Genomic DNA, 120,000 nt, shown 5'->3' on the forward strand with positions numbered 1-120,000 from the left:
ACCAAGGGGCTGCACTGCCCTGCACAGTGTCTCAGGCCCTGTTCTGCACAAGTTGTCTATGGCGCTAGCCTGGTGGCCTCACTGCTCCCGCCAGCCAAGTCAGTTAACACAGGGGGAACCGGAGCAGCGGGCGGATTATGACTCTGTCGCGTTATGCTCTGATACTGCCTGGCTTTAACCGGGCTTCCCCACTCCCTGTGTGTCATTGCCAGGAGAGGGGCAATGTGCGCTCCGCTGCCATTTTACTGCTTGGCAAGGTGGTGAGCAGGGTGAAGGACCCGGACAAAGGCCTGGTGCAGCAGGAAATGATCAACTGCTTGCTCCCGCTGCTGCTGCATCTCGAAGACCAGGAGGAGCGTGTGACACTGGTAAGTGCCACCGTCCTTATTTCCTTATAAGCAAAGAGCCAGAATCCCCTGGGGCCCCCACTCCATTAATGGCCAGAGCCTCTTGCCCAAGCAGAGTCTTCTCCTCCCTGCTTCACTCCATGCTGGAGTCTAGGGCCTCATCCATCCCCACAGCACATAGCACACTTTGGAAGAAAAGCCTTCTTCTGGGAAAGAGTCCTGACCCTCTACTGCAAAGACAGGCCTCAGGCCTTTGGGCTGCTGCATCCGAAGGTTCCCAACAAGAGGCAGCAAAAGAAAAGGGAGCATAAATCTGTAAGTGCCCTTCGGTTCAGGGAGCTGGTATCTGCCCACAGCCTTCTGGAAAGTGGGTGCAGCTGCCCTGCCTTCTTCCCTGGAGCTCCTGAGAGACCTTCTCCAGCAGGTCCTCGCTTCCCAACATTCACCGGACGTTGCCTTCTTTCGTTGGGCCAACTGGGATGTGGAGGGAAGCCTGATCCGTGTGCCTCTTTGGTCCGACTCTTTGGGATCCCAAAGCTGACTCACGCTCTCATACAGTTTCTTTGCATAGAAGGACTGAGTTGTGGAGATCTCTTATGACTCTTTCCAGGGCCACCCATAGGGGGGCACTGGGCCTGGGACAACCCCCCCCCGTCCACCTCCCACCCCCACTCCACCCCTTCCTCCAAGCCCCCACTCCACCTTTTCCCACCCCTGCTCCTCCCCCATCCCACCCCTATTTCTCCCCTCCTCCCAAGCCCCTGCCCTCTCCTCTCCCGAGCGACGTTGGGTGCTGGCGAGGTGGGGTATATCTTAGTCGGGCCGGGACTACTGCTGCTGGCCCCAGCACAGCCCAGGTCCTGCGTCCCGTGAAGTGCGGGGCCCCCCAAAGCAGAGGGCCCTGGGCAACCGCCCCAAACCATCCAAAGACAGGACGGCTCTGGCTGTCTCCAGCCAAGTCTCAGTTCCCTCTCCTGAGCACAGTCCTGTGTAGAAGAAATAACAGGAATCTCCACTAGCAGGAAAAGCGAGAGAAAAGGGACAGGGGAAGGTTCGATGTCCCCCAGACAATCCCTCTCTCAGTGAGAACCCTCTTGGTCTCACCTTCTCTTGCAGAGATGTAAACTGACGCTCTTCCGCTGCGCAGTGTTTCTCAGGTGGGCTCATTTGAAGAGGCTGTTCCGCAGCATGGCCTGGGATGGCTCCTCGCAGCTCCTGAAGTGTGTCTGGAAGTGCTTGGTAGGTGGATTCCTTGTGCCTTGAGAGTGGTGAATGGTGACTTGAGGGAGACCTTTCTAACCCCACACCCTGAGTACCCATCCGCTTCGGTCGGGCGGCAGGACTCTATTCCAGGCTCTCTGCTGGTTCATTTCTGCAAGAGTTACAATCCCTTCACATTTTTCAAATTTTTCTCCACAACTGTCAGACCTCCAAACTTGTGTCTTTTAAAATGAAAGCTGAGGTTCTGGAGAACACACTAGTAACTCCAGAGAGGTGCTGCTATGGTGTATGGGCTCATACTGGCTGTTGCTTTGCCCTGGCTGTGTGCTTTGGCTTTCCTGGCCCCTTCGCTGTGGGAAGAACATGTCATTTGTATATTGCGCATTTCTTCCTTCTTCCCTCCTAGATGCAGAACAACGAGAGACACATCCCCAAATTCCTGTTCCAGGCCTTAGAGTACCTGGAAAGCTCACAGACAACAATAAGACATTCTGCAGCCCTGTTCATTGGTAAGCAGAGAAATTCACTTGATCTTTTTTGAACTGCTTTCTTCAAAGCCCTTTTCTAGACTTCTGGTGTGTGTGTGTGAGAGAGAGAGAGACAGAATTAACATGTATTCCAAGATTAAGGGAGCAATTTAGCTGTATTGATTGCACCAACTTCCCCTGCCCACAACAACTCTTTGGCTGCGCCTAGTGGAAACCCGCATGATGTGAATTCAATCTCCTTTGGAAATCAGCCTCTCAGTAACTTCTGTGCATCAGATGCTTTTATGTGCTTTGTGAGCAGATGGAAGGAATGTATTGAATTTCCCAAGGGCTGTCTTGGGGGAATGGCTGCACCTTTAGCAGTTTTCAGCGAAGGATTTGAAAAGTAATGAGATCCATTGTATGTCTAGGAAAAACTATCCGCCATTACTGCGACTTGTTGTCTGAAACCGTGACTGAAGATGGCATCTCCCGCCTGTATGAAGGTAAGGAAATAGCTCTGTGTGTTTGTGCCTCTGTGGGAAGTACAGGGGTGCAGCACAAGGCCTGAACACAGGTTTGAATGTGTCCCTCTCTGGCTAAGGACAGCGTTTAAAGAAGAAGGATGGTCACACGAGCTTTCATCGAGGTCCCACAAGATGTGTACGGGAGCAGGGGATAACCATCCCTAGCTCCTAGCATAGAGGTAGCCTTAGAGCTGTGTGGGGAGACTGTCTTCAGAAAGGTCAGAAAGTCTCTAAAGGAAGGCCGGACAGAATTGAAAAGGGCTGTTGTTATTATTAAGCATGATGATGATGATGACAATTACCCTCTGTAGGGAAAAATTCATCACCTGCCCTCTCTGTAATGGAGTGATTGCAGGCCAGGGAACCACTCAGAGGTTGGTTATCAGCTCATAGGAAATCCCCTGAGTGCACATGGGAAACATCTTTCCCTGTGACCTCTTAAGGAATGAAGGCACAGGGCCACAAAGGATTTCAGTCTAAATTCCTTTGCGGATCTGTGCATAAATGTTTGATGATTTAACACCTCTGCTGTTGACACTTTTTTGTTACGTCCCAGGAACAATTGCCCCCACCTGCCTGTGTTTTAGTGTGTGGACATGTGTGTGGACGTGTGTATCCTGGGGGAGGGGGAAGTTACGCACAGAATGGGGTCTCCTCTCTGTCCAGGGCTATTTTGGGAGTAGCAGAGTTGTTGTTTCTGTGCCCGCAGACTCTTGGGTAGTTAATAGCATGTGGCGACGGCCATCTGAAGGGGAGATTTCCTAGGCACCAGTCACATCAGCACCATGGGGCTTTCAACCCGTTTCCTCTTTGTTTCAGCTTTTCAGGAAGTGCCTTTGACATCTGACATGACCACAGGGTGGATCCTCAGGAGATATTACAAATGGCTGCAGAAGCTTGGAAATCTTGTGTCAGGTTCTGCATTCGACTAGGGAACTGTGACCGACACAGAAGACCTCTTTGTCCTGCTATGGTACGTCCAACAGACGCTTATCAACTTTTTGGTGTCCCGAGCCTCTGTTTGCCAGAAGCTGGGAATGGGTGACAGGGGATTGATCACTACATGATTACCTGTCTGTTCATTCGCTCTGGGGCACCTGGCATTGGCCACTGTCAGAAGACAGGATACTGGGCTAGATGGACCTTTGGTCTGACCCAGTTTGGCCTTTCTTATGTTCTTATATTTGGAACCGGGACTGAACAATGAGGTGGATATTGGCAGATGACACAAAATTATGTAGAAAAACAACAAGGAGTCTGGTGGCACCTTAAAGACTAACAGATTTATTTGGGCATAAGCTTTCGTGAGTAAAAACCTCACTTCTTCAAGGCCACACAGGCATGAGAGACAGGATAGCGGCACGGACTCTGGTCTCTGGGCCACACAGCCCCGACGGAGAGGGCGGCCGCACGGACTCTGGTCGTTGGGCCACACAGCCCCGATGGAGAGGGCAGCCGCTCGGACTCTGCTCATTGGACCCCACAGCCCCGACGGAGAGGGCGGCCGCACGGACTCTGGTCATTGGGCCAGACGGCCCCGACGGAGAGGGCGGACGCACGGACTGTGGTCGTTGGACCACACAGCCGCAATGGAGAGGGCGGCCGCACGGACTCTGGTCGTTGGACCCCACAGTCCTGACGGAGAGGGCGGCCGCACGGACTCTGGTCGTTGGACCCCACAGCCCTGACGGAGCGGGCGGCCGCACGGACTCTGGTCGTTGGGCCCTACAGCCCTGACGGAGAGGGCGGCCGCACGGACTCTGGTCGTTGGGCCACACAGCCCCGATGGAGAGGGCGGCCGCACGGACTCTGGTCGTTGGGCCACACAGCCCCGATGGAGAGGGCAGCCGCTCGGACTCTGCTCATTGGACCCCACAGCCCCGACGGAGAGGGCGGCCGCACGGACTCTGGTCATTGGGCCAGACGGCCCCGACGGAGCGGGCGGCCGTATGGACTGTGGTCGTTGGGCCACACAGCCCCGACGGAGAGGGCGGCCGCACGGACTGTGGTCGTTGGACCCCACAGCCCCGACGGAGAGGGCGACCGCATGGACTCTGGTCGTTGGGCCCTACAGCCCTGACGGAGAGGGCGGCCGCACGGACTGTGGTCTCTGGGCCACACAGCCCCGACGGAGAGGGCGGCCGCACGGACTCTGGTCGTTGGGACCTACAGCCCTGACGGAGAGGGCGGCCGCACGGACTGTGGTCGTTGGACCCCACAGCCCCGACGGAGAGGGCGACCGCACGGACTGTGGTCTCTGGGCCACACAGCCCCGACGGAGAGGGCAGCTGCTCGGACTCTGCTCATTAGACCCCACAGCCCCGACGGAGAGGGCGGACGCACGGACTGTGGTCGTTGGACCACACAGCCGCAATGGAGAGGGCGGCCGCACGGACTCTGGTCGTTGGGCCCCACAGCCCCGACGGAGAGGGCGACCGCACGGACTCTGGTCGTTGGGCCCTACAGCCCTGACGGAGAGGGCGGCCGCACGGACTGTGGTCGTTGGGCCACACAGCCCCGACGGAGAGGGCAGCCGCACAGACTGTGGTCTCTGGGCCACACAGCCCCGACGGAGAGGGCGGCCGCATGGACTCTGGTCGTTGGGCCAGACGGCCCCGACGGAGCAGGTGGCCACACGGACTCTGGTCGTTGGGCCACACAGCCCTGACGGAGAGGGCGGCCGCACGGACTCACCAAATAGGGTTAGTGCCATGGTGGGGAGACCTGCCCGCGAGAGGGGTCCATTACCCCTCCATGAAATCCCCCCACTGTCCTCTACTAATCGGTCAGGGTTTCAAACACACCCTTTAGGCCATCCCAGAAGGGAAATGTATCGATCAGAATAGGTAGTGCCCGAAGGTCTAGGCAAGAAGCCGCCGATCTCTGGAGCTCCATGTTTGCGTGGCTGGCAGCATCGCCCTGGAAGTCGCAACACAACGCTGCGTGGAAGAGGCCGTCTCGTTCCAAGGGTGTCTTTTGCAGAAATCACGGCCTAGACTTCAGGCTATACCTGTTCTGATTTGTACATGTTTCCCTTCTGAGATGGCCTAAGGTAGGAGTGAAACCCTCACCAATTGGTAAAGGGTGGTGGGGGGACTTCTTAGAGGGATCACAGGATCCTTTTGCGGGCAGGTCACTCCACTACAGCACTTCCTTGTTTGGTCAAATCCCCTCTCGGGGTGGTTCTACAGGGCTGACGCCCACTTCAATTGATAGAGGACAGAGGGAGGAGATATCAGAGGAGATATACAACCCCCTTCTGGATGGGTCACCCTGTCCCGGAATATCCCCCGATTGGTCAAATCCAGTCTCCCGGTGTGTAAAATGCTGGTTGCCCCTGCCAAATTTTAGTAAAAGAAGGGACGAAAGGCATGGATCTTTTGGGTTATATATAAGGTGGCCATCTTGGACTTTGGAAAAAATGTTGTGACCTTTTGCCATTTGCTATATTATTTTGGGTTGGGAAGCACACTCCCACGCACGGATTGAATCCGCGTAGATAGGGTCTAACATCCAGGCAGAGACGACGCAAAGAGGGATAGGGAGGGGTTTTAGTTAGGTCTATACTCGCCCGTTCCTGCGTCCAGCATAGAAGTCCATCCCTAATGTCCAATGTCAAGAGAACAGTGTCCGTCCATCGCTGTTACTGCAAGAGAAAGTAGAGAGAACATCAACATTACTTCATGGGTCTAATTGTTTGTGAGAGTGGAGCAGTTCCAGAGTTAAAGTTTTGTTAATCCGACTCTTCTCTATCCTATCCTAACCCTTTTCCCCGTAGTAAATGATGTCTGGTTTGTGTGGTTACCACTGTGTGGCCTTATTTTCTTGTGCTAAGGCAAGCTCTGATAGACGAGCTTTACAAAAGGGACCATGTGGGAAGAATTTACTGTAAGATTTCCCTGCATCTACTGAATGGGGTTTGGGTTCTGCCCTCTTTAAAGGAAGGAAAAATCCTTACAGGTGATCCTACAGGGCTGAAACCCACTGTGATTACTTAGTAATCTGTCCTACTCACCACGATGTTTGTGACCCTGTGTATCATAGGGAGGTAGCCCATGGGGCATTAGGAATCTTTTAATTTCAAATGGACACTTGTGGTGTACAGATGAAGGACAACATTCAAATCCAATGTGCACAGAGACTGTATGGACACTGAACGTATTGAGTACATACTTTTATCTTTAATCTGTTCATTAAACAAAGACAAAAGAGCAGGGTTAGGAGGCTGGGCACTGACTTCCCCAGGATCATTCCTCTCCTAGTAATTCCCATTACAAATCTCCTGTCAAGGAAGAGCCTGAGGAAGTGTGATCAGTGGAACTACCCGGAGCACCAGAGAAATCAGGGCCCTGAGCTGAGAAACAACAAGCCTCAGCCAGTTCACGTTAATTCACTGTCCTCAGCACAGAAACCCCTGAAGCACCTGAGGATTACTTGAAAGGTTTTATAGACTAACAAATTTATTAGAGCATAAGCTTTCGTGGATGCATCCGAAGAAGTGGGCTGTAGTCCACGAAAGCTTATGCTCTAATAAATTGGTTAGTCTCTAAGGTGCCACAAGTACTCCTGTTCTTTTTGCGGATACAGACTAACACGGCTTCTACTCTGAAATTTGAAAGGTTTTGAGAGGGTTGGGTCTGCAGAGCTAGAGATGAAGCCTATTAACGGCTGGTAAATCAAGGACAGAGTATAATTTTTCATGTGGCTAAGGGTGTGGATGTGGTCACCCACAGCAGAAATGCATCTTTGTGTTGAGATCCCAGGGAGGAGGGGGAAATCCCAGAAGCTAAGAGAGACAGAGAAAGTCTCTTTGACACCCCGGCAGTAGGGAGAAGCAGCGTGTCTCCAGCAGCAAAGGGAGGTGCCGAGATGAACTCCTGCAGCAGTGCCCTCAGAGACAAAGGGGTCCAAGAGGTGCCTGTCACTGAACAAGCTGTTCCAATTGCTCACAGCCAGAGTTCTGCAGTTGAGGAAAGCATAGACCTGGCCCTAGAGAGCACCACGGATGGTGGCTTACAGGGGGCGCCAGGAAAGGAAAACAGGGAAAGGCCTTTTGAAGAAGATGGGAAAATGTCTAGGAAAGCTTCAGTGGGAGAGAACGAAAGCCCTGACCAACCCTCTCAGCAGGTGTGTGTGCCCAGTCAGGATCCTGGGGAAGTCATGTTGTTAGCACAGGAATGTCCTCATGCTGGTCACCTGGGGATGGACACCCCACACAGAGGGGCTGACTAAACCTCTACCTGCCCCCAACACTCCCCCAGGCCACCAGCCTGGAACTCAGCCTCAGAGCGTGAACTGTGGAGCTGACCTTTCAGAGGAAAGCAGTCACACAGCTAACCCCTCGAGGACATGGGGTGGTGGCAGATGGGCTCTCCCTCCAGGCATATGTCCGGTTTTACGCTGCTGCGCTCAGGCACATCTGATCCCCAGGGGGAGCGGGAGTTGGGATTCACCAGGACATCCATTTTGACGTACTTAAGGGAAAGGACGATATCCCTTTAAGGCAAAATTCAGCCTCTGCCAAGGGTTTGAATCCAAGGAGCCTTCAGGCTGAACATGCCTGTGTGTGAAGATGGAAATGACCCGGCTGGCTGGGGGCGGGGGTGACTTCCCCTTGCCTGGCAGCACAAAGGAAGCAGCGGAAAGAACGCTGCTGGTGTCAGGGACACCTGGACAGAGGGAGGATTTTCTTAACCCCCAGAGCCCTTCAGGAAAGGGGGCTGGAGAAGGACTCAGTCCTGGGGGTGAGGGCGTCAGGTTGACCCCAAGAGGGGAGATGTGCTTCTTGCAGATGTGCAGCCCTGGGGTTGGGAGATAGCTCCAGACAGGGCCTCCCAACGTGCAGGAGCACCCTGCATCTTCCCCTCACCAGAGTCTGCAACCCCCAGGGCCGTCCCTTACCTGCTGTCCCCGTGGTCCCCCAAATTATGGTGACGTGAACATGCAAACGCTGGTGGGGCGGGAGGTTACCTGGTTACTACTGCCAGGGCCATCGCTAGGGGGTGCCGGGCCTGGGACAACCCCCCGTCCATGCCAGGCCCCACCCCCAACTCTTCCTGCCCCTGCTTCACCACCACTGCAACCCTTCCCCCAAGCCCCCTTCTCTGAGCGATGCGAGGAGCCGCAGAGTGGAGCAGGCTGGGGCCGGGGCGCTCTGCTTCCTGACGGTGAGTGTGGGGTCGGGCCCAACCCCTGCTGCTGGTGCCAGGCCCCTGATAACCCTCTGGGTTGTCCTGGGCCCCACGCTTCTGCATCCCCCTGAAGCGCGAGGCCCCCCCAAGGCGCGGGGCCCGGGGCCACCGCCAGTTCCTCCTAGCCACGGCTCCCTGCTCCCCACTCCACAGCAGCCAGGCATTTAACCGCCTCCCTGCTGGACTGTGCCAGGTAGCGTACCATGGGGAGGGGAGGGCAGGGGGAGAGTGTGGGGGGGCCGAGCTGCAGCGGAAACAAGTCACGTGGGGGGAATGTGGTAGGGGCAGGGAGGTTGCGTAGGGCGCCATAAATTCTAAGGACAGCCCTGGTGACACCACAGCCCCAAGACTGTGACTAGATGCAGGATCTTTGCTGAAGGGACCCCGGAGGGAAAAGAAGAGCCAATAACTGAAGACAGACAAAGGTTCAGGAACGAGGTAAACGTCACAATGGGGATTGTCCAAACCAACTTCAAAGGCCGAGGATCTAAACAAACGGCACGGGATGCCATCAATCCTTGTGAATGCTCTTTTGCAACGCGTGAATTGACGATAATGTTTACTCCTGTGAAAAGGGATAAAATGCCCAATTCTTGGGAAGGGAAACCATTTCCATCCTGCTCATGCTTACTGCTGGCAGAAGGTAGGGAAAGGCAGAGATTCCATCATTCCAGACCTGTCAAGGTATAACACATCCACTGCTTTCCCCTCATCCACAGAGCCAGTTATCTCCTCATAGAAGGCAATTAGGTTAGTCAGGCATGACTTGCCCTTGGTGAATCCACGCTGACTGTTCCTGATCACTTTCCTCTCCTCTAAGTGCTTCAGAATTGATTCCTTGAGGACCTGCTCCATGATTTTTCCAGGGACTGAGGTGAGGCTGACTGGCCTGTAGCTCCCCGGATCCTCCTTCTTCCTTTTTTAAAGATGGGCACTACATTAGCCTTTTTCCAGTCATCCGGGACCTCCCCCGATCGCCATGAGTTTTCAAAGATAGTGGCCAACGGCTCTGCAATCACATCCGCCAACTCCTTTAGCACCCTCTGATGCATCGCATCCGGCCTCGTGGACTGTGCTCGTCCAGCCTTTCTAAATAGTCCTGAACCACTTCTTTCTCCACACAGGGCTGGTCACCTTCTCCCCATGCTGTGCTGTCCAGTGCAGCAGTCTGGGAGCTGACCTTCTTTGTGAAGACAGAGGCAAAAAAAGCATTGAGTACATTAGCTTTTTCCACATCCTCTGTCACTAGGTTGCCTCCCCCATTCAATAAGGGGCCCACACTTTCCTTGACTTTCTTCTTGTTGCTAACATACCTGAAGAATGTACCTTCTTGTTACTCTTAACATCTCTTGCTAGCTGCAACTCCAAGTGTGATTTGGCCTTCCTGATTTCACTCCTGCATGCCTGAGCAATATTTTTATACTCCTCCCTGGTCATTTGCCTAATCTTCCACTTCTTGTAAGATCTGTGTTGTATATCGACCTAGGTATGTGGCTGGTCCGTTAGGATCTGAAGAACCCATTTGTTTGATGGAATTGGCTTCAAATAACCACTCGGCAGTAAATTCAGTGTTTTTGGTGGCAATAAAAGGACTGGAATGCCTAAGGAGATTGCTTTTCTGACTTCTTGTTAGCGAGTGCGGTGAAAGAGAAGTTTACTTTGGTTGCTGGTTTGGTATCTCTTATCAGAGAATGACCACTGCTTTTTGGGGGTGCCTGCCCCATTTCTCAGCACTTTGTCCTGAATTTACTATTCTCAGTTATGACCCACTAAGGGCTTCTCTACATCACGCAGCTCATAGGGACAAGGCTGGGTCGACAGTGTCTTGTCGCTAAAAGTCAGTGTGTGTGAACGCTCTTTTGTGGTATTTTGTTGGCACTTTTGCCGACAAAATACTTCCAGCCCCGCGAGCGGCATAAGCTTTGTCGGCAGGAGAGCGCTCCTGCCGACAGAGCAGCGTTCACACCGCCGCTTGCGTCGGCAAAACGTTTGTCTTTCGCGGGGGGCTTTTTTAAGAACCCGCAAAAGAGAAAAGTTTTGTCGACAACCGTGCAGTGTAGACATACCCTAAGGCACAGTGAGAGATGGCTTTTGCTCTTTTGCCTACTGCTAATGACAGGGAGCTAACACAGGAGAAAGCAGAGGCAGGCAGGTGGACCACAGTGGCCAGGAGGAAGGGAGAAGAAACAGCAGATGAGTGGCTGGAGAACGTGGGCATCAATCCTGCTACCTCTTGCATGCAAGGCACAAGCTCTACCGCTTGAGCTAATTCCCCACCTCTGGCTTGTGGGTAAGACACACACAAAGTGAGGGTTCTGGGGTGTGAAGTGGAAGAGAGCGTCAGATGGGGGGATGCTTATAGTTGGGGAAGGGGTCCCGAGTCCTGGATCTCAGCCACACGCCTCGGCACAAAGACCAATGGTCCCTGCAGGACGTGTGTCACGGGGATAAGAGTTAGTAATAAGAATAAGCAACACACTTAAGAAGAGAACATGACTTTTATCTAACCCAACATAGCCAGGAGCAGCCCCAGCTCAGGATCCTCAACCGGACTCACCCCAACTGCCGGGCACAGCGTCCAGTTAACAGCCCCCCCTTGGCCTGGCTGGACACCCACAGACACATGGCCACACGCAGCCCTTCCCTGCTTTGGCTCATTCCACGCTGTCTGTACGCCTCGATTGTGGGCTGCGCTCAGGAGGCCGTGTGGGAGACCAGTTTGCAGTCCCCTGACAGAGAACTACAGTTCACATCAAAAGCTGATCTAACAATGATCCCGGGGGAACGTGTGAGCTCACGCTCCCTGGCCACAATAAAAAGACATGATCCTACTGGGGTCTCTTCTATATGACCTTAGAGACTAACAAATGTATTTGAGCATAAGCTTTCGTGGGCTACAGCCCACTTCATCGGATGCATGTAGTGGAAAATACAGTAGGAAGAGAGAGATATACACAGAGACATGAAACAATGGGTGTTACCATATACAACATAAGGAGAGTGATCAGTTAAGGTGTGTACGGGGAGCGAGTAGCTCAGGGTGCAGGGAGGGGGTAGCTAGGGGCTGTGTGCAGGCAGGGGGTAGCTCAGGGTGCAGGGAGGGGGTAGCTAGGGGCTGTGTGCAGGAAGAGGAGTAGCTCAGGGTGCAGGGAGAAGGTAGCTAGGGGCTGTGTGCAGGAAGAGGAGTAGCTCAGGGTGCAGGGAGGGGGTAGCTAGGGGCTGTGTACGGGGAGGCGGTAGTTCAGGGTGCAGGGAGAGGGTAGCTAGGGGTTGTGTGCAGGAAGGGGAGTAGCTCAGGGTGCAGGGAGGGGGTAGCTAGGGGCTGTGTACGGGGAGGCGGTAGTTCAGGGTGCAGGGAGAGGGTAGCTAGGGGCTGTGTGCAGGAAGGGGGTAGCTCAGGGTGCAGGGAGGGGGTAGCTAGGGGCTGTGTGCAGGCAGGGGAGTAGCTCAGGGAGCAGGGAGAGGGTAGCTGGGGCTGTGTGCAGGCAGGGGGTAGCTCAGGGTGCAGGGAGAGGGTAGCTAGGGGCTGGGTGCAGGCAGGGGAGTAGCTCAGGGTGCAGGGAGGGGTACCTAGGAGCTGTGTGCAGGCACGGGGGCTCCCGGTGGAACTCCCAGCTTTAGGGGGCGAGGCCTTGGGGCTCCCGGCTTCAGCCTCCCTGCTGCTCCTGGCTTGGGGGCAGGGGAGGTTTGCTGGCTTGAGCCCCGCGCCGCTCCTGGCTTCAGCGCTGGGGCTCGCTGCACCGGGTTTCAGCCGCGGGGCTCCATGGCCCCCATGAAAGGGCTCACGGCCCCGGACCCCCGGCTGACAACCGCTGATCAGACCAAAACAACGTTGGTGAAACCACAGGTCCGAACAGCAATGGCCGAGTCTTGGGGTTAGTCCTCCAGCCCCAGGGGAAAAGCTTCAGCCGGCCCCTCCCGCTCCCCTCCCAACTGCACCTGTGTGGCCAGGCAAACATGGATGATCAGTGCCGCTGGCTCCAAGCCTCCCTCCCCACCCACTTCCACCGTGGCTCTTTGCCCACATTGTGCCCCACGGGGGAAGCCGGCCATGCTGCCCAAGCCAGGCTGGGCAGGGAGGGGGCCCCTCGTCTCTGCTAGCCAGAGGCCGGGAATGGGCGACAGGGGACGGGTCACTGGACGATCCCTGTTCTGCTCAGTCCCGCTGGGCCCCCGGCACTGGCCGCTGTCGGCCGACAGGACACGGGGCCAGATGGACCCTTGGTGTGACCCAGCCCGGCCGTTCCTACGTTCTATGGGCAGGGGCTTGTGGGGCTGCAGCCCCCTAACTGTGTATCCCCCCCGCCCCATAGCCAGCAGCCAGCGCAAAGCTCACACCCGCCACAGCAGCAGGGGGCACTGCTGGTCTGGGGCTGCTCCCACAACCTGCTCCAGCCCCCCCTCCCCGGGGCCGGTCAGGACCTGGGGGCGTGTCCAGGGGCCCAGGACTCCCCCCACGTGGGGCAGCCTAGCACAGGATGGGAAGTTCCGGGTCTGGCCTCCAATCACAGCCGCAGTTGCTCTCTGCACGGGCCAATCAGCGCCAAGGAACGCACATTTAACCGCCCTGCCTGGATGGGTGACGGCTTAAATACAATAGGGGAAAAGGGGTGTATTGGCACCAATCAGAAGCTGGGGAGGGATGATAGGCATGTGGGCGTGCCAATCAGACACCAGCGAGAATCTTAGTGTCTGTGGACGGAGCTGGCAGCACGGGGGAGGGGAATCTCCAGTCGGGCCCTTACCCGCTGCTCCCCGGGAGCCTCCCCCAGGGCAGAGCCCCCGGCCCGGCCCCGCCCTCCCGGTCCCGCCCCTGCCCCAGGGCGGCCCCGCTTGGGGAGAAGGGGAGAGACCCCCCAGGTAGCGATGCCCCGGGCTGCGGGGGCGGGGCTAGACACGCCCGCGGGGGGGCGGGGCGGGAACATGTTGCCTGCAAGAGCCCGGCCCCGCCCCTCCCTAACGCGAAGCTTCCGCCCCGCTCTGGCGTCACTTCCACCCCGCTTCCGGGGCTAGGGGCTCCCTGGGCCTGGCCCCGTCACACCCTGAGCACGGGGCTGGAATAGCAGGTGGGGAGCAGCCTGTGGGGCAGGACTGGGGGGCAGAGCTGGGGGGGCGGTTGGAGGTCCCAGGGCTGGAATAGCAGGTGGGGAGCAGCCTGTGGGGAGGACTGGGGGGCATAGCTGGGGGGGCGGTTGGAGGTCCCAGGGCTGGAATAGCAGGTGGGGGGCACTCTGAGAGTCAAGACTTAGTAGACATCAGAAAACGCACACAGGCGAGAGGCCGTATAAATGTTTGGACAGTGGGAAAAGCTTGAGTCGGAGATCACAGCTTATTACAGCTCAGAGACTGCACACCGGAGAGAGGCCAGAGAAATGCCGTGAGTGTGGGAAAGGTTCCCCTGAGCGATCAGCCCTTACTGCCCAGGAGAGACCCACATGGGAGAGAAACCCTGTACAGGCCTCCACTGTGCGGAAAAGCTTCAGTGACCACTCAAAGCTTACTAGACATCGGAGAATCCACAGGGATCAACATCAGCCAATCCCACAGGGACGAAACCTCTTAGATTTCATTAGCTGGTGTGTAAAACACTAATATTAGAGCTTGGCCATCAGAGACTCCCCCACACCAGAGGGAAATTCTAAGCAAACCCCAGACAGAGGAGAGGACCCCCAATCAGCACCTCCTGATGGCTGCAGCCCTGGCTGCTGAGCTGATGGGCCAAAGGGGGGAGAAGGAAGAGACAGAAACTTTCCAGACACTCCCAGTCCCTGGCTGAAGCCCCCCCCCCTTCCCAGACCGGATCCCCCTTCCATGGAGATTGAGAGAAGGAAACTTGGGCCAGACCCCACCTTCCCTCTAGACACCTGTCCCCTCCCCATATCTTCCATCAGCCCCTGGGCTGGGCTCCCCCACTGACCTGGAGCTGTTCCCTGGAAGGGGAGTGTCCAGGAAAGCTGGTAACTCCGCCCCTCCCCAAATCCCTCAGGGCTGGGATCTGCTAGATCCGATATTGAGGGAGCAGGAGGAGGGTTTGTGGAGAAACGGGGGATGGAATGGTTGGGGCTGGTGGAGTTGGGACGCAGAGCGAGCTGGGGGCTGGGGCTATCGAGTGTTTGGGGATCATGCGATAAGAGGAGAGGGAGAGCATGGAGGGGCGAGGGGGAGAGGTGCTGCCGCTGATCATTCATTCGCTTTCTACCTTCTCCCTGCCCCCTCTGCATTCAAAAAGCACCAAGAAGAGGGGCTAATTTCCCCAGGGCCTTTTACGGGCGGCCCAGAGATCCCACCTCTGCCTCCACAGCATTGTCCTTGGAGGTTCCTTCTGTGGTAGGAAATGTGCTCGGGATGAGCCAGCACATCCCTATGACGCTCCACCAGATTTGCTAGTGTAAACTGACGCTGAGCATCTCATGTGTTCTCACCCCCGCCCCCCCGTTAGCAGAGTGACTGCTAGTGCCTGAATTCCCCCTTTGGGGCCGGATTGTCTCAGTCCCAGAGATTGTCACCTTGCTCCAGGCCGTGGGGAAAAGCATTTAGTGTTTGTACACTTTCTACCTTATGGACCAGAATTAACTAGATGATAAAATAGTGGGACATTAAGATGTGGTGCTTTCCCTCCAGTGCTATTGGAGGGTGATGGGGTGAGTCTGAGGGATTCCCTCCTTCCCCCTTCACCATCACCCTCCATCCCTGACACAGCAACCTCTGTCCAGCAATGAAGAGTTTTATCCTCTCCTTATCCTATCTCTCCACCTCCCAAAGGGTCACATGCCACAGGGGTTTTTTTCTCTTTGGGACGGCCGCTTAGTTGCACACTCCCATATTAGTCTAGTTTGACAGGAGGTAGCTCAGATTTGTTGAGGACTTCATGAGACCAATGATCATTTGCCGGAAGAGTCTTTTCTTTAATTACAGGTTTTTTAAATTTTTGTCTAACCCTTTGTCATGAGATTTGTGGTGTTTGAACAATGACTGTGGTCGATCTCTCAGCACAGACACCGCGGGTGCGAGCTGGAGTCACGCTCCGAGGGGCAGAGACTGAGACAGGGAATGAAGTTACTGCCTGATACAGTCAGGAGTGGGGAAGTGGGGGACAGAGCTGGGAAAGTGCTGGGTTTGCTCTTCAGAGCCAGAACGAGCCGAGGCTCAGAGCTGTGAACTCCCTGCGTCAGAGCCGGAGAGACTAGAAGCCGACGCTGAACTCTAAAGGGCCATGAATGACATCCCAAGAAGAATGACGCAGGGAGGGGGCAGCGTCTCCCGACTGCTGAGATGACGAGGATGGGCACAGGCAGAAGGGTGCTGGGATGTCAGCAGTTGTAGCCAGCCTTGAAGCCAGGTCCTCCCACATCACTGAGGCCAGAGGAAAAGGAGGAGCCTTAAAGCCCCGCTGGTCGCCCCCTCCTCGTCTACCCCCGTGTCCTCCTGTGTCAGGACAAGAGAGACTCCCTCTGCCCACTCACCCCACATTCACCCCTCTCAGCTGAGCTCCTTGGATTCCCTGCCGTCAGCGTGTGGCTTTTGTGCCTGGGTCCCAGCGTCGCTCATGGCTTCTCTGCACTTTTCTACCCATTTATAAATGCTGCTGTTGCTGGGGCCTGCAGGAGTGGGGGCAGCAGTGGGCTGAGCTGGGCTGGGGGTGGGGAAAGGAGTTTGTCTTTGTTTGTCCTTTGAAATAATAAAGTAGAATTGAGTTTCTCCCACTCCCAGTATCCTTTGATTTGCATTAACTTGCTACCAGCTCCAGAGTTACACAACGCAAACGTGGTCTGCAGTGGGTAGAAATGCACGGTGAGGTCATAGAAGCATAGAATATCAGGTTTGGAAGGGACCTCAGGAGGTATCTAGTCCAACCCCGTGCTCAAAACAGGACCAACCCCAACTAAATCATCCCAGCCAGGGCTTTGTCAAGCCTGACCTTAAAAACCTCTAAGGAAGGAGATTCCACCACCTCCCTAGGGAACCCATTCCAGTGCTTCACCGCCCTCCTAGTGAAAAAGATTTTCCTAATATCCAACCTAGACCTCCCCCACTGCAACTTGAGACCATTACATCCTCAACACCCCCTTCTCTTTCTCTCCAGACTATTCTTTTAACCATTTGGTGTCCCTTTTAATCTCTAGGCTCCCAGCAGTGACAAAACAGCAGTGATGGTACTGCCTGGGGCCTGGAAGTGAGCCATTGTTTTCGACTTGTTCCCAAAATGATTTGTTGGGAGGCTGCTTATGTATAGCTACCACTGAGAACAGTCTAGCTCCATCCTCTTTGGAACCCCCTTTCGGGTAGTTGAAAGCAGCTATCAAATCCCCCCTCATTCTTCTCTTCTGCAGACTAAACAATCCCAGTTCCCTCAGCCTCTCCTCATAAGTCATGTGCTCTGGCCCCTTAATCATTTTTTTTTTGCCCTCCGCTGGACTCTTTCCAATTATTCCACATCCTTCTTGTAGTGTGGGGCCCAAAACTGGACACAGTACTCCAGATGAGGCCTCACCAATGTCGAATAGAGGGGAACGATCAAATCCCTCGATCTGCTGGCAATGGTCCTACTTCTACAGCCCAAAATGCCGTTAGCCTTTTTGGCAACAAGGGCACACTGTTGACTCATGTCCAGCTTCTCGTCCACTGTAACCCCTAGGTACTTTTCTGCAGAACTGCTGCCTAGCCACTCGGTCCCTAGTCTGTAGCAGTGCATGGGATTCTTCTGTCCTAAGTGCAGGACTCTGCACTTGTCCTTGTTGAACCTCATCAGATTACTTTTGGCCCAATCCTCTAATTTGTCTAGGTCCCTCTGTATCCTATCCCTACCCTCTAGCCTATCTACCACTCCTCCCAGTTTAGTGTCATCGGCAAACTTGCTGAGAGTGCAATCCATCCCATCATCCAGATCATTAATGAAGATATTGAACAAAACCAGCCCCTGTACCAACCCTTGGGGCACTCCGCTTGATACCAGCTGCCAACTAGACATGGACCCATTGACCTCTACCCGTTGAGCCCGCCGATCTAGACAGCTTTCTATCCACCTTATAGTCCATTCATCCAGCCCATAGTTCTTTAACTTGCTGGCAAGAATACTATGGGAGATCGTATCAAAAGCTTTGGTAAAGTCAAGGAATAAGACCTCCACTGCTTTCCCCTCATCCACAGAGCCAGTTATCTCGTCATAGAAGGCAATTCGGCTAGTCAGGCAAGCCCTTGGTGAATCCATGCTGACTGTTCCTGATCACTTTTCTTTCCTGTATGTGCTTCAGAATTGATTCCTTGAGGACCTGCTCCATGATTTTTCCAGGGACTGAGGTGAGGCTGACTGGCCTGTAGTTCCCCAGATCCTCCTCCTTTCCTTTTTTAAAGATGGGCACTACATTAGCCTTTTTCCAGTCCTCCGGGACCTCCCCTCCCGATTGCTTTGAGTTTCCAAAGATAATGCCAACGGCTCTGCAATCAAATCAGCCACCAACTCGTTTAGCACTCTTGGATGCAGTGCATCCGGCCCCATGGACTTGTGCTCGTCCAGCTTTTCTAAATACACCTCTACCCCAATATAATGCTGTCCTCCGGAGCCAAAAAAATCTCACCGCGTTATAGGTGAAACCGCGTTATATTGAACTTGCTTTGATGCTTTGATCCGCCGGAGTGCGCAGCCCCGCCCCCAGAGCGCTGCTTTACCGCGTTACATCCAAATTGGTGTTATATCGGGTCGCGTTATATCGGGGTAGAGGTGTAGTCCTGAACCACTTCTTTCTCCACAGAGGGCTGGTCATCTCCTCCCCATACCGTGCTGCCCAGTGCAGTAGTCTGCGAGCGGACTTTGTTTGTGAAGAGGCAAAAAAAAGCATTGAGTACATTAGCTTTTTCCACATCTTCTGTCGCTTGGTTGCCTTCCCCATTCAGTAAGGGGCCCACACTTTCCCTGACCACCTTCTTGTTGCTAACATACCTGTAGAAACCCTTCTTGTTCCTCTTAACATCCCTTGCTAACTGCAACTCCAAGTGTGATTTGGCCTTCCTGATTTCACTCCTGCATGACTGAGCAATATTTTTATACTCCTCCCTGGTCATTTGTCCAATCTTCCACTTCTTGTAAGCTTCTTTTTTGTGCTTAAGATCAGCAAGGATTTCACTGCTAAGCCAAGCTGGTCGCCTGCCATATTTACTATTCTTTCTACACATCGGCATGGTTTGTTCCTGCAACCTCAATAAGGATTCTTTAAAATACAGCCAGCTCTCCTGGACTCCTTTCCCCCTCATGTTATTCTCCCAGGGGATCCTGCCCATCAGTTCCATGAGGGAGTCAAAAGTCTGCTTTTCTGAAGTCCAGGGTCTGTATTCTGCTGCTCTCCTTACTTCCTTGTGTCAGGATCCTGAACTCGATCATCTCATGGTCACTGCCTCCCATCCACTTTTGCTTCCCCTACTAATTCTTCCCAGTTTGTGAGCAGCAGGTCACATTGTACAGACAAAGGCGCTTCTGTCCTGTGGAAGAAAACAAACATGGCACATCCTGTGCAGGTCACAAGAGCTGAGCGCTCACCATCCATATCACCTTCCTTCTAAGAGCTTCCTCAGCTGTTGCAGGAACTACTCAGAGAAGCCTGTAAAATGGAAGCCTCAGTGGGCTCCAGGGCCGGCTCCAGCATTTCTGCCGCCCCAAACCAAAAAAAAAAAGCCGTGATCGGCAGTGGCAGTTTAGCGGCAGGTCCTTCGCTCCTGGATGAAGTGAGGGACCTGCCGCCCCCGAATTGCCGCAGGTGCCGCCCCTCTCCCTTGGCCGCCCCAAGCACCTGCTTGTTAAGCTGGTACCTGGAGCCGTCCCTGGTGGGCTCTCTTCCTATATCTCTTCCTACACCTGGCAGTTAGTGCTTGGCTTATGCCCTGAAGCAGGAGGGTTGAAACCCTGACCCCCAGGTCATTTATCCTGTCTCTGGGAGAAGAGTTGGGGTTGTTACCTGCTCCTGCAAACCTGGCAGCTTTTCAGTTTGAAACTTTTGTTTCTCCGCTCTCCTAGGACCAAGCCCCAGAACCTGTCTCTTAAGGAGGCCTGTTAACTGCTTCTGCCTCCAAACCCTGTTGTACCCAGTTATCTTTAACTGCCCCCAACTCAGCCACCCCGCATCCCTCCGGGTCCCCTAATGATGCCCCCATTTTCTTCTTAATCTCATCCCAGATTGATCCCTTAACTGGAATGGGCCCTGATTTTTCCGTATCCCTTAATCCAAAAAATCCATTACCCCTGCTTGCCAGAACCCACAACTACCATCACGAGAGTCCGCCATAATAACCCCCTCCAAGCAGCTGTGCGCACTGTTGGGGAGAGGGACTTACAGGCTGCCACGCACCTGTCCGACGCAATGCATGTGAGTCATGGCACCAAGATGTTCGAGGGTTTATCCCTTCACCCTCCACTCCCTGGTTCTTCTCACGTAAACGGAGAGCTGCAAAACTAGAAGTCCGAAGGTGCAGACAATTTGATGTTTATTGGGCTTAGATTCCAGCAAGCAATGGGTCCAGTTTCCTTTTGTCTTTTTCCCTCGACCTACTTCCTGTTTGCCCCCAATTTGTATAGTAATAGTCTCAACTATACCTTAACCAATCATTTTATGGAAATTTAACTAACCAATCCTAACATATTGTAACATAATTATCTAACCAATTATATCCCACCACCTTAATTGGTTTACACCCAGCAAAATTAATTCTACAGCAGACAGAAACAATCAAAGAACCAGACAGATTCCATACAGTTTAACAATGGAGAAGTGGGGACATAAAGACAAAATAACAAGAAGTGGGGGTTTCACAATCACAACTATTGATAGGTGAGTTCTTGCCAGACAGGATGCTGTGAAATTAAATTTTCTTTAACCATCTTAAGATTTGTCTCTTTACCTGGCGGTGATGGGCACTATCGGGACAGAATCGCCTTTCTAACAGCCCAATCCCCTCTGATTTCAATGGGAGCGGCGGTGCGGCGCTAAATAGGCTGCGGCCGCGCAGCTTAGAGGGAACTGAGATGTGCAGTGGTGCAGAATTCCCCCAGGAGTAAAGTTCATACTGCTGGCTTTGCTGGCGCCACCACAGTGTCTGTTGGGCAAATGGTGGAACTGCAGCACTTCTCGGTGGCCTTTCTGGAGATCCCGGCAGCTCTAGCCAGCTTCTTGGTGGCTATTTTCCTGCTGAGAGCCACTGACTGGTTCTTGTGGCTTGTCCTGGGGCCCAGCTACTGCTGGCTGACTTTGAAGGAGCCAAGGTGCCGGTGATCTCTGCTAACCCCTGAGCCCCAACTGGATGTGGTTCTTGTTCTTCTGCACAGCATCGCTCGTGGAGAACAAGGACCTGCAAATGTGCATTCATATTCTATCATTGTTTGAACAAGGAGGAGTCCTGTGGCACACTAAAGCTAACACATTGATTTGGGCATAAGCTTTCATGGGCTGGAACCCACTTCATCAGCTTTACGGCACTCCCAGCTATCTCCGTGACACCACAGATTTCCTGAGAAAACTACAATGCATTGGTGACCTCCCAGAAAACACCATCCTAGCCACCATGGATGTCGAGGCTCTCTACACAAACATCCCACACACAGATGGAATACAAGCTGTCAGGAACAGTATCCCTGATGATGACACAGCACAACTTATTGCGGAGCTCTGTGACTTTATCCTCACGCACAATTATTTCAAATTTGGTGACAATATATACCTCCAGACCAGTGGCACCGCCATGGGCACCCGCATGGCCCCACAATATGCCAACATTTTTATGGCTGACCTGGAACAACGCTTCCTCAGCTCTCGTCCACTCATGCCCCTTCTCTACCTACGCTACATTGATGACATCTTCATCATCTGGACCCATGGGAAGGAGACCCTGGAAGAATTCCACCATGATTTCAACAGCCTCTACCCCACCATCAACCTCAGCCTGGACCAATCTACACGGGAGGTCCACTTCCTAGACACCACCGTACAAATAAGCCATGGCCACATTAACACCACCCTATACCGAAAACCCACCGACCGCTACGCCTGTCTTAGAATCATAGAATCATAGAATCATAGAATATCAGAGTTGGAAGGGACCTCAAGAGGTCATCTAGTCCAACCCCCTGTAGAGAGAACATGGAAACGATTGCTCACCTGTATTTCCATTGCTGGTGCATGGACGCTCCTCTTTCTCCTTCTGGAGGTCACATGCTGCCAAACCTCCTCACAATCCTTCTGTCCCTGCTGCGCCTGCTTCATGCCTCCAGCTTCCACCCTGGTCACACCACACGATCCATCGTCTACAGCCAAGCACTGAGGTACAATCGCATCTGCTCCAACCCCTCAGACAGAGACCAACATCTACAAGATCTTCACCAAGCATTCTCAAAACTATGATACCCACACAAGGAAATAAAGAAACAAATCAACAGAGCCAGACATGTACCCAGAAGCCTCCTGCTACAAGACAGGCCCAAAAAAGAAACCAACAGAATTCCACTGGCCATCACCTACAGTCCTCAGCTTAAACCTCTCCAACGCATCATCAGTGATCTACAACCCATCCTGGACAATGATCCCTCACTTTCACAGACCTTGGGAGGCAGGCCAGTCCTCGCCCACAGACAACCTGCCAACCTTAAGCATATTCTCACCAGCAACCACGCACCGCACCATAACAACTCTAACTCAGGAACCAACCCATGCAACAAACCTCGATGCCAACTCTGCCCACATATCTACACCAGCAACACCATCACAGGACCTAACCAGATCAGCTACAACATCACCGGCTCATTCACCTGCACGTCCACCAATGTTATATATGCTATCATATGTCAGCAATGCCCCTCTGCTATGTACATTGGCCAAACTGGACAGTCACTCAGCAAGAGGATAAATGGACACAAGTCAGATATCAGGAATGACAATATACAAAAACCTGTAGGAGAACACTTCAACCTCCCTGGCCACACAATAGCAGATGTAAAGGTAGCCATCTTACAGCAAAAAACTTCAGGACCAGACTCCAAAGAGAAACTGCTGAGCTCCAGTTCATTTGCAAATTTGACACCATCAGATGAGGATTAAACAAAGACTGTGAATGGCTTTTCAACTACAGAAGCAGTTTCTCCTTCCTTGGTGTTCACACCTCAACTGCTAGCAGAGCACCTCACTCTCCCTGACCTGCCTCTGGAAATTTCCATTACTTGCATCTGAAGAAGTGAGGTTCTTACCCATGAAAGCTTATGCTCCCAATACTTCTGTTAGTCTTAAAGGTGCCACAGGACCCTCTGTTGCTTTTTACAGATTCAGACGAACACGGCTACCCCTCTGATACTTCATCAGATTTGTTAGTCTTTAAGGTGCCACAGGACTCCTCGTTGTTTTTGCTGAAACAGACTAACACAGCTCCATGGCCAGTGCAGACCTGAGTTTTAGGCTTAGATGTAAAAATTGCAGAATTGAAGCTTGAAAGACAGGCCAGTTCCCTCCCCTGCCCCCATAGCATTTCACATCTTTACAGCCAAACTCGAGGACTTTCTGAGTGATCTGTCCTAGTTCAACCGTACGGTGCTGGGGTCCATGTAGGACTCACTGGGTAAAATTCTCTGGACTGTTATGGCAGGTCAAGTAGGGAGAGGGAGAAGCCCACTGGATGCTCTTAGCCCCTGCCTGGCAGTGCTTTTAAAAGGAAGGAAGGGGATGGGAACCCCCCTGCCACTGGAGAATGTGGCCATTGATCCCACTGCCTCTCGCATGCGACGCGAGCGCTCAACCACTTGCGCTAAGTCCACTGGACACAAGCAGCTGTCCTCAGCCCCCCTCTCATTCCAGAGACCACAACCACCCTGCGGCTGCCCATGGCTCCTTTCCGAAAGGGCCGCTTCTCAGGCTGGTTTCTGTGGGCCGGCTAGCTCAACTGGTGAGAGCGTGGTGCTAATAACACCCAAGGGTGGCAGGTTTGTAGAAATGTTGGTAGTGCCCAGAACCTGCCCCCCCAAATACCCCCCCACACACACACCTCCCTAAGGGTTAGGGTTTGGGTTTGCGTTTGGGTGAGGGTCTGGGGTGCAGGCTGTGGGAGGGAGTTTGGGTGCAGGCTCTAGGCTGGGCAGGGGATTGGGGTGCAGGAGGGGTGAGGGGTGCAGGCTGTGGGAGGGAGTTTGGGTGGGGGAGGATGTCTGGGGTGCAGGCTCTGGGAGGGAGTTTGGGTGCTGGATGCAGGCTCTGGGCTGGGGCAGGGGGTGGGTGTGGAGGAGGGGGTGAGGGATGCAGGCTCTGGGAGGGAGTTTGGGGGCTAGAGTGGGTGGGTGTGCAGGAGGGAATTTGGGGACAGGAGGGGGTGTGTGGGGAGGGGGTGTGGGTGCAGGCTCTGAAGGGGGCGGGGAGTTCGGTGCTTACCTGGGGCACCCCTCCAGCAGCGGTTCCTAGGCGGGGCGGGCTAGGAGGTCTCCATGCGCTCCTGTCCCCATCACCCCCGCAGCGTCCCATTGGCTGCAGGGGCGTTCGGGGCAGGGGCAGCGTGCGGAGACACAGGCCCCCTCCCCCCCAGCCACAGGGACATGCTGGCAGACACATGGAGCGAGTGCGCAGGAAGCCGCTCAGACCTGTTGTACTGCCGGTGGTGGCAGTGGGGCCATTTTCAATCGCCCGGGGGCAGCAGGTGGGGCAGCAGGTGGGGCTGGCGGATGCGCAGGGGCGGCAGGTGGGGCCAGGGGAGAGACCCGGCCCCAAACTTCGCTGGAGCCAGGCCCCTGGGCCAGGAATATTCCTGGTGCCCAGCACCACGGGCCCATCTAACTCGCCACCTATGGCTTAGGGCCTGGGGCGTTTGGAACTGACAGACCAAAGGTCTCTTCCCCTCCCCTAACGGATGTCTCTAGTAACTGGATCTGGCAGCTGCAGCCCGTGGGTTTGTTCCAAGGGGAAGTCAAACTGCAGCACGGCAAGGACAATGTGGCCTCACCCAATAGGTCCCTGGAAGAGGATGGGGCATCTGCTCCCCGACTTGTGATGGCAATGGACAAACCCCACCCCCTTTCTGGGACTCCAACAAGGATCTGCTCAGGCAATCGCTGGGTATTTCCTGCCAGGCTCCCCTCTCAGACACTCCTGGGCCAGCCAGGGAGACAGGGACAGGAGCGAGGTCTCCAGAGACACAATCCTGCAGTAACTTACCCCCCCTGGGGAGTCTTTTCATGCCATGGAGCAGTGGATGGCCCATTAGCAAGGCTCCAAGCCAGGCCCTTGAAAGCCGTCCTCTCCCACTGGATGGACGAGGAAGTCTAGACGCTGAAAATAAGGAGTAGGATCTTGGCCAGTCTCCAGGATGCAGCTTTCCATATTAACCAACCAGCCGGTGCACACGGGTCCAGAAGCTGGCGATTTCTCCTGTGGCTGCTAGATGGCTCTAGATGGCCCAGTTTGGGGCGCCCCACGACAGAAAGGGTGGCCTGCCCTGCTCAGGCCATCAGGACTCAGTGGTCAGGAGGGGCGCTTGGGGACAGGAGCTCTCTGTTGCTGCAGGAGACGGAGACCCACAGCCTGTTAAACTCCCTAAGCTGTCAGGGAAGCTGAAGGTGTCGAAAGGGGAGAGCTTTAGCCGCAAGCTCAGCCAATCAGCACTGAGACTCTGAGGGGTGGGAAACTGATATTTCCCCCCAGATTGCCCGGGGATGGCTCAGGTCACCTGTGGGGCGGGACTGGGGCGGGACGGGGCAGAGCGGGGCGGGGCTGGGGGCGGGGACAGATCAGGGCGGGGCTGGGTACCCGTTCCCCGCGGAGGTTGGCCAGGCCCCGCGCACCCCGGGCCGCACCACCCCGCCCAGCTCGGGGGTCCCAGGGCGCTCAGCCGCGGTGCCCGGTCAGGTCTAAGTGGGACTTTCAGCCCCAGGACATCGCCGCCCGGCCCCGGTCCCCCCGCTGCACCCGGGGCCGGTGCGCTCACGGGGGACGGAGCATCCGCTTCTCCCGAGATGCTCCCCACGGCCACGGGAGACAGAGCTCGGCCCCCCTCGCGCGGGGATTGTGGCTGGGTCAGTCTGGGCCCCCGAGAGCGAGATGTCAACACTGGGCTTCAGCGCCAAAGGGTTTGACCCGAGCCCCGCTCCAGCCGCAGCTCCGGAGCCAGGACAAGCGAGGGCACGTTGCGGGGGAGGTGTTACAGGTGCTGCCGGTGACCTTTACATCCAAAGCCATCTGTCCTCATGGGACTGACCTCTCCTTGCACCCCACACAATGCTCCTGAAACCGGATTAGTAAATGGAACGAATTTCCATTCAGACAGAACCAAGGGCTTAGACCTCAACTGCCTTCAGTGAAGATAACAACTCGTAATTGCTCACCTCAGGGTGGACTGATTTAAATTAAAGCCTTTATAATCAACACACAGAAAACCTTGCTTTGAATCCTCTATTGGAATTGTGTTTGGCATTCATACTTCAGTCATTTTCCTAAAGACGGGGTAACTTTCCTTGGTAGGGAACCATCACAATGTCGATTTACGACTAAATGGAATCTGGGCATGAAATGTGCTGCTTTGTTTGTTTGCTAACCAGGAGGCTACGTCCTTCCTCGGATACGAAATCCTTTCAGCCGGCACCAGCCAGAAAACAAGTAGGCAAACATTTGACAGAACAGACAGAGAAACCTCACTGACAGACACCCGCATGGACGCTGTCTACATGCATGTGTGAACCAGCAGGGAGCTCTTACTGAAAAGTTCCCTCTTTAGCTGGGCATCTCGGGGGAATGGTGACTATTTTCTGCTTCCGCTCCGCGATTACAGTCAAAACATGTGCCTAGGTTACAAAGAAGAGAAGAGCATTTCAGTCATTAAAAACTGAACAGAAAACCTGACCCTGCCAGGGAGAGTAACCCATACATTCACCTGGGATCTTGCTGCCAGGGCACTACAGAATGCAAGTGCTGAGGAGAATAATGCACTCCCCAGAGTCTGTCCTGGTCCAACCGTGAAAAGACCTTTGAGTCTTACCTCACCAGAGCCAGACCATAGGAAAGGACCAGTTCATGCGGTCTCATGTTGCCAGAGGTATCCAGGATTTACAGCCAATCAGATCTGCAGTGCAATCCACAGCTAAAGGCAGTCTGTGTCCAGGCCTATGTAAGCGGGGGAATGGTCCCGCTATCGTGGGGACCTTTCCTGGCTCATACACGACCCCCGTGGAATTGGCTGGGGAAAGGATCTGAGTCCTTACTCCCACTCCCTTCACCCAGAGGCCCGCCTGACTCCAGGACACCCCTTCTACTCTCGTGTGGCAGAGTCCTCGTAACCCAGACAAGGCTGGGCCCAGGATTCCTGGGGCTCGACCCTCAGTCTGGTTGTTGTACTTAGGACAGGGCTCGGGTGTCTCCATTCCGGGGTACTCTCTCTGCTCCGGACGCTTCCCTGACCCACTGATCATCGCATATAGTTCAAAGCAAACACAAGTTATTAAACAGCAAGTCATGAAAAATAAGGAGAAACTGGGGAAGGTGAAAGGAAAAGCCGTCACCCCGCTCTGTGGCACGGGGAACCCCAAACAGCTGTGGCTGGAACGTCAAGGCAGTTCACAGTCTGCTCCTCACACGTCCCAGGCCCCTGGCCAGGCCCTCGCTGTGCTGCAGGGACTCGGCGGGTCGGACACTCGCTCTGGCGGTGGCCACACGCCCTCAGGGTCTAGGTGGCAGGGCCCCTCCCCCCCGCGGGGGTTACAATACCCCTCCCAGTGCGGCCTGCAAGGCCTCCAGACTGTTGGGGTTTCCCTGTGCTGGGCCCGCTGCCCAAGGACCCCCTCACTCTGCCCAGCTGTTCCCCACACCTGGCTCCAGAGGGATCCAGCCCCAGCCCCACACGGCTGCTGCTGCTCTGCCCCCCGCGCGGCCCCTGGGCTGCTCCTCTCCCCTCAGCTCAGCCCTGCTCAGGCAGCTCCAGCTCACACGGAGACGGGACCCCCAGCCTCCTGACTGCCCCAACGCCCACAGTCACACTCCCCTCCACTGCCCCCACAAACTTCCCCCCACCCCCACACTCCCCTCCACTGCCCCCACAGACACCCCCACCCACACACTCACCTCCACTGCCCCCCACAAACTTCCACCCAGACCCCCCTACCCACACATTCAGCTCCACCCCCACATTCCCCTCCACTGCCCCCACAAACTTCCCCCCACCCACACACTCCCCTCCACTGCCCCCACAAACTTCCCCCCACCCCCACACTCCCCTCCACTGCCCCACAAACTTCCCCCCACCCCCACACTCCCCTCCACTGCCCCCACAAACTTCCCCCCACCCACACACTCCCCTCCACTGCCCCCACAAACTTCCCCCCACCCACACACTCACCTCCACTCCCCCCACAAACTTCCACCCACACCCACCCACACACTCACTTCCACTACCCCCACAAACTTCCCCCCACTCACACACACACTCACTTCCACTACCCCCACAAACTTCCCCCCACCCACACACTCACCTCCACTGCCCCCACAAACTTCCACCCACACCCACCCACTCACCTCCACTGCCCCCACAAACTTCCACCCCCACCCCCACCCACACACTCACCTCCACTGCCCCCACAAACTTCCACCCACGCCCACCCCACCCACACACTCACCTCCACTGCCCCCACAAACTTCCACCCACCCTCACCCACACACTCACCTCCACTGCCCCCACAAGCTTCCACCCACGCCCACCCCACCCACACACTCACCTCCACTGCCCCCACAGACACCCCCACCCACACACTCACCTCCACTGCCCCCCACAAACTTCCACCCAGACCCCCCTACCCACACATTCAGCTCCACTGCCCCCACAAACTTCCACTCACGCCCACCCCACGCACAAACTCACCTCCACTGCTCCCACAAACTTCCACCCACACCCACCCACTCACCTCCACTGCCCCCACAAACTTCCACTCACACCCCCCACACACACTCACCTCCACTGCCCCCACAAACTTCCACCCACGCCCACCCCACCCACACACTTCCCTCCACTGCCCCTACAAACTTCCACCCACCCTCACCCACACACTCACCTCCACTGCCCCTACAAACTTCCACCCACACACTCACCTCCACCCACACACTCACCTCCACTGCCCCCACAAACTTCCACCCACCCCCACTCACACACTCACCTCCGCTGCCCCCACAAACTTCCACCCACACACTCCCCCAATACACACACTCACTTCCACTTCCCCCACAAACTTCCACCCCCACCCCCACGCTCACCTCCACTGCGCCCCATAAACTTCCACCCACACACTCACACTCCTCCCCCACTTCCCAACACACCCATACATACTCTCCCCCAACACACACACACACACACACACACACACACACACACACACACACACACACACTCCACTCCCCCACAACCTCCCTCCCCCCCACACACACTGCTGTGGACTGTAGTGTCACTATAGAGACTAACAAATTTATTAGAGCATAAGCTTTCGTGGGCTACTGCCCACTTCTTCGGATGCATATAGAGCGGCACATATATTGAGGAGATATATATACACACATACAGAGAGCATGAACAGGTGGGAGCTGTCTTACCAACTCTGAGAGGCCATTTTTTTTCTCTTACTTAATTGGCCTCTCAGAGTTGGTAAGACAACTCCCACCTGTTCATGCTCTCTGTATGTGTGTATATATATCTCCTCAATATATGTGCCGCTCTATATGCATCCGAAGAAGTGGGCAGTAGCCCACGAAAGCTTATGCTCTAATAAATTTGTTAGTCTCTAAGGTGCCACAAGTACTCCTGTTCTTTTTGCGGATACAGACTAACACGGCTGCTACTCTGAAACCTGTAGTTCAGCAATATCAGTTGGTCGTGTTACCGATGGCTACTTTAAAAGGTGAGTTAAAAGTGTCACTTTTACCGTACACTGTGCATCTGCAGGAAGTTTTGTTTAAATTGTAGGATTCTTTTAGTAAAATCAGTTTCTCCCCTTGCAAGACACTTCTGAACATTTGTGTGCATTTATAGTAAAGCTACTTAACTGTGGTTAGTGTATCAAACAATTGTGATTAATACAAAAACCAGAAAGACGGAATTAATTTTTAAGAAATGGAAAGGACAAAACTCAGAAAATACTAAATTGGAAACTCCCCAATAATAAAAGAGATTTCATAGGGCCCTACATAGGTGTTTACCATCTTCCGAAACAACTCCCGGGGGTGGGGATGGGCTCAGGGCTCCAGGCTTGATCGACGGAGGGGGAGCTCTGGGTTTGGGGCTCTCCCACAACTGGGTAGAGACTCCAGGATCCGGGCTATAGCACCCAGGGGGGAGGGGGGAGGGAGGACTCTGGGCTTGTGGTCCAGGCTCAAGCCAGCAAGAGAGATGAAGGGAAGAGACCTGGTCTTTGGCTGCCATGGTGGGGGGATCAGGGCTCCAAGCTTCAGCCGCTGGGGAGGTGGAGGGGAGTGGGGGGTCTGGGCTCTGCGACTCATCCACAGGAGGGCAGGGAGGGAGGTTGGGGCTCTGGACTTCAGCCACAAGAGGGGTGAGGGGGTCAGTGCTCCGGGCTTCAGCCACTGGGGTGACAGCCCCTCCCCCAATGCACTGGCCCCCAGACCCTCTCACCTGCTCCACCAGAGCGAAACCCAGTCCAGCGCGTCCCGCTGCAGCTCGCAGACCCCTCAGTACAGCCCCACCATGACCTGGTCCTGCTCGGAGCAACTGTCAGGCTTCTTGAATTCAAGCTTGTAAACTACTCTGTAACTCCACAGGTACAATGTGATATATTCTGTACATGCAAAGTATCAGTCCTTTGTGCATCCCCTCCCAGAAATCAAAATTCCTAGAGATTTTGGCCGAGTCTGTCAGTGTTGCTAATGGTACCAGCCTCTGTCTGTATGTCTATGTGTGTGTGTGTGTATGCATAAGTTTATTGTGATGTCATGTGTGACAAGAGCAAAGACCGTTCTGGTTCAACATTCTTGCCCTGCCTTCAGTCTGCCAACTTGCTTGGTTGACAACGGCTGGTGAACCCAGGAGGTGATAGATGCGTACTATCCATCTGTCAACAACTTCTTGAATCAGCTATTTCCACAGGTTTTCGAAAGAAGATGAGATTTTACAAAAGGTAATTCCCAGATTCTTTTCCTGCTCCTTAGATCACACATGACAGGCTGGTGCCTCCTTCATAGATTCATAGATTCTAGGACTGGAGGGGACCTCGAGAGGTCATTGAATCCAGTCCCCTGCCCTCAGGGCAGGACCAAATACTGTCTAGACCATCCCGGATAGATATTTATCTAACCTACTCTTAAATATCTCCAGAGATGGAGATTCCACAACCTCCCTAGGCAGTTTATTCCAGTCTTTACTGAACAAGTTTTCTCTCTCCTCCTTATGACACCCTTTTAGATACCTGGTTTCAGAGTAACAGCCGTGTTAGTCTGTATCCGCAAAAAGAAGAACAGGAGTACTTGTGGCACCTTAGAGACTAACAAATTTATTAGAGCATAAGCTTTCGTGGACTACAGCCCACTTCTTCGGATGCATATAGAAGAAGTGGGCTGTAGTCCACGAAAGCTTATGCTCTAATAAATTTGTTAGTCTCTAAGGTGCCACAAGTACTCCTGTTCTTCTTTTTTTAGATACCTGAAAACTGCTATCATGTCCTCTCTCAGTCTTCTCTTTTCCAAATTAAACAAATCCAATTCTTTCAGCCTTCCTTCATAGGTCATGTTCTCAAGACCTTTAATCATTCTTGTTGCTCTTCTCTGGACCCTCTCCAATTTCTCCATGTCTTCCTTGAAATGTGGTGTCCAGAACTGGACACAATACTCCAGTTGAGACCTAACCAGCGCAGAGTAGAGCGGAAGAATGACTTCTCATGTCTTGCTCACAACACACCTGTTAATGCATCCCAGAATCATGTTTGCTTTTTTCGCAACAGCATCACACTGTTGATTCATATTTAGCTTGTGGTCCACTATAACGCCTAGATCCCTTTCTGACGTACTCCTTCCTAGACAGTCTCTTTCCATTCTGTATGTGTGAAACTGATTGTTCCTTCCTAAGTGGAGCACTTTGCATTTGTCTTTGTTAAACTTCATTCTGTTTACCTCAGACCATTTCTCCAATTTGTCCAGATCATTTTGAATTATGACCCTATCCTCCAAAGCAGTTGCAATCCCTCCCAGTTTGGTATCATCTGCAAATTCAATAAATGTACTTTCTATGCCAATATCTAAGTCGTCGATGAAGATATTGAACAGAGCCGGTCCCAAAACAGATCCCTGCGGAACCCCACTTGTTATACCTTTCCAGCAGGATTGGGAACCATTAATAACTACTCTCTGAGTACTGTTATCCAGGCAGTTACGCACCCACCTTATAGTAGCCCCATCTAAGTTGTATTTGCCTAGTTTATCGATAAGAATATCATGCGAGACCCTATCAAATGCCTTACTGAAGTCTAGGTATACCACATCCACCGCTTCTCCCTTATCCACAAGACTCCAGCTGCCCCGTCCAGTCTCTCCCCTCTCCCTCCTGCACGAAGAGCCGGTCACTGTCCTGCATTCCCGTGGGCGTTTCCTCGCCAATAGCTACAGCCACTGCTAACGGGGGTGAGCCTGGGGGCTCTGGGCAGCAGCTCTGAGCCGCGCAGAAACTCCGGGACAGGGATTGGGCGAGCAGGAGCCATTTCTGCAGAGACACTTTCCAGCCTGGGCCCAGCATTTACCCCAGATGTCTCGTATCACCTGCAGTCTCTGGCTCAGGGGCTGATGCCAGCAGAGCCCAGAGGGGTGCGGGGGAGGGTGTAAACTATTTCCCTGAATCCAGTCTCTTTGGGCAGTTCAGTCACCATTTCAGCTAGAGCAGAGCTGCGGTACCTGGGCACTGGGCCATCCGGGGCCTTTAACACCACAGCCCTGGGGAGGTGGTGCTGAGATGGACCATCCAGTGAGCAACACAAGTCCTTCTACCTTCCACCACACCCTAGTTTGGAACTGCTGCTGACGGCTTCCCCCATCCGTGGTAACTTTTATCCCCTCTGCCTCACTCTATCTCAACTGTTCCCTTCCCCCCACCGCACCTGGTCACATTCAGCCCCCCGTTGCCCTCTTCAGCCTCCCGCAACTTCCCCGCCCTGCCCTGGCTCCACCACTCTCAGGTTCCCTTCCCCACAACCATCTGCTTCCTTACCATGGGTAACAGGGGCAGAAAATGCTTTTGAAAAAACCTTTTGCAAAGTAAAAATAAAACAAGCCAAGTAACCCCCTCCCTTGCTTTGTGCTGGGTGCCCAGCTGTGGGCTTGTGTGTGTGGCTGGGTGGGTGGGGGTGTTGTTCTGAGCACACTCTGTTCAGGGAAGGGGTGGAGTTGGCCAAAGGGGCAGGTTGAATCTTTAGCAGAGAATTCCTTTCTCCATTCTGTTAGCTAAGCGTTGTTGTTAAATGTAAGCCGACAAATGCAGCATTTGAAGCAATCTGACTATAAATCCCCTGCCCTCTCGGTGGCTGTAGTTCTCACACCCTCTGCTCTTGTGATGTCACCACATGACATGGTGTCTTATTCCCATAGCGTCTTGTATATTAGATAGGAACTAAGTTTATAAGGTAAAAACTGAAGCATAACTCCTTCCCTTCCCCGTTTTGACTTAGGAAAAATAAATCCTGTCCCCTCCCCTAGTCCCAGCCCAGCCCCACCAGAGCTGCTGTGGCCAGGAGACAGCTGCTCTCTCACCTGGCCCTGCTGCTGTGGTGAGAGAGGGCTGGGGGAGTCCTCTCTCCCTGGGACAACCTGCTCCCCAAACCCCTCATTCCAAGCCCCAGCCCAGAGCCTGCACCCCCAGCCGGAGTCCTCAATCCCTGCACCCCAACCCTCTGCCCTAGCCCTGAGCTCCTCATTCCCAGCCCCATCCCAGAGCCCACACCCCCAGCTGGAGCCCTCAGCCCCCTGCACCCCAACCCTCTGCCCTAGCCCTGAGCTCCTCATTCCCATACCCATCCCAGAGGCCACATCTCCAGCTGGAGTCCTCACCCCCTGCACCCCAACCCTCAACTCCAGTCCTGAGCCCCCCAGTCCTAGCCCCATCTCAGAGCCCGCACCCCCAGCCGGAGCCCTCACCCCCCTGCACCCCAATCCTCTGCCTTAGCCCTGAGCCCCTCATTCCCAGCCCCATCCCAGAGCCCACACCCCCAGCCGGAGCCCTCAGCCCCCTGCACCCCAACCCTCAGCTCCAGTTCTGAGCCCCTCATTCCTAGACCCATCCCAGAGCCCGCACCCCCAGCCGGAGCGCTCTCCCCCTGCACCCCAACCCTCTGTCCTAGCCCTGAGCCCCTCATTCCCAGCCCCACCCGAGAGCCCACACCTCCAGCCGGAGCCCTCACCCCCCTGCACCCCCAACCCTCTGCCCTAGCCCTGAGCCCCTCATTCCCAGGCCCATCCCAGAGCCCACAACCCAACTCTCTGCCCCACTTTAGCCCCCTCCCACACTCAGAACCCTTCAGCCTCACCCGTGCCACACCCCATCCATGTGCAGAATGAATTTTGTTATTTGCAGCAATATACAAGTGATGTGTCAAATAACAAAATTGCCCATATTGGTGCACACCACAAAATTCATTCCGCACACGGACATAAAAAATTGGAGGAAACACTGCTCCTGACTTTCAACCTATCTGTCACATCTTGAATTTCATACAGTGACTGATCAGAATAAAGAACAGGAGTACTTGTGGCACCTTAGAGACTAACAAATTTATTAGAGCATAAGCTTTCGTGGGCTACAGCCCACTTCTTCGGATGTATAATAAAGTGCTCTCAAGTGAGCTACAGACCAACAGTGGTTCATAGTAATTATTCAGCAAGTATTATAGAAGACCTTGACCATTAGAGGAAATCATGAGCTGTTAAGAGACAATTAATGGAGAGAAGCAGCAAGATTAATCCCGTACATTGGATTGGTTCTGACTTATTTGCCTGATTTGAAAAGAGGCCAAAAAGACCTGAGTCTCCTCGCTGTTGATAGCCCCCTGCTCGGCCAATCAGCACTGAGACTCTGAGGGGCGGGAGAGCGGGAGAGTGGATGGGGGGCTGCTGACATATTCCTGGGGCTCTTTGGCAATGTTCATTGGTAAATTCTGGCTCCTTCTCAAGCTCCGGTTGGCCACCCCCGTCCTAGGGACTGGTGGGGCCAGCGTTGCAACAGTCAGTTCTCAACGTTCCGTTTTGATTTGAATGTGGGCATCTTTCAGTTCCCCCTCATGCTAATAAATTCCAGATATTGAAATAGTTGAGAATAAATCAACATATTTGCAGCTGCAAATCCATCCTTCCAGACCCTCAAATCTTCTTGATGACAATCTTTTGTTCCTTTTACTGGGTTCTCTGGGAACAAAGGTTTATTGGTTTTCAGCTTGGCCCCATCTGTTCCCAGAGTCCCAACATTCTGTGCACAAAGGAGTGGGGTTAATAATGAAGCAGTTTTGCAACTAGACCCAGGCAATGACCAAAGAAAATATAAATTGACCTTTGCTGTTTCCATGTCTGCCCAATGGCAGAGGAGGCGTGAGATCCATGAGGTGAGAGTCAGGCTAGGAAATGTAGCCAGCGACTGTGCTAGCAAGGGAGGAATTACAGATCTGGTGGATGGAGGTTTCCTGTTAGAGAACAAAAGGGGAGAACCTGTGATGTGCTCTGTCCAAGGAAGGTTATGAGAAAGAGGGAACAGGGATCCAGGTGCCTCTCCCCAAGGAAACCTCAGACAAAGTATCTCCTCTTGGACAGGAGCAGCAACCTTCACACTAGCAGTTAGAGCCATCTTTAGGTTCAGAAATTCATAGTTTCAAAGGCTCTAAGGCCAGTCCTGATCATCTAGTCTGAACCCCTACATAACACAGGCCCTAGAACGTCTGCAGAAGAATTTCTGTTTCACCACGGTCCCATGTGGTGGGTCTAATCATGGGGGTAGAGTTCAGGGGTACAGTGTTTAACTACAGATCAAATGGTCCTTGAGTCACATCCTAGTGCCCCCTTTGAAGTCTCTGTTAATAAGCAGCAGGTTTCACACAAACAAAAGGAAGTATTTTTCACACAACGTACAGTTAACCTGTGGAACTCTTTGCCGGAGGATGTTGTGAAGTCCAAGACTTTAACAGAGTTCAAAAAGGAACTAGATACATTTATGCAGGAGAGGTCCATTAATGGCTATTAGCCAGGATGCACAGGGATGGTGTCCCAAACCTCCGTTTGCCAGGAGCCGGAAATGAGCGTCAGGAATGGATCACTTGATCATTCCCTGTTCATTCCCTCTGGGGCACTGGCTACTGTCAGACAGTTTTACCCAGGCTGGGCGATCTTGTGTTGCTTATGTTCTTGGTTGTATGAACTAGCTGGCTATTAGAGGAGCAGTTGGCTTCAAAAGACCAGTCTCTTGGATCTGTGAATCCTGGGCAAACTAATTCCTTTCCTTTAGAGAACGACAGAAAAACCCATTTCCTCCTTCTTTCTACTCCAGGCTTCGTTCCTTTTTCCAAAGACTCGCCTCTAGGGAGCACAGAGAGATCCCTGTGCACAAAGTGTTCCTCCAACCTGCAGCAATCGAGGCATGCTCTGTCCTCAGCCAGCAAGAACAGGCCTTGCCAGAGAAGCCCCAGAGAAACAAATGCTCATGGACCATCTTATCAGGCATGAAAAGACTCTGTGTCCGTAGCCAATCTGACACCTCGATGGCAGAGAGCAATGAGGAGAGAACAGTTTCCTCACCACGAAGGTGGACGCACTTGTCCCTGAAGAAGAAAACAGCTGAGACCCAGGTGGAGTCAGAGGAGGTGAAGCTGCAGGAGAACACAGAAAAAGTTGAACTGGATCTTACAGGTGAGGATTCAATCCACATGGTTTGTGGCGAGGAGCATGTGAGGAATACTCACACCAGTCACTCTACAAGCCTTACACATCAGGGCTTCTCACGGGACAGTGATGGGAACCTCAGACTCTGGAATCCATTTAGTGCCGGATCCTCCTGGACAGGGTGGCCGAGGTCCATCGCTGAGGTGGGGAGAGCTGACAGTGTCAGATCACCCCCCTCTGGGGGTCTGGCACTGTGGGGTGGGGAGTACTAACATTGCTCCAGGCTGTAAGGAGAACAGAGAGGCTGGATGTTGTAGGAAATCATTTCTTGTCTCCTGGATCGGGTCTGTTTCATCAGTAAAATGCTCCAGAGGTCTCAGCAGGTCACAGCTGGGAACCGTACCAGAGCTGAGTCATTACTTCTTGGGGGGTTAAGTGCAAATGAGGCCTGTTGCCCATCACTGACAGGAACGGTGTGCAAGGGGAGGGGAAGAGTAGAATACACCATGGAAAAGAAACTGGCCCCTAGATCAGAGGAAGCCTCATGTGGTAAAAGCCCCCAGCGAAGAGCCATGAGATCGGAGTTCTCTGCTTAGCTCTGCCCACAACCTTCAGTCTGACCCTGGGCAAGTCGCTTCAGGGCTCTGGGCCCGACTTCCGTCCTCTGTAAACCAGGGATAACACATGGAAAAGCGAAATGTTACGAATGTTTCTTTCTGCTTCAGGGACGAAGGAGGAGCCGTCTGAGTCGATGGGGAAGTGCGGAAAAGGGAGTCCAGAAGAGCAGGAAGAAGAGCGCGCTCCCATCCCCTCATTACCAAGCAGCTCCCATCTGACAATGGTAATGACGCTTTGTGACTGAGATAATGGAAAGCATCCCCTGCTGTGTGTATTAATGTCTCCCGGAGCTGGTATCTCTGACAGGAGAACTACCTGCCCCTTGCTCAGGGAGCTGAAAGGAAACATTCTGCACGTCATCAACTCCAGCCAGTCTTTATGAGTTTCTCTAGGTTGTTTGCATAAGGCAAATAATCCAGATTGACAAAGGGGTTTAGGCACCTAAAGAAGTACACAAGTGCTTAGTGGGATTCGCAGAAGTGCCTGACTCAGGTGCCTGATTCTGATGCACTTTTCATGGCACACAGGCACTGCTGAAAATCATACGAGGCCCATCCCTGCACTTGTAGACACTGAGACACCATTGTAACTCTGATGACTAGTGACAGAGCACCCTGCAGCACATACAAAAGTCTGCAATTCTGGGAGCTTCTGACACGCCGGGGGGCTGGAGTAGCTATGCGAGTGTGTCACTCTGGTGTGCTCTGCTGTGTCCTCAGCTGCTGCCATCCAGGACAGACGGTGCTGATCCAGACACGCAGGCCAGCTGCAGTAATACTCAGGAGGTGCCTGAGACACCAGGACAAAGGCCTCCAGCACCCCAGGCCCTGTGTTTAGAAGACCCTGGAACCAGGTCCCCTGGACTAACATTGTGCCCAGTAAGTTCTGACCCACAAGGGTCTGGCCCCAGAAGCCCACAGTTTGGGATTCTCCTCAGCCAGGCAGACTCGCTCCTTCAGTCGAAGCTACTTTCTGTCCTGCCGGCGATTTCTGCCTGTTTTGTGGCAGCGCCACACGCTGTGGGGTGGGGAAGGAAGAGGCATTTCCGTTGGGGCCTGTTCTCAGTCCTTTCCGCGCAGACACCGTGGGCTGCTAGAGTTGCTGAGCCAATCTGCTCAGGCGCTCGGGGTGGGATGGGACGCGGGGCAGGTTCTCCAGCGACCCCTCGGCTGCACTCAACAAGCAACTTGAATGGGCTTTGCAGGCCATTGGGGCTTTCTCAGCACAAGCTGGGCTCCTGGGAGGAGGGGCTAGAGAGGGAGGAAATGGGGTGGCCCTTGGGGTCCCAGCACTGGCTGAGAGGCTCCCATCTCTTCTCAGGCAGAGGGGGCGAGGGGAGCGGATGAAAGACTGAGGAAACCTCGGCACCTGTTGAGGCTTTTTAAGAAAAGGGCTCAGCCGGAGTCTCCACGCTCACTAGGCCCTGCCAGCCTCCCGCGGAGACAGACTATTCCAGGGCAGCTGCCCAATGGAAATACTCCGTCCCAACAGGCTTTGTCCCTGTTCATTGCAGACCCCCGGGGAGCAGCTTTCCTCAGCCCAGCCCCAAGCCCTGCTGATGAGAGCCGTGAAGGGTCTGACAACACCCACCCTGGAGCGATTTAAAGCCGCAGAGGAAGAGCTGAGGGCCATCGTATCTCTACACGGAGACAAGATGGAGAGAGTAAGAGACTCCCGCCGTGGGGCAGAGGATGCTGTGCAGAGAGGGGGAGGGGAGAATTTCCTCTCCTAGGAAACCGTTCCTGGGACATGCTGGCATGGTGCTTTGAAGGTTGGCTCAGCCCCTTTCCATTCATCGCTTGGCCGCGGGGATCCGCGGCGTCAGGTTTGTAACGTGCTCTCTGCCCGCTGGAGCTCTGACACGTCCCTGAGGACAGCCCAGCCACACTGAAGGTGCCGAGAGCCCCAGCCCTGGCAGCCCAGCACTTACCTAGTCTGCCGATGGGCCTCCACATTAGGCTCCAGGAGCAGACATGGTTTCCTCAGACATGCTGCAGGGCCTTGTTTGTCCAGCTGAAGTATCAGGAGGAATTTGGCTTTGCACTTTTCTCTCTGTCTCTCCCAAGCTCTGATCCTGTTGCCCATCCCCACAGATCTGAGTGTCTGCCCCCCTGAATTAGATTGGCCTAGGGAGGTCTCTGGCAGACTTCATTTCTACATCCCCTGGGTAGGAGGCTCTCGGTATCATTTACTCCCCTGATTAATGAAACTCCACCACCCTCCTGGGAGGTAGGAATTGAACCCATTGGATACCTGGGGAAACTGAAGTCCAGAGAGCTCCTTGACTTGCCCAAGCCTGCGCAGGTGGGTTATTGAGAAAGGAATCAGGGTTCATGTTCCCTACAGTTCTTTAAACGTTGCCTTTTATCACTCAGCCTGGAAATAGGTGACATTCCCGCCCTTCTCCAAATACCGCCTGCCCATGGCGCGTCAGTGCAGACTTATTCCCTTCCTGGGCTTTGGCTTTCCTGGAAACTCGGAGACTCATAAACGAACCGAATCCTCAGCCTGAGCTTCCTCCCCAAACCTGCCTGTTCCTCGGGTTCCCTGCAGGTCGTCCCTGTCTCTGGCCAAGTTCCCTGTTTCCAGCAGGTCCCGGCGGGAAGTTAACAAATGGCCCCTCGATCAGCAGATTGATTTGTGCCGGGCTCTACCTCCTGCTAGCAGAACAGGTCAACAGAATCCAGCCACCCGGGTTGTAGCTCCTGCTCCTTGTTCAGGAGAGGAAAGAGCAATGATCGATTCCTCATGGAAGAGCCCTAGGGGGTGGCTTGTCCCTTTCGGGTCTGTCTACCCTGTGCTGCAAACTCTGCAGCAGGAGCCGTAAAGCCTGGCCCTATGGACTTGGGCTCCCAGGGCTGGCACTGTGGGGCCAAACAGCAATGCAGCCTCTTCTGGGCTTGGGCTGGAACTTGAGCTCTGAAGCCAGGGGAGGAGGGGGCTTCAGAGCCTGGGCTCCAGCCCAAGTCACCATGTCTGCACTGCTGTTCTGAGTGCCACAGCCTGAGCCCGAGGTTAGAGACCCGGCTTTAAGATTTGTTACGGCAGGTTTTAAAATCCCACAGTGTAGAGGTTCTCCATAGGGCTGGGGCCTGGAGCTGGCTAGTCCCATCCACGTAGCCCTGCCTGCCATCGCTGGGATGGGCTCTGGGGTACATCCGTAGAACCAGCTGGGTTTGGAGCAGTGCTTCTCTACCTGGGACATCCTCAGGGGCAAAGAGATAGTATTGGATGTGGCCCACACGGAAACTAGGTTGATAACCACTGGTCTGGAGGAACTGATCGTGGTAGAAAGAGCAACAGGAAGTTGCAGAGATGGAGGAAAGGCTCCTGCAGGGAAGCCCTTGAGAGCAGGGCTGCGAGCAGTTTGCTAAGGCAGGGAAGGCCCTGGGACATCAGGGGAGTTTGAGCTGTGCCCACGGTCAGGTTTTGGGGAAGGCTTTTGTGTGTGTTTCTGAGCCTAAGGTGCTAAACCAGACCTCAGGAAGACTGGGGTTCCTGTACTTGTCAAAGCCTCTTTCTTGAGATTATGGAGGAGTAGAGATGGGAAAGTGAGGTGAGAGGCAGTTTGCAGGGCTGCCAGATGGGGTTACCTGGGAGGAGGTCACTCATTGATAAATCCATCCCTCAACTTTCTGGCTTTCTTCCAGGTTGGAGATGTTGTTGGAAGGATCTTAATGTGGCTAGACGACGTCTGTGATCCCAGAGCCAGAAAAGCAGCGCTGAGGGCCACAGCCTTGCTGGCTCGCTCCCACCCCCAGGATGTGGTTCTGAGCTGTGTGGCGCACACGCTGTCATCGGACAGGTAGGGAGCTGCTCTGTTATCACCTCGGGCCATTATTTCTCTTCCTGCTCCTACTGACAGGCCACCGTCCGGGAAGGGTCTGTCAGGCTCACACAGTTGGAGGGAGTTTCCTGCGGTGAAGAGAGCTGTCCATTCTCACTAAGAGGACATGCCCAGGCACAGCCACTGAGGAGCCAACCCCTCCTCCTGCACTCCCCAGGATGGAGACGTGCCAGTTTTCTGGAGAATTCCAGCATTGTCCTGATTTCGATGGGTCACTCCACTTGCTCTCTGATCCAGTACAGGGCCAATAAATGACTTGGGGCTCACTCCACATCCCTGGGTCATGAGGTCTGGCTGCTCCCTATTGCGTGAGAGAGGGCAGAGATGGAAAAGGCCCATGAGGCCCATCTGTCTGTCCCCTGGGGACCAGTGCAGGATTGTTACCTGTAGTCAGATCCCTAGTTATTCCATGGCTGAGGAAGTGCTGAGAAAATGCACTCATCCTTATGGAGCTGTACAGCAGAGATAAATCTCTTAAGACACAAATTTCCAGCCCTTATTGTTGCAACAAAAAAAAAAATCATCCACACATGACCTGAGCGTAAATGCAGTGCAGCCTGCCTGAGTCTGCAGACAGCCGGGAATAATGGCTCTGAGCGGAGTGAGTGCCTCTTTTCATCTGAGTCCTGCTGGTTATTGCCGATGACTTTGCAGAGTCATCCAGCTGAGGTGTTTATAACACAATCCCCATGTGCCTAGGGGCCGTGAAACCCAACTGGACCCTAGCCAGAGGTCAAAACGCCGGCTTTCCTCGGCATCCTCTGCAGTGCAGTTCTGCACTGACCACAGACAAATCTGTGTCACATGGGAGAGCAAATTGAAGAGCAGCACGAAAGAAATTGACTTTCTTACCCAATGCAGTTACCAGAGGAATACAGTGCTGGTTTTCATATTGATTTGAATGTTTGATTTGTAAACCTTTCAGGTTTGAATTCCTTGAAACAGCCACAGTGCTTTCCAGGGTCTGTGCTCAGAAGCTATAGAAACTTGGCAGCGTTGGCACAGAATTTCAGCCAAGCTTCCTGAAGATCTCAAATCCAGGCCATTTACTCTTGATTTGTCCAACCTAATTCTCAATGTCCCCAGGGCTTGACCACCATGTCCGACCTTCCTCACCAAACTTGGAAGTCCAATGACTGGAGTCTTTTGGATCCATCTGCAGTCTTCCTCTGCAGATGCCTGCGAGGACCAGCAGTGCTTAGATCAGCAAGAATGGAGAGAAGAGAGGAGGGGGATTTCAGTACTAGTTTCCTTCCATCTCTGTCCCACTGGGCAGTACAATCTCCCCTTCCAAACTCCTGAGTCCTCTCCTATCAGGTCATGTTCTGATTCAGTGTCTGACCCCGCCCACCACACTGCAGTAGGATTGAGCTGTTAAGAGACACTTGGCCAAACGCTGGGTCTCAGTTACACCCCCAAATAGCCAGAGTAACTCCAGTGAGGTCAGGCAAGTTCCTCGGGACTGACCCTAGCGTAACAGAGCAGAATTTTGCACAGTCTGGGGGTCACAGTTTGGTGGTCACTCTGTGGTCAGTACATGGTCACTGTCTTGGAAACAGCGGTTGTAGCTTCAGGAACAATAGCCCATTAGGTGAAAGGAATAAATACAACGTTCTCTGAAGGGACTTGCCCTGCCTCAGCCTCTCTGCACCAATCGGTGTGTCCTCTGAGAGATGCCTTTCCTGCCTACACGCCAAGTCTCTCCCTGGGGAGGGCAAGAGGTGGCCAAGCAGGGAAGGTCAGACTTCTGTTTCTGAATTTGCAGATGTGCCATTGAGCTGTGGAAGGCCTTGGGTGAAGAACCACAGCTCACCAGGGAGGTGCTGCAGCAGCTGCTGGACAAGCTCCAGCAGAGACGCCGGGAGGAGAAGAGCGGCAATGTGTCTCTGGCTGTAAGTGAGATTTGAGATGTCACTTTGCCAACCCGCCACCGCAGGGAGGATGGTGCATCTGTGTGTGCGCGGGAGCTTCACCCCTTCTTAGCTTCAGGCCATGGCTCCACTACACAATGAAGTCGACCTAACTTACCTCGGCATACAGCCGCCACAGCAATTCCATCCCTTGTGTGTGTCTGCACTTTGCTGCTCGTGTCGGCAGTGCACGTCCTCGCCAGAAGCGCTCGTCTTGATTGTACGGTCAGGGTGGGGAGGCTCCTGAAAGCCAGTTGACGTAAGCGACGCGGTGTCTACACTGACACTGCATCGACCTAACTGCATCAACCTGGACTCTCTGCCACTCGTGGAGAGATTTTTAATTATTATTGTTATTAATTTGGAACCGAGGGGCAGTTCTGCCGACGGGAAGGAAATTCCATAGTTAGGGTGATGCTGGGTGAGCGGCCTTGCGTTGACCTAACTCTGTAGTGCAGACTAGGCCTTAGTGTGTCCTGGCCACCTCCTAGCAAACCAAAGACGTGTAAAGAAAGTTTCCCCCAGGTAAAAGTTACAGATCTGAAGTGGTTTATCTGCTGGTCCCCTGGCTCAGTTGTCTTCTGCTCTAGATGGCCCTTTAGTGAGCAGCTGCAGTTTCGGTGTCTCTTGGCTCTGTAAACTGTGACTAGAGAGCTTCCCAGCATGGGATCATGAGATGTCCAGTACTTTTGACTTGGCCAGAAACACTGGGCCTATGCGAACGGATCTCCTCAGGATGGTTTCAGCCCGTCCAGTCATGGCTGGAAAGCCAAAGCACAGGGTCTGCACCATTAAGAGAAACAACGGGGAATAACGTCATCCAGACTCTTCTGATCTTTCCATAGGGCTCCATCCTGCTTTCGTTCCAGGAATGGGTGATGGTTCTGGAGCCTCAAAATGTCTCCTCCCCTCTCAGGAGCCAATCCTCTTTTCTAATACCCTGTGGAGGAAATGAGACATGAGAAAAGGACAATAGCGAATGGCAATGGGGGCAGGTGGCAGATTGGGATAGTTGACTGAAATTCTTTTCCCCCTCCAGGCAATGAGGACCATTTACGAGGTCCTTTTCCTGTGGGGATACCGAGAAGCCATCCTGGAAATGTATCCCCAGATGCTCATCCTCTGCGTCAGGCAAGTGCAGTATGTGATGGAGCTGCGCTTGCCAGGGACCTACGGGGCCAGCGAGACATCCAGCCCCGAGGAGGGGTCCAGCTGCCTCAGCCCCCTAAGGTAATGACTGAAAGGAAAAGGAAGAACAGATTTGTTCTGCTAAACACGTGTGCTCTGTTCATGGCCATCATTTGTTCGGGTGCTGTAGTTCGCCCAGGCTCAGTTTGGTGCAGGTCTCTCTTGAGGGGAAAGGGTTGAGAGCCGTGTGTTCTTGTGAGTCACACTCGCTCATCTGACTCCGTCCACAGGCCAGCTGCTTTCACTCCACAGTCAGGCAGCAGTCATGTTTGTGCATCCATCCCCATGTGCCACCTGCCAAAGCGTCAGTGGAAACACAGAGCGCCAGAGGCCACCTCAGGTGCTGTAAACTGACACAGCTTTGCTCGCTTACACCAACTAAGGATCTGGCCGCACATGCCCGCTTGTGTCCTGTTACCTGCCACAGTAAAGAATCAAGTATTCAACCGTATTGAGTGATGACACCAACCATCTTAAGAAGCTAGTGTCAGTAACTGGTTACAAACTCAATGAATCTGCAGTGTAGACAGGGCCCCTTGGGAAGGGAAGCACCATGATATCACACTGGATCTATCCTCGGGGTCGCTAGCTACTGCTGACCATGCTGTGTGTCCCAGGGCTTGTGCAGATTTGCCATGCTTGGGGGTGATCTCGTTGCCTGACACTGGGATTTTTTTGTCTTTAGCACATCAGTGGAGGCTGTGAAGACTCTTTTTTCCATGCCCGGATACTGGAAGGAATTTGCCGGCATCCAGTTACAGCAGGGTTGGGACATGATATCCTCCCGATATTACTACTCGCAGGGGGTTGGCCTAATTGCAAGGTAGGAGCCCAAAGTTTCCTCTTCATTGGGTCTCTCTTGGCAATGGGATTTCCGTGTGAAATATTCCTCTGTTCCAGCTGCCATCTCAGCCCAGCAACTAGTGAGGAACTCTCTCTCCCCCTTGATAACCACAAGGGACTTTCTGTTCCATGTTCCAGAGCCATGATCGAGTTTGAGAACCCTCAGCTCCCTGCAGTTTTCAGAGAGGCCGTCACCATTGTCCAGAGTCAGAAGGAGGATGAGCAGAGACATATCGCCATGACTTTCTGCACTGAGGTGAGATTCATTAATTGACAGGCACAAGTGGGCTTTCTGCAGAGCAGCTCAGGCCAGTAAGCTCTGGGGCACATTGTCAGGAGCTCAGCAGCCTACAGCCAGCTAGCTCCTCTCCACACATGGATGGCTGTGGGGCACGGCAGAGAGAGGGAGGGAGAGACAGGGTGAGATCGCCCCTGGCTGGATGTGCCTAGATGGGATCATATGACAAGAGGAGATGTTTCACCACTGCCCCAAGGCCATGCTTGTCTCCTCACCTTTTCTTGGGGTCTGCTTTTCTTCTGCCCCAGGGGATGTTCCATGGCACTCAATGGGGCCTGGAGATTCCCCTTTCCCTGCGGGTTTATTTGTGACTTATACATTAGTCTAACTTCTGGGAATGAACCAACTGAAAGAGCAGCAACTGGCTCCCTACACACCAGAGACTTTGTACGGGAGTAAGTGGCCATTTGGTAAAGATGACTGTCCAGGGAACAGACCCCACAGGAAGACCTCTGCTCCTCAACCGGATGTTGATTTGGCTCTTTCCAGTTGCTCCAGAGTCCTTCCATTGAGACGATAGTGACAAAATCAGAGCTCAAGGCGCAGCTCATGGAATGGACCCAGGACAAAAATCCCATCATACGTAGGCTCAGTCTGCGAGGCCTTGGCAGTGTTGTGCTCCAGCCAGCAAAGGTGAGAGGCGTGGATTGCCCGGGGACCGAGGAAGCCGATGTCTATCGAATAGCTCAGAAATGAGAGCGAGATCCCCACACAAGCCTTGTTGTTTAACGCACGGCACTCAAATGTTGGAGGTGCGTTACTGAGCGAATCAAGGCATGACATGGTCCCTGCTCCCGTGAGCTGACCCCTGATTGCAGATGTGATGCAATGGGAGAGGCGGGGTGAGCAAAGACAAAGGTTACAGTGAGCAGTTGGCACTGAGTGAGAGGAGAATGACTTTCTGCCCCGTTGGGGGGCTGTGCCAGCCGTGGTTTCTCATAGGTGGGAGTGGGATGGTCCAGCATGTGCTCCAGGCTGTCACCCAGGATAGTAATGAGCTGCCTTCTTCATTCCTGCAGGTGCAATTGTTACGGGCCCAGCTGCCAGCAATCATGGACACGTTCGATGACAGGAATGGAGTGTGTGTCATGGAGGCCATGCATAAAGCTGGAGACATCATCTACCTCCTCGACGGGGAGGGGCTTGGCTCCATCTCCCAGGACATTGCAGTCAGCCTTCGCCCCTTCATTGATGACGTAAGGCTTGGAACCGCAGGAGAAGCCCATTTCCCCCCCCCCTCCACCTGCCTCTGATGCCCTTGTGTCTCTCTCCCCATCCCCTTGCCTCCCGCCCCTCAGCCCTGCCATGGAGCCTCCTAGGAGTGCCCCTGCCATGGGTGGGGAATCTCCTGCTCCGCCACCTCCCTGTCAGAGCTCTTCTCGGCAAACCTCAGCCTCAGCGCCCTGCTCCCAGCCCCTGCTGCAGCCTGGCCTGGGGGAGAGGGGCTGGCACTGGGCAGATGACCAGCTGTCTGGAGAACACCAGCCCCCAAAGAGGTGGAGATTCCCAGCAGGAAAGAGGTGGGTCGGGAATGGCCCGGCTCTCAGGGGAACTGAAGAGCAAAAGAACTGCTGTGTTTTGTAGCAGCACATCCCTGCAAGGCTCCAGCAGCTGCTTCTCCCCTTCCCCAGACCAGTCTCCAGCAGCCTTCCCACCCCCTCCCCTAATCTTCTAGGGGTCTAGGGTTCGGTGCTCTCCAGACAGAAATTGCGTCTGGGACACCAAGGGGCTGCACTGCCCTGCACAGTGTCTCAGGCCCTGTTCTGCACAAGTTGTCTATGGCGCTAGCCTGGTGGCCTCACTGCTCCCGCCAGCGAAGTCAGTTAACACAGGGGGAACCGGAGCAGCGGGCGGATTATGACTCTGTCGCGTTATGCTCTGATACTGCCTGGGTTTAACCGGGCTTCCCCACTCCCTGTGTGTCATTGCCAGGAGAGGGGCAATGTGCGCTCCGCTGCCATTTTACTGCTTGGCAAGGTGTTGAGCAGGGTGAAGGACCCGGACAAAGGCCTGGTGCAGCAGGAAATGATCAACTGCTTGCTCCCGCTGCTGCTGCATCTCGAAGACCAGGAGGAGCGTGTGACACTGGTAAGTGCCACCGTCCTTATTTCCTTATAAGCAAAGAGCCAGAATCCCCTGGGGCCCCCACTCCATTAATGGCCAGAGCCTCTTGCCCAAGCAGAGTCTTCTCCTCCCTGCTTCACTCCATGCTGGAGTCTAGGGCCTCATCCATCCCCACAGCACATAGCACAATTTGGAAGAAAAGCCTTCTTCTGGGAAAGAGTCCTGACCCTCTACTGCAAAGACAGGCCTCAGGCCTTTGGGCTGCTGCATCCAAAGGTTCCCAACAAGAGGCAGCAAAAGAAAAGGGAGCATAAATCTGTAAGTGCCCTTCGGTTCAGGGAGCTGGTATCTGCCCACAGCCTTCTGGAAAGTGGGTGCAGCTGCCCTGCCTTCTTCCCTGGAGCTCCTGAGAGACCTTCTCCAGCAGGTCCTCGCTTCCCAACATTCACCGGACGTTGCCTTCTTTCGTTGGGCCAACTGGGATGTGGAGGGAAGCCTGATCCGTGTGCCTCTTTGGTCCGACTCTTTGGGATCCCAAAGCTGACTCACGCTCTCATACAGTTTCTTTGCATAGAAGGACTGAGTTGTGGAGATCTCTTATGACCTTTTCCAGGGCCTCCCATAGGGGGGCACTGGGTCTGGGACAACCCCCCCCCGTCCACCTCCCACCCCCACTCCACCCCTTCCTCCAAGCCCCCACTCCACCTTTTCCCACCCCTGCTCCTCCCCCATCCCACCCCTATTTCTCCCCTCCTCCCAAGCCCCTGCCCTCTCCTCTCCCGAGCGACGTTGGGTGCTGGCGAGGTGGGGTATAACTTAGTCGGGCCGGGACTACTGCTGCTGGCCCCAGCACAGCCCAGGTCCTGCGTCCCGTGAAGTGCGGGGCCACCCAAAGCAGAGGGCCCTGGGCAACCGCCCCAAACCATCCAAAGACAGGACGGCTCTGGCTGTCTCCAGCCAAGTCTCAGTTCCCTCTCCTGAGCACAGTCCTGTGTAGAACAAATAACAGGAATCTCCACTAGCAGGAAAAGGGAGAGAAAAGGGACAGGGGAAGGTTCGATGTCCCCCAGACAATCCCTCTCTCAGTGAGAACCCTCTTGGTCTCACCTTCTCTTGCAGAGATGTAAACTGACGCTCTTCCGCTGCGCAGTGTTTCTCAGGTGGGCTCATTTGAAGAGACTGTTCCGCAGCATGGCCTGGGATGGCTCCTCACAGCTCCTGAAGTGTGTCTGGAAGTGCTTGGTAGGTGGATTCCTTGTGCCTTGAGAGTGGTGAATGGTGACTTGAGGGAGACCTTTCTAACCCCACACCCTGAGTACCCATCCGCTTCGGTCGGGCGGCAGGACTCTATTCCAGGCTCTCTGCTGGTTCATTTCTGCATGAGTTACAATCCCTTCACATTTTTCAAATTTTTCTCCACAACTGTCAGACCTCCAAACTTGTGTCTTTTAAAATGAAAGCTGAGGTTCTGGAGAACACACTAGTAACTCCAGAGAGGTGCTGCTATGGTGTATGGGCTCATACTGGCTGTTGCTTTGCCCTGGCTGTGTGCTTTGGCTTTCCTGGCCCCTTCGCTGTGGGAAGAACATGTCATTTGTATATTGCGCATTTCTTCCTTCTTCCCTCCTAGATGCAGAACAACGAGAGACACATCCCCAAATTCCTGTTCCAGGCCTTAGAGTACCTGGAAAGCTCACAGACAACAATAAGACATTCTGCAGCCCTGTTCATTGGTAAGCAGAGAAATTCACTTGATCTTTTTTGAACTGCTTCCTTCAAAGCCCTTTTCTAGACTTCTGGTGTGTGTGTGTGAGAGAGAGAGAGAGACAGAATTAACATGTATTCCAAGATTAAGGGAGCAATTTAGCTGTATTGATTGCACCAACTTCCCCTGCCCACAACAACTCTTTGGCTGCGCCTAGTGGAAACCCGCATGATGTGAATTCAATCTCCTTTGGAAATCAGCCTCTCAGTAACTTCTGTGCATCAGATGCTTTATGTGCTTTGTGAGCAGATGGAAGGAATGTATTGAATTTCCCAAGGGCTGTCTTGGGGGAATGGCTGCACCTTTAGCAGTTTTCAGCGAAGGATTTGAAAAGTAATGAGATCCATTGTATGTCTAGGAAAAACTATCCGCCATTACTGCGACTTGTTGTCTGAAACCGTGACTGAAGATGGCATCTCCCGCCTGTATGAAGGTAAGGCTTTGTGTGTTTGTGCCTCTGTGGGAAGTACAGGGGTGCAGCACAAGGCCTGAACACAGGTTTGAATGTGTCCCTCTCTGGCTAAGGACAGCGTTTAAAGAAGAAGGATGGCCACACGAGCTTTCATCGAGGTCCCACAAGATGTGTACGGGAGCAGGGGATAACCATCCCTAGCTCCTAGCATAGAGGTAGCCTTAGAGCTGTGTGGGGAGACTGTCTTCAGAAAGGTCAGAAAGTCTCTAAAGGAAGGCCGGACAGAATTGAAAAGGGCTGTTGTTATTATTAAGCATGATGATGATGATGACAATTACCCTCTGTAGGGAAAAATTCATCACCTGCCCTCTCTGTAATGGAGTGATTGCAGGCCAGGGAACCACTCCGAGGTTGGTTATCAGCTCATAGGAAATCCCCTGAGTGCACATGGGAAACATCTTTCCCTGTGACCTCTTAAGGAATGAAGGCACAGGGCCACAAAGGATTTCAGTCTAAATTCCTTTGCGGATCTGTGCATAAATGTTTGATGATTTAACACCTCTGCTGTTGACACTTTTTTGTTACGTCCCAGGAACAATTGCCCCCACCTGCCTGTGTTTTAGTGTGTGGACATGTGTGTGGACGTGTGTATCCTGGGGGAGGGGGAAGTTACGCACAGAATGGGGTCTCCTCTCTGTCCAGGGCTATTTTGGGAGTAGCAGAGTTGTTGTTTCTGTGCCCGCAGACTCTTGGGTAGTTAATAGCATGTGGCGACGGCCATCTGAAGGGGAGATTTCCTAGGCACCAGTCACATCAGCACCATGGGGCTTTCAACCCGTTTCCTCTTTGTTTCAGCTTTTCAGGAAGTGCCTTTGACATCTGACATGACCACAGGGTGGATCCTCAGGAGATATTACAAATGGCTGCAGAAGCTTGGAAATCTTGTGTCAGGTTCTGCATTCGACTAGGGAACTGTGACCGACACAGAAGACCTCTTTGTCCTGCTATGGTACGTCCAACAGACGCTTATCAACTTTTTGGTGTCCCGAGCCTCTGTTTGCCAGAAGCTGGGAATGGGTGACAGGGGATTGATCACTACATGATTACCTGTCTGTTCATTCGCTCTGGGGCACCTGGCATTGGCCACTGTCAGAAGACAGGATACTGGGCTAGATGGACCTTTGGTCTGACCCAGTTTGGCCTTTCTTATGTTCTTATATTTGGAACCGGGACTGAACAATGAGGTGGATATTGGCAGATGACACAAAATTATGTAGAAAAACAACAAGGAGTCTGGTGGCACCTTAAAAACCAACAGATTTATTTGGGCATAAGCTTTCGTGAGTAAAAACCTCACTTCTTCAAGGCCACACAGGCATGAGAGACAGGATAGCGGCACGGACTCTGGTCTCTGGGCCACACAGCCCCGACGGAGAGGGCGGCCGCACGGACTCTGGTCTCTGGGCCACACAGCCCCGACGGAGAGGGCGGACGCACGGACTGTGGTCGTTGGACCACACAGCCGCAATGGAGAGGGCGGCCGCACGGACTGTGGTCGTTGGACCCCACAGCCCCGACGGAGAGGGCGACCGCACGGACTCTGGTCGTTGGGCCCTACAGCCCCGAAGGAGAGGGCGGCCGCACGGACTGTGGTCGTTGGGCCACACAGCCCCGACGGAGAGGGCGGCCGCACGGACTCTGGTCGTTGGGCCACACAGCCCCGACGGAGAGGGCAGCCGCTCGGACTCTGCTCATTGGACCCCACAGCCCCGACAGAGAGGGCGGCCGCACGGACTCTGGTCATTGGGCCAGACGGCCCCGACGGAGCGGGCGGCCGTATGGACTGTGGTCGTTGGGCCACACAGCCCCGACGGAGAGGGCGGCCGCACGGACTGTGGTCGTTGGACCCCACAGCCCCGACGGAGAGGGCAGCTGCTCGGACTCTGCTCATTAGACCCCACAGCCCCGACGGAGAGGGCGGCCGCACGGACTCTGGTAATTGGGCCAGACGGCCCCGACGGAGCGGGCGGCCGTATGGACTGTGGTCGTTGGGCCACACAGCCCCGACGGAGAGGGCGGACGCACGGACTGTGGTCGTTGGACCACACAGCCGCAATGGAGAGGGCGGCCGCACGGACTCTGGTCGTTGGGCCCCACAGCCCCGACGGAGAGGGCGACCGCACGGACTGTGGTCGTTGGACCCCACAGCCCCGACGGAGAGGGCGACCGCACGGACTCTGGTCGTTGGGCCCTACAGCCCTGACGGAGAGGGCGGCCGCACGGACTGTGGTCGTTGGGCCACACAGCCCCGACGGAGAGGGCAGCCGCACAGACTGTGGTCTCTGGGCCACACAGCCCCGACGGAGAGGGCGGCCGCATGGACTCTGGTCGTTGGGCCAGACGGCCCCGACGGAGCAGGTGGCCACACGGACTCTGGTCGTTGGGCCACACAGCCCTGACGGAGAGGGCGGCCGCACGGACTCACCAAATAGGGTTAGTGCCATGGTGGGGAGACCTGCCCGCGAGAGGGGCCCATTACCCCTCCATGAAATCCCCCCACTGTCCTCTACTAATCGGTCAGGGTTTCACACACACCCTTTAGGCCATCCCAGAAGGGAAATGTATCGATCAGAATAGGTAGTGCCCGAAGGTCTAGGCAAGAAGCCGCCGATCTCTGGAGCTCCATGTTTGCGTGGCTGGCAGCATCGCCCTGGAAGTCGCAACACAACGCTGCGTGGAAGAGGCCGTCTCGTTCCAAGGGTGTCTTTTGCAGAAATCACGGCCTAGACTTCAGGCTATACCTGTTCTGATTTGTACATGTTTCCCTTCTGAGATGGCCTAAGGTAGGAGTGAAACCCTCACCAATTGGTAAAGGGTGGTGGGGGGACTTCTTAGAGGGATCACGGGATCCTTTTGCGGGCAGGTCACTCCACTACAGCACTTCCTTGTTTGGTCAAATCCCCTCTCGGGGTGGTTCTACAGGGCTGACGCCCACTTCAATTGATAGAGGACAGAGGGAGGAGATATCAGAGGAGATATACAACCCCCTTCTGGATGGGTCACCCTGTCCCGGAATATCCCCCGATTGGTCAAATCCAGTCTCCCGGTGTGTAAAATGCTGGTTGCCCCTGCCAAATTTTAGTAAAAGAAGGGACGAAAGGCATGGATCTTTTGGGTTATATATAAGGTGGCCATCTTGGACTTTGGAAAAAATGTTGTGACCTTTTGCCATTTGCCATATTATTTTGGGTTGGGAAGCACACTCCCACGCACGGATTGAATCCGCGTAGATAGGGTCTAACATCCAGGCAGAGACGACGCAAAGAGGGATAGGGAGGGGTTTTAGTTAGGTCTATACTCGCCCGTTCCTGCGTCCAGCATAGAAGTCCATCCCTAATGTCCAATGTCAAGAGAACAGTGTCCGTCCATCGCTGTTACTGCAAGAGAAAGTAGAGAGAACATCAACATTACCTCATGGGTCTAATTGTTTGTGAGAGTGGAGCAGTTCCAGAGTTAAAGTTTTGTTAATCCGACTCTTCTCTATCCTATCCTAACCCTTTTCCCCGTAGTAAATGATGTCTGGTTTGTGTGGTTACCACTGTGTGGCCTTATTTTCTTGTGCTAAGGCAAGCTCTGATAGACGAGCTTTACAAAGGGGACCATGTGGGAAGAATTTACTGTAAGATTTCCCTGCATCTACTGAATGGGGTTTGGGTTCTGCCCTCTTTAAAGGAAGGAAAAATCCTTACAGGTGATCCTACAGGGCTGAAACCCACTGTGATTACTTAGTAATCTGTCCTACTCACCACGATGTTTGTGACCCTGTGTATCATAGGGAGGTAGCCCATGGGGCATTAGGAATCTTTTGATTTCAAATGGACACTTGTGGTGTACAGATGAAGGACAACATTCAAATCCAATGTGCACAGAGACTGTATGGACACTGAACGTATTGAGTACATACTTTTATCTTTAATCTGTTCATTAAACAAAGACAAAGGAGCAGGGTTAGGAGGCTGGGCACTGACTTCCCCAGGATCATTCCTCTCCTAGTAATTCCCATTACAAATCTCCTGTCAAGGAAGAGCCTGAGGAAGTGTGATCAGTGGAACTACCCGGAGCACCAGAGAAATCAGGGCCCTGAGCTGAGAAACAACAAGCCTCAGCCAGTTCACGTTAATTCACTGTCCTCAGCACAGAAACCCCTGAAGCACCTGAGGATTACTTGAAAGGTTTTATAGACTAACAAATTTATTAGAGCATAAGCTTTCGTGGATGCATCCGAAGAAGTGGGCTGTAGTCCACGAAAGCTTATGCTCTAATAAATTGGTTAGTCTCTAAGGTGCCACAAGTACTCCTGTTCTTTTTGCGGATACAGACTAACACGGCTTCTACTCTGAAATTTGAAAGGTTTTGAGAGGGTTGGGTCTGCAGAGCTAGAGATGAAGCCTATTAACGGCTGGTAAATCAAGGACAGAGTATAATTTTTCATGTGGCTAAGGGTGTGGATGTGGTCACCCACAGCAGAAATGCATCTTTGTGTTGAGATCCCAGGGAGGAGGGGGAAATCCCAGAAGCTAAGAGAGACAGAGAAAGTCTCTTTGACACCCCGGCAGTAGGGAGAAGCAGCGTGTCTCCAGCAGCAAAGGGAGGTGCCGAGATGAACTCCTGCAGCAGTGCCCTCAGAGACAAAGGGGTCCAAGAGGTGCCTGTCACTGAACAAGCTGTTCCAATTGTTCACAGCCAGAGTTCTGCAGTTGAGGAAAGCATAGACCTGGCCCTAGAGAGCACCACGGATGGTGGCTTACAGGGGGCGCCAGGAAAGGAAAACAGGGAAAGGCCTTTTGAAGAAGATGGGAAAATGTCTAGGAAAGCTTCAGTGGGAGAGAACGAAAGCCCTGACCAACCCTCTCAGCAGGTGTGTGTGCCCAGCCAGGACCCTGGGGAAGTCATGTTGTTAGCACAGGAATGTCCTCATGCTGGTCACCTGGGGATGGACACCCCACACAGAGGGTCTGACTAAACCTCTACCTGCCCCCAACACTCCCCCAGGCCACCAGCCTGGAACTCAGCCTCAGAGCGTGAACTGTGGAGCTGACCTTTCAGAGGAAAGCAGTCACACAGCTAACCCCTCGAGGACATGGGGTGGTGGCAGATGGGCTCTCCCTCCAGGCCCCAGGGCATATGTCTGGTTTTATGCTGCTGCGCTCAGGCACATCTGATCCCCAGGGGGAGCGGGAGTTGGGATTCACCAGGACATCCATTTTGACATACTTAAGGGAAAGGACGATATCCCTTTAAGGCAAAATTCAGCCTCTGCCAAGGGTTTGAATCCAAGGAACCTTCAGGCTGAACATGCCTGTGTGTGAAGATGGAAATGACCCGGCTGGCTGGGGGCGGGGGTGACTTCCCCTTGCCTGGCAGCACAAAGGAAGCAGCGGAAAGAACGCTGCTGGTGTCAGGGACACCTGGACAGAGGGAGGATTTTCTTAACCCCCAGAGCCCACGTCACAGCCCTTCAGGAAAGGGGGCTGGAGAAGGACTCAGTCCTGGGGGTGAGGGCGTCAGGTTGACCCCAAGAGGGGAGATGTGCTTCTTGCAGATGTGCAGCCCTGGGGTTGGGAGATAGCTCCAGACAGGGCCTCCCAACGTGCAGGAGCACCCTGCATCTTCCCCTCACCAGAGTCTGCAACCCCCAGGGCCGTCCCTTACCTGCTGTCCCCGTGGTCCCCCAAATTATGGTGACGTGAACATGCAAACGCTGGCGGGGCGGGAGGTTATCTGGTTACTACTGCCAGGGCCATCGCTAGGGGGTGCCGGGCCTGGGACAACCCCCCGTCCATGCCAGGCCCCACCCCCGACTCTTCCTGCCCCTGCTTCACCACCACTGCAACCCTTCCCCCAAGCCCCCTTCTCTGAGCGATGCGAGGAGCCACAGAGTGGAGCAGGCTGGGGCCGGGGCGCTCTGCTTCCTGACGGTGAGTGTGGGGTCGGGCCCAACCCCTGCTGCTGGTGCCAGGCCCCTGATAACCCTCTGGGTTGTCCTGGGCCCCACGCTTCTGCATCCCCCTGAAGCGCGAGGCCCCCCAAGGCGCGGGGCCCGGGGCCACCGCCAGTGCCTCCTAGCCACGGCTCCCTGCTCCCCACTCCACAGCAGCCAGGCATTTAACCGCCTCCCTGCCGGACTGTACCAGGTAGCGTACCATGGGGAGGGGAGGGCAGGGGGAGAGTGTGGGGGGGCCGAGCTGCAGCGGAAACAAGTCACGTGGGGGGAATGTGGTAGGGGCAGGGAGGTTGCGTAGGGCGCCATAAATTCTAAGGACAGCCCTGGTGACACCACAGCCCCAAGACTGTGACTAGACGCAGGATCTGTGCTGAAGGGACCCCGGAGGGAAAAGAAGAGCCAATAACTGAAGACAGACAAAGGTTCAGGAACGAGGTAAACGTCACAATGGGGATTGTCCAAACCAACTTCAAAGGCCGAGGATCTAAACAAACGGCACGGGATGCCATCAATCCTTGTGAATGCTCTTTTGCAACGCGTGAATTGACGATAATGTTTACTCCTGTGAAAAGGGATAAAATGCCCAATTCTTGGGAAGGGAAACCATTTCCATCCTGCTCATGCTTACTGCTAGCAGAAGGTAGGGAAAGGCAGAGATTCCATCATTCCAGACCTGTCAAGGTATAACACATCCACTGCTTTCCCCTCATCCACAGAGCCAGTTATCTCCTCATAGAAGGCAATTAGGTTAGTCAGGCATGACTTGCCCTTGGTGAATCCACGCTGACTGTTCCTGATCACTTTCCTCTCCTCTAAGTGCTTCAGAATTGATTCCTTGAGGACCTGCTCCATGATTTTTCCAGGGACTGAGGTGAGGCTGACTGGCCTGTAGCTCCCCGGATCCTCCTTCTTCCTTTTTTAAAGATGGGCACTACATTAGCCTTTTTCCAGTCATCTGGGACCTCCCCCGATCGCCATGAGTTTTCAAAGATAGTGGCCAACGTCTCTGCAATCACATCCGCCAACTCCTTTAGCACCCTCTGATGCATCGCATCCGGCCTCGTGGACTTTGCTCGTCCAGCCTTTCTAAATAGTCCTGAACCACTTCTTTCTCCACAGAGGGCTGGTCACCTTCTCCCCATGCTGTGCTGTCCAGTGCAGCAGTCTGGGAGCTGACCTTCTTTGTGAAGACAGAGGCAAAAAAAGCATTGAGTACATTAGCTTTTTCCACATCCTCTGTCACTAGGTTGCCTCCCCCATTCAGTAAGGGGCCCACACTTTCCTTGACTTTCTTCTTGTTGCTAACATACCTGAAGAATGTACCTTCTTGTTACTCTTAACATCTCTTGCTAGCTGCAACTCCAAGTGTGATTTGGCCTTCCTGATTTCACTCCTGCATGCCTGAGCAATATTTTTATACTCCTCCCTGGTCATTTGCCTAATCTTCCACTTCTTGTAAGATCTGTGTTGTATATCGACCTGGGTATGTGGCTGGTCCTTTAGGATCTGAAGAACCCTTTTGTTTGATGGAATTGGCTTCAAATAACCACTCGGCAGTAAATGCAGTGTTTTTGGTGGCAATAAAAGGACTGGAATGCCTAAGGAGATTGCTTTTCTGACTTCTTGTTAGCGAGTGGGGTGAAAGAGAAGTTTACTTTGGTTGCTGGTTTGGTATCTCTTATCAGAGAATGACCACTGCTTTTTGGGGGTGCCTGCCCCATTTCTCAGCACTTTGTCCTGAATTTACTATTCTCAGTTATGACCCACTAAGGGCTTCTCTACATCACGCAGCTCTTAGCGACAAGGCTGGGTCGACAGTGTCTTGTCGCTAAAAGTCAGTGTGTGTGAACGCTCTTTTGTGGTATTTTGTTGGCACTTTTGCCGACAAAATACTTCCAGCCCCGCGAGCGGCATAAGCTTTGTCGGCAGGAGAGCGCTCCTGCCGACAGAGCAGCGTTCACACCGCCGCTTGTGTCGGCAAAACGTTTGTCTTTCACGGGGGGCTTTTTTAAGTACCCGCAAAAGAGAAAAGTTTTGTCGACAACCGTGCAGTGTAGACATACCCTAAGGCACAGTGAGAGATGGCTTTTGCTCTTTTGCCTACTGCTAATGACAGGGAGCTAACACAGGAGAAAGCAGAGGCAGGCAGGTGGACCACAGTGGCCAGGAGGAAGGGAGAAGAAACAGCAGATGAGTGGCTGGAGAACGTGGGCATCAATCCTGCTACCTCTTGCATGCAAGGCACAAGCTCTACCACTTGAGCTAATTCCCCACTTCTGGCTTGTGGGTAAGACACATACAAAGTGAGGGCTCTGGGGTGTGAAGTGGAAGAGAGCGTCAGATGGGGGGATGCTTATAGTTGGGGAAGGGGTCCCGAATCCTGGATCTCAGCCACACGCCTCGGCACAAAGACCAATGGTCCCTGCAGGACGTGTGTCACGGGAATAAGAGTTAGTAATAAGAATAAGCAACACACTTAAGAAGAGAACATGACTTTTATCTAACCCAACATAGCCAGGAGCAGCCCCAGCTCAAGATCCTCAACCGGACTCACCCCAACTGCCGGGCACAGCGTCCAGTTAACAGCCCCCCCTTGGCCTGGCTGGACACCCACAGACACATGGCCACACGCAGCCCTTCCCTGCTTTGGCTCATTCCACGCTGTCTGTACGCCTCGATTGTGGGCTGCGCTCAGGAGGCCGTGTGGGAGACCAGTTTGCAGTCCCCTGACAGAGAACTACAGTTCACATCAAAAGCTGATCTAATAATGATCCCGGGGGAACGTGTGAGCTCACGCTCCCTGGCCACAATAAAAAGACATGATCCTACTGGGGTCTCTTCTATATGACCTTAGAGACTAACAAATGTATTTGAGCATAAGCTTTCGTGGGCTACAGCCCACTTCATCGGATGCATGTAGTGGAAAATACAGTAGGAAGAGAGAGATATACACAGAGACATGAAACAATGGGTGTTACCATATACAACATAAGGAGAGTGATCAGTTAAGGTGTGTACGGGGAGCGAGTAGCTCAGGGTGCAGGGAGGGGGTAGCTAGGGGCTGTGTGCAGGCAGGGGGTAGCTAGGGGCTGTGTACGGGGAGGCAGTAGTTCAGGGTGCAGGGAGAGGGTAGCTAGGGGTTGTGTGCAGGCAGGGGGTAGCTCAGGGTGCAGGGAGGGGGTAGCTAGGGGCTGTGTGCAGGAAGGGGAGTAGCTCAGGGTGCAGGGAGGGGGTAGCTAGGGGCTGTGTGCAGGAAGGGGGTAGCTCAGGGTGCAGGGAGGGGGTAGCTAGGGGCTGTGTGCAGGCAGGGGAGTAGCTCAGGGTGCAGGGAGAGGGTAGCTGGGGCTGTGTGCAGGCAGGGGGTAGCTCAGGGTGCAGGGAGAGGGTAGCTAGGGGCTGGGTGCAGGCAGGGGAGTAGCTCAGGGTGCAGGGAGGGGTACCTAGGAGCTGTGTGCAGGCAGGGGGTAGCTCAGGGTGCAGGGAGAGGGTAGCTAGGGGCTGGGTGCAGGCAGGGGAGTAGCTCAGGGTGCAGGGAGAGGGTAGCTGGGGCTGTGTGCAGGCAGTGGGTAGCTCAGGGTGCAGGGAGAGGGTAGCTAGGGGCTGTGTGCAGGCAGGGGAGTAGCTCAGGGTGCAGGGAGGTGTACCTAGGAGCTGTGTGCAGGCACGGGGGCTCCCGGTGGAACTCCCAGCTTTAGGGGGCGAGGCCTTGGGGCTCCCGGCTTCAGCCTCCCTGCTGCTCCTGGCTTGGGGGCAGGGGAGGTTTGCTGGCTTGAGCCCCGCGCCGCTCCTGGCTTCAGCGCTGGGGCTCGCTGCACCGGGTTTCAGCCGCGGGGCTCCATGGCCCCCATGAAAGGGCTCGCGGCCCCGGACCCCCGGCTGACAACCGCTGATCAGACCGAAACAACGTTGGTAAAACCACAGGTCCGAACAGGAATGGCCGAGTCTTGGGGTTAGTCCTCCAGCCCCAGGGGAAAAGCTTCAGCCGGCCCCTCCCGCTCCCCTCCCAACTGCACCTGTGTGGCCAGGCAAACATGGATGATCAGTGACGCTGGCTCCAAGCCTCCGTCCCCACCCACTTCCACCGTGGCTCTTTGCCCACATTGTGCCCCACGGGGGAAGCCGGCCATGCTGCCCAAGCCAGGCTGGGCAGGGAGGGGGCCCCTCGTCTCTGCTAGCCAGAGGCCGGGAATGGGCGACAGGGGACGGGTCACTGGACGATCCCTGTTCTGCTCAGTCCCGCTGGGCCCCCGGCACTGGCCGCTGTCGGCCGACAGGACACGGGGCCAGATGGACCCTTGGTCTGACCCAGCCCGGCCGTTCCTACGTTCTATGGGCAGGGGCTTGTGGGGCTGCAGCCCCCTAACTGTGTATCCCCCCCGCCCCATAGCCAGCAGCCAGCGCAAAGCTCACACCTGCCACAGCAGCAGGGGGCGCTGCTGGTCTGGGGCTGCTCCCACAACCTGCTCCAGCCCCCCCTCCCCGGGGCCGGTCAGGACCTGGGGGCGTGTCCAGGGGCCCAGGACTCCCCCCACGTGGGGCAGCCTAGCACAGGATGGGAAGTTCCGGGTCTGGCCTCCAATCACAGCCGCAGTTGCTCTCTGCACGGGCCAATCAGCGCCAAGGAACGCACATTTAACCGCCCTGCCTGGATGGGTGACGGCTTAAATACAATAGGGGAAAAGGGGTGTATTGGCACCAATCAGAAGCTGGGGAGGGATGATAGGCATGTGGGAGCGCCAATCAGACACCAGCGAGAATCTTAGTGTCTGTGGACGGAGCTGGCAGCACGGGGGAGGGGAATCTCCAGTCGGGCCCTTACCCGCTGCTCCCCGGGAGCCTCCCCCAGGGCAGAGCCCCCGGCCCGGCCCCGCCCTCCCGGTCCCGCCCCTGCCCCAGGGCGGCTCCGCTTGGGGAGAAGGGGAGAGACCCCCCAGGTAGCGATGCCCCGGGCTGCGGGGGGCGGGGCTAGACACGCCCGCGGGGGGGCGGGGCGGGAACATGTTGCCTGCAAGAGCCCGGCCCCGCCCCTCCCTAACGCGAAGCTTCCGCCCCGCTCTGGCGTCACTTCCGCCCCGCTTCCGGGGCTAGGGGCTCCCTGGGCCTGGCCCCGTCACACCCTGAGCCCGGGGCTGGAATAGCAGGTGGGGAGCAGCCTGTGGGGCAGGACTGGGGGGGCAGAGCTGGGGGGGCGGTTGGAGGTCCCAGGGCTGGAATAGCAGGTGGGGAGCAGCCTGTGGGGAGGACTGGGGGGGGCAGAGCTGGGGGTGGTTGGAGGTCCCAGGGCTGGAATAGCAGGTGGGGAGCAGCCTGTGGGGAGGACTGGGGGGCAGAGCTGGGGGGGGCGGTTGGAGGTCCCAGGGCTGGAATAGCAGGTGGGGGGCAGCATGTGGGGCAGGACTGGGGGGCAGAGCTGGGGGGGCGGTTGGAGGTCCCAGGGCTGGAATAGCAGGTGGGGGGCAGCATGTGGGGCAGGACTGGGGGGGCAGAGCTGGGGGGGGGGGCGGTTGGAGGTCCCAGGGCTGGAATAGCAGGTGGGGGGCACTCTGAGAGTCAAGACTTAGTAGACATCAGAAAACACACACAGGCGAGAGGCCGTATAAATGTTTGGACAGTGGGAAAAGCTTGAGTCGGAGATCACAGCTTATTACAGCTCAGAGACTGCACACCGGAGAGAGGCCAGAGAAATGCCGTGAGTGTGGGAAAGGTTCCCCTGAGCGATCAGCCCTTACTGCCCAGGAGAGACCCACGTGGGAGAGAAACCCTGTACAGGCCTCCACTGTGCGGAAAAGCTTCAGTGACCACTCAAAGCTTACTAGACATCGGAGAATCCACAGGGGTCAACATCAGCCAATCCCACAGGGACGAAACCTCTTAGATTTAATTAGCTGGTGTGTAAAACACTAATATTAGAGCTTGGACATCAGAGACTCCCCCACACCAGAGGGAAATTCTCTCAATGCCCTGATGAGGGAGGCCATAGTAAGAACTCCGTTTCCTCATTCCCACACTCAGGTGAGTGGCATTTGGCTCCCGGGAATCCAGCTGTCCGGTGCTGGGGGGAGGACGCAGCAGCACCCGAGCATCAGCTGGTCAGTGACTCTCTCGCTCTGCCTGGTCTAAGCAAACCCCAGACAGAGGAGAGGACCCCCAATCAGCACCTCCTGATGGCTGCAGCCCTGGCTGCTGAGCTGATGGGCCAAAGGGGGGAGAAGGAAGAGACAGAAACTTTCCAGACACTCCCAGTCCCTGGCTGAAGCCCCCCCCCCCCCCCCCTTCCCAGACCGGATCCCCCTTCCATGGAGATTGAGAGAGGGAAACTTGGGCCAGACCCCACCTTCCCTCTAGACACCTGTCCCCTCCCCATATCTTCCATCAGCCCCTGGGCTGGGCTCCCCCACTGACCTGGAGCTGTTCCCTGGAAGGGGAGTGTCCAGGAAAGCTGGTAACTCCGCCCCTCCCCAAATCCCTCAGGGCTGGGATCTGCTAGATCCGATATTGAGGGAGCAGGAGGAGGGTTTGTGGAGAAACGGGGGATGGAATGGTTGGGGCTGGTGGAGTTGGGACGCAGAGTGAGCTGGGGGCTGGGGCTATCGAGTGTTTGGGGATCATGCGATAAGAGGAGAGGGAGAGCATGGAGGGGCGAGGGGGAGAGGTGCTGCCGCTGATCATTCATTCGCTTTCTACCTTCTCCCTGCCCCCTCTGCATTCAAAAAGCACCAAGAAGAGGGGCTAATTTCCCCAGGGCCTTTTACGGGCGGCCCAGAGATCCCACCTCTGCCTCCACAGCATTGTCCTTGGAGGTTCCTTCTGTGGTAGGAAATGTGCTCGGGATGAGCCAGCACATCCCTATGACGCTCCACCAGATTTGCTAGTGTAAACTGACGCTGAGCATCTCATGTGTTCTCACCCCCCCGTTAGCAGAGTGACTGCTAGTGCCTGAATTCCCCCTTTGGGGCCGGATTGTCTCAGTCCCAGAGATTGTCACCTTGCTCCAGGCCGTGGGGAAAAGCATTTAGTGTTTGTACACTTTCTACCTTATGGACCAGAATTAACTAGATGAGAAAATAGTGGGACATTAAGATGTGGTGCTTTCCCTCCAGTGCTATTGGAGGGTGATGGGGTGAGTCTGAGGGATTCCCTCCTTCCCCCTTCACCATCACCCTCCATCCCTGACACAGCAACCTCTGTCCAGCAATGAAGAGTTTTATCCTCTCCTTATCCTATCTCTCCACCTCCCAGAGGGTCACATGCCACAGGGGTTTTTCTCTCTTTGGGACGGCCGCTTAGTTGCACACTCCCATATTAGTCTAGTTTGACAGGAGGTAGCTCAGATTTGTTGAGGACTTCATGAGACCAATGATCATTTGCCGGAAGAGTCTTTTCTTTAATTACAGGTTTTTTTAATTTTTGTCTAACCCTTTGTCATGAGATTTGTGGTGTTTGAACAATGACTGTGGTCGATCTCTCAGCACAGACACCGCGGGTGCGAGCTGGAGTCACGCTCCGAGGGGCAGAGACTGAGACAGGGAATGAAGTTACTGCCTGATACAGTCAGGAGTGGGGAAGTGGGGGACAGAGCTGGGAAAGTGCTGGGTTTGCTCTTCAGAGCCAGAACGAGCCGAGGCTCAGAGCTGTGAACTCCCTGCGTCAGAGCCGGAGAGACTAGAAGCCCGACGCTGAACTCTAAAGGGCCATGAATGACATCCCAAGAAGAATGACGCAGGGAGGGGGCAGCGTCTCCCGACTGCTGAGATGACGAGGATGGGCACAGGCAGAAAGGTGCTGGGATGTCAGCAGTTGTAGCCAGCCTTGAAGCCAGGTCCTCCCACGTCACTGAGGCCAGAGGAAAAGGAGGAGCCTTAAAGCCCCGCTGGTCGCCCCCTCCTCGTCTACCCCCGTGTCCTCCTGTGTCAGGACAAGAGAGACTCCCTCTGCCCACTCACCCCACATTCACCCCTCTCAGCTGAGCTCCTTGGATTCCCTGCCGTCAGCGTGTGGCTTTTGTGCCTGGGTCCCAGCGTCGCTCACGGCTTCTCTGCACTTTTCTACCCATTTATAAATGCTGCTGTTGCTGGGGCCTGCAGGAGTGGGGGCAGCAGTGGGCTGAGCTGGACTGGGGGTGGGGAAAGGAGTCTGTCTTTGTTTGTCCTTTGAAATAATAAAGTAGAATTGAGTTTCTCCCACTCCCAGTGTCCTTTGATTTGCATTAACTTGCTACCAGCTCCAGAGTTACACAACGCAAACGTGGTCTGCAGTGGGTAGAAATGCACGGTGAGGTCATAGAAGCATAGAATATCAGGTTTGGAAGGGACCTCAGGAGGTATCTAGTCCAACCCCGTGCTCAAAACAGGACCAACCCCAACTAAATCATCCCAGCCAGGGCTTTGTCAAGCCTGACCTTAAAAACCTCTAAGGAAGGAGATTCCACCACCTCCCTAGGGAACCCATTCCAGTGCTTCACCGCCCTCCTAGTGAAAAAGATTTTCCTAATATCCAACCTAGACCTCCCCCGCTGCAACTTGAGACCATTACATCCTCAACACCCCCTTCTCTTTCTCTCCAGACTATTCTTTTAACCATTTGGTGTCCCTTTTAATCTCTAGGCTCCCAGCAATGACAAAACAGCAGTGATGGTACTGCCTGGGGCCTGGAAGTGAGCCATTGTTTTCGACTTGTTCCCAAAATGATTTGTTGGGAGGCTGCTTATGTATAGCTACCACTGAGAACAGTCTAGCTCCATCCTCTTTGGAACCCCCTTTCGGGTAGTTGAAAGCAGCTATCAAATCCCCCCTCATTCTTCTCTTCTGCAGACTAAACAATCCCAGTTCCCTCAGCCTCTCCTCATAAGTCATGTGCTCTGGCCCCTTAATCATTTTTTTGTTGCCCTCCGCTGGACTCTTTCCAATTTTTCCACATCCTTCTTGTAGTGTGGGGCCCAAAACTGGACACAGTAGTCCAGATGAGGCCTCACCAATGTCGAATAGAGGGGAACGATCAAATCCCTCGATCTGCTGGCAATGGTCCTACTTCTACAGCCCAAAATGCCGTTAGCCTTTTTGGCAACAAGGGCACACTGTTGACTCATATCCAGCTTCTCGTCCACTGTAACCCCTAGGTACTTTTCTGCAGAACTGCTGCCTAGCCACTCGGTCCCTAGTCTGTAGCAGTGCATGGGATTCTTCTGTCCTAAGTGCAGGACTCTGCACTTGTCCTTGTTGAACCTCATCAGATTACTTTTGGCCCAATCCTCTAATTTGTCTAGGTCCCTCTGTATCCTATCCCTACCCTCTAGCTTATCTACCACTCCTCCCAGTTTAGTGTCATCGGCAAACTTGCTGAGAGTGCAATCCATCCCATCATCCAGATCATTAATGAAGATATTGAACAAAACCAGCCCCTGTACCAACCCTTGGGGCACTCCGCTTGATACCGGCTGCCAACTAGACATGGACCCATTGATCTCTACCCGTTGAGCCCGCCGATCTAGACAGCTTTCTATCCACCTTATAGTCCATTCATCCAGCCCATAGTTCTTTAACTTGCTGGCAAGAATACTATGGGAGATCGTATCAAAAGCTTTGGTAAAGTCAAGGAATAAGACCTCCACTGCTTTCCCCTCATCCACAGAGCCAGTTATCTCGTCATAGAAGGCAATTCGGCTAGTCAGGCAAGCCCTTGGTGAATCCATGCTGACTGTTCCTGATCACTTTTCTTTCCTGTATGTGCTTCAGAATTGATTCCTTGAGGACCTGCTCCATGATTTTTCCAGGGACTGAGGTGAGGCTGACTGGCCTGTAGTTCCCCAGATCCTCCTCCTTTCCTTTTTTAAAGATGGGCACTACATTAGCCTTTTTCCAGTCATCCGGGACCTCCCCTCCCGATTGCCTTGAGTTTCCAAAGATAATGCCAACGGCTCTGCAATCAAATCAGTCACCAACTCGTTTAGCACTCTTGGATGCAGTGCATCCGGCCCCATGGACTTGTGCTCATCCAGCTTTTCTAAATACACCTCTACCCCAATATAATGCTGTCCTCCGGAGCCAAAAAAATCTTACTGCGTTATAGGTGAAACCGCATTATATTGAACTTGCTTTGATGCTTTGATCCGCCGGAGTGCGCAGCCCCGCCCCCAGAGCGCTGCTTTACCGCGTTACATCCAAATTGGTGTTATATCGGGTCGCGTTATATCGGGGTAGAGGTGTAGTCCTGAACCACTTCTTTCTCCACAGAGGGCTGGTCATCTCCTCCCCATACCGTGCTGCCCAGTGCAGTAGTCTGCGAGCGGACTTTGTTTGTGAAGAGGCAAAAAAAAGCATTGAGTACATTAGCTTTTTCCACATCTTCTGTCGCTTGGTTGCCTTCCCCATTCAGTAAGGGGCCCACACTTTCCCTGACCACCTTCTTGTTGCTAACATACCAGTAGAAACCCTTCTTGTTCCTCTTAACATCCCTTGCTAGCTGCGACTCCAAGTGTGATTTGGCCTTCCTGATTTCACTCCTGCATGACTGAGCAATATTTTTATACTCCTCCCTAGTCATTTGTCCAATCTTCCACTTCTTGTAAGCTTCTTTTTTGTGCTTAAGATCAGCAAGGATTTCACTGCTAAGCCAAGCTGGTCACCTGCCATATTTACTATTCTTTCTACACATCGGCATGGTTTGTTCCTGCAACCTCAATAAGGATTCTTTAAAATACAGCCAGCTCTCCTGGTCTCCTTTCCCCCTCATGTTATTCTCCCAGGGGATCCTGCCCATCAGTTCCATGAGGGAGTCAAAAGTCTGCTTTTCTGAAGTCCAGGGTCTGTATTCTGCTGCTCTCCTTACTTCCTTGTGTCAGGATCCTGAACTCGATCATCTCATGGTCACTGCCTCCCATCCACTTTTGCTTCCCCTACTAATTCTTCCCAGTTTGTGAGCAGCAGGTCACATTGTACAGACAAAGGCGCTTCTGTCCTGTGGAAGAAAACAAACATGGCACATCCTGTGCAGGTCACAAGAGCTGAGCGCTCACCATCCATATCACCTTCCTTCTAAGAGCTTCCTCAGCTGTTGCAGGAACTACTCAGAGAAGCCTGTAAAATGGAAGCCTCAGTGGGCTCCAGGGCCGGCTCCAGCATTTCTGCCGCCCCAAACCAAAAAAGAAAAGCCGTGATCGGCAGTGGCAGTTCAGCGGCAGGTCCTTCGCTCCTGGATGAAGTGAGGGACCTGCCGCCCCCGAATTGCCGCAGGTGCCGCCCCTCTCCCTTGGCCGCCCCAAGCACCTGCTTGTTAAGCTGGTACCTGGAGCCGTCCCTGGTGGGCTCTCTTCCTATATCTCTTCCTACACCTGGCAGTTAGTGCTTGGCTTATGCCCTGAAGCAGGAGGGTTGAAACCCTGACCCCCAGGTCATTTATCCTGTCTCTGGGAGAAGAGTTGGGGTTGTTACCTGCTCCTGCAAACCTGGCAGCTTTTCAGATTGAAACTTTTGTTTCTCCGCTCTCCTAGGACCAAGCCCCAGAACCTGTCTCTTAAGGAGGCCTGTTAACTGCTTCTGCCTCCAAACCCTGTTGTACCCAGTTATCTTTAACTGCCCCCAACTCAGCCACCCCGCATCCCTCCGGGTGCCCTAATGCTGCCCCCATTTTCTTCTTAATCTCATCCCAGATTGATCCCTTAACTGGAATGGGCCCTGATTTTTCCATATCCCTTAATCCAAAAAATCCATTACCCCTGCTTGCCAGAACCCACAACTACCATCACGAGAGTCCGCCATAATAACCCCTTCCAAGCAGCTGTGCGCACTGTTGGGGAGAGGGACTTACAGGCTGCCACGCACCTGTCCGACGCAATGCATGTGAGTCATGGCACCAAGATGTTTGAGGGTTTATCCCTTCACCCTCCACTCCCTGGTTCTTCTCACGTAAACAAAGAGCTGCAAAACTAGAAGTCCGAAGGTGCAGACAATTTGATGTTTATTGGGCTTAGATTCCAGCAAGCAATGAGTCCAGTTTCCTTTTGTCTTTTTCCCTCAACCTACTTCCTGTTTGCCCCCAATTTGTATAGTAATAGTCTCAACTATACCTTAACCAATCATTTTATGGAAATTTAACTAACCAATCCTAACATATTGTAACATGATTATCTAACCAATTATATCCCAGCACCTTAATTGGTTTACACCCAGCAAAATTAATTCTACAGCAGACAGAAACAATCAAAGAACCAGACAGATTCCATACAGTTTAACAATGGAGAAGTGGGGACATAAAGACAAAATAACAAGAAGTGGGGGTTTCACAATCACAACTATTGATAGGTGAGTTCTTGCCAGACAGGATGCTGTGAAATTAAATTTTCTTTAACCATCTTAAGATTTGTCTCTTTACCTGGCGGTGATGGGCACTATCGGGACAGAATTGCCTTTCTAACAGCCCAATCCCCTCTGATTTCAATTGGAGCGGCGGCGCGGCGCTAAATAGGCTGCGGCCGCGCAGCTTAGAGGGAACTGAGATGTGCAGTGGTGCAGAATTCCCTCAGGAGTAAAGTTCATACTGCTGGCTTTGCTGGCGCCACCACAGTGTCTGTTGGGCAAATGGTGGAACTGCAGCACTTCTCGGTGGCCTTTCTGGAGATCCCGGCAGCTCTAGCCAGCTTCTTGGTGGCTATTTTCCTGCTGAGAGCCACTGGCTGGTTCTTGTGGCTTGTCCTGGGGCCCAGCTACTGCTGGCTGACTTTGAAGGAGCCAAGGTGCCGGTGATCTCTGCTAACCCCTGAGCCCCAACTGGATGTGGTTCTTGTTCTTCTGCACAGCATCGCTCGTGGAGAACAAGGACCTGCAAATGTGCATTCATATTCTATCATTGTTTGAACAAGGAGGAGTCCTGTGGCACACTAAAGACTAACACATTGATTTGGACATAAGCTTTCATGGGCTGGAACCCACTTCATCAGATTTACGGCACTCCCAGCTACCTCCGTGACACCACAGATTTCCTGAGAAAACTACAATGCATTGGTGACCTCCCAGAAAACACCATCCTAGCCACCATGGATGTCGAGGCTCTCTACACAAACATCCGACACACAGATGGAATACAAGCTGTCAGGAACAGTATCCCTGATGATGACACAGCACAACTTATTGCGGAGCTCTGTGACTTTATCCTCACGCACAATTCTTTCAAATTTGGTGACAATATATACCTCCAGACCAGTGGCACCGCCATGGGCACCCGCATGGCCCCACAATATGCCAACATTTTTATGGCTGACCTGGAACAACGCTTCCTCAGCTCTCGTCCACTCATGCCCCTTCTCTACCTACGCTACATTGATGACATCTTCATCATCTGGACCCATGGGAAGGAGACCCTGGAAGAATTCCACCATGATTTCAACAGCTTCCACCCCACCATCAACCTCAGCCTAGACCAATCTACACGGGAGTTCCACTTCCTAGACACCACCGTACAAATAAGCGATGGCCACATTAACACCACCCTATACCGAAAACCCACCGACCGCTATGCCTGTCTTAGAATCATAGAATCATAGAATCATAGAATATCAGAGTTGGAAGGGACCTCAAGAGGTCATCTAGTCCAACCCCCTGTAGAGAGAACATGGAAACGATTGCTCACCTGTATTTCCATTGCTGGTGCATGGACGCTCCTCTTTCTCCTTCTGGAGGTCACATGCTGCCAAACCTCCTCACAATCCTTCTGTCCCTGCTGCGCCTGCTTCATGCCTCCAGCTTCCACCCTGGTCACACCACACGATCCATCGTCTACAGCCAAGCACTGAGGTACAATCGCATCTGCTCCAACCCCTCAGACAGAGACCAACATCTACAAGATCTTCACCAAGCATTCTCAAAACTATGATACCCACACAAGGAAATAAAGAAACAAATCAACAGAGCCAGACATGTACCCAGAAGCCTCCTGCTACAAGACAGGCCCAAAAAAGAAACCAACAGAATTCCACTGGCCATCACCTACAGTCCTCAGCTTAAACCTCTCCAACGCATCATCAGTGATCTACAACCCATCCTGGACAATGATCCCTCACTTTCACAGACCTTGGGAGGCAGGCCAGTCCTCGCCCACAGACAACCCGCCAACCTTAAGCATATTCTCACCAGCAACCACGCACCGCACCATAACAACTCTAACTCAGGAACCAACCCATGCAACAAACCTCGATGCCAACTCTGCCCACATATCTACACCAGCAACACCATCACAGGACCTAACCAGATCAGCTACAACATCACCGGCTCATTCACCTGCACGTCCACCAATGTTATATATGCCATCATGTGCCAGCAATGCCCCTCTGCTATGTACATTGGCCAAACTGGACAGTCACTCAGCAAGAGGATAAATGGACACAAGTCAGATATCAGGAATGACAATATACAAAAACCTGTAGGAGAACACTTCAACCTCCCTGGCCACACAATAGCAGATGTAAAGGTAGCCATCTTACAGCAAAAAAACTTCAGGACCAGACTCCAAAGAGAAACTGCTGAGCTCCAGTTCATTTGCAAATTTGGCACCATCAGATCAGGATTAAACAAAGACTGTGAATGGCTTTTCAACTACAGAAGCAGTTTCTCCTTCCTTGGTGTTCACACCTCAACTGCTAGCAGAGCACCTCACTCTCCCTGACCTGCCTCTGGAAATTTCCATTACTTGCATCTGAAGAAGTGAGGTTCTTACCCATGAAAGCTTATGCTCCCAATACTTCTGTTAGTCTTAAAGGTGCCACAGGACCCTCTGTTGCTTTTTACAGATTCAGACGAACACGGCTACCCCTCTGATACTTCATCAGATTTGTTAGTCTTTAAGGTGCCACAGGACTCCTCGTTGTTTTTGCTGAAACAGACTAACACAGCTCCCCCTCGGAAACTTATCTTTGTTTAATCAATGAAAGCAAACTAGAGCCTCAGAGGACCGGAACTGATTTTAGACGATGGACAGGTTTGCTCGGCGTTTGCACATTTCAACAGGAAAAATGTTGAACGATTAAATTCATTTCACTTCCCCATTCAGTGGAACTCCTGAACATACAGGAGATGGATATGAAAATATATTTCAATTAAAAAAGAACACATTTAAGAGAGCACCTAGATTTGAATCAGCAACCACTTTATCTGTTGTCGAATGTGCTACCACGGGGGTCTATAAGGCGGTAGAGTATTAGAGCCAGTGATCTTGAAGAGTGAAGGAGACACTTATTTCAAAGAGCTTCTCTTACATTCCCAGACATGGGTGGTTTTAAAAATGGGGTTTCATTACATTTTCTATCTGCATGTAAACACCACAGCTTGCACAATCCCCACAACTGCTCAGTCTCACCACAGCACAACTTTAGAGGGCCCACACCCAGCTCTGCGGCCTTTAACCTCTTCAGCATTTCTCCAATGCCTTAAAGCCACAGGGCACATCATGTAACTCAAACCCCTTAATCTCTATATCATTCATGACTGAATTCCCAAAGAATTCCCTTCTGACCAGAAGCAGAGAGCTCCTGGGAGTGTCGGCCACACTCCTGTGCCCTGGAGTAGAGGGGCTCTGGCAGGGGCAGGGCCCATAGTGCACAGTCACTTTGTTCTAGTTTGCACACTTGCTGGGTCTGTGGGAGAATTCTTGTCTCCCATACAGCAGGCCTGGGCTTCATTCATGGCCAGTGCAGACCTGAGTTTTAGGCTTAGATGTAAAAATTGCAGAATTGAAGCTTGAAAGACAGGCCAGTTCCCTCCCCTGCCCCCATAGCATTTCACATCTTGACAGCCAAACTCGAGGACTTTCTGAGTGATCTGTCCTAGTTCAACCGTACGGTGCTGGGGTCCATGTAGGTCTCACTGGGTAAAATTCTCTGGACTGTTATGGCAGGTCAAGTAGGGAGAGGGAGAAGCCCACTGGATGCTCTTAGTCCCCTGCCTGGCAGTGCTTTTAAAAGGAAGGAAGGGGATGGGAACCCCCCTGCCACTGGAGAATGTGGCCATTGATCCCACTGCCTCTCGCATGCGACGCGAGCGCTCAACCACTTGCGCTAATTCCACTGGACACAAGCAGCTGTCCTCAGCCCCCCTCTCATTCCAGAGACCACAACCACCCTGCGGCTGCCCACGGCTCCTTTCTGAAAGGGCCGCTTCTCAGGCTGGTTTCTGTGGGCCGGCTAGCTCAACTGGTGAGAGCGTGGTGCTAATAACACCCTAGGATGGCAGGTTTGTAGAAATGTTGGTGGTGCCCAGAACCTGCCCCTCCAAATACCCCCCCACACACACACATCTCCCTAAGGGTTAGGGTTTGGGTTTGTGTTTGGGTGAGGGTCTGGGGTGCAGGCTCTGGGATGGAGTTTGGGTGCAGGCTCTAGGCTGGGCAGGGGATTGGGGTGCAGGAGGGGTGAGGGGTGCAGGCTGTGGGAGGGAGTTTGGGTGGGGGAGGATGTCTGGGGTGCAGGCTCTGGGAGGGAGTTTGGGTGCTGGATGCAGGCTCTGGGCTGGGGCAGGGGGTGGGTGTGGAGGAGGGGGTGAGGGATGCAGGCTCTGGGAGGGAGTTTGGGTGCTGGATGCAGGCTCTGGGCTGGGGCAGGGGGTGGGGGTGGAGGAGGGGGTGTGGGTGCAGGCTCTGAAGGGGGCGGGGAGTTCGATGCTTACCTGGGGCACCCCTCCAGCAGCGGTTCCTAGGCGGGGCGGGCTAGGAGGTCTCAATGCGCTCCTGTCCCCATCACCCCCGCAGCGTCCCATTGGCTGCAGGGGCGTTCGGGGCAGGGGCAGCGTGCGGAGACACAGGCCCCCTCCCCCCCAGCCACAGGGACATGCTGGCATCTTTCCAGAAATGTGGTGCCCAAAACTGTACACGATAATCCAGTTGAGGCCTAATCAGCGTGGAGTAGAGCGGAAGAATTACTTCTCGTGTCTTGATTTCAATACTCCTACTAATACATCCCAGACTGATGTTGGCTTTTTTGCAACAGGTTACATTGTTGACTCTTATTTAGCTTGTGGTCCACTATGACCCTTGGATCCTTGTCCGCAGTACTCCTCCCTAGGCAGTCATTTCCCATTCTGTATGAGTGCAACTGATTGTTCCTTCCTAAGTGGAGTACTTTGCATTTGTCCTTATTAAATTTCATCCTATTTACCTCAGACCATTTCTCCAGTTTGTCCAGATCATTTTGAATGTTCATCCTATCCTCCAAAGCGCTTGCAACCCCTTCCAGCTTGGTATCATCTGCCAACTTTGTAACGGTTCTCTCTATGCCACGGGTCTAAATCATTGATGAAGATATTGAACAGAACCGGACCCAGAACTGATCCCTGAAGGACTGCACTCGTTATGCCCTTCCGGCCTGACTGTGAACCACTGATAACTACTCTCTGGGAACAGTTTTCCAACCAGTTATACACCCACCTTATAGTAGCTCCATCTAGATTGTATTTCCCTAGTTTGTTAATGAGAAGGTCATGTGAGACTGTATCAAAAGCCGTACTAACGTCTAGATATAGCATATCTACCGCTTCCTCCCATCCACAAGGGTTTGTTACCCAGTCAAAGAAAGCTACCAGGGGTTGGTTTGACACGATTTGTCCTTGATAAATCCATGCTGGCTATTGCTTATCACCTTATTATCTTCGAGATGTTTTCAGATGGATTCCTTAATTATTTGCTCCATCATCTCTCCTGGTACAGAAGTTAAGCTGGCTGGTCTGTAATTGCCTGGCTTGTCCTTATTTCCCTTTTCATAGATGGGAACTACATTTGCCCTTTTCCAGACTTCTGGAATCTCTCCCATCTTCCATGACTTTTCAAAGATAATAACTAAAGTAAAGCTAGTCCATTGGGTGTGTGAGCAGGTAAATCGCCTCCCTCGCCCAGCAGCGCCCCCAGGGCAATGACCCAATGCCTCCCCCCAACCACAGGGACAGAGGCTGAAAGTCCATCTGATGGCAGGTCAGGGGCTGGCGTGGAATGGACTGGGATCTCGGCCTGGGCCCTAGTGATGTAGGTGACCCCGTCACACACAACCATACCCAGCAAGGCCTGCTCTGATTTTCTCCCTGTTTGTGAGTCCCAGCAGAGAGACCAGGGACTCATTGGTCCATGGAGAATGGGCTCCTCTACCCCAGCTGGGGGCTGCAGGCCAATGGCCAAGGGCAGCGGGTGAGGGGACCTGGCACTAGCGCTCCTGCAGGGTCCATGGTGTGGGATAAACAGAGAACTCCAGTGTCCAGGGCTCTCCGGCCACGTGTCCATTCCACGGCAGGAGGGGATCTGGGACCAGAGCGAAGGGGCCTGGGGCAGGAGTCTGGGACGCAGCCATCGGGGAGAAGGAGGGAATTCAGCTGTGCTGGGCAGAGATGCTGCTGCAGATGCAGCTAGTTCCCTGGGTGCGATGTCGCAGCACTTTCACTACATGGTTAATACAGAGGTTGCAGCTCAGCTGAGTAAAGTGCTGCACCCGTTTTAATGGTGTTAGGGGCTTTGCCAGGCTATAAGACTGAGGTGCAGCTTTGTCCTGGCCACTCCCCTCTACCCCTGCTCCACCCCCTCCTCCAGCCTGTCCATGCCCTCCCCCCCACCCCCCGGAACACTCCTTGGGCCTGCAGCTGCTGGGGGGAGGCACAAGTGGCACCTCTGTTGGAGGAATTTCCCAGGGTGGGGGAGGGCTTTACACCTTCCCTACAGCCCCTTTGGCCCGCGCTAGCCAGCCTGGGAGCCAGAGCACAGTGGTGGGCTAGGTCCAGACTTCAAGAATGTCTCTTGATGTAGGGTCCAAACCCGGGATTCTGCCTTGAAGTGCGTTGGGGCTGGTTCTCTGAGGGGCTGGACCCCTGCACTGCCCACAGACTCCAGATGCAGTTGGAACAAGGTCCCTGCAGCCCTGTAGTTCAGAGAGATAAACGGAGGTGTGACGTGCAGTCTATATGGTTTTATAAAAACATGCTAATAAGTGAATATAATGTAACTGGGATAGTTTTATTAAGATTTGATAATAAGTGAATATAATGCAACTGGGATATGCTTCGTGCAAAAGGTCTCTTGTAAGGTAACATTACAAAGCTCATAATCTACTGAGTGTGATCATCCGATTTGTAGAAATGTACCACTCTTGTATCTAAAACCAGAAATATTAAATAGAACTCTGAGGGCCTATTGTAATTATGTAAAGTGTGGGCCATTAATGATGGTTTGGAATCTTGATGACTCCCATTAACAAGGACCCTTGTCTGCAGATGGCTGTGTTTTCCTGTTAGTCTTCCTGTATATGTGTGTGCTGGCAAGTGGGCAATGAAGTCTTGCAGTGACATGTGATCATGTCACCTGAACTGGAATCCATCTTCAACCTGCTGCTTTTCCAGGGAGCGGGGTGGAAACCCAGAGGGACAAAGGGTTCCCGCCTTATGCAAAAGATATATAAAGGGGTGGAACAGAACAAAGCGGGAGAGGAGCCATCATGAAGAATCCCCTAGCTATCACCTGAGCTGCAATAAGAGCTGTACCAGGGGAAAGAATTGTGCCCAGGCCTGGAAGGTGTCCAGCCTGAGAAAAAACTTACTGAAGCATCTCTGAGGGTGAGATTATCTGTATTCAGTTTGATTAGACATAGATTTGCGCATTTTATTTTATTTTGCTTGGTGACTTACTTTGTTCTGTCTGTTACTACTTGGAACCACTTAAATCCTACTGTCTGTATTTAATAAAATCACTTTTTATTTAAACAACAAGGAGTCTGGTGGCACCTTAAAGACTAACAGATTTATTTGGGCATAAGCTTTCGTGAGTAAAAACCTCACTTCTTCAGATGCATTTTACTCACGAAAGCTTATGCCCAAATAAATCTGTTAGTCTTTAAGGTGCCACCAGACTCCTTGTTGTTTTTGTAGATACAGACTAACACGGCTACCCCCTGATACTTTTTATTTAGTAATTTACTCAGAGTATGTATTAATACCTGGGGGAGCAAACAGCTGTGCATATCTCTCTATCAGTGTTATAGAGGGTGAACAATTTCTGAGTTTGCCCTGCATAAGCTTTATGCAGGGTAAAACGGATTTATTTGGGTTTAGACCCCATTGGGAGTCGGGCATCTGAGTGCTAAAGACAAGCACACTTCTATGAGCTGTTTTCAGGTAAACTTGCCGCTTTGGGACAAGTGATTCAGATGCTGGGTCTGTGTTGGAGCAGACGGGAGTGTCTGGCTCAGCAAGACAGGGTGCTGGAGTCCTGAGCTGGCAGGGAAAACAGGAGCAGAGGTAGTCTTTGCACATCGGGTGGCAGCTCCCAAGGGGGTTTCTGTGATCCATCCCGTCACAGGAGGTACCCAAAATGAGGCCATTGTTGTACATTTAGGCCTTACCGCCTTGCCCATTAACAACAGTAGGTGGCTCATTGTCAGTCACTGTTTATACTTGATCACGGCTGACCTGGTTCTGGTCGTAAGCAGAGGCCTGGCAGTGAAAGGTCCTGATTCTATCCCCAGCACCCAGAGACAGATGGTCCCTCAGGGATGTAACGACCCTGGGGGATATTTTACACTCATGATCTTTCCCATGGGCTGGGGAATTCCACAGTCTCATTCCCAGGGCTGAGAACCTCAGGGTTAAGTTGCACATAGTGAAAATGTGACCCCTGCGTTGCACACTGTGCTGTGCTGCCCTGGGCAGATGTGGCTTTAAGCTGGTGTCCAAGCCCCGTCCCACTCTCAAGAAGGACTGGGCCAAAAGAGCTGGTTTTCAGTGGCACTGACACTGCCCGGGTCCTGGCCACCGGTCCCAGGGGCTCTGCGTTTTATTTTAATTTTAAATGAAGCGTCTTAAACATTTTAAAAACCTTATTTACTTTACATACAACAATAGTTTAGTTCTATATTATAAACTTATAGAAAGAGACCTTCTAAAAATGTTAAAATGTATGACTGGCACGCGAAACCTGAAATTAGAGTGAATAAATGAAGACTCGGCAGACCACTCCTGAAAGGTTGCCGACCCCTGACCTAGGGGTTACAGTGGACGAGAAGCTGGATATGAGTCAGCAGTGTGCCCTTGTTGCCAAGAAGGCCAATGGCCTATTGGGCTCCATTAGTAGGCACACTGCCAGCAGATTCAGGGAGTGATTATTCCCCTCTATTCGGCACTGGTGAGGCCACACTTGGAGTATTGCGTCCAGTTTTGGGCCCCACACTACAGAATGGATATGGACAAACTGGAGAATCCAGGGGAAGGAAACAAAAATGTTTGGCGGGTGGGGGGACTGGCGCACATGACCTATGAGGAGAGGCTGAGGGAACTGGGCTTATTTAGTCTGCAGAAGAGAAGCCGGGTGGGGTGGGGGATTGGCTAGCAGCCTTCAACTACCTGAAGGGGGGTTCCAAAGAGGATGGAGCTTGGCTGTTCTCAGTGGTGGCAGATGACAGAACAAGAAGCAATGATCTCAAGTTGCAGTGGGGAGGATCTGGGCTGGATATTAGGAAACACTATTTCACTAGGAAGGTGGTGAAGCACTGGAATGGGTTACCTAGGGAGGTAGTGGAATCTCCTTCCTTAGAGGATTTTAAGGTCAGGCTTAACAAAGCCCTGGCTGAGATCATTTAGTTGGGGTTGGTCCTGCTTTGAGCAGGGGCTTGGACTAGACACCTCCTGAGGTCCCTTCCAACCCTGATCTTCTATGATCCCAAATCAGTCTCCTGAGGGTTGGAAAAGAAAGTGTCAGATGTGGAGGGGCAGGGAATTCCCACTGAACCTCAAAGCACAGAGTGACCTCTCCAATCTTATAGCCCTGGTTCCAGCTATTGAGAAAATTGCTTCTGGGCTTTTTCTAGGCTAGTTCAGATCATTTGTAGATGTGTCGTTTGGGTTATTTCCCCTCCCCCTCCGCCTCTTTCTTTTAGTATAGTGATGCTAAAACTTTTGTAACTAATACAGCCAAATAATGAGATGAATAGTGAAGCAGGTTTAGCTACTTCATAAGAAAATGGGTAAATTTATTTCCCTGATTTTGAGTCTTCAAAGATTTTCTGAGATTTCAATTTTTGAATGTGCAAGTGTTTTATTGCCCCTCCTGAATTGTGGGGTTTCTCTCCTGGTGAAGGCTGTTTGGTCACATACTTTGATATTAGCTTAGTTTGACAGGATGTAGCTCAGATGCGCCTGGGAGTCGGGGAGCGGAGCAGGCCGGAGGCCGGGTCGCTCTACTTATGGGTGAGGGCAGGCCCGACCGCTTCTGGAGTCCTCAAGGGAGTGGGGGCGGAGGAGGGGCGGGGCCTGGGGAAGAGCTGGTGCCCCACACAGCTGCACACTTTGCGTATGGGTAAGGACGGCCCTGAGAGGCTGCACCCAAGACTGAGGCTCTATTGCGCTCGGTGTCGTATTAGACACACACATTGTGAGAGGCAGCTCCTAGGGGAAGGAGCTTCAAGTCTAACTGTACAAAGCAGACGCAAGGAGGAGTGTGTGGGTGTCGGGAGCGTCTCCGTGATTAAGGCCGGGCTTGTAAACCAAGTTTTCAACTTCCAATAGATGTGAAAAAACAACAACAGATTTTTCTTCCTCCAAATAACAGCACTTACACTTACAGTACAGGACAAGCAGCCCGAGTTCCCTGGAAGCTGCACAGCCGCGCAGCCACCCAGCAGCCTCCTTAGCGCCGCCTGGGCCCTCAGACAACCCACCCGGGGGGCTGCCATGGCCAGGGGAGGGGTACCCTTCCCTGAGCCCCAATCTATCCCGGCCTCCAACCTGCGCCAACCCAGCTGAGCCTGAGCTGCCCTTGCCCAGGCCTGACGCCAGCCCTGGCCTTGCCAGGGAGAGGCGCCTATCCTGTGGGCCCGGCCCTGCAGCTGATATGGGGGGCAGGGGGTCGCCTCCCCGCCAAGCCTAGGTGCTGCTGCAGGGAGAGACAGCTGGGAAGAGGCCTCTCTCCCGGCCGGAGCACCCGCCTGCACCATTGGAATTCCCCACCCAGGCCTGGGACACTCATCTCCAGCTCTAATGAGTTGGATACAGGATCAAATTGATCCTAAGTGCAGAGACTCTCTGCTGCGGGGGGGGGGGAGGGGGACAAAATACACATGGATAAACTCCACTGTGCCTCAGACACAGGCCAGCGCTGCTGGAGTCAGCAGATACAGTGACGGTGATGGGGAAGGAGGGAATCCCTCCGACTCGCCCCATTGCCTTCCGGCCTTGCAGAGGCTGAAATGATCCATCTGTCCCACTCCTGCTCCTCCTCGTTACATGGAAATGTATTTTAAATAAGGAAAATGGTAAAAAAGAAAAATACCTGCTGCCCAGCACCACCTGGACCAGCGTGAGCACAACTGGGAAGGAGACATTTTGTCAGCAAAGGGGGGACTTGGTGACTAACAATCGCTCTGCTACTGGGGTGACAGTATAAATGTGATGCTCAGGGATTGTCCAGACTAGGAAAATGGGTGTCCATTAGGACAGGCCAAAGGGGAAGATGCCGGCTAACCCCAACCCCTGTGCCCGGGCTATGTCAGCACTGCAAACAGAGCGGTGTGTTTACATCAGGATCGCTACCTCCAGCACGCCGACGCCCAGGGAAATCCTAGAGCAGAAGACAAACCCCATGTCCATTTTCACTCAGTGAGGCGACTTGTGGTCACCCCTATTTCCCCCACCTGGGGCTGATGGAAACTCCTTGCTGGAAGGACACACACTCCAATGACTCACAGGAGAAAGGAGCAAGGGACTCACCCCAGAGAAGGGTGACCTGTAAAAGGCACAAGTGGGCAACACACGAGGCAGTTGAGAGACCAGAGGGACACAAATGGTGCAAACCAACCACAAGGTCACTATGTGGGAATTAGCAAATGTGTTTTTAAAAAAAGTCTTTTCTCACTGCGTCGCTGTCCTGTGAACACCCTGATGTCTTGTAAGGTGTGGGCCCTGAGTGAAACTTTTCCCGCACTCACAGCATCTATAAGGTCTCTCTCCCGTGTGAATTCTCTGATGTACAATGAGGTCTGAGCTCACACTGAAGCCTTTCCCGCACTCACAACACTGATAGGGTCTCTCTCCTGTATGTCTTGACTTGCCTGATGTGTAATTAGGGTTGATTTCTGTCTGAACAGTTTCTCACACTCACAGCACTCATAGGTGTCAAGTATCAGGGGGTAGCCGTGTTAGTCTGTATCTACAAAAACAACAGGGAGTCTGGTGGCACCTTAAAGACTAACAGATTTATTTGGGCATAAGCTTTCGTGAGTAAAAACCTCACTTCTTCAGATGCATAGAGTGAAAGTTACAGATGCAGGCATTATATACTGACACATGGAGAGCAGGAAGTTACTTCTCAAGTGGAGAACCAGTGTTGACAGGGCCAATTCAATCAGGGTGGATGTAGTCCACTCCCAATAATAGATGAGGAGGTGTCAATTCCAGGAGAGGAAAAGCTGCTTCTGTAATGAGCCAGCCACTCCCAGTCCCTATTCAAGCCCAGATTAATGGTGTTGAATTTGCAAATGAATTTTAATTCTGCTGTTTCTCTTTGAAGTCTGTTTCTGAAGTTTTTTTGTTCAATGATAGTGACTTTTAAATCTGTAATAGAATGACCAGGGAGATTGAAATGTTCACTTACTGGCTTATGTATGTTACCATTCCTGATGTCCGATTTGTGTCCATTTATTCTTTTGCGGAGGGACTGTCCGGTTTGGCCAATGTACATGGCAGAGGGGCATTGCTGGCACATGATGGCATATATAACATTAGTGGATGTGCAGGTGAATGAGCCCTTGATGGTGTGGCTGATGTGGTTGGGTCCTCTGATGCTGTTGCCAGAGTAGATATGGGGACAGAGTAGGCAACGAGGTTTGCTACAGGGATAGGTTCCTGGGTTGGTGTTTCTGTGGTGTGGTGTGTAGTTGCTGGTGAGTATTTGCTTAAGGTTGGGGGGTTGTCTGTAAGCGAGGACTGGCCTGCCTCCCAAGGTCTGTGAGAGTGAGGGATCATTTTCCAGGATAGGTTGTAGATCGTGGATAATGCGCTGGAGAGGTTTTAGCTGGGGACTGTATGTGATGGCCAGTGGTGTTCTGTTATTGTCCTTGTTGGGCCTGTCCTGTAGTAGGTGATTTCTGGGTACCCGTCTTGCTCTGTCAATCTGTTTCCTCACTTCCCCAGGTGGGTATTGTAGTTTTACGAATGCTTGATAAAGATCTTGTAGATGTTTGTCTCTGTCTGAGGGGTTGGAGCAAATTCGGTTGTATCTTAGGGCTTGGCTGTAGACAATGGATTGTGTGATGTGTCTTGGATGGAAGCTGGAGGCATGTAGGTAAGTGTAGCGGTCAGTAGGTGAGCACTCATAGGGGCGCTCTCCCGTGTGGATCCTCTGATGTGTATTGAGGGCTTTCTTGACAGTGAATTTTTCCCCGCATTCATGGCACTCATAGGGTCTCACTCCAGTGTGGATCCTTTGATGTGTAATAAGAGCTGGACTCTGTGTGAACATTTTTCCACACTCAGAGCACTGATGAGGTATCTTTCCCTTGTGGATATTCTGATGTCCAGTAAGGTCTGAGCTGACAGTGAAGCTTTTCCCGCACTCACTGCATTCGTAGGGTTTCTCCCCTGTGTGGATCCTCTGATGTTTATTAAGGGCTGAGCTCTGAGTGAAGCTTTTCCCGCACTCACAGCATTCGTAGGGTTTCTCCCCTGTGTGGATCCTCTGATGGTTACTAAGGGTAGAGCTCAGAGTGAAGGTTTTCTCGCACTCACTGCATTCTTGGGGTCTCTCTCCTGTGTGAATTCTCTGATGTTTTAAAAGGCCTGAGTGGTTAGTGAAATGTTTTCCACACTCAGTGCATGTGTCTTTTCTCTCTCCTGTGGGTATTCTCGCCTGGGCTGTGGTTTCCAGGAGGTCCTGGTGAGTTCCCTGACAATTAATGGAGTTACCCACTTTCTCCGCTGGCTGGTTTCTCTGCTCCCTCTCTGGCCTGTGCTGACTCCCACAGGCTTTGCCCTGCACACGATGTCGGGACACATTCCCTCTGGAATCGTGCGATAATCCCCCATGTGGTGCCACTTGCTCAGAATCTTCCTGATGAGGATTCTGCTTCTTCTCCTCACTCACCATCCCAGCACCTGCTGGGACAGAGAGAGAAACCTCAGACACAGGGATGGAAAGGGGAAAACAACCAAAATTAGAGCTGGAGAGACAGAAAAGAAACCTAGTAGCTGGATTCTCCACAACTCTTCCCCATAGGGGAGAGAGGAGGGGAACAATTCTGCCTCCACATCCCCTCAGGGAGGGAGCTCTGCCAGGTGTCAGTCAGGATGCGCAGGAAGCCATGAGCGACAGCTGCCCTGAGGATACACGGCCTCCTGGGGATACTCCTGAACCCCGAGAGCTCACAAGGCTTTTAGGGACTCCCAGCTGTTTCCTTCGGGCACTGAGAGCTTTGAGTTGGTTTAATGATCCCTCACCTGCGCAGGCACCTCTGGGGATCTCTCCTTCCTCACAGCCCTGGAGATCCGGGACCCACGGCTTCTCCCCTCGTTCCAGCTGGGAGTTCACATCAGGTTTGGAAACTGGACACCCTGCTCAGGGGAAAGAAAACAAGGGAGATCAGGGAATTCATGGGACGTTTCTATTACTTTAACCCCAGCCCATTTTACAGCAGGGAAAGGCTGGGGGCAGCTCCCCAGGTGCAGGAGACTCTGCGTATGAGGGATTTAACTCTCCCCATCTCTGCTGGGAACACACACAGCCAGACACTGCTCAGCAAACGGGGTCCTAAAACACAGAGACAGGAACTCCACGTTCCAGGAAGTTAAGGCCCCAGCCAGAGGGGAAGTTACCCTGGACCTGCTTCTTCATCCCAGAGAGAAACCCCGAGAGAATGGGGGAGTTGTAGGAGAGTTGGGACCGTTGAGCACGGGCTGGTGGGATTCAGCGCAGTGAGGAATAGGAGGGACAGGGGGTGTCACCGAATGTCGTATCTCAGGATGTGTCTACACTTGAGACACCATGACTGGAGTGCTGTAGTGGGTCAGTGTAGATACTCAGCAATGGGAAGGTTCTGCTGTCGGGGTAGGTCATCCACCTCCCGCAGAGGCAATAGCTAGTCCACAGAAGCATCATTTTCTGCATAAAAACCAACTATTCTAACTACCCTAAATTCCACAGGTGCATTCAGATGGCCTTGAAATGTGCTGGTTTCTATGGTCATTCATGGACGGGTTACTGGTCCCAGTATGGGGTGACGGGTTAAAGATGTTCCTGAGATTCAGCCCCACCACCCTAGGCAGCTTTTGACAAAATCATCTTGGTCTTGAAATGTTTTTGCATACAGCTGGGGCTGAAACTGGTTCTAATTGTCCCTGGACTGATCACAGTCACTTGGCGTTGATCTGTTAATACAGGACACCCCATCTTCTGCAGGAAACCAGCTCTGAAAGCCAATAGCTGCGGAATCTGGAATCTCAGAGCAGCACAAGCCAAACTGAGCAGTCGCTGACCTGGAAATGCACACGTGCTGCCAGACTACATCCCTATGAAGTGCGCGAGGGTTGCCAGCAATCTGCTGGCCCAGGGAAAGGTTTGCTCAAGGGGATGGGCTGCGGCCACTGAACCTGAACGACACCCATGAACTGAAGCCTGAGCCCGAGCTCCGATAGCTTTCACACTATGTGTGTGGTGCATTTTTCTTGCATTCGGCAGAAGTTCCTCTTGGAAGCTTTGCCCTTTTATACCAAAATGTTTGTGTTAAGATTAATAGTTTAAAGTTCTCTGAACTAAAAAACCCACTTTCTTGCCCAGTCTGCACTTAAACTTTTTGCTAGCCTAGCTCTGTGTGATGGGGGTGTGAAAAATCACACCACTGACCAACACAGCTATGCTGGGAAAAGCTCTAGGGTAAACATACAGCTATGAAGAACCACTGAGAAGAACATGCCACCGTTTGTGTTGTGTTCCACGGATCGGAATACCAGCATTTTCCTGCATGTGTGTCAGCTGTGGATGACTGGGAGCAGCTTGGCAGAGATGTGACTGTGATATGAAGAGAGCTGCATGTAAAACTTGGGGGCCTAGTCTGCCTCATGCCCGTGCTAAGGGCTGGAGGCTGGGTCCGTGAAGGTGCACAGGGGTGAGGTCTTGTCACTGAGATTGTCAGCATCCTGGTGACATATGTGCTAGTGATCCTCAGGGCTCAGTGAGAGCTAAGCGAAGTCTGTGACTCAGGAGGAAACCTCGGGGCGAGGGGAAAGGGGTGATCTCACTTTGCAGGTCCGAGCTGGTTTGTATGGAGTGGGATCAGTGTGTGAGTGCCGGCCAGGGGTCACAAGTTTCTGTTTGTCACATTGGACCTAAATCCAAGTTTTGCCCTAGCAAAGAGAAGATGTCAGACTTCGTGCTGTGCTGCCCCTGTGCGCTGTTCCCAGAGCGTCCTGTAGCAGGGGAGGGCAGAGCGCTAGGGTGTGTGTCACTGGCTTGTTGGGGTGTTGCTGAAACAGGGCAGAGTAGAGGTTGCATTGTGGGGATGCCATAAGCCTTAACTCTGCATTTCCCCTCCTAAGAACCGAGGGGACAGGAACCCTTACCCAGCGAGGTCACGTTCTCATAGTTCTCCTGCATGACGTCTCTGTAGAGGGCTCTCTGAGCGGGGTCCAGCAGAGCCCCCTGCCCCGCGGTGAAATACACAGCCACCTACTGGAAGCTCACCGGCCCCTGAAACAACAGGTGCCCCCCACTCAGTGCCTGCTGCCCCAGCCACAACTCCACTATTCATGGGGGAAAGGAGCCAATCAAATGGAAGCTCTGAGGGGCTCGCAGTCAGAGACCAACCCCCAAACCACTCATAAGAACGGCCAGCCTGAGTCAGACCAAAGGTCCATCTAGCCCAGTATCCTGTCTGCCGACAGTGGCCAGTGCCAGACGCCTCAGAGGGAATGAACAGAACAGGGAATCATCAAGTGATTCACCTGTCGCCTATTCCCAGTTTCTAGCAAACAGAGACCAGGGACACCATCCCTGCCCATCCCGGCTAATAGCCATCGATGAATCTGCCCTCCATGAATCTATCTGGTACCAGAGCATCCAGGAAACACCCAGGTGAGGGGACGAAGAGAGAGCCCCTGGTCTCTCCCAGCAGATCCATCACACACCTACTAGCCAGGGGCTGATACAGGAGATGGAGCCCTGGCAGGGTCCAGGGACAATTCCCTGGTAGATACCAACACCCTCCTCATTGTGAGGAGCTGGATATGAAGGGAAGGGCAGGGCCCCTACGCTGCCCCTTTCATATTTCGCAGCTGCCATTGGTCAGTCGGGTCAGGCTCCAGCACTGGGAGCCTGGTCAGTGTTTCCTAACCTCACCTAGGTGGGTTGTTTCCTCTCCCACAAATTAGGGCATTTCCCCTCCGAACCGCATGGCTCTGATCCTAGAATCCAGGGCACTTATTAAACAAGTCCCAGCAGGTTTGCCAGCCCCTGGCCTCCTCCCTTTCTCCACCCTGGGAATTTCCTGCCCCGCTCCCACCTCCAAACCAGACCCAAACCTTCTCACCCCCTGTGTATTGCTGCCCCCTCCCTCCTGCAGCAACCCACCAGCCACCCCCCAAGAACCCCTACCTGAACTGGCTCCGCTGCAGCCATTTCTCTGCCCTGTGCCAAGGGCTGGAGCGAAGCGTGGGCGTCGTTCTGCAGCCTGGCAGGGCGAGAAGGGCAGTTGTGGAGGTGGGAGAACAGGCTTTAGGTACCTTCCCATCACGATTCCCCAGGTTCTTTCCCTGCAGACAGACCCCGAGATTCTGCCACGCTGGGCGACACGTGACAAGGAGAGAAAAGGGGATGAACTGGAGGGAATTTCTACAGACAGGGAAAGCGCGGGCGGGGGATGAATCTTCTCTGGGCGGAGGGAAGGGGGGAGTAGCTCCCTGCCCCGCCTCTGCAGCCCGAGACTCTGCCCACACTCCGCCCCCCGCTCGCCCCCTCCTGCTGCTCCCCAGGGTCTCTCCTCCACCCCCTCCCCATAGCACAGAGGGGTGAGGGGGGAGCGGAGAGGCAGGGAGATGACTGGCAGGGAGGGGGTGGCGAGGAAGAACCTGGCAGGTGGGGGGCGGGATGAGGAGGTACGGGCGGCGAGTTGTAGGGGCTCGTGGTGCCTGGGCACCAGGAATATTCCTGGCCTGGGGCCCGGCTCCACAAATGTTCGGGGCCGGGTCTCTCCCGCGACCCTGCCTGCCACCCCCATGCGTCCCCCAGTCCCTCCTGCCATCCCCGCACCCTCCATCCCCTCCCCCCCACCTGCCGCCCCCGCACACTCCCCCCCCCCCCCCGCCATGCGGCCCCTGGTCCCACCTGCCTCCCCCAGGCGATTAAAAAAGGCCCATCCCTGCGCTGCGGCCCCTGGGGGAGTGAGGGGGGCAGCAGCGTGCGGAGACCCCCTGGCCTATGCCGCCTAGGAGCCGCTGCCCCAGGTAAATGCTGTATCCTCCACCCGCTCCAAGAGCCTGCACCCCACCACCTACCCCCACATCCCTTCCCGCCCCCAAACTCCCTCCCCGCCAACCCAAACTCCCTCCCAGGCCCTGTACCCTCTCACCCCTCCTGCACCCAACCCCTGTCCCTGCCCAGAGCCTGCATCCAGCACCCACACTCCATCCCAGAGCTGGCACCCCACACCCCCATTTCCTCCCAGAGCCTGCACGCCCGCCCCCTCACCCCCTGCACCCAAACTCCCCCCCAGAGCCTGCACCCTGCACCCCTCCTGCACCCAAACTCCCTCCCGGAACCTGCACCCCCCACCCCTCCTGCACCCCACCACTGCCCCAGATGAGCCTGCACCCAGCATCCCCTCCCACCCTCATTTCCTCCCAGAGCCTGCACACCCACCCCCTCACCCAAACTTCCTCCCAGAGCCTGCGCCCCTCCCCCATCCCACACCCAAACTCCCTCCCCCGTCCTGCACCCCCACCCCTGCCCCAGCCCAGAGCGGGGAAGGGGCAGAGCAGGGGCTGGCAGAGACACGTGTTCACAGTTCTGGTCAGTGGCTCTCAGCGTCCCTGCATCTCCCCCCAAATCTCCCGGCTGCACAGACAGTACAACGTCCCCCCCCCCCCCCGCCCCGCAACTCCGGCTCCCCCCTCCCCGACACCGCCCCACAGGGGACCCCCCCCCCCCAGGAGCCCTTGTGCGGAGTCACTTTCCCCGGGGTCTCCTCCCGGCCCCAGGTCCGATCTCTGGGGCTGTCCGCCCCACTTCCCCCCCACCGCTCCCGAGCCCGGCCCCTTCCTGTGCGTCCGGCCGGGCTGCAGCCAGCGCCTGCCCCAGGATCGCTGGGAGACGGAGCGTCCCGGGCAGATCTCCGGCTGGGGGGGAGCGGGGGAAGGGGCGTGACCCACAGCCCCCTGCCCCCCATTGCCAGCCTCTCCCTGCCCCCCCTGCCCCTCCATTGCCAGCCTCTGGCTGCTACCCCCGCCGCCCATTGCCAGCCCCTCCCTGCCCCCCTTGCCAGCCTATGGCTGCACCCCCCGCCCCCATTGCCAGGCTCTCCCTGCATCCCCCGGCCCCTCATTGCCAGCCTCTCCCTGCCCCTCCACCCCACATTGCCACCCTCTGGCTGCACCACCCTGCCCTCTATTGCCAACCTCTCCCTGCACCCCCCGCCCCCCATTGCCACCCTCGGGCTGCACCCCACTGCCCCCATTGCCAGCCTCTCCCTGCACCCCCCTGCCCCCCATTGGCAGCCTCTGGCTGCACCCCTCGCCCCCATTGCCAGCCTCTCCCTGCCCCCCGTCCCCCATTGCCAGTCCCCCCTACCCCCTATTGCCAGCCTCTGGCTGCGAACACGCCTGGGGAGGGGCGTTTGAACCCTAACAACCGCCTGGTTCCTAATGTCCTGGGGAGCGTGTGGAGCAGCATCGCCCAGACAGTTCGGGAAGCCCCTTGTGTGATGTTACGTGTTCAAAACCAGGGACCCTCCATAGGCCACAGCTGTGACCCAGCTCTGCCGGGCTGTCCTCTGAGAGAGGAGCCGCTCCAGATCCGGCTGGGGTCACGGGGCACTGGGGCGACGGGACAGCCCGTGTCTCTGGGACAGGCTCGTCTGGGGCTGGCTGGACCAGGGAGGAGCAGTGCAGAGGGATTGCTGCACAAGTGAGCCTGTGGCAGGCGTGTTTGTGCCCATTGCACATCCGGCACCGACCCCTGATGCTGCTGGGTCTTGCTCAGAGACAGCGGCCTTGTCCTCCTGCCCCCAGGATCACGCACAGACAAGGCGGCTGGGCAATTTTTGTGTCATTTCCTATATTTGTACAGCTCCCAACCTCAACATCCTGGGGAGCCAAACCGACCCCCCCCCCGACTCATCCTCAGACCAAGGCCCTTTGATCCACCAGGCGCAGACCTCTGCCCCTTGAGCTGCAGCGTAACCGAGAGCAGTAGCTGTTTCCCTGCCCATGGCCCAGGCACCAGAGGGGGTGAGCTAGTGTCTCTGGGCAGTCAATATCGCCTAGACGAAAGAAAGTTTAGCCCAAACAGGGACGTTAGCTGGATCAATGAGACATGAGGGTGACAGGGATGTTGTCGTGGGGCAATCAGGTTGGTCAGGCATGACTTGCCCTTGGTGAATCCAGGTTGACTGTTCCCGATCACCTTCCTCTCCTCCAAGTGCTTCAAAATGGATTCCTTGAGGACCTGCTCTATCATTTTGCCAGGGACTGAGTGAGGCGGACCGGTCTGTAGTTCCCCAGGTTCTCTTTCTTCCCTTTTTTAAAGATGGGCATTAGATTTGCCTTCTTTCCAATCTTCCAGGACCTCCCCCAATCATAGAATCTCAGGGTTGGAAGGGACCTCAGGAGGTATCTAGTCTAATCCCCTGGTCAAAGCAGGACCAACACCAACTAAATCATCCCAGCCAGGGCTTTGTCAAGCCTGACCTTAAAAACCTCTAAGGAAGGAGATTCCACCACCTCCCTAGGGAACCCATTCCAGTGCTTCACCACCCTCCTAGTGAAAAAGTTTTTCCTAATATCCAACCTAAACCTCCCCCACTGCAATTTGAGACCATTGCTCCTTGTTCTGTCATCTGCCACCACTGAGAACAGTCTAGATCCATCCTCTTTGGATCCCCCCTTCAGGTAGTTGAAAGCAGATATCGAATCCCCCCTCATTCTTCTCTTCTGCAGACTAAATAATCCCAGTTCCCTCAGCGTCTCCTCATAAGTCATGTGCCCCAGCCCCCTATTCATTTTTGTTGCCCTCCACTGGACTCTTTCCAATTTTTCCATATCCTTCTTGTAGTGTGGGGCCGAAAACTGGACACAATACTCCAGATGAGACCTCACCAATGCCGAATAGAGGGGAATGATCATGTCCCCCGATCTGCTGGCAATGCCCCTACTTATACAGCCCAAAATGCCGTTAGCCTTCTTGGCAACAAGGGCACACTGCTGACGCGTATCCAGCTTCTCATCCACTGTAATCCCCAGGTCCTTTTCTGCAGAACTGCCGCTTAGCCAGTCGGTCTCCAGCCTGTAGCAGTGGATGGGATTCTTCCGTCCGAAGTGCAGGACTCTGCACTTGTCCTTGTTGAACATCTGGCTGGGCCTGAGCCCCCTTCCGAGGGGCGATGAGGTTCGGCGGGTCTGTGCTGTGTCCCCTCCTGAGGGTGAGGGAGGACGGTGAGCGAGATCCCCCTGTGCAGACGATCTCCTCACACGGTGGCTCCCAGCACTCTAGCCCAGCACTGAGTGTCCCAGAGAGGAGCGGGGAGAGGCCAGGCCGGGTTGGGATTTTGGAGGAGTGATGTGGTTGGTGTGGAGGGCAGTTCAGGTCTCCGGATGGCGGGGGTGCTCTGCACCTCTGACCTTGCAGGTGCCTTGTCACTAGTGTGCCCTTCCCCCCCCCCCCCGATTGTGCCCCACTCCCATCTGCACTAGCCCCTGGAGGGCCGTGAGCACAGGAGTCAGAGCGGGTCCCTGAGGGTTGGTAGCCTCCTGCCCTGAGCCTCAGAGACCCTTTCCACCACAGAGACGGCTGGACATTTCATCTCCGTGCTCCCCTCTGGTTGCTAGCTGATGCCCCTGCACTAGCATGATCCGCTCTCTGCCCTGCGGGACCCCTCTCGCGGGCGGGGTCTCCAGAGCCCCGTGCTAAGGGGCTGATCTGCCGTCCTAGGCAGAGGGACACGCCATCCAGGTGAGCCCATGGGCGTTGAGCTCGGTGACCAGGAATGTGCCCTGCACTGAGCTGCCGGCATGGCATGGGCTGGCCTGTGGGGGCAGGTGGGCTGCTCTGTCTCACACTCCGGCCCCTCTGCACCTTCCTGACTGGGAAAGTGACTTTAAAAGAGCATCTCGATGGCCGTGGGGCTGATTGCTGAGGGGAAGCTGCCCGGCCACCTCTCCTCGCGCCGTCCCTGCAGCGCGGCCTGGCCTAGTTCCTTGGTGCAGGGGTAGAGCCCTGCTGCACTGGGGAGCGTCACGGAGGAACGGCTAGATGACGCTGTCGCCAAGGAAAACAAGTGTCCTGTTAACCGCACAGTGCCCTGAGCTGAGCGAAGGAGACCCTGTGCCCCCCAGCCGCCGCTGCCACTGTCCTATCCCTGCCGGCCCCTCCCAGAGAGTAATGGGGCCATGTGCTTTCATCTGAGCTTATCCGACCCTGTGACATACGTGGGTCAATGTTGCTCCTGACCCCTGTCCCCGCACCTGCTGCTGTTGCAAACAGGCCCCGTTGAGTGGGGCAGGCGAGGGAGGGGAAAGGGAACAGGCCATGTCGGGGAGGGGAGCAACGTGTGGGCAGTACATTGAATCAGCGCAGGCTGTGACTTCACTTTCTGCCCTATGCCCCGAGCTGCCGAGGGGCCAGATGACGCCCAGCGCCTCTGTGAATACTGGCTGAATGCTGGTAACGTCCCCCTCACACAGATCAGGAGAGTCCTTTTATCCCCCGTTTGTGACGATCGAGAACAAACCCCTGCTGGCTGATGGGGCACATGCAGCGGAGCCGGGCGGCGTTGGCGAGGAGCGGTACCGCAGCGCCGGCCCTTGGAGACATTCTCTGCTTAGGACAGTGCACGGTGTGAGCTCTCACTGCGCAGCCTCCACGCTGGAGTAGTTACTCTCAGGAATCGCAGCCCTGATGCAATTACATGGCACAGCCCTGGAGGGGGAACTGCCAAAGAAACCCACCGCAGGAGCATTCAACTCAGAAAGGGGAACTGCACAGACGTGAGGGGGCTCGTTAAATGGAAATTAAAAGCAACACGCCAGGGTGAAATGCCAGCAAAGCGCACGGAGACTGTTTAAAAACACCATGCTAGAGGCTCCCACTACATGTATCCCGCAAATAAAAAACAAACCAGTGCGAGGATAAAAAAAATGCCCCCAGGGCTAAACAGCCGAGTAAAAGAGGCACTTTGGAAGTCAAATCCTAGTGAGGAAAATACAAAGACGCATAAACTCTGGCAAGTCAAATGAAAAGTATAATAAGGCCAAAAAAGAACGTGAAGAGCAACTAGCTAAGGCACAACAACTAACAGCAAAGTACTGGTTAAGTACATGGGATGCAGGAAGTCTGCCAAACAGTCAGCAAAGCCACTAGGCGATCGAGGCGCTAAAGGAGCACTCCAGGAAGACCAGGCCATTGCGGAGAAACTTCTGTCTTCAGTGCAGAGGATGCGGAGGAAATCCATACGCACCAGCCCGGCTTTTTAGGTGACAGACGCTAGAATCAAAGAATTATAGACCCATCGGGTTAGAAGGGACTGCAAGGTTCAGGGAGGGCGTTTGGGTGCAGGAGGGGGTTTGGGGTGCGGGCTTTGGGACGGAGTTGGGGTGCGGGCTCTGGACTGGGACAGGGGGTTGGGGTGCAGAAGGGGGTGCAGGCTCTGGGCTGGAGCATGGGGTTGGGGTGCAGGAGGGGGTTTGGGGGCTGGGTGTGAGAGGGGGTTTGGGTGCTGGGTGCAGGCTCTGGGCTGGGACAGGGGGTTGGGGTGCAGGAGGGGGTACGGGAGGGGGTTTGGGGGCACAGGAGGGGGTTTGGGGGCTGGGTGTGAGAGGGGGTTTAGGGGCTGGGTGCAGGCTCTGGGCTGGGACAGAGGGTTGGAGTGCAGGAGGGAGTTTGGGTGCTGGGTGCAGGCTCTGGGCTGGGGCAGGGGGTTAGGGTTGGGGTGCAGAAGGGGTGCAGGCTCTGGGATGGAGTTTGGGTGCTGGGTGCAGGCTCTGGGCTGCGGCAGGGGGTTGGGGTGCAGAAGGGTGTGCAGGCTATAGGATGGAGTTTGGGTGCTGGGTGCAGGCTCTGGACTGGGACCGGGGGTTGGGGTGCAGGAGGGGGTGTGGGAGGGGGTTTGGGGGCTGGGTGTGAGAGGGGGATTTGGGTGCTGGGTGCAGGCTCTGGGCTGGGACAGAGGGTTGAGGTGCTGGAGGGCGTATGGGAGGGGGTTTGGGTGCTGAGTGCAGGCTCTGGGCTGGGACAGAGGGTTGGGGCGCAGGAGGGAGTTTGGGTGCTGGGTGCAGGGGGTTGGGGTGCAGGAGCGGATACGGGAGGGGTGTTGGGGGATGGGTGTGAGAGGGGGTTTGGGTGCTGGGTGCAGGCTCTGGGCTGGGACAGAGGGTTGAGGTGCTGGAGGGCGTATGGGAGGGGGTTTGGGTGCTGAGTGCAGGCTCTGGGCTGGGACCGGGAGTTGGGGTGCAGGAGGGGGTGTGGGAGGGGGTTTGGGGGCCGGGTGTGAGAGGGAGATTTGGGTGCTGGGTGCAGGCTCTGGGCTGGGACCGGGAGTTGGGGTGTAGGAGGGGGTTTGGGGGCTGGGTGTGAGAGGGGGATTTGGGTGCTGAGTGCAGGCTCTGGGCTGGGGCAGGGGGGCAGAAGGGGGTGCAGGCTCTAGGATGGAGTTTGGGGGCTGGGTGCAGGCTCTGGGCTGGGACAGAGGGTTGGGGTGCAGGAGGGGGCATGGGAGGGGGTTTGGGTGCTGGGTGCAGGCTCTGGGCTGGGACAGGGCGTTGGGGTGCGGGAGGGGGTGCAGGGTGTGGGGCTGGGCCAGGGATGAGGAGTTTGGGGTGCAGCAGGCAGGCTGCCCTGGGGCTGGGGTGGGGGGCCAGAGGGGAAGATCCCCCCAGGGACAAGACACTCACCCAAGCGCCGCAGCAGCTCCCCAGATGTCCTAGCTCTTCTCTTGCCCTTACATCCTTCACTTCTCTGGCCATTGGTTTGCTGCATCTCTGAGTCCTCTCTCTATATGCCCTGGCCCAGCAGCTAGTTACCCAGGCTACCCTCCCATTGCCATCCGTGGGGGTATCCTGGGCTGTCAGGGCTGCAGGTTTTGGCCCATGGTCAGTGCAGGCGCTACGGCTGCTGCACACCTACGTGGTGACTCCTGCAGCCCATCGCCAAACTGCGGGGCCATATTCTGCAGGGTGGCCTCCCTGGCTGAGATTCTGGGAGCAGAGACACCCTGGATTCGAGAAGGAAAATGACCCCACCAGAACACACTGGAAATGGCTCCCAGAGACGTCCCAGTGACACCCGACTGTGCAGCCCAGGGGTTCTCTGGCAGAAATTCTCCTGCTTCTTCATTGTCACCGCGGGCAGTGGGAATGGAGAGGGGGTGTCTGCAGGCAGAGCCTTCCATGGCTTTCTGAATGGGAGCCTGACAGAGCTTGTGCCCGTGGTGAAGGGCCCAGATTCAATCCCCACCCGTGCCCATGGGGTCTCTGTGGCCACGGGTTCCCTTACCCATCACTGTAGGCTGTGCAGGAGGTGGAGGAGAACCTGGCCATGGAGGAGGCAGCGTCTCTGGGTCTGAGCAGCACCGGAGCTGGGGGAGCCAGACGGGAGCTTCTGGTACGGGAGGTTTCACATGCGGTCCATGGAGCTGGAGAGGACAGAGCTGGGCCCAGAGTCCTGGGGCAGCTCCTCAGTTAGTTCCTGTAAGACCCAAAGGAGAAGGTCAGATTCAGGCCCCACTGACCCCTGGGCACTTCCCAGAGAGGCTGCCCAGACACAGCCAGCAGGATCCTCTGGCAACACAGCTGGGCCCTGTCCTCCCGATTCCTTCCTTCCCTTCCAACTTGGCCCTTGCTCAGCCTCTCGCAGCTGCCCCTTACCTTTCCACCCCCAGCCTCAGCTTACCCTCCAGTCCCACGATTCCCCACCTGCCCCCAGCGCTTACGCTCAGAATTTCCTCTTGGCGGTGCCCAGACCTCAGCCCCAGGAATCCCTGCTCTCTGCTGTCCCCTCCAGTGCCCTGCCCAGGGGAGCCCCCTCCTTGTCCGAGATCTCCTGCCCTCCCACCAGGTCCCCACAGCCGTCTCTCACTCATCTCTCACTCTTACCGCTGTCTTCTCCACCAGGGCCGCTTTGGAGCAGGGTCTTTCTAGGCTGTCCAGCCACCCTTCTGTGCGGTGAAGCACATCGGAGCGGGGGGTGGAGGGAGGCGATGCTTCATCGAGTTTCATAGAGCTTAAGGCCAGAAGGCACCATTGGATCATCTCATCTGACCTCCTGAATGTTCCAGGCCATTAAATTTCACCCACCTACAATCTGAGTCTCTCACTGTAGGTCATTTTCTCCAGCTCTCAGATCATTTGTGTGACTCTTTTCTGCACCCTCTTCAATTTAACACCCTCCTTTTAAAACATAGACACCAGAACTGGCTGTCACTATTCCATTATCTCTCTCACTAATGCTATAGAGAGAGGTAAGATTCCCCCCCTGCTCCTACTCATTACTGCCCTATTTACACATCTGGGCAAGGGGGACCTGGCCATGGAGGTGGAAGAGGACTTGGCCTTGCCCTCCTCCTCCTCCTCCTCCTCCTCCAAGTCATCCTCTTCTGCTTTCTTGTCCATGACCACGTGCTCCATTCCTATGGCCAGGTCCTCCCCCTCCTCTTCTTCTTCCCCCTGCATCAGCACATCCTCCTCCTCCTCCATTCCTGGGTCCTCCTAGTCTATAGCCAGGTCCTCCCCCTCCTCTTCTGCCTCTTCTTCTTCCCCCTGCATGGCCACATCCTCCTCCTCCTCCTCTGTGCCAAGTCCTCTTCCTCCTGCTCCTTCTCCGTGGCCAAGTCCTAATCTTCTTCCACTTCCTTTTCCTCCATAGCCAGTACCTCCTCTTCCTTCTCTTCTTTCTCCTGCATGGCCACATCCTCGTCGTCCTCCATTACTGGGTCCTCTTCCTTCTCCTCCTCCTGGTCCAGGTCCTCCTTGTCCTCCTCTGTGGCCTGGGCCTTCTCCTCTTCCTCCATAGGCAGGTGCTCCTCTTCCTCCTCCATGGCCAGATCCTTCTCTTCTTCCTTTTGCTCCATGATCAGATGTTCCTCCACCAAGGCCACGTCCTTCTCTTCCTCTTCCTTTACCTTCTTCTTCCTCCTCCTTCTCTGTGGTCAAGTCCTCTTCCTCGTCTATGGAGAGCTCCTCCTCCTCCTCTTCTGCTGACAAATTCTCCTCCTCCTCTGTAGACAGGTTCTCCTCCGCAGACTTAATAAGCCCAGTTCCCTCAGCCTCTCCTCATAAATCATGTGCTCTGGCCCCCTGATTATTTTCATTGCCCTCCACTGGGCTCTCTCCAATGTGTCCACATCCTTTCTGTAGTGGGGGGGGGGGGGCAAAACTGGATGCAGTACTCCAGATGTGGCCTCACCAACGTCGAATAGAGGGGAATGATCACGTCCCTCGAACTGCTGGCAATGCTCCTACTAATGCAGCCCAATATGCCATTAGCCTTCTTGGCAACAAGGGCACACTGCTAACGCGTATCCAGCTTCTCATCCACTGTAACCCCAGGTCCTTTTCTGCAGAACTGCCGCTTAGCCAGTCGGCACCCAGCCTGTAGCGGTGCTGGGATTCTTCCGTCCGAAGTGAAGGACTCTCTTGGCACCTGCAGACTCCACCCCAAGGGGCCCCTCCTAGCGCCTGAGTCACAAGGGCTGCTGTGCCCTGGGGAAGTGTTTAGTGCCCAATAACAGACGAGGATCACCATCCAGGCACAAGGGGTACAAATCTATCACAATCCCCCCAGGAACAACACAACAAGTGAGGGAGCTTATTGGGCAGAGGGAAGAAAGGCCTGGGGCTAAGGAAAGAACAGGAGCAACTAGACTAATAACCCATCAACAATAACAGCATTTACAAGGGGCCCGACCCCCCCACAACCAGCTTCCTCCCAGCCCCTGTGCAGCAGAATGGGAGTTGAGTATCAATTCTCTAGGGGCTGATGCCGCCCTGTACTCCTTGGCCAGCTTGAAATTCACAAGGAAAACAAGCACACGTGGGGATCCTTACCAGGTCTTCAGTCTCAGTGTCAGTGGGCACCTCCCAGGCTGTGCTGCGTCTCCCTCTGCTCCACTCCAGCAACAGCCAACAACCGAATGTAAACCGAGCCCTTTGTCTCTGAGCGCTGGCTTCTGATTGGCTCTGGTGGTCGCTCCCCGCGTGTTCCGTCCCCGCCCGGCATTCCGGGCATTCCGGGAAGCGGGATCCTGAGTTCCGCAGCCATTGCAGTGGTGGATTAACGCATAGGGGGCCCATGCCCAGGGGCCTCGGGCAACTTGGGGGGCCCATGCCCAGGGGCCTCGGGCAACTTGGGGGGCCCATGCCCAGGGGCCTCGGGCAACTTTGGGGGCCCTGGGAAAATCTCATGATGCTCGGGCCGGATGATTTTGCTGCTGATTTTCCCCACAGAAATGTTTGTAATCAAAATCACTATATATATGAGGTTTCTACTGGAAGTTAACTTGACTGCGTTCGATTATACAAAATGGGAATGTAATCAGGGTACAGTATTATACAAAAATAATTAGAGCAGTGCAAGGGATATTAGGCAAAAAAGAATTTGCGTGTGTAAATATTGGTGTGTAATTATGTAAGGTTTTAAGGACCTAAACCACACTCATGGTTTGTAAAATCCTGTTTGTAGGTTTGAGATAAATTAGGTTTGTTTTGTTCTGTTTTGAAATAAAAAAATAATGGCACTAAAACTCCATTTCAATCTCACATCCAAAGTTCCCTGCTGCAGCTCTGCAGGCTGGAGCCTGCACCTCCCGTGACAGGCAGGGGCTGGTGCAGAGCATGGCAGGGCAGGGCGACGACATCTCCCATAACAGCTGGGCCCTTTCACAGCAAGGGCAGCACCTCCCCACAGTAGCACGGACCCCACCTACTCCTCTTGCTTTCTCCTGACAACAGCATCACCCTTCCTGGCACCAACTCATGGCAACTTCTGCTTCCGGACTCACACCGGAAATGGGAAGTCTGGGCCAGGCCTTGCAGTGGCTGACAGGACATGGAGGCCGGAGAGACAACCACTCCCATGGTGCCATGGCCCTCACAGTGGCTGATGGGAGATGGAGGCAGGAGACACCACATCTCCCATGGTGTCACGGGGCCCGGCGTGGCTGAGGGGAGATAGAGCCCTGCTGAGACGCTACATCAATATCTTCATCAACGATGTAGATAGGGTGACCAGACAGCAAATGTGTAAAATCGGGACGGGGGTGGGGGGTAATAGGAGCCTATATAAGAAAAAGACCCAAAAATCGGGACTGTCCCTATAAAATCGGGACATCTGGTCACCCTAGATGTAGATCATGGCATAGAGAGTGCACTTATAAAGCTCGCGGACGATACCAAGCTGGGAGGGGTTGCAAGTGCTTTGGAGGATAAGATTAAACTTCAAAATGATCTGGACAAACTGGAGAAATGGTCTGAAGTAAACAGGATGGAATTCAATAAGGACAAATGCAAAGTGCTCCATTTAGGAAGGAGCAATCAATCAGTTGCACACATACAGAATGGGAATTGACTGCCTAGGAAGGAGTACTGCAGAAAGGGATCTGGGGGGGTCATAGTGGATCACAAGCTAAATATGAGTTAACAGTGTAACGCTGTTGCAAAAAAAGCGAACATCAGTCTGGGATGTACTAGCAGGAGTATTGTAAGCAAGACACGAGAAGTAATTCTTCCGCTCTACTCCGTGCTGATTACGTGTCAACTGGAGCATTGTATCCAGTTCTGGGCTCCACATTGCAGGAAAGATGTGGACAAATTGGCGAAAGTCCAGAGAAGAGCAACAAAAATGATTAAAGGTCTAGAAAACATGAGTTTTGAGGGAAGATTGAAAAAACTGGGTTTGTTTAGTCTGGAGAAGAGAAGACTGAGAGGCGACATAACAACAGTTTTCAAGTACCTAAAAGGTTGTTACAAGGAGGAGGGAGAAGAATTGTTCTTCTTAACCTCTGAGGATAGGACAAGAAGCAAGGGGCTTAAACTGCAGCAAGGGAGGTTTAGGTTGGACATTAGGAAAAACTTCCTAATTGTCAGGATGGTTAAGCTCTGGAATAAATTGCCTAAGGAGATTGTGGAATCTCCATCCTTGGGGAGGTTGAAGAGCGGATTGGACAAACACCTGTCAGGGCTGGTCTAGATAATACTTCGTCCTGCCTTGAGTGCAGGGGACTGGACTAGAGACCTCTCGAGGTCCCTTCCAGTTCTACGATTCTATCTCCCAGCATGCATTGCTTCACTCTTCTCTCCCCTCCCACCCCGCTTCTCCTTGCAGGGGCAGCCTCAACCGCATGACTGAGTTTGTGGCCCCAGGTTTCCCCTCCCCTCCTCGGAGCAGGCCCCCCAGGCTCCATAGGGTTTGCAGGTGGGGAGCCCCCCCAGGGTTGGGGTCGGGCTCAGGGTCCAGGGGAGGTTTGGCAGGTGAAGGGACCTGGGGGTGTTGCCTGGGGGGGTTGGAGAGCAGCAGCGAAGGGGAAGTTGGACACTTGCAGAATGGAAGACAGGGAGACAAGGCTAGTGAGGTGATATCTGTTACTGGACCAGCTTTGGAGCCACACAGGGTCTTCTTCACGTCGGGGAAAGGTGCTCAGCGCGTCTGTCATAACTATAAAGGGAAGGGTATCAGCTGTCCTGTGTACAGTACTATAAAACCCCTCCTGGCCAGAGACTCCAAAATCCTTTTCCCTGTAAAGGGTTAAGAAGGTCAGGTAACCTGGCTGGCATCTGAACCAAAGAACCAATAAGGGGACAAGATACTTTCAAATCTTGGTGGGGGGAAGGCTTTTGTTTGTGCTCTTTGTTTGGGTTGTTGTTCGCTCTTGGGACTGAGAGGGACCAGACATCAATCCAGGTTCTCCACATCTTTCTAAACAAGTCTCTCCTATTTCAAACTTGTAAGTAAATAGCCAGGCAAGGCGTGTTAGTTTTCCTTTGTTTTCTCAACTTGTAAATGTACCTTTTACTAGAGTGTTTATCTTTGTTTGCTATACTTTGAACCTGAGGCTAGAGGGAGGTCCTCTGAGCTCTTTAAGTCTGATTACCCTGTAAAGTTATTTTCCATACTAATTTTACAGAAATAATTTTACCTTTTTCTTTAATTAAAAGCCTTCTTTTTAAGAACCTGATTGATTTTTCCTTGTTTTTAAATCCAAGGGGGTTGGATCTGTATTCACCAGAAGTTGGTGAAAGAAGGAGGGGAGATGGTTAATTTCTCCTTGTTTTAAGATCCCAGGGGGGTTGAATCTGTATTCACCAGGGGTTGGTGAAAGGAAGGAGGAGGGATGGTTAATTTCTCCTTGTTTTAAGATCCCAGGGGGGTTGAATCTGTATTCACCAGGGGTTGGTGAAAGGAAGGAGGGGGGATGGTTAATTTCTCCTTGTTTTAAGATCTCAGGGGGGTTGAAACTGTATTCACCAGGAGTTGGTGGGAGAAGGAGGGGGAGTGGTTCATTTCTCCCTGCTTTAAGATCCAAGGGGTTTGGATCTGTATTTACCAGGGAATTGGTGAAGAGTTTCTCAAGGCTTCCCAGGGAAGGGAATCCATTTGGGAATGGTGGCAGTGGACCAGATCTAAGCTGGTAGTTAAGCTTAGAAGTCTTCATGCAGGCCCCCACATTTGTACCCTAAAGTTCAAAGTGGGGAAGCAGCCTTAACAGCATCACACGTACATACAAGGTGGAGCGCTCAGCCCCGAGTCCCAGCTATTCCCTACTTCCTGGAACAGAGGGGGCCTGTCCCCACTGGCCTATAAACAGCCCCACTGTGTAACCCAGAGGTGGCTGCATCTTAGCACCAAGACACCAGGGGTCACTGCTCTAGTGGAGATGGTACACACAGGCCACTGCCCCACGTGGCTACCAGAGGTCACAGACTGGGCACTGGTTGGGGGGATACACGCAGGGCACTGCTGCACCTGGCCACCAGGGGTCACTGCTGCAATGGTGGTGGTAGGGGAATGAAACAGGCCACTGCCTGAAGTGGCCACTACCACAATGGTGTGTGTGTGCGGGGGGGGGAGATACCAAGAGGGCACTGCCACACCAGGAGGTCACTGCTCCAATCACTAGAGATACACATCGGGTAGTGCCCCAACTGGCCAACAGGGGGCACTGTGTCAGACAGAGAGAGAGAGGGAGAGGGGTGTGTGTGTGGAGAGAAGAGGAAATCAAAGGCCACTGCCTCACTTAGCCCCCAGGGGTCACTACCCAAATAGAACACACACACACACATGGCACTGCCCCAGCTGGCCAGCAGGGGTCACTGCCCCAGTTGGGGGATACACAGAGGGCACTGCCCCACGGGCATGCAGGGATCAGTGCCTGCCATACCTGGCACAGAGGGTGAGGGGGAGCTACACACACGGCACTGCCCCACGTGGCCAACAGGGCACATCCCTAGTGGGGAGTGACGCACACCAGGAGCAGGGCTCACGGCCACAATGGCGTTGGAAGATACGCAGGCACTGCCTGACACCCAGGCCCCTGCCCCCTTGGGGGAAGTGAAGAACATACCTAGGGCACCGACTCCTCTGGCTACCAGTGGCCACTGCCCCAGTGCAGGGGCTGGGGTGTGTAAATACACACAGGGGACAGCCCCGCCTGGGCAACACGCTTCACTGAGATGAGTGTGGGATACGCAGAGGGCACTGCCCCAATGGCTGATATACATACAGGGCCCTGCCTCACCCAGCCACCAACCGTCACAGGCGCAATGGTAGTGGTGGGGTCACATAGGCAACTGCCATCAGTGGCCACCAGGGGTCACTGCTCCAACAAGAAGGCACTGACAGGGCACTCCCGTGCCTGGCCAGCAGGGATCACTATCACAGTGTTGGGGGAGAGATACACATATGGCACTATCCCATCTGGGCAGCAGGGGGCACTGCACCCTGACACCTACCCACACATATCCCCGGTGAGCAGGGGGGTGCCTGGGTCTTATTCTGCACTTTCAGAAATGAGGCAAAGGCTAATTTTACTAAAATTTCTGCTGAAGAAAGCTCTAAGTTACAACCCTACCTTGCCGAGCACCTGCCCAAAGCCAGAGCAGTGTCCCTGCTGCCAGCAGAGACCCCAGAACACACAGCCCCAAAGGGGAAGAAGCTTTTAGGCCAAGCAGTGACAGACTCTGGGGAGGGGCTATGGGGAAGCAGAGAAAGAGCAACTAACCACAGTGGGGAACGGACTCCGCTAGGACATCAAACCAACTCCAGCCAGGCTGGATACCAGCAATTCGGGGCTGGAGCAGCTCCAGCCAGGCTGGGCGGGGGCAGGTGACCTCGGTCTCTGTGCTGAGCAGGCTGCTTTGGCTGATAGGAGGGACAAGGAACCCCCGGCCAGGGTCTTGCTGCCCAAGGGGGGGGGGGGGAGTGAGATCTGTGGCAATCTCTGGAGTAGCTGGTTCAGCAGCCGTGAGCCCCACGCTTGTCCCTGCCCGAGCTCTCCAGGAGCACATTACGCCCAGCTGTACGCACTGGATGTAGGCACCAGTGTAACGCTACAGAGCCACTCTCTGTTGAGTGCTGCCTGCGAGAGACAGGGGCGGAGTCAGATGGGGGCAGGAGATGACAGGGCCAGCCCCCACTGTATGCCACACACACCCCCCATCCATCTGCCTGCCTCACACACTCATCGATCTCCACATCATCCTGCTGTCCCTCCGATTGTCCATGCACTGCCCAGCACAAGGAGGTGTGGACAGGGCCCGATTAACCTTTTGTAGGGCCGGCGCCAAACACATTTGTGGGCTCCCATGGGGGAATGGGGCATGGCACGAGGGGGGTTGATCCCCAGAGTGAGGGGCTGGCCAGGGGCAAGGCGCGGGGGGAGAGGGGAGGTACAGCCACGGTCCACGCAACCCCGCCAGAGGCCACTGGCCCACCCAGCCCTGCTCTGCCAGCGTGCTCTGCCATACTGCCCCCCGCCCATTACCCCCACCCCCTTATTCCTGAGGAAATTCAGCACCAAAACATTCAAAATTCTGTGCACTATTTTAAAATTCTGCAAATTTTATTTGTCAATAAATAAACGTGGAAGCTGCAGCCTGGCAGGGGGAGCCCAGGCCACTGGCTGCATGCAGGTGGGAGATCACCCTGCAGCCTCCCCACTCCCTTCCCAGGACAGGGACTCGACAGTGAGGCTGCACCGGACCCTGACACAGTGTAAGGGATGGGCCTGCCCCAGAAATACCTTTGGGCACTGCCCCTCTGCGCCAGGTGCACCAGGTGTGGGAGGCAGGCTCAGCCCAGCAGGATGCAAGTGTGGAGGGGCTCAGTGTGGGGGGATCCAGGTGGGGCTAACAGGGTTCTGGGTGGAGCAGTCGGGGTGCAGGTGGCTCAGTGGGGGATCTGGATGCACAGGGGCTCGTTGGGGGATGGAGCAGTGGGACTCTGTAGAGGGGTCCAGGTGAAGGTGCTTGGGGTTCAGCAGGGGGTGTCTAGGTGTGGGGAGCTCAGCGGGAGGGTGGGTGCAGGGGAGGTGGGGCTCATTGGGGTGGGGGTCCAAGTGCAGCTGGCTGGGGCTTTGTGGGGTGGGTGTCGGGGGGCTCGTCGGGGTGGTACAGATGCAGGGGAAGTGGGGCTAGTCAGGGGGAGGGTTCGATGGGGCTGCTTAACTGGCGAGCCTCAGCTGCTGCCAAGGGGATGCTGCATGCCGGACTCCCGGTTTTCCCCTGTCTCCGCATCCCCCATTCCCTTCTCTTTCCCATCCCATGCCCCTTCCCCACTGCCCATCTCCTCCACATCCCACCCCCTTCCTTCCCTACTGCTTATTTCCCACACCCCACCCCAGCACATGCACATGCACTCCCTGCTGTACAGAGAACAGGATGGCCCCTCCCAGCACACAGACGGGGAGCACCACCGGCACTAGGACCCAAAAGGCTGTATCCACCTGCAAAGTCAGCAGAACTGAACAGCCCCCTCTTTCCGCCGGGCAGTTCTGTGGGGACTCCCCAGACCCAGCTCCTACAGCCAATCCAGCAGCAATCCCTCATGGACCCAACCTACTGCTAGGGAGCAAACACCACTGCTGGCCAGAGAGATGAACAGCCCCCATAAATGACATCATCATCTCCCTTGAATCCACAGCTAGTCAGGAAACCCTTTTTCTTGTTTTTTTTTTAAAACAAACCCACACCCAGCTAACGGGAAGTCCCTGCCTGGAGCCACGGGGCCTGTGACCAGAGCCCTCACCAAACCAGACACTGGTCTCACAGACAGTGACAGCTGCTCCGCTCCCAGCTGGACAAGTCTTGCCTGACATCAACAACGCTTGCGCTCTCGCTCGCTTTCCATCTCACCACCGAGACGGAGTCTGTCCCCCACCCCCACCACACACTTCTTTTCCCTTGGTGCCAAACACAACACAAGAAGGAAAAACAAAAGTTATCATCGCAATCTGCCGTGATGGCCAGACTCTCCTTCTCGCATCTCCCACACCCCAGGGCTCTACCCTGAACCCCCTTCCCATGATGTTGTCAGAGCTACAATTAGAAAGCACCCCACTGCACCTGCACCCAACAGAGTCACTCTGCACAGGAGAGTCTTGTCCCTTCCACAGTCCACTAGTCTTAACCCCACAGAGCCCCAGGCCCAGCTAGGATGCACCTTATTGTTCTTTAGTACTGGGGCTCTTGTCCTCTCCTTCCTCTCCCTCTTGGACTCCATCTGTGAGAGAGGACTGGGAAGTGTTACAGACACAGAGACCCTCCCCCAGCTCTCTCTGTGCCCTGGGCTCACACCTGTTGTCTCCCAAGTCCTTGGCGCTGTCCAGCATGTCTCCCTCCACAGAAGTCACCTGGTGTCATCTTAGACTCCATCTTCATATTGCTCTTCTCCTTCCCAGAGCTTCTGCTCTGCTCCTCAGACCTGTCTTTCCTCAGCTCTGCAGGCAGAGGGGAAGGGGCATCATGGGAACACACTCTCCCCATTCCAGACACCACATGGCATCCACAGGGCTACCAAGCCATGTCACCTTGTGCCAAAAGCCACACCCCACCCCAAGGGAGCAAAATGCCTTTGTGAGCCCAGCACACACACACACACACTAAGCCCAGCCAAATTGGGAGCATGCCCCCGCTTCCCGGGCCTCATGGATGGAGAAGTTTGGTGGGCAGTGGGGGCCTCAAGGGACTGGCTCAGCGTGTGAATGAGGACTGGGATATATGTGGGGGGCGGGACTGTGGGTTTGAGGTATCCAGGAGGACCCAAGGTAAGGGACTAGGAGGATTAGAGGTAGAGGAGAGTAGGGTTACCAAGTGCACTGTGGGACTGGGGGATTTAGAGAGCCCAGAGAGGAAAGGTGGGGCAGGTTGGAGGGCCCCACAGGGTCTGAAAAGGGGAATCCAGCAGGTTGGGGGGTAGCAGAGAGTGGAGATGAGGGACTCGCACACTGGGGATGGAGAAGGCAATGGGGTGACAGGGACGTGGGGCCCAGTACTGGAGAAATGGGCTGGAGTCGATTGGGGCGAGGTGGGAGGAGGACGCTGAGAGAGGCAGCACCTTGGCAGGGGAAAGGGAAAGGCCACGGAGAGAGGACAGGGTGGGGGAGGGGAGCGCTGGGGGATGACGGAGGGCTGGGGGGTGAACTAGGGGGAGTTTGGGGAGCAGGACTGAGGCTGGGGGTCCCCATGGGCGCAGGACAGGGCTGGGGGTGGATGTGGGGCTGGGGAGGCCCAGGGATGGGGCAGGTTGGGGGGCTGAAGAGAATGTCAGGGCCCTACAGAGCAGGGAGTGGGTGGGGGAGGGGATGGGGGGGCTGAGGGGGCCCCACGGGGACAGGGCGGGGCACAGGGGGTGGATGGGGGGTGGGGGGAAACGGGGCAGGTTGGGGGCTGAGGGGGATGTCGGGGCTCTAGGGAGCCGGTGGGGGAGGGGATGAGGGGGCCCCACGGGGACAGGGCGGGGCGCAGGGGGTAGATGGGGGGGCGGGAGGGGGACGGGGCAGGTTGGGGGCTGAGGGGGATGTCGGGGCTCTAGGGAGCGGGTGGGGGAGGAGATGAGGGGGCTGACGGGGCCCCGCGGGTACAGGGCGGGGCGCAGGGGGTGGATGGGGGGCTGGGGGGACAGGACAGGTTGGGGGCAGAGGGGGATGTCGGGGCTCTAGGGAGCGGATGGGGGGCTGAGGGGGCCCCATGGGGACAGGGCGGGGCGCAGGGGGTGGATGGGGGGCTGGGGGGGGACAGGGCAGTTTGGGGGCAGAGGGGGATGTCGGGGCTCTAGGGAGCGGGTGGGGGAGGGGATGAGGGGGCTGAGGGGGCCCCACGGGGACAGGGCGGGGCGCAGGGGGTGGATGGGGGGCTGGGGGGGACAGAGCAGGTTGGGGGCAGAGGGGGATGTCGGGGCTCTAAGGAGCAGGGAGTAGGTGGGGGAGGGGCTGAAGGGGCCGCACGGGAGCAGACTCGGGCGGGGGGCGGGGCCGGGCTGCTTGTGGCGCGCGGAGGCGCGAAGGCGACACGTGACTGAGAACAGCAGAGACTCGCTGGGAGGAAGGAGGAATCCCACAATGCACCGGAGCTGGCAGGAGCCGCATGGAACGGCCCCACTCCGCCCCGCCCTCTGGTGCCTCTGACCTTCTCCTAATGGCGTCCTGAGCGCTGCACTCACTTCCGCTTCCGGCCTCGTCCTGGGTAGAGGAGTTTCAGGGGCGGGGGCGCTGGGGAGGCGAAAGGCCGTCGCAGTGGGCGGGGCATGTGGCGGCTGGGGGGTGGGGCAGAGCGATCAGGGCTGAGGCCAGGCCCCCGGGCGAGGAGGGTCCAGAGCGGAGCGGGGTGGGGCGGGGCTGGGAGGGGGGCAGAGCGGGGCGGGGCGGGGCGGGGCGGGGCTGGGGGGCAGAGCGGGGCGGGGCTGGGGGCGGGGACAGGTCAGGGCGGGGCTGGGTGCCCGTTCCCCGCGGAGGTTGGCCCGGCCCCGCGCACCCAGGGGCGCACCGCCCCGCACCGCCCAGCTCGGGGGCCCCGGGGCGCTCAGCCGCGGTGCCCGGTCAGGTCTAAGTGGCACTTTCAGCCCCAGGACATCGCCGCCTGGCCCCGGTCCCCCCGCTGCACCCGGGGCCGGTGCGCTCACGGGGGACGGAGCATCCGCTTCTCCCGAGATGCTCCCCACGGCCACGGGAGACAGAGCTCGGCCCCCCCTCGCGTGGGGATTGTGGCTGGGTCAGTCTGGGCCCCCGAGAGCGAGATGTCAACACTGGGCTTCAGCGCCAAAGGGTTTGACTCGAGCCCCGCTCCAGCCGCAGCTCCGGAGCCAGGACAAGCGAGGGCACGTTGGGGGGGAGGTGTTACAGGTGCTGCCCACGACCTTTACATCCAAAGCCGTCTGTCCTCATGGGACTGACCTCTCCTTGCACCCCACACAATGCTCCTGAAACCGGATTAGTAAATGGAACGAATTTCCATTCAGACAGAACCAAGGGCTTAGACCTCAACTGCCTTCAGTGAAGATAACAACTCGTAATTGCTCACCTCAGGGTGGACTGATTTAAATTAAACCCTTTATAATCAACACGTAGAAAACCTTGCTTTGAATCCTCTATTGGAATTGTGTTTGGCATTCATACTTCAGTCATTTTCCTAAAGACGGGGTAACTTTCCTTGGTGGGGAACCATCACAATGTCGATTTACGACTAAATGGAATCTGGGCATGAAATGTGCTGCTTTGTTTGTTTGCTAACCAGGAGGCTACGTCCTTCCTCGGATACGAAATCCTTTTAGCCGGCACCAGCCAGAAAACAAGTAGGCAAACATTTGACAGAACAGACAGAGAAACCTCACTGACAGACACCCGCATGGACGCTGTCTACATGCATGTGTGAACCAGCAGGGAGCTCTTACTGAAAAGTTCCCTCTTTAGCTGGGCATCTCGGGGGAATGGTGACTATTTTCTGCTTCCGCTCCGCGATTACAGTCAAAACGTGTGCCTAGGTTACAAAGAAGAGAAGTTTCAGAGTAGCAGCCGTGTTAGTCTGTATCCGCAAAAAGAAGAGAAGAGCATTTCAGTCATTAAAAACTGAACAGAAAACCTGACCCTGCCAGGTAGAGTAACCCACACATTCACCTGGGATCTTGCTGCCAGGGCACTACAGAATGCAAGTGCTGAGGAGAATAATGCACTCCCCAGAGTCTGTCCTGGTCCAACCGTGAAAAGACCTTTGAGTCTTACCTCACCAGAGCCAGACCATAGGAAAGGACCAGTTCATGCGGTCTCATGTTGCCAGAGGTATCCAGGATTTACAGCCAATCAGATCTGCAGTGCAATCCACAGCTAAAGGCATTCTGTGTCCAGGCCTATGTAAGCGGGGGAATGGTCCCGCTATCGTGGGGACCTTTCCTGGCTCATACACTACCCCCGTCGAATTGGCTGGCGAAAGGATCTGAGTCCTTACTCCCACTCCCTTCACCCAGAGGCCCGCATGACTCCAGGACACCCCTTCTACTCTCGTGTGGCAGAGTCCTCGTAACCCAGACAGGCTGGGCCCAGGATTCCTGGGGCTCGACCCTCAGTCTGGTTGTTGTACTTAGGACAGGGCTCGGGTGTCTCCATTCCGGGGTACTCTCTCTGCTCCGGACGCTTCCCTGACCCACTGATCATCGCATATAGTTCAAAGCAAACACAAGTTATTAAACAGCAAGTCATGAAAAATAAGGAGAAACTGGGGAAGGTGAAAGGAAAAGCCGTCACCCCGCTCTGTGGCACGGGGAACCCCAAACAGCTGTGGCTGGAACGTCAGGGCAGTTCACAGTCTGCTCCTCACACGTCCCAGGCCCCTGGCCAGGCCCTCGCTGTGCTGCAGGGACTCCGCGGGTCGGACACTCGCTCTGGCGGTGGCCACACGCCCTCAGGGTCTAGGTGGCAGGGCCCCTCCCCCCCGCGGGGGTTACAATACCCCTCCCAGTGCGGCCTGCAAGGCCTCCAGACTGTTGGGGTTTCCCTGTGCTGGGCCCGCTGCCCAAGGACCCCCTCACTCTGCCCAGCTGCTCCCCACACCTGGCTCCAGAGGGCTCCAGCCCCAGCCCCACACGGCTGCTGCTGCTCTGCCCCCCGCGCGGCCCCTGGGCTGCTCCTCTCCCCTCAGCTCAGCCCTGCTCAGGCAGCTCCAGCTCACACGGAGACGGGACCCCCAGCCTCCTGACTGCCCCAACGCCCACAGTCACGCTCCCCTCCACTGCCCCCACAAACGTCCACCCCCACACTCCCCTCCACTGCCCCCACAAACTTCCCCCCACCCCCACACTCCCCTCCACTGCCCCCACAAACTTCCCCCCACCCCCACACTCCCCTCCACTGCCCCCACAAACTTCCCCCCACCCACACACTCCCCTCCACTGCCCCCACAAACTTCCCCCCACCCACACACTCACCTCCACTCCCCCCACAAACTTCCACCCACACCCACCCACACACTCACTTCCACTACCCCCACAAACTTCCCCCCACCCACACACACACTCACTTCCACTACCCCCACAAACTTCCCCCCACCCACACACTCACCTCCACTGCCCCCACAAACTTCCACCCACACACACACTCACCTCCACTGCCCCCATAAACTTCCACCCCCACCCCCACCCACACACTCACCTCCACTGCCCCCACAAACTTCCACCCACGCCCACCCCACCCACACACTCACCTCCACTGCCCCCACAAACTTCCACCCACCCTCACCCACACACTCACCTCCACTGCCCCCACAAGCTTCCACCCACGCCCACCCCACCCACACACTCACCTCCACTGCCCCCACAAACTTCCACGCACGCCCACCCCACCCACACACTCACCTCCACTGCCCCCACAAACTTCCACCCACACACACACTCACGTCCACTGCCCCCACAGACACCCCCACCCACACACTCACCTCCACTGCCCCCCACAAACTTCCACCCAGACCCCCCTACCCACACATTCAGCTCCACTGCCCCCACAAACTTCCACTCACGCCCACCCCACGCACAAACTCACCTCCACTGCTCCCACAAACTTCCACCCACACCCACCCACTCACCTCCACTGCCCCCACAAACTTCCACCCACACCCCCCACACACACTCACCTCCACTGCCCCCACAAACTTCCACCCACGCCCACCCCACCCACACACTTCCCTCCACTGCCCCCACAAACTTCCACCCACCCTCACCCACACACTCACCTCCACTGCCCCCACAAGCTTCCACCCACGCCCACCCCACCCACACACTCACCTCCACTGCCCCCACAAGCTTCCACCCACGCCCACCCCACCCACACACTCACCTCCACTGCCCCCCAAACTTCCACCCACACCCCCTACCCACACATTCACCTCCACTGCCCGCACAAACTTCCACTCACGCCCACCCCACGCACACACTCACCTCCACTGCTCCCACAAACTTCCACTCACCTCCACCCACTCACCTCCACTGCCCCCACAAACTTCCACCCACACACTCACCTCCACCCACACACTCACCTCCACTGCCCCCACAAACTTCCACCCACCCCCACTCACACACTCACCTCCGCTGCCCCCACAAACTTCCACCCACACACTCCCCCAATACACACACTCACTTCCACTTCCCCCACAAACTTCCACCCCCACCCCCACGCTCACCTCCACTGCGCCCCATAAACTTCCACCCACACACTCACACTCCTCCCCCACTTCCCAACACACCCATACATACTCTCCCCCAACACACACACACACACACACACACACACACACACACACACACACACACACACACTCCACTCCCCCACAACCTCCCTCCCCCCCATACACACTGCTGTGGACTGTAGTGTCACTATAGAGACTAACAAATTTATTAGAGCATAAGCTTTCGTGGGCTACTGCCCACTTCTTCGGATGCATATAGAGCGGCACATATATTGAGGAGATATATATACACACATACAGAGAGCATGAACAGGTGGGAGTTGTCTTACCAACTCTGAGAGGCCATTTTTTTTCTCTTACTTAATTGGCCTCTCAGAGTTGGTAAGACAACTCCCACCTGTTCATGCTCTCTGTATGTGTGTATATATATCTCCTCAATATATGTGCCGCTCTATATGCATCCGAAGAAGTGGGCAGTAGCCCACGAAAGCTTATGCTCTAATAAATTTGTTAGTCTCTAAGGTGCCACAAGTACTCCTGTTCTTTTTGCGGATACAGACTAACACGGCTGCTACTCTGAAACCTGTAGTTCAGCAATATCAGTTGGTCGTGTTACCGATGGCTACTTTAAAAGGTGAGTTAAAAGTGTCACTTTTACCGTACACTGTGCATCTGCAGGAAGTTTTGTTTAAATTGTAGGATTCTTTTAGTAAAATCAGTTTCTCCCCTTGCAAGACACTTCTGAACATTTGTGTGCATTTATAGTAAAGCTACTTAACTGTGGTTAGTGTATCAAACAATTGTGATTAATACAAAAACCAGAAAGACGGAATTAATTTTTAAGAAATGGAAAGGACAAAACTCAGAAAATACTAAATTGGAAACTCCCCAATAATAAAAGAGATTTCATAGGGCCCTACATAGGTGTTTACCATCTTCCGAAACAACTCCCGGGGGTGGGGATGAGCTCAGGGCTCCAGGCTTGATCGACGGAGGGGGAGCTCTGGGTTTGGGGCTCTGGTCTCCCACAACTGGGTAGAGACTCCAGGATCCGGGCTATAGCACCCAGGGGGGAGGGAGGACTCTGGGCTTGTGGTCCAGGCTCAAGCCAGCAAGAGAGATGAAGGGAAGAGACCTGGTCTTTGGCTGCCATGGTGGGGGGATCAGGGCTCCAAGCTTCAGCCGCTGGGGAGGTGGAGGGGAGTGGGGGGTCTGGGCTCTGCGACTCATCCACAGGAGGGCAGGGAGGGAGGTTGGGGCTCTGGACTTCAGCCACAAGAGGGGTGAGGGGGTCAGTGCTCCGGGATTCAGCCACTGGGGTGACAGCCCCTCCCCCAATGCACTGGCCCCCAGACCCTCTCACCTGCTCCACCAGAGCGAAACCCAGTCCAGCGCGTCCCGCTGCAGCTCGCAGACCCCTCAGTACAGCCCCACCATGACCTGGTCCTGCTCGGAGCAACTGTCAGGCTTCTTGAATTCAAGCTTGTAAACTACTCTGTAACTCCACAGGTACAATGTGATATATTCTGTACATGCAAAGTATCAGTCCTTTGTGCATCCCCTCCCAGAAATCAAAATTCCTAGAGATTTTGGCTGAGTCTCTCAGTGTTGCTAATGGTACCAGCCTCTGTCTGTATGTCTATGTGTGTGTGTGTGTATGCATAAGTTTATTGTGATGTCATGTGTGACAAGAGCAAAGACCGTTCTGGTTCAACATTCTTGCCCTGCCTTCAGTCTGCCAACTTGCTTGGTTGACAACGGCTGGTGAACCCAGGAGGTGATAGATGCGTACTATCCATCTGTCAACAACTTCTTGAATCAGCTATTTCCACAGGTTTTCGAAAGAAGATGAGATTTTACAAAAGGTAATTCCCAGATTCTTTTCCTGCTCCTTAGATCACACATGACAGGCTGGTGCCTCCTTCATAGATTCATAGATTCTAGGACTGGAGGGGACCTCGAGAGGTCATTGAATCCAGTCCCCTGCCCTCAGGGCAGGACCAAATACTGTCTAGACCATCCCGGATAGATATTTATCTAACCTACTCTTAAATATCTCCAGAGATGGAGATTCCACAACCTCCCTAGGCAGTTTATTCCAGTCTTTACTGAACAAGTTTTCTCTCTCCTCCTTATGACACCCTTTTAGATACCTGGTTTCAGAGTAACAGCCGTGTTAGTCTGTATCCGCAAAAAGAAGAACAGGAGTACTTGTGGCACCTTAGAGACTAACAAATTTATTAGAGCATAAGCTTTCGTGGACTACAGCCCACTTCTTCGGATGCATATAGAAGAAGTGGGCTGTAGTCCACGAAAGCTTATGCTCTAATAAATTTGTTAGTCTCTAATGTGCCACAAGTACTCCTGTTCTTCTTTTTTTAGATACCTGAAAACTGCTATCATGTCCTCTCTCAGTCTTCTCTTTTCCAAATTAAACAAATCCAATTCTTTCAGCCTTCCTTCATAGGTCATGTTCTCAAGACCTTTAATCATTCTTGTTGCTCTTCTCTGGACCCTCTCCAATTTCTCCATGTCTTCCTTGAAATGTGGTGTCCAGAACTGGACACAATACTCCAGTTGAGACCTAACCAGCGCAGAGTAGAGCGGAAGAATGACTTCTCATGTCTTGCTCACAACACACCTGTTAATGCATCCCAGAATCATGTTTGCTTTTTTCGCAACAGCATCACACTGTTGATTCATATTTAGCTTGTGGTCCACTATAACGCCTAGATCCCTTTCTGACGTACTCCTTCCTAGACAGTCTCTTTCCATTCTGTATGTGTGAAACTGATTGTTCCTTCCTAAGTGGAGCACTTTGCATTTGTCTTTGTTAAACTTCATGCTGTTTACCTCAGACCATTTCTCCAATTTGTCCAGATCATTTTGAATTATGACCCTATCCTCCAAAGCAGTTGCAATCCCTCCCAGTTTGGTATCATCTGCAAATTCAAGAAATGTACTTTCTATGCCAATATCTAAGTCGTCGATGAAGATATTGAACAGAGCCGGTCCCAAAACAGATCCCTGCGGAACCCCACTTGTTATACCTTTCCAGCAGGATTGGGAACCATTAATAACTACTCTCTGAGTACTGTTATCCAGGCAGTTACGCACCCACCTTATAGTAGCCCCATCTAAGTTGTATTTGCCTAGTTTATCGATAAGAATATCATGCGAGACCCTATCAAATGCCTTACTGAAGTCTAGGTATACCACATCCACCGCTTCTCCCTTATCCACAAGACTCCAGCTGCCCCGTCCAGTCTCTCCCCTCTCCCTCCTGCACGAAGAGCCGGTCACTGTCCTGCATTCCCGTGGGCGTTTCCTCGCCAATAGCTACAGCCACTGCTAACGGGGGTGAGCCTGGGGGCTCTGGGCAGCAGCTCTGAGCCGCGCAGAAACTCCGGGGCAGAGATTGGGCGAGCAGGAGCCATTTCTGCAGAGACACTTTCCAGCCTGGGCCCAGCACTTACCCCAGATGTCTCGTATCACCTGCAGTCTCTGGCTCAGGGGCTGATGCTAGCAGAGCCCAGAGGGGTGCGGGGGAGGGTGTAAACTATTTCCCTGAATCCAGTCTCTTTGGGCAGTTCAGTCACCATTTCAGCTAGAGCAGAGCTGCGGTACCTGGGCACTGGGCCATCCGGGGCCTTTAACACCACAGCCCTGGGGAGGTGGTGCTGAGATGGACCATCCAGTGAGCAACACAAGTCCTTCTACCTTCCACCACACCCTAGTTTGGAACTGCTGCTGACGGCTTCCCCCATCCGTGGTAACTTTTATCCCCTCTGCCTCACTCTATCTCAACTGTTCCCTTCTCCCCACCGCACCTGGTCACATTCAGCCCCCCGTTGCCCTCTTCAGCCTCCCGCAACTTCCCCGCCCTGCCCTGGCTCCATCACTCTCAGGTTCCCTTCCCCACAACCATCTGCTTCCTTACCATGGGTAACAGGGGCAGAAAATGCTTTTGAAAAAACCTTTTGCAAAGTAAAAATAAAACAAGCCAAGTAACCCCCTCCCTTGCTTTGTGCTGGGTGCCCAGCTGTGGGCTTGTGTGTGTGGCTGGGTGGGTGGGGGTGTTGTTCTGAGCACACTCTGTTCAGGGAAGGGGTGGAGTTGGCCAAAGGGGCAGGTTGAATCTTTAGCAGAGAATTCCTTTCTCCATTCTGTTAGCTAAGCGTTGTTGTTAAATGTAAGCCGACGAATGCAGCATTTGAAGCAATCTGACTATAAATCCCCTGCCCTCTCGGTGGCTGTAGTTCTCACACCCTCTGCTCTTGTGATGTCACCACATGACATGGTGTCTTATTCCCATAGCGTCTTGTATATTAGATAGGAACTAAGTTTATAAGGTAAAAACTGAAGCATAACTCCTTCCCTTCCCCGTTTTGACTTAGGAAAAATAAATCCTGTCCCCTCCCCTAGTCCCAGCCCAGCCCCACCAGAGCTGCTGTGGCCAGGAGACAGCTGCTCTCTCACCTGGCCCTGCTGCTGTGGTGAGAGAGGGCTGGGGGAGTCCTCTCTCCCTGGGACAACCTGCTCCCCAAACCCCTCATTCCAAGCCCCAGCCCAGAGCCTGCACCCCCAGCCGGAGTCCTCAATCCCTGCACCCCAACCCTCTGCCCTAGCCCTGAGCTCCTCATTCCCAGCCCCATCCCAGAGCCCACACCCCCAGCTGGAGCCCTCAGCCCCCTGCACCCCAACCCTCTGCCCTAGCCCTGAGCTCCTCATTCCCATACCCATCCCAGAGGCCACATCTCCAGCTGGAGTCCTCACCCCCTGCACCCCAACCCTCAACTCCAGTCCTGAGCCCCCCAGTCCTAGCCCCATCTCAGAGCCCGCACCCCCAGCCGGAGCCCTCACCCCCCTGCACCCCAATCCTCTGCCTTAGCCCAGAGCCCCTCATTCCCAGCCCCATCCCAGAGCCCACACCCCCAGCCGGAGCCCTCAGCCCCCTGCACCCCAACCCTGAGGTGAGAGTCAGGCTAGGAAATGTAGCCAGCGACTGTGCTAGCAAGGGAGGAATTACAGATCTGGTGGATGGAGGTTTCCTGTTAGAGAACAAAAGGGGAGAACCTGTGATGTGCTCTGTCCAAGGAAGGTTATGAGAAAGAGGGAACAGGGATCCAGGTGCCTCTCCCCAAGGAAACCTCAGACAAAGTATCTCCTCTTGGACAGGAGCAGCAACCTTCACACTAGCAGTTAGAGCCATCTTTAGGTTCAGAAATTCATAGTTTCAAAGGCTCTAAGGCCAGTCCTGATCATCTAGTCTGACCCCCTACATAACACAGGCCCTAGAACGTCTGCAGAAGAATTTCTGTTTCACCACGGTCCCATGTGGTGGGTCTAATCATGGGGGTACAGTGTTTAACTACAGATCAAATGGTCCTTGAGTCACATCCTAGTGCCCCCTTTGAAGTCTCTGTTAATAAGCAGCAGGTTTCACACAAACAAAAGGAAGTATTTTTCACACAACGCACAGTTAACCTGTGGAACTCTTTGCCGGAGGATGTTGTGAAGTCCAAGACTTTAACAGAGTTCAAAAAGGAACTAGATACATTTATGCAGGAGAGGTCCATTAATGGCTATTAGCCAGGATGCACAGGGATGGTGTCCCTAACCTCCGTTTGCCAGGAGCTGGAAATGAGCGTCAGGAATGGATCACTTGATCATTCCCTGTTCATTCCCTCTGGGGCACTGGCTACTGTCAGACAGTTTTACCCAGGCTGGGCGATCTTGTGTTGCTTATGTTCTTGGTTGTATGAACTAGCTGGCTATTAGAGGAGCAGTTGGCTTCAAAAGACCAGTCTCTTGGATCTGTGAATCCTGGGCAAACTAATTCCTTTCCTTTAGAGAAGGACAGAAAAACCCATTTCCTCCTTCTTTCTACTCCAGGCTTCGTTCCTTTTTCCAAAGACTCGCCTCTAGGGAGCACAGAGAGATCCCTGTGCACAAAGTGTTCCTCCAACCTGCAGCAATCGAGGCATGCTCTGTCCTCAGCCAGCAAGAACAGGCCTTGCCAGAGAAGCCCCAGAGAAACAAATGCTCATGGACCATCTTATCAGGCATGAAAAGACTCTGTGTCTGTAGCCAATCTGACACCTCGATGGCAGAGAGCAATGAGGAGAGAACAGTTTCCTCACCACGAAGGTGGACGCACTTGTCCCTGAAGAAGAAAACAGCTGAGACCCAGGTGGAGTCAGAGGAGGTGAAGCTGCAGGAGAAGACAGAAAAAGTTGAACTGGATCTTACAGGTGAGGATTCAATCCACATGGTTTGTGGCGAGGAGCATGTGAGGAATACTCACACCAGTCACTCTACAAGCCTTACACATCAGGGCTTCTCACGGGACAGTGATGGGAACCTCAGACTCTGGAATCCATTTAGTGCCGGATCCTCCTGGACAGGGTGGCCGAGGTCCATCGCTGAGGTGGGGAGAGCTGACAGTGTCAGATCACCCCCCTCTGGGGGTCTGGCACTGTGGGGTGGGGAGTACTAACATTGCTCCAGGCTGTAAGGAGAACAGAGAGGCTGGATGTTGTAGGAAATCATTTCTTGTCTCCTGGATCGGGTCTGTTTCATCAGTAAAATGCTCCAGAGGTCTCAGCAGGTCACAGCTGGGAACCGTACCAGAGCTGAGTCATTACTTCTTGGGGGGTTAAGTGCAAATGAGGCCTGTTGCCCATCACTGACAGGAACGGTGTGCAAGGGGAGGGGAAGAGTAGAATACACCATGGAAAAGAAACTGGCCCCTAGATCAGAGGAAGCCTCATGTGGTAAAAGCCCGCAGCGAAGAGCCATGAGATCGGAGTTCTCTGCTTAGCTCTGCCCACAACCTTCAGTCTGACCCTGGGCAAGTCGCTTCAGGGCTCTGGGCCCGACTTCCGTCCTCTGTAAACCAGGGATAACACATGGAAAAGCGAAATGTTACGAATGTTTCTTTCTGCTTCAGGGACGAAGGAGGAGCCGTCTGAGTCGATGGGGAAGTGCGGAAAAGGGAGTCCAGAAGAGCAGGAAGAAGAGCGCGCTCCCATCCCCTCATTACCAAGCAGCTCCCATATGACAATGGTAATGACGCTTTGTGACTGAGATAATGGAAAGCATCCCCTGCTGTGTGTATTAATGTCTCCCAGAGCTGGTATCTCTGACAGGGAGCTGAAAGGAAACATTCTGCACGTCATCAACTCCAGCCAGTCTTTATGAGTTTCTCTAGGTTGTTTGCATAAGGCAAATAATCCAGATTGACAAAGGGGTTTAGGCACCTAAAGAAGTACACAAGTGCTTAGTGGGATTCGCAGAAGTGCCTGACTCAGGTGCCTGATTCTGATGCACTTTTCATGGCACACAGGCACTGCTGAAAATCATACGAGGCCCATCCCTGCACTTGTAGACACTGAGACACCATTGTAACTCTGATGACTAGTGACAGAGCACCCTGCAGCACATACAAAAGTCTGCAATTCTGGGAGCTTCTGACACGCCGGGGGGCTGGAGTAGCTATGCGAGTGTGTCACTCTGGTGTGCTCTGCTGTGTCCTCAGCTGCTGCCATCCAGGACAGACGGTGCTGATCCAGACACGCAGGCCAGCTGCAGTAATACTCAGGAGGTGCCTGAGACACCAGGGCAAAGGCCTCCAGCACCCCAGGCCCTGGATTTAGATGACCCTGGAACCAGGTCCCCTGGACTAACATTGTGCCCAGTAAGTTCTGACCCACAAGGGTCTGGCCCCAGAAGCCCACAGTTTGGGATTCTCCTCAGCCAGGCAGACTCGCTCCTTCAGTCGAAGCTACTTTCTGTCCTGCCGGCGATTCCTGCCTGTTTTGTGGCAGCGCCACACGCTGCGGGGTGGGGAAGGAAGAGGCATTTCCGTTGGGGCCTGTTCTCAGTCCTTTCCGCGCAGACACCGTGGGCTGCTAGAGTTGCTGAGCCAATCTGCTCAGGCGCTCGGGGTGGGATGGGACGCGGGGCAGATTCTCCAGTAACCCCTCGGCTGCACTCAACAAGCAACTTGAATGGGCTTTGCAGGCCATTGGGGCTTTCTCAGCACAAGCTGGGCTCCTGGGAGGAGGGGCTAGAGAGGGAGGAAATGGGGTGGCCCTTGGGGTCCCAGCACTGGCTGAGAGGCTCCCATCTCTTCTCAGGCAGAGGGGGCGAGGGGAGCGGATGAAAGACTGAGGAAACCTCGGCACCTGTTGAGGCTTTTTAAGAAAAGGGCTCAGCCGGAGTCTCCACGCTCACTAGGCCCTGCCAGCCTCCCGCGGAGACAGACTATTCCAGGGCAGCTGCCCAATGGAAATACTCCGTCCCAACAGGCTTTGTCCCTGTTCATTGCAGACCCCCGGGGAGCAGCTTTCCTCAGCCCAGCCCCAAGCCCTGCTGATGAGAGCCGTGAAGGGTCTGACAACACCCACCCTGGAGCGATTTAAAGCCGCAGAGGAAGAGCTGAGGGCCATCGTATCTCTACACGGAGACAAGATGGAGAGAGTAAGAGACTCCCGCCGTGGGGCAGAGGATGCTAAGCAGAGAGGGGGAGGGGAGAATTTCCTCTCCTAGGAAACCGTTCCTGGGACATGCTGGCATGGTGCTTTGAAGGTTGGCTCAGCCCCTTTCCATTCATCGCTTGGCTGCGGGGATCCGCAGCGTCAGGTTTGTAACGTGCTCTCTGCCCGCTGGAGCTCTGACACGTCCCTGAGGACAGCCCAGCCACACTGAAGGTGCCGAGAGCCCCAGCCCTGGCAGCGCAGAACTTACCTAGTCTGCCGATGGGCCTCCACATTAGGCTCCAGGAGCAGACATGGTTTCCTCAGACATGCTGCAGGGCCTTGTTTGTCCAGCTGAAGTATCAGGAGGAATTTGGCTTTGCACTTTTCTCTCTGTCTCTCCCAAGCTCTGATCCTGTTGCCCATCCCCACAGATCTGAATGTCTGCCCCCCTGAATTAGATTGGCCTAGGGAGGTCTCTGGCAGACTTCATTTCTACATCCCCTGGGTAGGAGGCTCTCGGTATCATTTACTCCCCCGATTAATGAAACTCCACCACCCTCCTGGGAGGTAGGAATTGAACCCATTGGACACCTGGGGAAACTGAAGTCCAGAGAGCTCCTTGACTTGCCCAAGCCTGCGCAGGTGGGTTATTGAGAAAGGAATCAGGGTTCATGTTCCCTACAGTTCTTTAAACGTTGCCTTTTATCACTCAGCCTGGAAATAGGTGACATTCCCGCCCTTCTCCAAATACCGCCTGCCCGTGGCGCGTCAGTGCAGACTTATTCCCTTCCTGGGCTTTGGCTTTCCTGGAAACTCGGAGACTCATAAACGAACCGAATCCTCAGCCTGAGCTTCCTCCCCAAACCTGCCTGTTCCTCGGGTTCCCTGCAGGTCGTCCCTGTCTCTGGCCAAGTTCCCTGTTTCCAGCAGGTCCCGGCGGGAAGTTAACAAATGGCCCCTCGATCAGCAGATTGATTTGTGCCGGGCTCTACCTCCTGCTAGCAGAACAGGTCAACAGAATCCAGCCACCCGGGTTGTAGCTCCTGCTCCTTGTTCAGGAGAGGAAAGAGCAATGATCGATTCCTCATGGAAGAGCCCTAGGGGGTGGCTTGTCCCTTTCGGGTCTGTCTACCCTGTGCTGCAAACTCTGCAGCAGGAGCCGTAAAGCCTGGCCCTATGGACTTGGGCTCCCAGGGCTGGCACTGTGGGGCCAAACAGCAATGCAGCCTCTTCTGGGCTTGGGCTGGAACTTGAGCTCTGAAGCCAGGGGAGGAGGGGGCTTCAGAGCCTGGGCTCCAGCCCAAGTCACCATGTCTGCACTGCTGTTCTGAGTGCCACAGCCTGAGCCCGAGGTTAGAGACCCGGCTTTAAGATTTGTTACGGCAGGTTTTAAAATCCCACAATGTAGAGGTTCTCCATAGGGCTGGGGCCTGGAGCTGGCTAGTCCCATCCACGTAGCCCTGCCTGCCATCGCTGGGATGGGCTCTGGGGTACATCCGTAGAACCAGCTGGGTCTGGAGCAGTGCTTCTCTACCTGGGACATCCTCAGGGGCAAAGAGATAGTATTGGATGTGGCCCACACGGAAACTAGGTTGATAACCACTGGTCTGGAGGAACTGATGGTGGTAGAAAGAGCAACAGGAAGTTGCAGAGATGGAGGAAAGGCTCCTGCAGGGAAGCCCTTGAGAGCAGGGCTGCGAGCAGTTTGCTAAGGCAGGGAAGGCCCTGGGACATCAGGGGAGTTTGAGCTGTGCCCACGGTCAGGTTTTGGGGAAGGCTTTTGTGTGTGTTTCTGAGCCTAAGGTGCTAAACCAGACCTCAGGAAGACTGGGGTTCCTGTACTTGTCAAAGCCTCTTTCTTGAGATTATGGAGGAGTAGAGATGGGAAAGTGAGGTGAGAGGCAGTTTGCAGGGCTGCCAGATGGGGTTACCTGGGAGGAGGTCACTCATTGATAAATCCATCCCTCAACTTTCTGGCTTTCTTCCAGGTTGGAGACGTTGTTGGAAGGATCTTAATGTGGCTAGACGACGTCTGTGATCCCAGAGCCAGAAAAGCAGCGCTGAGGGCCACAGCCTTGCTGGCTCGCTCCCACCCCCAGGATGTGGTTCTGAGCTGTGTGGCGCACACGCTGT

The 120,000-nt window shown here is 54.5% G+C and overlaps 4 protein-coding genes across 5 annotated transcripts; 2 read left to right on the forward strand and 2 right to left on the reverse strand.

The window, feature by feature from the left end:
* Window positions 1–37,854: 37,854 nt before the first annotated feature.
* LOC135978186 (maestro heat-like repeat family member 5) lies at window positions 37,855–44,198 on the forward strand. The gene is made up of 5 exons (XM_065579219.1): window positions 37,855–38,085; window positions 38,721–38,870; window positions 40,858–41,012; window positions 42,820–42,946; window positions 44,004–44,198. The coding sequence occupies exons 2-5, from the start codon at window positions 38,766–38,768 to the stop codon at window positions 44,196–44,198; spliced, it is 582 nt and encodes a 193-aa protein (XP_065435291.1). The 5' UTR covers window positions 37,855–38,085; window positions 38,721–38,765.
* A 749-nt stretch (window positions 44,199–44,947) lies between these two features.
* LOC135978188 (maestro heat-like repeat family member 5) lies at window positions 44,948–47,803 on the forward strand. Its single transcript, XM_065579221.1, has 4 exons — window positions 44,948–45,251; window positions 45,783–45,926; window positions 46,313–46,489; window positions 47,226–47,803. Exons 1-4 carry the CDS (start codon window positions 45,018–45,020, stop codon window positions 47,409–47,411), a joined length of 741 nt encoding a protein of 246 aa, XP_065435293.1. The 5' UTR covers window positions 44,948–45,017; the 3' UTR covers window positions 47,412–47,803.
* A 31,591-nt stretch (window positions 47,804–79,394) lies between these two features.
* LOC135978189 (zinc finger protein 250-like) lies at window positions 79,395–86,866 on the reverse strand. Its single transcript, XM_065579222.1, has 5 exons — window positions 86,295–86,866; window positions 85,119–86,256; window positions 84,089–84,215; window positions 81,971–82,084; window positions 79,395–81,628 (listed from the first exon to the last, which is right to left on the reverse strand). The coding sequence occupies exons 3-5, from the start codon at window positions 84,120–84,122 to the stop codon at window positions 79,881–79,883; spliced, it is 1,896 nt and encodes a 631-aa protein (XP_065435294.1). The 5' UTR covers window positions 84,123–84,215; window positions 85,119–86,256; window positions 86,295–86,866; the 3' UTR covers window positions 79,395–79,880.
* A 4,087-nt stretch (window positions 86,867–90,953) lies between these two features.
* Window positions 90,954–104,383, reverse strand: LOC135978187 (histone H3.v1-like). Of its 2 annotated transcripts, XR_010595603.1 has the most exons (4): window positions 103,514–104,383; window positions 95,774–98,378; window positions 93,225–93,416; window positions 90,954–91,217 (listed from the first exon to the last, which is right to left on the reverse strand). XR_010595603.1 is itself a non-coding variant. In XM_065579220.1 (2 exons), the coding sequence occupies exon 1, from the start codon at window positions 94,795–94,797 to the stop codon at window positions 94,561–94,563; it is 237 nt and encodes a 78-aa protein (XP_065435292.1). In that variant the 5' UTR covers window positions 94,798–95,665; the 3' UTR covers window positions 90,954–91,217; window positions 93,225–94,560. The 2 variants fall into 2 exon arrangements, 1 of the variants encoding a protein (XP_065435292.1); XM_065579220.1 differs by lacking the exons at window positions 95,774–98,378; window positions 103,514–104,383 and having other exon boundaries at window positions 93,225–95,665.
* Between the last annotated feature and the right edge of the window lie 15,617 nt (window positions 104,384–120,000).

The sequence above is a fragment of the Chrysemys picta genome, unplaced genomic scaffold, assembly GCF_011386835.1.
Source record: "Chrysemys picta bellii isolate R12L10 unplaced genomic scaffold, ASM1138683v2 scaf158, whole genome shotgun sequence".
Classification (NCBI taxonomy): Eukaryota; Metazoa; Chordata; order Testudines; family Emydidae; genus Chrysemys; species Chrysemys picta.

Excerpts from the sequence above, each read along its gene's own strand:
- LOC135978186 (XM_065579219.1), top strand. The coding sequence starts at position 38,766 with ATGAGAGCCGTGAAGGGTCTGACAACACCCACCCTGGAGCGATTTAAA. Across the intron at positions 41,013-42,819 it reads CACACGCTGTCATCGGACAG|ATGTGCCATTGAGCTGTGGA; the intron begins GTAGGGAGCTGC and ends CTGAATTTGCAG. Across the intron at positions 42,947-44,003 it reads GCGGCAATGTGTCTCTGGCT|GCAATGAGGACCATTTACGA; the intron begins GTAAGTGAGATT and ends TTCCCCCTCCAG.
- LOC135978188 (XM_065579221.1), top strand. The coding sequence starts at position 45,018 with ATGGGATTTCCGTGTGAAATATTCCTCTGTTCCAGCTGCCATCTCAGC. Across the intron at positions 45,927-46,312 it reads TTGTGCTCCAGCCAGCAAAG|GTGCAATTGTTACGGGCCCA; the intron begins GTGAGAGGCGTG and ends TCATTCCTGCAG. Across the intron at positions 46,490-47,225 it reads TTCGCCCCTTCATTGATGAC|GAGAGGGGCAATGTGCGCTC; the intron begins GTAAGGCTTGGA and ends TGTCATTGCCAG.
- LOC135978189 (XM_065579222.1), bottom strand. The coding sequence starts at position 84,122 with ATGCAGGAGAACTATGAGAACGTGACCTCGCTGG. Across the intron at positions 82,085-84,088 it reads TGAGAACGTGACCTCGCTGG|GGTGTCCAGTTTCCAAACCT; the intron begins GTAAGGGTTCCT and ends TCCCCTGAGCAG. Across the intron at positions 81,629-81,970 it reads CCCCAGAGGTGCCTGCGCAG|GTGCTGGGATGGTGAGTGAG; the intron begins GTGAGGGATCAT and ends CTGTCCCAGCAG.
- LOC135978187 (XM_065579220.1), bottom strand. The coding sequence starts at position 94,797 with ATGGAGCAAAAGGAAGAAGAGAAGGATCTGGCCATGGAGGAGGAAGAG.